This window comes from Neltuma alba, unplaced genomic scaffold (assembly GCF_004799145.2).
Source record: "Neltuma alba isolate B1F8T4 unplaced genomic scaffold, ASM479914v2 tig00005621_pilon, whole genome shotgun sequence".
Classification (NCBI taxonomy): Eukaryota; Viridiplantae; Streptophyta; class Magnoliopsida; order Fabales; family Fabaceae; genus Neltuma; species Neltuma alba.
In genome coordinates, this window is record NW_021634175.1 from 143,331 (window position 1) to 287,509 (window position 144,179).

The window sequence follows — 144,179 nt, forward strand, 5'->3', positions numbered from 1 at the left end:
TAGTTTTTGTACCTCCAAAATGATTTTTCTTTTTCCTTTAATATATCCAAGTGATTTTGAGAGTTGTGAAATTGTGATTATATTTGAATATTATTTATTAAAATTATTTATCCATGTATAATCATCAAAAAAGGGTGTGAATTAATAACATTGGTTACATTTCTGTAGTTTAATGTTGTCATCCTATCTTGGGTGACCTACAAGAAGAAAAATATAGGCAGATTTAACAGTGAAACGACCATGAGTAGATGCCTGCTAAAAATATCTATCCTCTCTCCTCTCTTTACTAGGTAGCTGTGCACTAATGATACGATTCACGACATGGTAGAAAAACTAATGACTGAGCTTCTGTATGTTTCACTCATCTTAGCGTGACATAGTCTACAACACGCTCATCCTTATCCACCCATTCTTCATAACCTGGAACCTACTCATTACAACTCAGAACTACCAAATTTTATATTCCTCTAGTCCTATTTATATGACAGAAAGATGAGACATTTTTTAGTTCTATTTATAAGGTATTAAGAGAAATTTTTTGTATGAGTATATAATTTTATCCTTTATTAATTATTGTACTGACTTTGTTTATATGATATATAATGTATATTAAATAGGGATAAAGTTAAAAAGTTGTTGAATTTTAAATGAGAGTTAATAAAGTTTAAAGTTTTTCTTAATCCATGCGAGATATGTTGGAAGTGACTTATAAATAAGACCAGAAGAATATATATAATAGATAGATAATGATATCTAAGAACATTCAAAATGACTTATTTGGGCTTTATTTAATTAAAATTAAGTCTAGCCCATTACAACTCAGAAGTACCAAATTTTATACTAGATAGATAGATTGATTTTTTTTGACGTTATATGGAAAAAAGAAATATAATTAATCAATTAAGTAATTATATCTAAGGGGATTGTTATTGGGTAGAGCGCGGATATTGAACCAAGGCTCAAGTTCCAAAATTTAAGACAAGATCGAAGAGATAAAATAAAACACAGTCAGTTTTCTATTTATAATATTCCAAAAATCGGTCTCTTCATTCCAAAAAAGCAAATATTAGGAAATTAATGGCCAGTCACATCCCGTGATTGCCAATCACACAGCCGTTAATTAAGTGCCCATTAATAATTTTACTAAATATAAGCCAAAAAAAGTCAAAGTATGTAATAAAATACTGGAAAACCCCATTCCTCTCATGCTTTCGCTCCAAGCCACAGAAATTAAACTCCAACAAAATTGGGCACAAAAGGACAAATTATAAGAGCTTCTCACGGGGTCTCACCATTTTGGTATCTCTCTTGCGTCTTCTTGGCCTTGGCAGAGGAGAAGGAGCAAGAGAGAGACTTAGTATCCTTTGTTTGTTCATTCTCCCAAATAAAAAGAAAAAGAAATCGACATGGGAAACTGTGCCAGCGAACCCAAAACCCTAGAGGGGTCACATCCTGATGAAAAACCAGAAATGTTGAAAAATGAGGAAGCCATCGTGGAGAAGAATGTTCAGGAGATCAATAACGGTGAGGCCGAGAAGGATGGTGAAGCCCCCAAGCCTGATAATGAGGATGACAAGTCTCTAGGCACCTTGCCTAGTGAGGTAAATTTATATTGATTTTGTTGGGGACTTTTGGCTCAATGACACTTATTACCATCTCTTATAAGTCTTTTTTAAGTATAAGGTTGCAAGTTTGACCATCTATAAATATGATGGAAGTATGAATTCTTTTCATTCGGTGAATGATGGTTGTGTGTGTTGACTTTGAATTCAGTCATGAAACTCATATCAATTAGGTCAGTTGATTATAATTGATGAGCCAGCTAATTGTGGCTCTTGGACCAATGCCAATTAATCTTGAACCAATGAGTGGGTTATGCCGGTTCAGGGTCTTTCCTTTTTTTTGTCTCTCCTCTGATGATATCCTTTTCGCATTGTCACCATTGGTTCAGATTTAATATTTTAAAAAGATTTTTGTTGAAATTTTGATCCAATGATAAGATGAGAAAAGAACAATAAGAGGAGGGAAAAGAAAAGGTTAAGCTTTTGTCTTGACTTAAGCCACAGATAAATATCATCGTGTTTGCAACCTAACCTCATATTGGGCATGGGATTGAGCCTACCAGGCTATCATACTGGTTGAACACCAATAAATACAATTGAATATTCAATGATTGGTTCAGTTTTGAAGATAATTTCAAGTCGTATATGCATGCATGATAAGTTGGTAATTGGAATTAGCATAGTGAAGTTTCCATAGTTACGTTGCTGCTTATTTTCTCCATAGCCAATAACTTTTTCTCTCATGAGACACTAAGAGGAAGGTATGTTGATATATACACTTCCCTATTCAAGAGAAAAAAAAGGTAAAAAAGCTAATGATAAAGCTATCATTGGATTCTTAAATCTCGGGAAAATACTTGAGAAGAATGTTTTACCCAAACGAAAATGTTTAAAATTACAGCTTATTTCCTCCTCCAGGTTAAAGACAATAATGATCGCCCTAATATATAATGCATTGTTAAAAAAATAAAGAACAATAGCTGACACAAAAATAGAATGCATGTGATGTGACCCTCCGGTATAACCCCACGCTCTTTGTTTTTTTCTTTTTGTTGGCCTTGTGATTCACATGCTTTTTTTTTTTTTTTTTGATATAAAAATTATTTTCTATCTCTTTTCAAACACATAAATATTGAACTTATAGCTAATTACTTTAAATGTAATAATGAAACCCAACTAATTATATATTGATACTTCAAAATTAATTTCAAAATAATTTATCCCAATATGAGATTCTCCTGGCAAACTTTGGTTAAAAGCATATATTTGATATGTTTATCAGTCAAAGGAACCTATTGCAACTCACTTTTAATTAGTGTAACTCTTTTTTCTTTTTTCTTTTTTAAGTTATATGCAACATATCTTCAACTATGTACAAAAGTCCTTAAAATGAAAGTCATTTGCATATAGCTAAATTATATTATACGTAATAAAAAAGAGTTATACCCATTCAAATTCATGTCTCCTTAGCCAATAAAATTTCCAGGCAAGATTTTTCCAAAAATTTGCCAATCTCATATTCATGTTTGGTCCACTCATACATTTACCATTTGCACATATCAATTTTGTCATTTGACATATTGATTTCCATCTACCACTAGAATTTTACATAGTAAGATAGTTAACAAAAAAGGACAATATCCATTTTCCCTTTTGATGATAACATATATGACATGAATACATTGACAGAATGTAGAAGCTAAGGAGGGAGAAAAGAAAGATGAGAAAGCAGAGGCAAAGGTTGAGACCAAAGCTGAAGCTGAGGTCGTCAAAGCTGAAACTAAGGAAGAACAAATGGTTGAAACTGAGATCGTCAAGACTGAAGCTAAGGAAGATCAAAAGGTCGAAGCTGAGGTCAAGGTTGAAGCTAAAGAGGAACAAAAGGTCGAAGCTGAGGTCAAAGATGAACCTAAAAAGGAAGAAAATAAGGCCGAAGCTGAGGTAAAAGTTGAAGTTGGCGTTAAGGTTGAAGCTAAAAAGGAAGAAAAGGCTGAGATGCATGAAGAATCATCAAAGAACTGATGACATTTTTCTTATACTTTCTTGACTATAAGGAGACTATTGTTTAAATTTCATGGATTCTCACTTCTTCAGAGGGTCCATGCTCAGGGTTGGTTGGTAATGAGGGTAAACTATAGAGGAAATTAAGCATTCCTTTTCTGTTGTTTGGGAGAATGATTTTTTTTTTTTTTACTTTAACAATTTTCAGTGATGAAAATTTTTACCCCAAATACTCGGAACATAATTGTAGTTTGCAAAATGGGCATGAACTACCCCAAATACTCTGACAAATGATGTGCAGTACATTGCACTATATTAGGTGACAAATGAATAGTTGCCGTGTTCATTGAACATAATTGCATAAAAAAGATGTAATTTTAGTTGGGTTAAGGCAATGAATTGTTTTATCAAGTCCATCTAGCACCCTACTTGAAGTATTTTTTTTCATATGCATCAAGTACCAGTATTTTGTGATATTTTCATCACTCTAAAATGTTTTTTTCATCTGTTTAGCTTCTAGTACTCTAAAGAATTTTATAATACATCAAGTACTCTGAAATATTTTTTTTAGGTGCATTCAGCACTCGAAAAAATACTTTATAGTATTTGATAGACATTCATTTAATAGTCATTTAATAGACTTTTTGAGGAGTTAAGGATGAAATTAAAAATGTCCGTGAAATAATACTTTAAAAACATGATTGCTTCTAAAAAATTTAATGCTTTAAGAACAAAAGTACACCACAAAATATTTTAAGATGATGAATGCACCTTACAAAAATATTCCAAGGTGCTAAGCATACCACAAAATAGTTTAAAATCTAAGCACATTTAACAAATTACTTTGAGATACTGAATGTATTTTGATCCATTTTACTTATATATACACATACGTGCGACGTGCTCTCTCTCACGGGTACATGAAAAAAGAATGTAAAAAATAGAGTCTAGCACATAGACAATGAAGACATAAAAAATAAAAGAGTTAAGGTGTAAATCTATCCATAAAGTATTTCGGCACAAGCATCTAACACCATAAACTTTTTTGAGTCTAAAAGCATACATGAATTTTTTAAAATAGTGCAAAAATACCATAGCCGTTAAGTCAACTAACATGAATATTTAGCAAATATATAGGTCAAGAAAATGGTACAAAAATACACATAAAATTTTTAAAATGGTGCAAAATGACATGGTCACTGGAAACATCATGTGTATTTTTGCAATTTTGAAAATTTTATGTATATTTTGCATAATCTTCTTAGTTCATATGTTTGTTAAACGGTTAATGTTAGTTGGTTTAACGGCCGTGATATTTTCACATTACTTTGAAAACTTTATGTGTACTTTTATGCCTAAAAAATATTTTCTGTGTTTGGTGCGCCTAACAAAATGCTTCATGAGTAGATCCGCACTTTGGCCCAAAATAAAATGTACGAAAGAAAAGTAAGGCATATGTATTAGTACCATAGGTCCTAATTATAAGACCTTAGAATTAGAATTAGGACTGGAAGTCGTATAAGTTTTCTCTTTTTAAATAACTAGTGACTCTGTAATTGCTTGTAAAGAAATTAAAATTTTTCTTCCAGTCTCAAAAAAAAAAAATTTCAGAAACAGCGGACAACGGCAAGTACATGGCGGGATTGGCTATAAACCCCCAAGCAGAAAAAAATTCAAAAGAAAGAAACAAAAGATCCGGCCATCTTAAAACCCAGTAATAACATTGTTAACGGGCCAAGCCCAAAACTTCCCGAAATCCTTTGTCTTTCACTAAAACCCCTTGGGTCCATTCCTATATCTATAAAAGAAACTAAAAAAACAGAAGAAATTAAAATTGATAGATAGATAGAGAAAAAGAAAAGAATGCTTGAAGGAATCCCTGACAGTCAAGGATTTAATTAAAAATAAAAAAATTTCTATTCAGTCCAGGAGTCTTTCAAAATTAATTTTAAAATATAATTAAAATTTTAATTAGTTATATTCTTATAAATAACATTTGAATTTATGTGAATCAGAGTTAAAGCTCATTGGCATCTAGACAACTCTTTATACCAAGACCAAGACAGTCATTTCTTGAACCATGCCACCGTCAGTTTTTTAATTTATATTTTAAGTAGGTAAAAACACTTAATAAAATGGCCCGGGCCATTAAGATGGATCCAAAGTCCAGCACTCTCAAAAAATTTTGATCATTAAATTCTATATGAAATAAATAACATCTTAACATCTTACGGATATGAAATGGTGCCTTTTCCAATCTTGTACAGTTTTATTAACGAAAAACGACACTCTAAAACTGTTCACTTTTGATTTATTTTCAACATTGTCGACTTATAAGGCAACATAGGAACATATGAATTGATCTTTAGCCTATTCTTATGGAACCTGGGACATGGGGTTCTGTTGTCTAACTGCACAGCCTAATTCAATGGTATCCCTACACTAAATTACTACTTCGAAGAATTTCCCCCCCTAAAATATAGGTATCTTTCTATTAGCACTACTACAGCGTAAGAAATAATTGACGCTAAATATTTGATAGTTATTACAACAAACCGTCAAATATAGTATATCAGGGAGAAAACTTGAGGGTTTTAATAAGAACCGTCAAGTTTCATGGAAAAATACTTGACAGTTGTTAAAAAACCATCAAATATTCTCAAACAATACTTGACGGTTATGTTATAACCATCAAGTATCTTTGAGGTAAACTTGACGTTTTTTCCATAAACCGCCAAGTTTTATAATACTTGACGGTTTTTGCCTAAAACCTTCAAATATTGTTGTAAGATACTTGACTGTTATTAATAGAAACCGTCAAGTATTGTGTTTTAAAACCCCCTTCGCTGTTCATTTCGCTCTACCCAGTTCAAAATTTCTAGCGCCCCCTTCTGCTTCGAACTCTCTAAGCCGCCATACCCACCTCATTTTCGGCCCTTCCCTTTTATTTTTATTGATCGTCCTCCATCGTCGTCCCTCTCTGTGTCCTCCTTCATCACTGCGGCGTCCTCTTGCATCGTTGTTGTCGCACATTGTTCTCCAGATTTGACAGCTTCAGGTTGGTCCTCCTTCATCACTCGCTCCCCTTATTTCCTTTAGTGCTTCCTTCGAAATGATTGTAGTTGAAAGAGGATGATAGGATGATGTTAGGTTCGTTCACAATGCGCACATGGAAAATGAGTTTTTCTGTTCGGCCGAATGGGTCTTTTGCATTTTGATCATTTTTTGGGTTTAGGGTATTTTCAATTTTTGTTTTCGCCATAAATTGTTTGGTAAATAATCAAAATTGCCAATGTTTCAATTTTTGTTTCTACAATTGAAATTGACTGACTGCTGTTTTTTGCTTAATTAATATTTCATTTGAAGTTAAATAGAAGGCATAAAGCCTGGGGAATGCTAAGTTATAAACCATTATGTTGCCAAATTTTTTTCAAATGGAATAGCACATCAGTAGTAGTAGAATATTTTTCAAATTGAAGTGAAAGTGAATTTTTGTTGAATTACTAGTTGCTAACTACTAGAATTACTAGTTGTTAGCAAGTAGAATTAAAGAGGGATAAATGTGATCAATAGTGCCTCATGTGTTGTTGTTCTGTTTTTGTTTAATTCTCACAATATCTTTGAGTCGCTGATCACATTTTCCTCTAAATGATTCATCTTAGTCGGGGACCATGGGCAAGGAATGGATGTTCGCCAATCGTCTATCAAAAGAATATTGGGATGGGGTAGAAGATTTTATTAAGTTTGCGATTGAGCACGCCGATGATCGCAACAGGATTATTTGCCCCTGTCTTAAGGATTATTTTTACAGGAATTAAGTACCCAAAATAAGGAAAGGATAAGGAAGAATGAATATCCCTACTGAAAGGGGCGCTTGGGTTATGCGGGCCTTGAGCAAGAGGTGACTCAGAAGGAGGATCATATGTCACTGTATCCTGTTAGATGCTGTGGGCATTGGCCAGGCAAAATAAAGATGGCCAAATCGATAATCCTCGTATTAAGGAGGTCGTGGACAGGATGGTGAGTATTATTCTAAATTAAATAATCCTCACGTTATTGTCAAATATCTTTAAGTATGAATAACTATGTCAATGTTTGTTACAGAAGAGAGTTTGTCCTAGGAAGTTTCACAGGGGGCATATTTTGCAAATGACCAGGATATATTAAGGAGGGCATTGGGGACTCCTGACCATCCTGGTCTTCTTAGGGGCGTCGGTTATGGAGTCACCAAGAGGGATTACTTCGGGTACCGACAAAAGCCCTCTTCATCGTGCACGCCTTCCTTTGTTGAGTTCATGGAGCTGAAGGAAGAAACACGCTGGTTAAAGGAGCAAGTTAAAGCACAAGCGCTCCTAATCGAGCAGTTGATCAAGAATCAAGCACCACAGCCGGCTTCGAATCTCAGCCCAAGTGGCAAAGACAGCTGCACATTCCCCTTACTACCTGAGGTATAATACTTGTGTTTATACAATTACATTTGATAATTTATATATCTAGCTAACTTATCTCTCATGTTAAATCAAGGTGAAGCGGATGTTCAGTGTATGGCGAATAGCCCTAAATATCACACTGTTGCAACGAGCCACATGTTCAATTTACCGGGGGAGAGTATGATTCATAATGTGCATCTCCCTGCTGATCATGTGAGGGTGTAGTTGAACACTACTATTGATGCGAATTATGCCCACTCGATGCCCACCCCAGATGCAGAGACAGTGGCTCAAGCAGTGGGTAGCTTTGTCGCTTGGTCTGGCCGTCTTCTTACATTAGGACATCCTTCAAAGGTATATATGTATAGGTCTACACATTCAGCTGATTTAAAATAAACTCTATTTTAATTACTAACAGTCTGTTTGTCAGTCGAAGGGGAAGAAGAGCCTATTGGGTGATCACTCATTATCATCGCCACAGAAGTAGCCCTCTGAGCTCGTTCAAGTGGTATCATCAAGATTTTGGATATGTCTTGAGGAATATGCAGTTGGGGCCAGATTAGAACATGGCGAGGATTTCATGATTCCCTTAGAGTTTGAGCCAGAGGTCTACGGTCGACCCTCATCAGAGTACGTCACGAATGAAGTATTGAAAGAAATTCTGATGCATGAATGGCCAGCACAAATGCCTGTAACTTTTATATCAGGTATTTGTTAAAACCTTAACTAAATACTTAAGTACTTGAGCATTTATCCTAGGGAAAATGACATTGAGGTCCCATGCAACACAAAATACTACAAAAAGGTCCCAAGAAATTTGGTAATGATTCTGAAGTCCCAAAGAGACTTGAGTGCAATTTGGTGAATTGTAAAAAGACGCCTCTGTCCCTGGTGAGATGCATCTAAACTAACTCAAAGCTGACCTATTTTTCAGTTTGAAAATCAACACTCTATACGCAGGAAGCAAGAGAGAAAAAACCCAAACTTCATTCTGCTTCTTCCCCACTCTCATCTGAAAATCTCATCCACTCTATTAATATCAATCATTGCCAAAAATCGCTTGTGTTTTTGGTTTGGTGTGTGTGTGGTCCTTCAAGTTGGGGTTTTATTATAGGTGGGTAGGGTGATTATGGGTGTTCTGTTTCTAGGTATATTGTGGGTGGATTGAAGGTAGGCTTGCTCTGTCTGGGCATTTAGGGGGAATTGATGAGAAAGATGAAGGTTGGTGTGATTAGAAACCCTTACTGCGAAATAGGAAAATATGTTGTCAATAGGGCCGCGACAGTTGTCAATACAGCTCCTTGACTTGTCAATAGTAACAGCATTGTACAGATTTACATTAATTGATTTTTTAAATTTTTTACACAAAGGCCATGACCTTCTGTACCCTTGACTCATTGGTAAAGGTCACAAAAAGAGGAAGAAGAGGCAACAAAGAAGGGTGAGTAGTTACATGAGACAAAAAAAAAAAAAAGCCACTTTGATCCTAAACAAATGATGGCAAAAGAATTTTTTCGTAAATAGAAGTGACATAAAATTTTTTTTGTAGATGTCACAACACACAAATAATTAGTTTAATACTGGATACATGCAACTATATGTTTTTTTAATGGGGTTATAAAATCAGTGTAATTACATGTATATGAAGTTGTAAATAAAAGTTAGTTGTGTATTACATTCTGATGCATAGTTAGTTGTCATTATATGCACCATTCATTGTCAATATATGCTTCGTCACTTGTCACTCACTGCACCATCAGTTGTCAATTAATGTGCTGATATAAATTTAAAAAAAATATGATTTTCATTGCATAATGTTATACAATGTCATATAATATCACTAATCCATTTTTTATAATATGATATAGAATAGTTATTAAAAGTCAATCATCACTGATATGAAGTCATAAAATCACTTGTCATGAACAACATATTCACTTGTTAATGGTTTCAGTGTAACTTGGCATGTTAGATTCTGCTGTCATTTTAGTTGTCATTATCCGCACCTTGCATTGTTATTAGACCTGTTATAACTTGTCAATGGAACATTGTGACTTGTCAATTAATTTGCTGATGTAAGTTGTCAACAATATGAATTCAAATTACATAACCTGTTTTAGTATCATATGATATTTTCAATTACTCTGTCATATTATATTTTGGTTATATTGTCATATATAATTATTATTAATGAAGTGTCAATGGTGGCACTATGACTTGTCAATATAACTTATTAATGGTGGCACTATGACTTATCAATGGTGGCACACTGACTTGTTAATGGTAGCGCTATGACTTGTTGTTCACCAAATAACTTCTTGAAAGGTTTGGGCACTGCGGCTGATATGACTAGACGCCGCAGTGCCTTACATAGAATGGCAACTCCTTGGGACAGATGGGGGTGCCGCGACAAATATAGTCAAACACCGCAACAGATTATCAGTTGTCAATGGTGGCACACTAACTTGTCAATGGTGGCACTGTGACTTGCCAATAGAGTACTGTGACTTGTTAATGAAGGCACTGTCTCTTATCAATTGAACATAAATTTGAGTAACACCTTCTTTTTAATAATTATATTTTAATGCAAATATCACTTAACATTATAAATAAATGACACCTTCAGTTGTAAAAATTTTGAATATTAATTATTAATATCCACACATTCATTTGTTATGAAATTGTTATATCACTTGTTATTAACTCTTGTTATATTACTTGTTATTTTGGATAACTCAGGTTGTTAATTTCTAAGCTGGATGCTGTTGAGCTATACACAACTGAGAATTTCAAAAGAAATGAGTTACCTTCTTTTCCAGCAATTGATGATATAATTTCCTTCAATTCTTCATAACTTGTACCCTCCTTTATATTGTTGTTCTTACACTACCTCCCACATATCTCATATCATCTTCTCTATCATTTATAAACTTTCTCCTTATGTGAATAAAGCAAAATAGATGCTTTCCAGATGTACTCGTCATCAGTAATTTAAACCTGCATCAAGAATCACGCAACTGTTATTGACAAGTTAAGAAGCTACGTTGACAACTGTTGTGGCACACATTGACAACTATCGCGTCCTGATTGACAACACAATATCCCATTTCATGCTAAGAGTTTCTACCCACACTAACCTTCATCTTTTTCTTCCTTTGCTAGTAAACTAACATCAGAACAGAGCAAAACCATTAACAAGTGAATATGTTGTTCATGACAAGTGATTTTATGACTTCACATCAGTGATGATTGACTTTTAATAACTATTCTATATCACATTATAAAAAATGGATTAGTTTTGAGGAATTAGTGATATTGTATGACGTTGTATATTATTATGTAATGAAAATCATATTTTTTTAAAATTTATATCAGCACATTAATTGACAACTAATGGTGTAGTGAGTGATAAGTGACGAAGCATATATTGACAATGAAAGGTGCGGATAATGACAACTAACTATGCATAGAATGTAATACACATCTAACTTTCATTTACAACTTCATATACAAGTAATTACACCGATTTTATAACCCATTAAAAAAAACATATAGTTGCATGTATATAGTATTAAACTAATTATTTATGTGTGTTGTGACATCTACAAAAAAAATTTATGTCACTTCTATTTACAAAAAAAATTCTTTTGCCATCATTTGTCTAGGATCAAAGTGGCTTTTTTTTTTTTTACCTCATGTAACTACTCACCCTTCTTTGTTGCCTCTTCTTCCTCTTTTTGTGACCTCTACCAATGAGTCAAGCGTACAGAAGGTCATGGCCTTTGTGTAAAAAATTTAAAAAATCAGTTAATGTAAATCTGTACAATGCTGTTACTATTGACAAGTCAAGGAACTATATTGACAACTGTCGCGGCCCTATTGACAACATATTTTCCTATTTCGCAGTAAGAGTTTCTAATCACACCAACCTTCATCTTTCTCATCAATTCCCCCTAAACCATGCCCAGACAAAGCAAGCCTACCTTCAATCCACCCACAATAGACCCAGAAATAGAACACCCATAATCACCCTCCCCACCTATAATAAAACCCCAACTTGAATGACCAAACACACACCAAACCAAAAAACACAAGCGATTTTTGCCAATGATTGACATTAATAGAGTGGATGAGATTTTCATATGGGAGTGGGGAAGAAGCAGAATGAAATTCGGGTTTTTTCTCCCTTGTTCCTGCGTATAGAGTGCTGATTTTCAAACTGAAAAACAGGGCAGCTTTGAGTTAGTTTAGATGCATCTCACCAGGGGCAGAGGCGTCTTTTTACAATTCACCAAATTGCACTCAAGTCACTTTGGGACTTCAGAATCGTTACTAAATTTTCTGGGACCTTTTTGTAGTATTTTGTGTTGTATGGGACCTTAGTGTCATTTTCCCTTTATCCTATTGATATCTTTGTTTGTTGATTTAGATATCTTTTCAAGAACTTTATAGCCCCTAGTGGCCTTGATGACAAGTTCAAAATCATCAGCCTCCACACTTTTACTGGCCACTAAAGTTAACTACCCTTAATTTGTCGCTTTGGGGTTACTCCAAAAATTAACCGAATTAATGCAATATAGTGCACAATCCGGGTCGTATTCACTTTGAGGAACCGAAAATGAAATTAAATCCTAGTAAATAAATGCAAGTAACCTAAAATATTAAAAAAGGATTTTTGATTTGATAATTGCTAAGTAAACACCTTGAATTAAATTGAAATTAAAATACTTTTTTTTGTTTTTATATAAAAATGATTAAAATGAATGAAGATTAAAGAAATGAAAATGAGACACATAAATAACACTGATAATAATCAATCCTCCAATTCAACAACGCAGGCAATCCTCACTCCAAAAGATACGGGAGTTAAAATAATGAATTTATAATTTATAAGCTTTTAGCTTTTAATTCAACAACCGAGTCACCTCGAATTGTCATAAAATATTTTCCTAAAATCCCAACGTACTAACTGCAACCAGAATAGTAAAATGGGATTAAGGATGCTAAAACCAATGCTTAATTAGAATTCTTAAATCCAAAACAACAGAATTAAAAAGCTATTTGATAATTGCTAAGTAAACACCTTGAATTAAATTGAAATTAAAATACTTTTTGTTTTTATATAAAAATGATTAAAATGAATGAAGATTAAAGAAATGAAAATGAGACACATAAATAACACTGATAATAATCAATCCTCCAATTCAACAACGCAGGCAATCCTCACTCCAAAAGATACGGGAGTTAAAATAATGAATTTAGAATTATAATTAAGCTTTTAATTCAACAACCGAGTCACCTCGAATTGCCATAAAATATTTTCCTAAAATCCCAACGTACTAACTGCAACCAGAATAGTAAAATGGGATTAAGGATGCTAAAAACCAATGCTTAATTAGAATTCTTAAATCCAAAACAACAGAATTAAAGCTAGCAGGAGACAATATGATCCAAGATTCCAAGCCACCTCAGAAAATCACAATATATTAACTCCAAAATCAATACAAATGTCATAACCACAACATTATAATTGAAATTAAAGCTATAAACAGTCCAATGTCAAATGCTAAATAATAATCCAGTCACAATAATCTCCAAATATAATCAGATTAAACAATAAAAATTTTCTAATAATCAGAATAACTATCCTAAAACCTAGGAATTGTTAAACAATTATTAGACAGGAAATTAAAGCAACTAAACTCCCCTTTGATGATCAAGCTCCTGCCATTGTTGTTGAATTAGAGAATTATAGCCCCTAGCCACGGATTGCCATCAAAAATGCCCCCTCCAGCAGTCTACCTGTCCAGCCATGAAGAATATTGAAGGAGGAGTGAAGAGAACTATCGAGCTTCTCTGTTCGCCCCTGCTCGTCTGCTTCACTGTTCGTGCCTCTATTCTGTTGACGCCGAGAAGGAGAGGAAGAAGATGATGGATGGAGCCGAAGGGAGGTTCAACCGAGAAGATGATGAATGGTCCTTCGTCTTGCGCTGTCGGCCCTCTGCTTCTCACGTCTTGCTCTCTGATTTCTCGCCGCCTCTAGCTCGTGGGTGTGTGTCCGCCTTTCGCTCCTCGGTGAAGAAGAAGATTGAATTATATTATATTAGGTTGGGGGGCAAAACGTTGTGTTTTGCTCCCCTTTTATTATTATTATTTTTTCTTTTTTCATTTTTTTTAAATCTTCCAAAAACCTGCAAACAAAATTCAAGAATAAGGTAGTATTAATTGTCCTAAAAAATCAATTAGTCACAATTAAACCAAAATATGACAATTTTACCCCTATAAAATAATAATTCAAAATAAAATATATTAAATCAATTAATCAATCAATTAAGGTCAAAAGGGACTAATTAAGTTGACAAAACCCATATAAAAGATATCAAAATACATAAAAATAATTGAGTTTGTCAGCCACGGACCTGATATGAAGAAAGACTTATCCAGAGACTTTTGGATATCTTCATTTCTAGGGCAGCACCGGGGCTCAGACTTTGTTTTTGGCGCCTTACTGTCAAGGGTGGATACGTAGTATACTGAACTTTCCTAAATTCTTTTATTTTCAAAATAATTTGTAATTGTTCTAATTGTCGTTCTTATACTTAGGGGACACTGGATGCTGATTGTGGTCAATCCCACAAAGCCAAGGATTTGGTATCTTGATTCTCTTCATGGGAATCCAACCAATCAACTATTTATGGTTTCATTGTTCAACAAGTAACATTTATATCTATTATTTAAATTTAATTTAATTTCTTGCTTCAATCTAATTTTTGACAATCATTAATATTCAATTTTATTGTCTTCTCAGGGCTTTGTGGCTATACCGCACAAATCAAGCCTTACCCTGCCCCCCGGTAAAAAAAACAACCAATTTGACGATACCTTCCCATGGAAGAAAGTGAAGATATTCATTACCATTATTTACTATTTTACTAAATATGGTTTATTTATATGATTTACTAATATTATTTCCTTTTCCATTCTTCACAGTGCCCACGTCAACCCAAAAAAAGCTCCCATTGTGGATATTGCGTGATGATGAAATTATGAAAGAGATAATTATGTACAATGCTGACACAATCCCTATGCAGATAATATGCATTTGTTAAAGTTCAATTTATATATTTAAGAATTGTACTTACTATAGCTTTACATTTATATCTAACTTATGTCATAATTTGTGGTTGCATACAATACTTTGCCAACACATATTGCATAGTGTATTCATCCGCTCAGATGGAAGAAATCGTTGAAGAGTTGGCGATGGCCTTATTCCGTCAGTGGGCACAAAATAGATAGGGAAGTATACATTAAGACATTGTATGTATAGCTTGGTTTCAATTTTGGTTTTGGTTCATTTTTGGCTATGTTTAGTTTTTGGCATTGCACAACTTCGGCAATTGGCTAATTTTGGAATTGGTTCACCTTTTTGTACTTGTCCAGAATTTTTATATTACTTGCCTTAAACACAAGTTTTTTAATATCACAGTTGGTTTTGGTTCATGTATATATAATAATATAAATTATTTGGTTCATTAAGATGTATATGGCTGAATTGGTTTGAATGCTGGCCTGCGTGGTTCTGTTGAATGAGCCTTTTTTCGGTTTCAAAATTGCAAGGGGGCTGCTGGCAAAGCAGAAGGCGTATAAAAAAAATTCCCATAATACTTGACAGTTATTACTTAAAACCGTCAAGTATTCATATAATACTTGACGGTTCCTTATGGAACCGTCAAGTATTAAAGTATACTTGACGGTTTTTCAGAAATAACCGTCAAGTATTTAGACACATAGTTTACGGTTTTTCTGAAAAACCATCAATTGTTTGAATAATAATTGACGGTTCTTCATTTAAAACCGTCAAATATTATTAAAATATTTGACGGTTAATAACGGTCAAATATCTGCGGTTGAAATATATGATGCCAGTATACTTGACGGTTTTCAACTGTCAAATATGACCCAAAATAACTGTCAAGTATTTGTCATTTTGTAGTAGTGTAGAGATAATCCTATCCAGAATATTGTCAGACACTAAATGTGAATACTTTTTCAGAAGAATTTGAACTTTAATTGGTTGCGTTGTGAGAGACTAGTTCTTTTTATTAGATCCAACCCATTAGTTATTTGGACGAATATTTTTCATAAGCATGTGAAGAAAAGGAATGATAGGATCCATGTCAATAATTGAAAGCCGCCCCAATTTGCTTTGCAGCTTTTTTTTTAATATTGAAAACGGCGATAAGAATAAGAATAATATTTTATAAAAATGAGAATGAATTTTAATTGAATTAAATATATCAGTGGAACAAATAAACATCATGATGCATCCCGAGTTCGAGTTTAATTGTTTTAGTGACAATAATATAGAAATTTATTATAGAAAGGTCGATGATCATAAATTTATAATAATACTACCTCCTGTTCTTAATATAAAATCTATATAACTAATTTACGAATATTAAAAAATTAGTTAAATTATTTATTTTTAATAAATGTGTGTTGGTTTTTCTAAACTACCTTCTTTGATCATGTATATTAAAATTACTCTTTAGTCAGAACCACCTTAACATGAAGAATCAATAAGGATGCTTTAAGAAAAATTTATAAATTTGAGAGACAAAATGATTTAGGACTTATATTTAAAATTAAATTAAATTCAACCCCTGTCTAGCTCTTATATTAAGAATAAGAATGAAAATTTTAATGAGTTCTTATAACATTATGAAAATAGGTATTCCATTGTAATTTTGTTCTTAAAAAATGAAAATAATGCAAGGATTAGAAAAGAAAATAAGAAAATTACCATAATGATGTTCCAATAAAAATAAACTAAATGAGAAAGTCATCACAAGCACGACACATTAACAATGAACAGGAAATCGCAATAGTATAATTAAGTAGTTAAAGAGGAATGACACATTACTCGTTTCATTCATATAATCACATTAGGCCTTCATTCCATTTGAATTAAAATAGCGCTCTCGGTTGGTAACATAAGTTTGGTTTAACCGTTTTATATAAACCAAAAGTATTAATTAGGGAGTGGTGATAACATTACACACACACACACACATGTAAAGAATTTATACAGCATTTCAAATATGACCTTGACAAAGGTTAATACTATACTAATTATAATGGGTTAATTAATTATAAAAAGTTAATTTTATAGAACGACAAAATAGAAAAATAAACATTGAATGTTCTGAACTTATATTTACCCAACTAAAATATATAAGATAATTTATAGGGAGAATTGAAAAAAAAAAACCTTTGAATTTTAAAATTCAAAATCAATCTTGTTTACTAAACTTTAATAATAATTGACAACATTTAAAAATTAAATAATAACACATTTTTGCAATCATTCCTAATTTAAAATTTTAAAATTTTAAAGGTATTTTTTTTTGAAATTTTTCCTAATTTATATTATACATCGGAGGAGTAAAACTGAATTTATTTTGAGGAATGGACATAATTGGTGCGTAGAATGGAATAAATTTTAATAATTGTCGAACTCAACTAAACATATGCCCTTTAGTGGATTCTTATTCTCATTCCATAAAAAAAACAATGAAGATGACCACAAATCAAACAAGGGAGAAGTTAAAAGAGGAAAAAAAGAGAGAGAAAGATAAGGAGTGTTTATTGACAAGCAAATTTCACTTCTTTAATTTGTTTTTGACCAAAAACACTTTGATTGAATACACTGACTTATTTTATTTTGATTATAGAGACTTTCCTTATGTTTTAAAAATTGCGTACCATACAATTTCTCTATTTTAAATTTTATTTTTGTCCAAAATAATATTTCAATACGCATATAAAAAGAACTTATGGTCATTAAATATGATGAGGAATCCATTGATCAATATAATTTATGTTTATTTTACTTTAATTTTGTTAATTTTAATATGATATTTTAGAAAATATTTTTTTCAAACATTATGGTATTTATTTATTTAAAATTGTTGCATAAAAAATAGTCCTTAGGAAAAATTAGAACAAAAGAATTTATTGTAGAGAATCATAAAAGTTAGAATGACCTATAACATCAAACATCAAAATATCAGAATATAAATTCAAAAACACTAAATTATTAATGATCTTGCATGTGCTTCTCCTTCATCTTCTCTTTTATTTCCTATGAAGGAAACATCTCACAGACTAAGATTTCCATTTGATTGTCATTTTCCTTCAGATATTGAATTAATTCAATAAGTTGAACCCACCAATGTGATCCAACTTTTAGAACGCATTCTTGATTGTTGATGGCACTAACTCAAAGTGGGAAGCCCTACCACAACCACCCAGAATAAATTCCTTTTAAACTTTCTTAAAATAGAAGCATCACAACCAATTGGGTTAGGTCTAGCAAAAAATATTAGTCTCTTACAATGTAATCTATCAATTTTTGAATTTCTGTTAGAAGAGGTATTCATATTTATGCCCGAGAGCATTTCAAACATAATTATATTGCCTCCATTATGAGAATTTTTGTGTGTAGCAAAGAAAGAAAAAAGAAGAAGAAGAAGCGTCCTTGTCCTTTGTATTTTTTTGGGTAGACCATTATTCCTTCTACTAATATTTTACGACAAAATAAAATAAGACTGACAAGAAGATAAATAATTTTGTGCATGAGAAATAGCACATATATTTTTAAATAAAATTATAAATAAAATAATGAGCCGTAGATATATGAAGAAGAATCAAATATTTCATCTTGTTTAATTTGTGTCTAGTAAAGAGCATCTTTGATGCCATTCGGACAATTAAACGAAAAGGTATTTCAATTTTTATTCTGGAAAGAGACACTTAATCTCATGTTGTAAGTTGTAATCTATTCTTCTAATTCTATTTATAAAGACTTCCAATATGTTTTACACACATCAAGAAAAATCTTAAATTGTGTTAACTCTCCATTAAAACATACAAACTCTCTAACTTTATCCCTATTTAATATATACATCTTTCAAAATAAATAAGTATATATAATGTAATAAATGGAGGACAAAATAGTACATGAATGCTAAAAATTTAATAAAGTGATTTATAAATAGGACCAATCTTCTCTCTTTATCTTATAAATAGCACCAAAGGAGTATTTAAAAATGAATTATAATTTATAAATATTGTAATTTATTGTAAGTTTATGTTTATATATTATTTTAATATTGATATCATATTTTAAGATTAAAGAAAAAAAAATTTCCTGCAATATTTTTTTTGGTGATAATTTTCCTGCAATATTAAATTATTAATGATACTCTATTCATTTTAAATTGTAGCTTAATTTTTCAGATCCTCACTTCTTAATAGAAGAATAAAACTATAAAAAAAAGTTGTGTTAATTCACGAACAATTTAACTCATTTCAAGATTCATAAAAATTCATAAGGCCACTCTAATCATAAATATTTTTTTAAATAAAAGTAATATTTTAAAAATTAAGACTTTAATATCTTTTAAAATGTAATTTTTTAATAGTGATATTCTTTTTCCCCACTATAAATTGCCCACTTCATGAATTGGCTCACCCAAACACAAAGACAACACATCCTCGGTGATCTAGTGCCTCGCCCTCCCTCCTCCCTCTGTCCTTCTCTCGCAGCCGTCTGAACAGCTGGTGGTGCTGCCACCGGCAGTGGCCGGCAAAGATAATGAAGAACATATGTGAGGCGGGGCGGGGATGGGTTGAACCAGCCATTTTTTTTTTTTTTGCCAACAACCAGCCATATTAATGGTGGTGGTTCAATTATTTTACGTTGTGGGTAACGCTCTTTACAAAGTTGTCTTTTGACGGCATGAACTTGCGAATTGCCATCGCTTATCGTTTGTTTTCTCCGCTGCTTTCATGGCTCCTCTTGCTTTATGACTTGGACTGTACTGTTTCAGGGGATTATATCTGGCTTATTTGGGTATTAAATTAATTAATTCATCACTGTAATTTTAGTTTAAATTTATATATATATATTGATTCCATAGCTTTTTTTCGATGCATATATATAGACGTCACCAGAATATAATGTATTTGGAATATTATATGCTTATACTGTTCAAGATGGAATGTCACTTACAATAATGGAACCAGTTTCGGTACTCATTATTTTGATGAGTACCATAAGCCCATGAGATTTGAACTATCTATATTTCATTTGGAGGTGCTAGATTAAAAATCTTTAATTATTTATTTTTGAATAGAACAAACTAATTTTTGAAAAAATGATAGTTAAGAGATTATCCCTATTTTAGATTCTATATATATTAAAATAATTATTTTGAATAATAAAAATAAAAAAAAAAAAATCAATTTTGGACCATCCGAATGAGATACAGATGGTCCAGATTTAATGAGCTTATGGTGCTTATTAAAGTAATCAGCACCAAACAGATTCTCAATAACGATGGATTACTTTTCGACTCTTTTCTCTGTACCATATGATGTCACTTGGAAAAAATGCATGCCCTATAGTTACCTCTGATATTTAATATAAACACTATTTAATTAATTTAAATAGATTAAAAAAAATTTATGTTAATTATTTATAATAAATATGAGTTGAATTTCTTAACTTATTTTTTGAATCATGTCTACTATTAGATGAACACCTCTTAATATGTATAGTCAATAGATATACTTTAGAAAATAAATTATAAATTCGGGAGACGGAATAAATAGTTGAAGTTTTATATTTATGACCAAATAAATCTAATTCTTAATTAGCTCTCTTATATCAAGACCATCTCTAAAGTATGTTTTCTTAGTCTTTTTTTTTTTCATTATTAGTCATCTAACAAGTCTGTTAGAGTATTAAATGGCTTTGATTGAGAGAATTTCTCAAACACATTTCCTCATCCAATGAACAGAAGTTTAAAAAGAAATTGAGACAGTTTATGATTTATGTAATTCAGAGGGACATTGGCACAAACATTGTTCTTGGACATGCTGGCCTTAACAACTGTAACGTTTGCATCAGCAATGGTCAACCCTTCCAGCTGCTACCTTTGTTATGGCCCTTTTGTTCGGGTAAATTATTAAACCTTCTTTACATTATTAATACTTTTTTTCTAACTAATTAACTGATTATAAGTATATGTAGGACTCAATAAAAGGAACATACAAAAACTTGATTAAAAAATAAGGTGAAACTTTACTGACAAGCCTTATTTTTCAAAAATAAATACCATCATTATTTTCTTTTAGTGTAAATTTTAATTTTTCTTTTTGATAACTGTTTTGTTTTCATCATCATTTCAATACACTTTTTTTTTTGGGTCAAACATTTCAATACACTTATGTAATTTGAGGCAGGTTTAATTATATAGATTTTGAAAATAAAAAAAATGTTTATAATATATGTAAAACAGAAGGGAAGTCAAAGTATTTGATTACGTTGTCGGTAGTTGCAGTTATGATGATAATCATCTAGAGATTTTTTACTTGGCTCCCACTAGTTTCACTTTCATTTGTTTGAAGACAAATAACAATTTGAATTCTAAAAATAAAAATTTAATTTCAATCACATAAAAAAAATCATTGTTCAATATTTCAAATTTAAACTTCTGGCCACCATACATAGAGCCGTGAAGGTACTTTTTCCTTCAACCTCCCAGGGGAGTTTGGTATGCTGAAAAATCATTTACAAAGAAAAGTTGTTTCAGGCAAGGTAATACAAAATTCCTCTTATATATTTATTTCGTATTTTATAAAATTATTTCTAAAAAATAATCCAAACAGCCCCTAACATCTCAATATGAATATTTTTCTCAAGCCTTAATATTTATAGCTATATATACTAGTGAGCTATATAATTTCACTGTACTTTGAATTTCTTCCAAATGATATAAAAGTTTAGAATCATATTATTAATGTTTTAATATGTTTTTATTTTCATTGTTACTACTATATTTTTATTAATATTTCATCATGTATATATGTCAGACGATTTTATTTCATTACCTGTACTTTATTATTATTATTTTGTCATAAGTCGGGTTCAAACCAACAATGGTTAAAAATAAAGTAAGATTATACTATATGATTGAAAAGAATATAAATTTAAAATATATTTTAAGCCATCTAAAAAAAATCTAAATAAATTAATTTTCAATAAACGAGATAAAAATTTAAATTATAAGATATTATAATATGATAAAAATCAACAAACTTTACAACATATACTAGAAAGTTTGAAAATATAAGCATTAGAATTCTGTATGGATTGTATAAAAATTATATTTTTTGATAAATATAAATGTTTTAATTACCACCATCATCTTTCAGTATTAGTTGAAACACTTCCAAAGAGTTAGTAGTAAATACTCCATTTTTAATGTATCTTGATCTACATTTATCTTTATATCCTTAGCCTGGAAAAATTGAATTGGAAGACGGCGGCCGGGAAAGCTAAGATCATCGGAACCCTTGCAGGAACAAGCGGGGCCATGATTCTAACGTTCTATAGAGGTGTACGAATACCCACACCCTCCTTCCACGTCACCTTTTTCCATCCCAACAAGAGCCACGTGGCATCGTCTCACTCTTCCTCCGTTGGCAACAACCTCCTAGGTGCACTCCGTGGCTTGGGTTTCATCTCGTGTTTCTCTTTGTGGCTCATCGTCCAGGTCCCTTTTTGTCCAGACGCTTGTCGTTTTGATGCTTGGTGTTGTCGTTTACTCAAAAGTTACCATTTTTTCTGTGCAGAGTAAGATGGGGGAGAGATATCCTTGTTATTACTCAAGCACAGCGTTGATGAGTTTTACAGCGTCAGTGTTTTCTATTGGTTTTGCCCTTTGCACTGAAAGGGATTGGAGTCAATGGAAACTGGGTTGGAACATAAGGCTTCTCACTGTGTCTTATGTGGTATGCGACTAAGTTACTTCTCTAATTATCAGGATTAACTTCTTAAAAAGTTGTAAGTTCAGTGAAATCAAGTGGAGAGCCCATACTCCTACATATAATAGCTAGTTGGGTATTTGTTTTAACTTTAAATATAATGTCCCAATCCACTTTTTATTTCAAATTTATAAAAAAAAATCAATATAAAATGGGATTTTCATCGATGGGATATTGATCAAAGAGATATTTTAGAAAAATAATGCAAGTTTATTATAGATGATTAATTCAGCCAATTTTTTAATATCTATAAATTAGTTATGTAATTTTTATATTCACTTATTTAGGACTGGAGGAAATACTTTATAAATTTTTTTAATTTTTTTCTCTACTTACTCCCAAACAAGAGATCTTGTCAATGAATGTTTAAGTTTAGTTTCTAGAAAACAAAAAAGGGGAAAAAACTGTTCTTGAGGTGTCTATAGTTTTTCTTTGAATTTTTAATTTGATACATATGTGTGTTTTTTTCTTATTAAATCCTTTAATTTTACTCTTTTAATACGGTTAATCTCCATAACTTTGCTCTATTAACATTATTAGACCACTTACAAAAACTAATTCTGCTAACAAAGCAAAATTAAATGATTTAATATAGAGAAAAAACTCAGGTATCAAATTAAAAAATTAAAAGAAATTATAAGTACCTCAAGAATGGTTTTCCCAAAACAAAAAATCTAATTAGGAAATTTGGGTATTGAAAATTTTATTGGTGAGGAAAATCCAAATCAAAGTACTGATAATCTTTGTGTACAAAATTTGAAGAATAACGCCGATACTTTTCTTTCTTTCCTGGGTATAAAAATTTATCAGATTCTTTTCACCAGCAAAATTTACAATAGGGGACTTTTCCCCAATTTTTTTCTATCTAATTTCCTCTTTGAAGTTTAATAGGCGCGTTAATTATTGGAGTGTAGGGGCTAGTGGCACAAGGGTTGAATGTGGTGATGATAGCATGGTGTTGTACGCAATGGAGGGCCTCTATTTGTATCTGTATTCAGTCCTCTCCAGCTTATTTTCTTGGCTTTTGTTGGATCTTTCTTTATGAACGAGATGCTTCATCTTGGAAGGTATATTTATAAATCTCTCCCCTTTCAATTCCTTTTCTTTAATTTTCTTTTTGGTTTTGTTGTAAATGAAAATTAAGACAAAATAAGAAGAATGTTGATATTTTGGCATTCAAAATTTAAATATCTAGCTATTAACAGCTTTAGTCCTTTATTGACATTTAAATAAAAATAATTGGCCAGAATGCCAATATTTACGTATAACTTGGAAATCCTGAAAAAACACTACGTAGAGCAGGCCAAAAAAAAAGAAAACTAAGTAGAAGTCCAGGAAGTATTCTGGCAAACAAAAAAAGGAGAAGAAAGAATCTAACAAGTTTAGTTGAAATTGATTTCAATAATACTTCCAAGAAGTTTAGTCTCTACTATTAAAATTTAAATATTAGTCAAATTAATTTTCACAAAAGTACAATGTTTTACTAAATTTATTCAACTCTATTAATGACTATTTCTTTTAATCCTTAATATAGTAACTATATAACTAATTTGTACAGATTAAAAAAAATTAACTAAGTTAGTTATTTATAAAAATATGTGTGGTGTTTTGTTAAAATATACTTTTTAGTAATTTGCATTGAAACTTGGTCCTTAATATATATATTTGATAGAAATGACATGGGAAAATTATTAATTTGGGATACAAAATGGACTTAAGTTTTGTATTTAGGATCAAAATAAATTTTCTAACTAGTTTCTATAGTTTATAGAGACTGTAACATTTCAAAAATAACAATGATAGCATTTGATATCTTTTTAATACAACTTTCTAAATCCATCAAACCAACCAAGATAGGAGAAAATAATTCAAGTTGTCATTGTCATATGCCAAATCATGTAACAACTCGTGTAGTTTTTGTGTATTGCCAAAAAAAAAAAAGAAATTAGTTGTTCAGGACATTTTAAATATTAAAACTGGTTAGAGCTTTTTATATCATATATAAATCTATGGACAGTGTAATAAAATGATTTGGCCTATAATATGTGTCTGTTCATTTGCAGTATAATCGGAGGAGTGCTCATAATAATTGGATTATACATGGTTTTATGGGGCAAAGGCAAAGAGATGAAGATGATGAATCTTTTAAATGTCCCATCACAGACCCTCCACGTGTCATCCCCTTCCGTTGAAATTATCGTCAAATCCTCCATTGATGACCGGAAAAGCAACAATATAATACTTCGAATAACGTTGTTGATGGGGATTGCACATAAATAAATTATCACACGATAAACTTATAGTAAATCATGTATTTACATGATTGTCAATTACTTTCCTCATTAAAAAAATTGATTTTCGGACAAATTACTTCCCTTTTGGGTGGTCAAAGGGGATACATTCATTGTTAGTGAGTCTGTTTGGCATTATCTTACATGCCCGCTAAGAAAGTTGAAGTAAGGTTCACTTTTCAGTTTTCAAAACGAATTAATATGTGTGCGTATTTCAGTTTAATAAATTTCTATAGATCAGTAAAATATATTGTGCTAATATTAGTTTTGAATTTGTAATTTGACACTTCAACCAATTAATTTTTTTAATGAAACATAAAACAAGTTTTTTTTTTTGAGAATTCGTCTTTTTATCTCGACAAATATCTTATGATGAAGTCAATAATGATGGCGGCTGAGTTAATGATAGAAAATTCTTTAGCAAACATTTTACTGATATGAATTAACAACAGAATTTTTTGTCACTAATTCCATCACAAAACTAGAATTAGGTATTCTTAGAGTTAGTCACAGAAACATTCAGTCACTAAAAATTTTGTGACAAAATTAATGATAAAAAAATTCCTTTGCTAGTCTTTTAGAAACGAATAAGCAATGGACGCTAAATTTTGTTGCTAATTTTAATGATAAAATTTGCAACAGATAGAATTCTGTCACTAATTCCATTAGCAATTAGTTTTATGAGGTTTGATTCCAAGCAAATAATAACACACACAAATATAAATTTGCGAATTGAGGAAATCCATCAGTTGTCTTGATCAAAAGTGTTAGTAGGGTTAGGTTAAGGACTAGGAAATGGAAGATATCAAAAAAGGGGACAAAAGGGACGTCGGTGCTTCTTCTGGGGCTTCTAATAAAAAAAGGGGACAAAGGGGAATTAATCATTTTTCAGCAAATCAAAAATCTCATCCAGTCGAAGATCCAAAGAAGCTCAAACATATGTTTGTTTACTTCGTAATATTGATTGTGGTTGAATTTTTTTTTTTCCCAAAAGAAGTTAATATGCCGTATCGAATTTATTATTTATGAATTTTGATACTTATTTATTTTCCCCCCTTGCTGTTATACGATGATAGATGACAGAGACCAATATACTGTTGAATTGGAAAAGCAGTCAAAAGATTCAGACGTAATTGTTTCTTAAGAATTCCCTCATATTTTGAGTAAGAAAATGATCAATATTTTGATTGATGGTTTTTTTTTTTTACCATTTATTAGATCTGGACGATCTCAATCTTTTGACAATATTTTTTCAATGAAAAATAAATAAACTCTTCATCAGATCAATCAAATGACAAGTATTATTTAATCTTAGTCTAAACATAACCGTGTGTTCTAATTGAATAATCATATTAAATGGATTATATATTTATATTTGCAAATGTTGAAGTTAATTTAATAATATAATTTATACAAAGTAAAGAAACAATTTAAATATTGTTTATACAAATTTGCAATTTAATTTAATAAAAAAATTGAAAATATTTTTTTTCAAAAAAGTCTAACCAACAATGTGAATTCGTTTTTAGATGGGCATTTCCTACCCGCCCTTCTTGACCCGTAGCCCATATTCCAAGCACTGGCGCATTGAAGAACACACCCTGTTAATCACTTTCACAAATGCTCTTTTGAATAGTTGTCCATTTTCTTGGGTTCAATTCATATTTAAAATTTTGTTAAGACATCTAAACATAGTCTTGCGATCGACTTCCTTTTGCAGGCTAAGCTTGGTCTTCTTCTTTTACGTATTGAAACGTGTGGGAATGAGAAGCTTTTACAGCGATATGCGCTTCAAGACCTCAAATTAAAGAACGACTTGATATTTTTCCAGCAATAGAAAGAATGGTAAGAGAATGTGTCAAAATGTGTCCATTTCTTCAATGAATATATATATATATATATATATATATATAATGGAGTATATTGATGTCCTATTTATCTTTACTTTCGTACGTATTTGGAAAACGTTTTTGCAATTGAAATTTGATAGGAAAAAATGAAACTTTATTGAAAGATTTAAAGGTTTTGATATATTTGGCTTTCCCATATAAAGTTAGTACGTTTTTTTTTTCCAATGAGATTTTTATTCTCACAAATTTTCTATGAACAAATAATTATCCATCAGAAAAATCCTCTTTTAATGTTTTCTATCTTTTCCTTAATGCCTTTTCTCTTTCTTTCCTTCTTTGTTGGGTTTTGACACAGATGTAAATGGTGGAGGAAAGATCAAGACTACTAATAGCCTGTTTGGTTCACTGAATGATAAGGAATGAGTGTAATGTAATGGATAGGAATGTAATGTAACGTAATGATGATTACAATAAGTTTGTTTGGTGCCATGTTAGGAACGGGGTAGCAAAATAATTTTTTCATATTTACTTAATTACAGATAAAATTAAAAGGACAAAAATATCCTTATCTATAAAAAAAAAAGAAACAAGAAAGCCTCCTCCTGTGTCCTGTACTCCTTCCTTGTCGCAATGGAAATCTGTCATCCCTGACCAGCGTCACTCACGAATCTTTTCGACCCCTTTTGGTTACTAGTTCAGATGATATTCGAAACCCACCTACCATATCCTCAAGGTATACTACTTTCGAGTTGCTTCGCTGGAGACTTTTGATTTGCAATAAAATCTCTTTTTCACTTCAAAAAAAGAAGGAAGGAAGGTAGGTGTGTTGGAGGTTGGGGCTGGATAAAAAAAGGCCATGAGTGGGAGAGAATGAGGTTGGGGATTGAGTTCGATGGCAGTAGTGCTCTAATTGTGTCTGACTTTTTTAAGGGTAATAATGTATTTTTCTCATCATGTAATCCTCATTCACAGGGTCTATCTATATAATCTGGATACAGGCTTTTAAAGGAATCAGGATAACAAGATGTAATTTTGTTTACGTTGTAAAGCCCAACTAAACAATTGAATCAGATTTTTACATTAAGATTACATGTAATCATCGTTCCTGTAATCCAACCAAACAGGCCATAAATGGGCAAAAGTAGAATCTGGGGGACTTGAAGTATGTGTTTAAGTCTCATAGGAGAATCCAAACCTATTTCTATTTTCAAAATAGTTAAATATTGATGAAATTCCTATATTAATTATCCGATGGCATTTAAAATAAAATATAATTGACCCCGTGATTTTTTTTTATGAAATGAAAAGGTTTTGGTAATTTTAATTAAGAATTATATGGGCTCCAAGCCCCCTCCTCCGCCCATTTAAAAACAAAAACTAATCCCGTCAGCCCAACACGTCTTTCAGTTCTTCTAAAAGCCATAAGCCCACAACTGGTGAACCAACAATCCGTTCAATATGTAATGTAGATGTATAGCCAAAAAGTTCCTTTTCTCTTTGGGTTTTTTCTTTTGGGATCAAGACCCAGCATGGCAAATTAATATTTAAATTTTTGTTAGCATATATACCTATATTTAGTGCTCGATAATGTCTGAAATAAGATTGTTTCTGATAAGAAGATATCTGCACCTATTGAGAAAAAAAAAACTCATATATTAGTGCCACCTTGTTTGCCTTTCCACCCCACCCATCCATGCTAACCCCAAAGTAGTCGGCATATTAGTTCTCTCTTAACAAATCAGCCACACATTAATATTGAGCTGACTCATGTTAGCTAGAACGGCCAACTTAGCAGTGAACCATTGTATAGAAGGGCAAAATAGGAAAATAAAGATTGAATACTCTAGATATTATCAAACTGAATATATGTGTTTTATCAAATCAAATTTGGGGGGGGGGGCTTATATTATAGAGCGGAGGAAAATAAATTTATCATGGGGAATGGATATACTTAATTAGAACGTGGAGTGGAATAAAATTTAATAGTAATTGTTTACTGCCGTTTAGTGGATTCTTATTCCCATCCCATAATAAACAATGAAGGAGATAACAAATCAAAGAAGGGAGAATAAGTAGATTAGGAAAGAAAGAGAAAGATGAGGATTGTTTATTGATAAATAAATAAATTTCACTTCCCTCTATTTGTTTTAAATTAATTACACTGACTTTTTTATTTTAGTTTAATTATATATATGAGTTTCTTTATATTTTCAAAACTTGTATAAATAATTTTTTTGAAATAAAAAGTTGAATAACATAGTATTCCACTATTTTCATAAAACTATTAATTGATTGTAAAATCACATATTTTGAACTAAAATATGCATAATTAATATAAATATGATTTGAAAATAATTTAAGTTTCTAAGAAAAGACTAACACATCGTTTTAAATTTCTTTATTTAATTTAATTTTTGTGCAATTTTTTAGTGATTTTTTAAAGTTTAGATACATGTGTTATCTAAATAATATTTCAAACGTGTACTTAATGAATTAAAAATTTACATAATGACCAATCTATTTTTCAAAATAATTTATGTTTATTTTATTTTAGGTTTTATTTATTTTAATATAATATTTTGAAATAATATTTATTCAAATATTGCCTTATTTGATTATTAAAAATTACATGCAGGGAAAAAAATCGGTACTAAAGAAGGATAAAATGAAATTTTTTTTTTGAAGTGTTAGCCAATTTTTAACTATCTATCTTGGGAGACGTGTGTGTAAGATAAAAATTCCTTGTAACTCAAACGGAGTATTGATATCAACTAGAGCATGTCCTATACATACACTTGTGTAAAAATAAAACTTGAAATAGTCATATTATTAATGCTTTAAGTTATATACTAATGTGTTGATTTTAGATGTGCGAAAATATGTATATTGACATTGATATGCACATAGTAATAGTTTATACTGGGTTGTTTGTACCAAATATCATATAATAATTTAATGTACCACAAGTACTAAAATTAATCTTAGGAAAACTAGACCGATCTTTGGATTGGTGGATGCACTAGTTTATGGTTTAGTGGTTGGTTTGGGGTTGAGTCATGATTAAATCGGTCAAGAATAAATTAATATATTAAAATTAAAAAAATCGTCCATAATAATAAAAAATATTATTTAAATCCAAAAAATATTTTAAAAAAGGAAATATTCATAAATGCTGTATTATTTTCAAGCAAAAAATATGTACTTATTTCATAATTTACAAATGCATACATTCATGATACATATTTCTTATGTATTTGTTAATTTTCTTCATTTTTATGCTTATTTGGTATAAATATGCATAAATTGAAGCATAGAAATATAGATTAAAATTTAAAAAACATAAAAATATGTGTGAATAGTTTATGGTTTACCTGATCTGACCACCGATTCGATGCACCTCTGATTTTATGTGATGTTCGGATTGAATATTAAACAAGTTTAATTTGTGGTTTAATAAATCGAATCAACCACCAACTAGTCTAATCTAATTTTTAGAACATTGTAGAATATTGAATTATTGATGTTAACTGTGTGTTGAACTTGAAGTGGGAGGCCCTACCACAGCCAACATGAATAAATTCTTTATAAACTTTTTTTTATATATATAATAGAAGAATCCCTGCCACTAGTATCTTTTTGTTCTCTTATTTCCATGTCTTCCAATAATATTTTGTAACATACTATTATTTCTAATTACAATTTTGAGGATCATTTAATGCACAAAATAAAATAAGATTGATGAGAAAATAAGTAATTTTTTACATGAGCAGTAGCACATATATTTTTAAATAAAACAATAAAGAAAATAATTAGCAGTAATAAATAAAAGCATCCTTTATATCAACTGATATGATATAATATCTCATGTCGTAAGGTACTACTATTTATAACTGAATTATACTTTATAAGTAAAATAGTTTGTTGTAAATTATATCTTTTACATATCGATATTATATTTTAATTAAGAACGATTTTTCCCCGTTATAAATAGCCCACTTCATACATCATTTCACCCCAAAACAAGCTCAAACACACCCTCAGTTCTTGACTTTAGTTTCCTCGCCCCTTTCCCCCTCTCTGTCCTTCTCTCACCGTCTCAAAAGCTAGCGGCCGCGGCGCCCTCGCTAGCGGCGGCAGCAAAGACGATGAAGAACTTATGTGAGGTTGTGGATGGGTTGAAACCAACCATACTAATGGTGGTGGTTCAACTATTTTATGTTGTGGTTAACATCCTTTACAAACTCGTCTTCTATAACGGCATGAGCTTGCGAATTGTCATGGTTTATCGTTTCGTTTTCGCCTCTGCTTTCTTGGCTCCTCTTGCTTTCTTTTTGGAAAGGTAAAACTTGCTTCATTTATTTTCGGAAAAATTAATCATTAATCATTTGGTTCTTGTAGTTTTCACTTGGATACAACTTGTTCTTCAGTGTAACTCAATTTTTACAGTCTTGACTCGATTAAAATCTGATCCACTTAAAATGTTATCCCCACCTTTTAGAAAATAAAATTATTAAGGACTAAAGTAAATTTTTTCTTAAAACTTAGGGCTAATGTTTTAAATGGCTAAACTATAAGTATTGAGTTACATTGAGTCAGGGACAAAGTTTCAATTGAGTCAGAACTATAGAGATTAAATTTCACCGAATTAAAACTTAGAGATTGAATTACAATTTAGGCAAAACAGTAGTGTTGAGTTGATAGATGCTTATTGCGAATTGTTTGCAGGAAGAAGAGGCCAAAGATGACTTGGACTATACTGTTTCAGGGGCTTATATGTGGCTTATTTGGGTATTAAATTTAATTAATTAATTCATCAGTATTGTTATTTTATTTTCAACTTATATATAAAGTTCTAAAAAAATGACACTATATATGATTTATGTATATTAGAGGAACATTGTCACAAATATTATACTTGGAGACGCTGGCCTTAACAACAGTAACTTTTGCTTCAGCGATGAACAATCTCGTTCCAACCGCCACCTTTATTATGGCCCTCTTCTTTGGGTAAACCTTCTTTGCGATACTTTTTTTTTCCCCATGTTTTCCTTTAATAAATACGATCACTATTATTTTTTTGCTTTTCTCTTTGATTTTTTTTGCCTCAATAGTCTTTATTAGTTACATTTAGTGTAAACTTTAAGTTTTCTTTTAGTTATTTGTTTGTCTTCATCACTTCAATACATTTATTTGATTTAAGAGATGTTTATGTAAATTTTAAAAATAGAAGAAAGGTCTCTATATTTCGTGTAAAATAGAATGAAAGTTAAAGTATTTTATTCTTATTAATTAAATTTAGTGTAACCTTTTTCATTTGTTTATTTATTTTTTTCTGTCGGCCAAAAAAATTATTTGTCATCAACATTTCACCAATACACTTGGGCTTAATTGCGTAGTTGGTAGTTGCCTTGTAGTGATCTTTATCCTTTGACCATTGTTAGAGACTTCCTACTTGGTTTCCACTACTTGCACTTTCATTTCTTGGAAGACAAATAGCAATTTTAAATTCTAAAAAGAAAAATTACATTTAAAGTATATATAAAAATCTCCGTGCAAGATTTCAAATTTAAACTATTCGCCATAGCAGTCATTGAGGGGTTTTTTTTTTTAATTAATCTTCTCATGTCTCCCTAATCCATATACTTCTCTGATCCATATTGCATGCTAGTTAAGGGATTGGTTTTAGTCAAAACAAAATATTTTGTAAAATAATAAGATTTCACACACGTGCATAAATTATGAAAATCAAATTAAAATTATATTGAATGAAATTATAAATATTTAAAAAATAAATATTAATATGTTACTTTAAGTTCTTTAAAAGAGATTAAAATTGACAATAAAATGTAGTTTTTTTTGGGGGAAAATTGCTGAAAAAACCAGAATTATGAAATTTATTGTCCCCAGGCACTTAGGGACTCAGGTTCTGGTGGGTATAAGTCATTCAACGAGTGCAATTCTTATTCAGTTATGTTTAACATATCTTCAATTATGTGCATAATGAAAGAAAAGTTGCATCTGATTCAAAATAAGTTATATTTGTGTTTTAAACGAACAAATTTCAGGTATCTTTGTACAATGAATTTTGTAGTGAGTGATTTTATTTTCTAAAATTTTTCTTAACTTTTTTAATGATAAAAACCACATATAAGACACATAAACATATACATACATATATATTTTCTGCATTTAACTTTTGTGGTTATTAGCTTAGAAAAATTGAATTGGAAAGCAGCAGCCGGGAAAGCCAAGATCATTGGAACCCTTGCGGGAACCAGTGGGGCCATGCTGCTAACATTCTGCAAAGGTGCACGAATACCCACACACTCCTTCCACGTCAGCCTTTTGCATCCCCACAGCAGCCACGTGGCATCTCCCCACTCTTCCTCCGGTGGTAATACGCTTTTAGGTGCACTCTGCGCCTTGGGTTACATCTCTTCTTATTCTTTGTGGCTCATCGTTCAGGTCCCTTTTTGCTCTGGCACCTGTCGCTTTGATCGTTGATATTGTCGTTTATTGAAAGTTAACACATTTTATGCTTGTGCAGAACAAGATGAGTGAGAGATATCCATGTCATTACTCGAGCACCACATTGATGAATTTAGCAGCGTCGGTGTTTTCTATTGGGTTTGCTCTTTGCACTGAAAGAGATTGGAATCAATGGAAATTGGGATGGAACATAAGGCTCTTAACTGTGGCTTATGCGGTATGTTATTTTATTTTAGGTTCCTTTGGTTCGATTTATTGAATTTCTCTAGAAATTCTAACAGGGCATCTTATATTGTGTATCATGCATGAATCTCCGATCATAATTATAAGACTTCATTTGTAATCTATAAACAAGATTTTATAATTAGGATGAAGTAGTATCATAATAAAAAAGGTAAAGAGACTCTTAATACTTCCAACTTCCCTGAGAGATTTTGGAGCATAATTAAAGGCGTATGTGATTTTGTATGTTCACACGCAGTTTGATCACAGAGAGGAGTCGGAGTTTTGGTTTTATAGCTGCACTGAGAGGAGAAGAAGAGTCTATAGTACAGAGCGGATGCTGACAGTTTTCGTTTTTCATGCAGACATTTAGTCTATGAAGAAACTGTTCCCACTAATAAAATGCGTATTATACAAATTTAAATAATTAACCACTCTAAGTCAGACTCCTAACCTTATGAGCTTGGGCCTAATCTACAAGGATATATCAGGCGTGCTTTAACATCCCCTTTCTACTTATCTAATTTCCTATTTTAAGTTCAATATGTATATATAGTTATGATCCATTAAAATATATATATATTTCCATGTTTAAAATCAAATACTTATGGAAATTTACTTGGTATTTTGAGTGTGTGTAGGGACTAGTGGCAGCAGGGTTGAGTGTGGTGATCATAGCATGGTGTGTACGCAAGGGAGGGCCTTTGTTCGTATCAATATTTAATCCTCTCCAGCTTTTGTTTTTGGCTTTTGTTGGATCTTTCTTTATGGAAGAAATGCTTTATCTCGGAAGGTATAGACATCTATCCATCTTTGCCCCTTCAATTTCTTTTCTTTTCTTTTTTTTGTTATTATTTTTGCAAGTGAAAATTTAAGACAAAATAAGAAGACATACTTATTTTGGGATTCAAAATATTAATGGGATTAATTTTTCATCAATGGAATATATTTGAATGCAAATAATTAAAAAGAAAAATTTATAAAAATCAACACACATTTTCTTTTTATAAATAACTAACTTAACGAAATTTCTTAATATCTACAAATTAATTATCTAGCTTTTACAATTGGGATTGGAAGGAGAATTTTTTTAATATATTCATTATTTTCTGATTTAAGCAACATAAAGTGAATGTGGACAATTCAAATTGTCGTTGTCATATGCTGAATTAAGTAATAAATACTAATATGAGTTTTGTGCATTAAATGAAATGTGAAAAATGAGTTGCTTATACGACTCATTAATAGTACAGCTAATTAGTTAGAGTTTTTATATCACAGATAAATCCTATAAACAATGTAATGAATTAAATGATTTGGATTATAATATATAAAATTGTGATCATTATTTGCAGTATAATTGGAGGAGTGTTGATAGTATGTGGATTATATATGGTTTTATGGGGCAAAGGCAAAGAGATGAAGATGAAGAATCTTTTAGGCGTATCTTCCATTGATGACGACGAGAAAGGCAACCACAACAATAATAATATTAATCCTTCACTCGCTGTTGATAGGGATCACCAAGATTCATCAGAAAATGGAAATCAAGCAATAAAAATAGCTAGATGGGAAAAAACATGCAACATCTAGAAATGTCTCGTACACTTAAAAAGATACCGTCTCCAGTCTTTAGTATAAAATCCAACTGATTAATTTGAGAAAATTAAAAAAATTAAAAAATTACTTAATTATAGCATATGTTACATAATTTTTTTTTTTAAAAAAAACTTATGTGTATCATTATATTATATATGGTTTATAAGTAGAGTAAATTAGTTTTTAAAAAAACCAATAAATATGATAATTTAAAATAATTTATTTAATTTTTATAATCTTTCCAAATTGATCAACTGAGTTTATATTAAAGACTAGAGGTAGTAATGGGCATTAATTTTCAGTGGTTTAGGAAAAACATTATTTCAGCATCTCATCGATGTACTTTTTGGAAATCCTGTAAAACTGTTTCTTTTTTAAGTTGTTCCATATTTTATTTTTGATAATAAGAAAGTTTTTGCTAAAAGTATATTAAAAAAGGATTATTTTAATTTCCCGCAAGAAATATTCATAGATTACATTTCTTCCGTCAAATCCCCATAAAAAAAACAAAAGTCCCCAGCAAATAATGGCATGTGTAAGAAGAACCAACAAACAAACAATAACGCCAAAAAAAAGGACAAAAAATTATGATGACTTGATTCAAAATTAATTGAAACTATAAGGATTGACAATTTTTTTTTAAATTCTAACAACCAGTGTAATATGTTGTGCCAATACTCCTCCGGTCCCTAATATAAGACCTATTTAACTAATTTGATTAGATTAAGTAAGTTAGGCAAGTTGTTTAATTATAAGAAACGTGACACATTTTTTTAAAACACCATAATTATCTTTCTTAATACCCCATCTCCCTCTTCTACTTAATTATGGTTGAGGGAGTATTCATAGAGGTAATTTAGAGAAAATTGATAAATATGAGAAATGGGTCTTATATTTAGGACCAAAACTAACTCAACAATTGGATTCTATATTAAGGACTAGATGAGTATTATTTCTGAACTTGCAGCTTGACTCCTCATCCGGTTAATTTTTTGTTTTTTTAGTGACAATTAACGAGCAAGGCACGAATGGCCTCCAAACAATTTTCTTAATGATTTTTGACAATTTGTTTTGATGAAATAACAAACTGATATTGCAGATTAAGAAAAATCAGCATACAGTTGCATATGAGACAATCCTCAAGCAAAGTAAAGGCTAGAAAAGGTGGGAGAGTGAAAGCACCCAGCCCACATGACTTTTTTTTTTGGCCGAAGACTTTTATTATTATTGGAAATCAATTTTTTCTCACAATTTTTTACTGGAAAATAAAATCACAATTTTTTTTTCATAATTTGATATTTTTAGGGGGGGGGCTCTCCGCAACGTAGCAGATGACGTGCAGTACATCGCACTGTGCTATGTATCAGATGAATAGTTATTCATGTGCATTGAACTGAATTGTAAATAATTAAAGGAGATTCCAATATCACTAATTGTTAATTAAAATGAATAGTTTTATGAGATTTTATGTAAATTCCAAGCAAATAACACACAAATATAAATTTGTGAATTGAGGAAATTCATCAGTTGTCTCAATCAAGAGTGCTAGCAGGGTTAGGTTAAAGACTGGGAAATGGAAGACATCAAAAGAGGAGACAAAAGGGATGTCGGTGCTTCTTCTGGGGCTTCTAATGAAACCTCAAAAATTGATTTTTCTGAAGCAAATCAATTTTCAGCAGATCAAAAATCTAATCCAAGCGAAGATCCAAACAAGCTCAAACAGTATGTTTGTTTACTTGTAATATTAGTTGTGGTTGAATTTCTGTATAAAGAAGGTTGATATGCCATATCGAATATATTATTAATGAATTTTGATGCTCATCCCCCCCCCCCAAAAAAAATCGCTGGTATAGGATGAGGGATGATGAAGACCAATATATTGTGGAACTGGAAAAGCAGGAAAAAGATTTAGAGGTAATTTTTTCTAAGAGTTCCCCTCAAATGACAAGTATTATTTAAAAAGAGTTAGTTTCTTGGCTTAAATAGAGTCTAGATTGCATAAGATGCAAACTTTCTGCAAATACATACCTCTGGATCTATAATGAACTCTTTAGATTTTTATTTTATCAAATATTGTTAATATATATATATAAATATATGAATTTCTAGATCACCGCAGAGGCGCAGCATATGTAAAAGTAAAGATGATAATTCGAGTTAACTAGGTTAGGTTTAGTGAAGTGAAGGGAGTTAATTCTTTATAATTTGGTGAATTAAGGTTCGACTTTTTACTGAAAGAGATACCTGCATTTAGTACTCGACAGTATTAAACAAAATTACATCCAATAAGAGGATACTTTGCCTTAAAAAAACAAAAAATTTGGAGTGGGCTGTGCGCCTCACCGATCAGTTTATCATAGGTTTGGAAAATAAAAGCCTATTTTGAGGCCGAATTTTTTTTTAGCTCACTCCACTTAATTTTAATTTTAATAAAAACGAAGTTATCTTTTTGCATTTAATTCAAACACATAGTCTTGTTTTACTTTAAGAATTTGATTCGACGTTTGACTTCTTTTTTCTATTATTTATCAGTTTAATATTGAAAGAATAAGTATGTAAAATAAATTTTATGTTTATATTAAAAAATTTTACAATAAATTTAATTATATAATCTTATGAAAATATAAAAATAATTTAAATATTTGAGCCAGGTCTTTCTAACAAACCTTGCTTAGCCCATCCATGACCCCCATTCCAAGTTAATACATTAGAATAGGGATGAAAACAGGTTAGGCTTGAGCATAAGCCTATATATAGGTTTTCTTTTAGGCTTAGACCTGAGTTTTCAAAAGGCCTGACAGGTTCAAAGCCTTTTTAAAAGCCTACTTGCAATATAAGCCTTTTAAAAAGACCTCATGTTTGAAGCTTGAAAGACCATAAATAGACTTTGATCCTGCTAAAGCTTACACAATTGTGAGTTTTTGGTATACTTAGAAGTCTACATATTTTAATATTTTAATATAGGAAAAACCATATCAGAGGTACCTATGTTTCTCTCAATTTTTAATTTGGTACCTTTGTGTTTTTTCCTCTTAATTAAATAATTTAATTTTAGTTTTTTTAAGTAATATTAGCTCTTGTAACTTTGCTCTATTAGCATTTTTAGTGTCGATGTAAGGATTAACGATATTAATAGAGCAAAATTAAAGATTTAATTAAGAGGGAAAAACATATAGATACCACATTGAAAATTAAAGATAACGTATAGGTATCTCCAATATGATTTTCCCTTTAATATATATATTAATAAAATAAATTTAAAAAATTAATTAAGCTAGGCTTTAAATTTAATTTATCTTAAAATGCTGCTAAATAGGCCTTCTGCCTGGCCTATTTGCTAAACAGCCTAGCCTATTTCCATCATTGAATTAGAAAACACGTAGTAAATTATTCACAAATGCTCTTTTGAATAGTTGTTCATTCTTTTGGATCATTTCATAAAGGGAGAATTACAATAGGTCTTAAGGAAGGAATTTAATTACTTTAAATTTTATTGACAATTGAATGGTAAGAGAATGTTGAATATTACTGTAAAAACTACCTATGTATACTCGTTGAAGATCACATTACTACAATGAAGACTTTTTACTTCTGTTTTGCATGATTTTTTACTTCTCTTTTGTGAGGAGCATGAAAAAAAAAGACATAAAAAGTATCCCTTTTTTTATTTTTGTTTTAAACAGAAGAGAATAATGGTATTATTTACTTCTGTTTTGAGCAGAAGTAAAAACCCACTTTTTTACTTCTGTTCCTCCATAAACAAACGTAAAGTTACCTCTGTTTTTCTTAAACTAGACATAAATTTATGTTTGTTTTTGGTAAAATAGATCTAAATTTACATCTACGTCTGTTTTAGTAAAACAGAGGTAAATTTACGTATGTTTTGGTATAAAACAGAGGTAAAAAAAATGATTTTTTACTTCTATTTTGAAAAACAGAAGTAAAAAGTTTTCCCATTTACTATTGTTTTCCTAATACAGACGTGAATGTGCTCTTTTTTTTTTAAAAAAAAATTCACTTTGTAAATACCACTTCCCCTAAAGCCACAATAGCCATAATAGTCACTTTCCAGCAAGTTGAAATAGTATGAACCAGTCAATATTTTCAGCCAAGACATATCAAGATCATAGCTTCATCAATATATTAACACATTAACTAACTAGTCAAAAAGAGGAACAAATTGCAAAAGTCAAAATTGATAACCTGTTATCTCTAAACATAAACTTGATCAATCCCTAGACCACCATTCTTGAAGCAGTTGCTATGCCAAAAGGCCTCAGATGAAATCAATATCATCAACAGTATATGAGTAGTCATTATCAAAAATCTGTAAATTGACAAATGAATAAATTTAAACATATGAAGAAAATAAAATAAGTAACAATTCAATTTAAAAATTCAACAACTATTACAAAACTAAAATTATATTTACTTACCTCATCAAATTTTACAGTACATCCACTCTCAATAATTTCAAACATATAACGAATAATGTAATATCCACATTCCGTTGACCCTTATTACTTAGCACACTGCAAATCACAAGGAAATGATAATCCAAATTCATATATAAAATAACTTCCATCAATGAAAGAACTTCAATTCAAAATATTCACGCTGGGATAGACCCAAGTTGTTGGGCCATTTTTGTCAGAATGCTTCCCACCGGTTATATGATAAGTCTTTAAAGCCCTATAAGCAAATGAAAGCACAAGTTAAATAATTTATAGTGAAAACAAAATTATTGATCTACATTAAGGTACTTACGTGTTAAAAATGCCCCTCATCTCAGTACTTGGACGATGACCCAAGGGATCAAACCAGTAGATAACATTGTTGATGGGACAAGAAACACACAAACTCCAATGATGACTACGTCATAGAGTAAGATTTATACATTATTAGATATCACAATAATTCTTAGCAATTTAAGTATGTATAAATAAATATAATTAAGCTACTTGCCCTTCAATAATTGGTGCCAAATAACAAGACAATTTAGTGTCTCCAATTCTATTGCCCACATATTTGATTCTCCTATCTAGTGGGTTGTACTTCTTCTGGACACTTGCAGGGCATAAATATCCATACAAATTTCTCTTCTTCATTGATGACATGCATTTGTTATGGAAGAAGCTGTCATTGAATTGAAATAAGGTAATTATTAGTATGTGCAAAGTAAGAAATTAGAAGTTTAAGTTAGAAATGAAAAAATAAACTTATATGATTGCTAATTGAACCCATACTATGTCCAACTCCGTCAGAGATAAGAACTCCCTGATATCTTTGTTGTCAAGTACAAAGAAATATGATTTTTCTTCACCCACAATCCCTATAGGCATCTTTATGTCGACCTTGTTAATTGTTTCATATTCCTCATATAATTGTGCCAAGCAGGGATATCTATTAACATCTTTCTGGTCCTAACGAAACATCAGATAAACATTAAAAGTATTATAAGTATTGTGTTAAAAAAAATCACACAATATAGCATGATATTTTATTACCATCACAAGTATTATCTCCTCATCAACAAGGTGTCTAGGCCAAAGAATGAAAGTTCCAATTGCCTGACCTAATTTCACAGCTTCAACAGTCAGGAATGGCACATCCGCACCTGTCTCTCCCTCTCGAACAGCCGTAACTATAACCCTCACTTGGTCCTCTTCAGTTTGTTGGTAATAGATGGTGCTCCCTTGATTGTAGAGGAGAGCGTCAACAATAACACTCATCCTTGGGACCTCTAAACAAAGAAAACAAGGTCCTGCATTAATTCCATTCAACACAATCCCAATAAACATAACCAAATTCAAAACTAATGATATCAATTGAATCCGATTCATTTCAATTACAACATAAAATATCTCATAATAACTATATCATCATGCCAATTTCTAAAATTTAAAAAGACATAAAAATTACTTTTACAAGTAGTGGAGATTTTACATATAACATAACAAAAATCCAAATATTATGAGAACAAAGCTTTCCATTGACAACTAATTAATGCATAACAATCTTTTTAATCTTCAAATCCATTATCCAATTAATAAACATCCAATTTTTAAAGCTTCCTCTTGAATGTAATCAACATTCTTATTCAATACATATAGAAAAATTCTCTTTTAGACATTTTGACAAACACTTTTTATGTATTAATTTTCAAACAAGTTAGTTAATAAGGATTTCAAACTTCAAATCCATTACCCAATCAATATAAACAAATTTGAACCTATCTAAATGCAATTTTTTCATCAATAATTTAATGTATACCCAATCCTTAATCTAAATTCAATACACATAGGAAACTATCTAAATGTAATCTCTCTTTGGCATTTTGACAAACACCTTCTATGCATCATTTTTCTAACAAGTATTAATGAGGCTTGAAATCTTTAAATTTTTTACCCAATCAATATATACAAATTTAAAACTATCTAAACACAATTCTTCAATAAAAATTTAAACAGCAACCTTAGAAACCAACTCAAAATTCCTCAAGTTACACAAACCCACGTATAACATATTAAACCCACAACGCAACCGTTGAATGAACTTACCTTCATTGCAGATTGAAACTATTCTGGCTTGCCTTCGAATCAAAGAGTATCACGGCCTAGAGAGAGGAGGAGGACGACAAGCTGCTGTGCGTGTGAACTTCACTGCTTCAGCCTTGTTAATCGATGGCGACGAGCTGCTGCAACACAGAAATGATAGTTGATGCAAAACAACAGCAATGGAGGGAGGGCTAGCTACAGAATAACGGCCTTGAGAGAGCTGAAATGAGAGGGAGAGTTTCAGAGTAGCTCACGGATGCTGCAAGTAGAAGATGAAAATGAGAGGGAGAGAGCGAAAAATCAGAGTTCTTGCGTGTGCTAGCTGCTGGCTAGTGACTAAATTAGCTTTGCAGTACTGATATGAAGCTAATGAGGGCAAATTTTTTTAAAAAATAAGCCACCTTCACGTCTGTTTCTTTAAAAACAGAGGTGAAGTAACGTCTGTTTATACCAAACGGATGTTAGTTCATGTCTGTTTAGGATAAACAGACGTGAAGTCATGTCTGTTTTTATTAAACAGATGTTCTTAATGTCTGTTTTGTGTAAATAGACATGAAGTAACGTCTATTTATATTAAACAGACGGGAACACTATATATTTCTCTTCTGTTTTTTAGAACAGACATAAATGAGGGAGGTAAATAACACATTTTGTTGTAGTGTCATCATAAAATGTGTACATGTCTTTAATGAAACTATACATACATGCCTTGATTTTCTTAGCAAAATCATGAGATTTTTATATAGGTTGGAGAGAAATAGACCAAGAGGTATGGATCTTTTATCACTAAGCCTCCTCCTATCTTCATATATCATTAAGCTTTTGAGTTGAACTATTTGCAGAACTTCATATATAACATGATATTATTCTTTATATATAACTCATTCCTCACTATTTGGAGATATATATATATATATATATATATTATGGCTTATTGATGTCCCATTCATCCTTACTTTTCGTATTTGGGAAACATTTTTGCATTTGAAATTTGAAAAAAACGATGAAACTTCATAGAAAGATTTAAAAAGTTTGATATATTTGGCTTTCCCATATAAAGTTAGTACGTTTTTTATGAGATTTTTGTTCCCATAAATCTTTGTATGAAGAAATAATTATTCTTCAGGAAAAAACCCTCTTTCAATATTGTTCTATCTTTTCCTTCTTAAATTAATGTTTCTTTTTTGTCTTTCTTTGGTGATGACGCAGATATAAGTGGGGGAGGAGAATTAAGAACACCAAATGGCCAAAAGCAGTATCTGGGGACTTAAAGTATACTCCTTCCATCCTTTATTATAAGATCTAATTTTTTGAATGAGTTTGTCCCTTTTTATAAGATCCTTTTTGAGTTTGCCTGAGCATTTAATGTACTATTACCTATTTTATCCCTAATTTATGCATTTAATACATTCTCTTTCTTCATTTATCTTACTATTAGTCTCTCACATCTACCCATTTATATAGGGTTATATTTGAAAAAAAATTGTATTTGCTACGTATTAATTACTTTTAACTGATTTTAACTGTTTTCTTAAACCGCGCAATTTAGTTAAAAGGATCTTATAATAAGGGACAGAGGGAGTATATGTCTAAGAATTGAATTTCTCAGAGATGCAGTCATCTTTTTTTATCAGATCTCATAGGACAATGCAAAACTATTTTAAAGTATAACAACTTTAAGTTATTTTGGTTGAAACTTATTAAAATGTACCTTATCAAGAGGGTGAAATTTCATCCTAAACTTGCATTAACAATAAACTTTTGTTGCAGGAACTTGCATTAACAATAAACTTTTGTTGCAGTTAATAGTATTTATAACCTGTTTCTTTAATTAAATAAATAGGAAAAGTTCTCATTCCCAATTAGTTAATATTAGGCCCGTTGACCTCTGAGAGGGTTATAAATTATACTGATCGGCCTTTACAATATAGATTTTTTTCGATAATATCTTTATAATATAGATTTGTGCGTAATTAATCTAATTTATGACTAATTACACACAATTATAAAAGAAAACAATGAATTAGTAGCAGAATTTTCCCTTTTTTAAATAAAAAAGACCATTACTAATTGACTGGCAATGAAATTTTGTAGCTAATTTGCTGTTTTTTAGTAATTCTATTTTCGAAAATAGTATAACTATTGATGAAATCCTTAAATTAATTATTTAATGGTATTTGAGAAAAAAATAGACACACCCAGTCAATCTGAATATGTTAGATTTATTGTATACATTTTTTTACAACTTTTCCTAAGATTTTTTTCTCATTTAACCCAAGATTAGTTATTTAGTTAGTTGTACTTCACTTGTAAAAATATATTACAATTAGCTAAATGTTGTCTACAAACTGTTCATGATTTTTTAATTTTATAATCAAGCACTTTAAAGATAACATAATTATTTTAAATAGCTTATGAAATTTTTTTAATTATTATATTGTTGCATAATTTCAAATTATTTGTTATTATAATAAAAGACATACACTTAGTCCAAATAAATTAAACTAAATAAACAAAGCCGCTTAAGAACCGAACGAAATTGATAGTAATTAATGTTCAAAATTATCCTATTTTAAACTTGGCACAAAATATCTAAGTTATAATGGAATATAAATTATCATCCTATACTGTTTATAATAACAATAACAATAACAACAACAACAATAATATAAATATTATGGTAGTTTCGTTATGCCACGTAATCCTCTCTGTCCCATATAGGAAACAAATGTTGAAAATAGCATTATTATGAGTGACAAATAGTAATTAATTAATGGGATGAGCATATATGAGAGAGACTCCACTAACGTTGGTGCCTTCTGTAATTTACATTTAATTTAATGTCGCTTGACAGGTGGGATTTCTTTTTGGGGGACATTTACCAAATTAAAGTGTATTGCCTTAAAATACTATCTCCGATTTTTAATATAAGAACTAATTAACTAATTTGAGTATATTAAGAAAGTTTGTTAAGTTAGTTATTTGTAATAAATATGTGCTCTCTTCCTTAAAATATCTTATTAATCATATGTATTAGTTAGAACTACCATTTAATGGAATATTTAACATGTGTAACTATTAAGATGACTATTTTAGAAAAAATAGATAAATATAAGAAACAAAATAGATTATAATTTTATATTTAGAATTAAATTAAAATTTAAACTAGTTTTTATATTAAAAACCGGGCGCACTATTTGCTTTTCTTATGGATAAAACTGTAGATATGTGGTTCGCTTTGCTGAAAACGACAATCTCAGACTATTGTCCTAAAATATATAGATTATAATAATCCTTCCCAAAGGATCACAGGACAAATATCAAATTTGGTTTTTCTTGTGCACAATCTTGCTTCTCGAACTGTTATACCATTATTGCTTTAACATGTTTTACTGAAATTAAAAAAAAACTTAAATTTTATCATCTCAATTTTAAAACTTAATAATTTTCTAACTTTGTCCTTGCAATAATAAATAAAAAGTAAAATAATACATTTGTATTAAAAAAAAATCATGAAACATGTTAAGACTGGAGGAGTATACAATAATAAATTAAGAGTAAAATAATATACTTATATTAAAAATTTAATGATATGAACCTTCTTTCTCAAGACTACTAGAAAAATAATTTTAAATTATAAGTGCATGAATATTATATAAATTATTTATGAATTAAAAATTATATAGACGGCCACGGCATTATAAACATTATCTTCGTGGTTATTTACCATCATCATCGTGCTATTCAATTAAAATAATCAAATTTATACGGATAGCGATAGCAAGTGAATCAAGCAAAATCTAATTAACCATTTTTAAATGAGGTAGTGGATTCAGGTGTTGTACATACGGAAACATCAACGAAACTTCTTCCATCATAATTGCTATCCAAATGAAAGTTCTAATAAAAGCTATCTTTTTATGTAAAGGCTAATGTTTATTAGATGGATTGAGACTTGAGGTTTCTTCAGGGTTAGAACCTCCAATATTGAATATAAAGAAAAAATAATTACCTCATCAAGATTAAGTAAATATGTCATTATTAGTATCTAACATCCAGATGTTCTCTTTTTATGCTTTCATCACCCTAATATTATTTATAGTGCATCAAGCATCTTAAATTATAAATAAATTTAGAGCATTGGATGTAACCGAAAAATGATATTAAGGAGTGTTGGATGCACCAAGAAAATAATATCAACATGTTGGATGTATCATAAATAAAATTAAGGTATTAAGTATACCTAGAAAATTACATCAGAATATTGGATGCTACTGTGCCCTATGTTATAAATTGAATTTTTTTCCATAAATGCCCTTAATTTAATGTTTAAACTTCTATACATTATATTTAATCATTTGCATGTGAACTATTTTTTTATGGAAACCTTCTTAATGTATAATCAACATGGATAGCTTGTTGAAAAGTTATAAATTTGGGAGATAATTAAAGTGGATTGAGGTCTTTATTTAAGATCAAAATAAACTCTCCACCTAGTTTTTATATTTAGAACTAAAAATAATAATATTTTAAGATATATTTATAAATTTCTCATAAACAAGATGCTTATATCAATAATAGAAATTGAATCCATTTTGTGGGGTATTAAACAAATACTTATTAAATAATAGACATTTTTAAATGTTGTATAGGCGTGCCTTCTTCATATTTAGTGTATGCAAAGTCAGAAACACGTGGACATATTGTTACACTGAGGCCTAGGGGATAAGGCAGCAAGTTGATCCTTTTGAAATAGTGTGTACAGGCTTGAATTTAGATATCCTGCACTTATACCAAATTTTACCCTTTGGGGGGGAAAAAACATCAGAGTATGCCTCATAATACATTACCAATATATTGTTTGGGTTAGGTTTAGGCAAAATGATTTTTTTAATAAAAAAGTTACTTTAAAATTCAAACAATTTTTTCTAATTTCTAATTTTGAATTTTATTTTTTTAAATTTTTTTGTTTGAAAAAAGTTTAGGTGAATTGAGTTTCGGGAACTCACCAAGATTAGGATATACCTTCAGACTCAAATAGCATGTATAAAGTTACTTACTGATCGCTTACTAATAAGGTTCTCACATCAGTAATGAGATTCGAACTCACAACTTTGTGGTTATGAACCAATTCTTATCAACTAAACTAACTCTTGTTGGCAACTTTTATTGGAATTTGAAACCTTCTAATACTAATGTGTGTGTGTCATTCAAGACAAGTTTATGCTAAACTAACTTTTTCTTATATGAGTCCACTCAAATATAATCATATTATATTAATTTGTCTTTTTCTAATTTTAATTTATAAAAATCATTTTTACAGATGTTAACAACAACATGCACGTAGAAGATAACACGGCAAGATGAAATTTGAAGAGAATATGTTACGAATCGATGTGCTCTTGACAAATTTTATACCCATATATTTGTTTGTGTATGTGTACCATTTATAAATCAAACCAATCATATCTATTAACTAGATTAAAGTTACCACATCATCTAAAAGAACCTATCTACAAATAAGTAAAAATAAAGATTAAAACATACATTAATTAATTTCTAAAATTCAAATTATATTTTGTAACATTTTTTGGGAAGAATACAAATTAACTTAACATCACAATCATAAAACTGAACTTCACAATTTCAGGGAAAATCTCAATATTAGAGATATAATTTTAAACATGATTGGCAAGACTACTAGCCTCATCAATTCTCAACGTCATATCAGTATCACTGTGTTCCGGTTGTGGGTACGTAATATATTATGAAATTGATGAAGAATATAACTATCCACAACTTCTCATAATTCTTGACAAAGTGTGGATGTGTGTGTGTAGTTTCGAGCTTCACTTTATACATTTAAAAAATTTAAATTAAATATCTTGATAATTTTAACAAATTAAATTAAATATCTTGATATTTTTGTGACCTTTTGCATACAATATTTAAGGACATATATTGCAAACGTTATTTATGATGATTAAATGGAATAAGTTACTTGAAAATTTGGCTATGTCTACCTGTTTTCCAACAGAGGATGGTACAAAATGAGTGAGTTATCTAACAATTGTAAATGGGCATTTAAATGGTATAGATTGTAGTCTTCTTTTTTTTTTTTACAATGTAGTCTTCATATTTTATAAGTATACTTGGCCAACATTTTTTTTTTTGGACTGAATACTTGGCCAACTTTGGTATTTGACTTGTATATTTTGGTCACCATATAGGTACTTGGATTGGATTTTGGATTTGGTTTAATATATGGATTTTGGAGGTAGTGTAATTATGTTTCTGGTTTTAATGTTTAAATGTTGTTAATGGTTAACTATAATGTGGAGGGCTCCTTAATTCAAAAGAAGCCCTCTAATACGTGATAGTTATTTGGTATAATTAATTGTTAAATATATAGGGTTTACCTAATAGTTGTGGTGAAAAATCACCAAAATGACCAAAACTAATAATTTATTATATTACTTAATGCTTTAACCTTATTTTAGGTTATTTTTGTGCAAAAGAAAATCTTATTTTGGGTTATCAATTGAAAGTATAAGGACCAGATTAATATAAATTAAAATATAAGGGCCAAATCACGGAAGTAAATGAAATTTTGAGAACCAATAATTTTGTTTCCTCTTTAAACTAATGATTATTCCCTACCTTTAACTTTTTAAGAATTGCCTTTTTCCTGCAAATATTTATAAATATATAGCCTACTTCATACTAACATTTCATCCCAGGCACAAGTAATAAAAACGCACCCTCACTTCTTGTGCCTCGCCTCCCTCTCTCTCTCGCTCGCCGTCTCAACTCTCAACAGCTGGTGGTGCCACCATTTCTAGTGGCGGCCAGTGGCAGAGACAGACGATGAGGGACGACAGATGTGAGGTGGTGGATAGGTTTAAACCAACCATACTAATGGTGGTAGTTCAGATATTATACGTTGGGATTAACATTCTTTACAAACTTGTCGTCTACGATGGCATGAACCTGCGAATTGTCATCGCCTATCGTTTCATTTTCGCCGCTGCTTTCATGGCTCCTCTTGCTTTCATCTTCGAAAGGTAATTATTTCCTCCTCATCATACTTATGCCTCAACAATGATGAACTCTTCTCGTTAAGCTTTATATATATATATATATATATATGTGTATATATGTTGAGATTGAAGTAGCTGGGTAGTTTCTTTTTCATCGAACTAGAGTATGGTTTCTGCATGCATTGTTATACAGAGATTGAAAAATAAGTTTATGATTCATATGACTAGTGCAGCTAGTGAGCGATTTATTTTGATAGATGCTTATTGCAAATTGTTTGCACCTTGCAGGAAGAAGAGGCCAAAGATGACGTGGACTATACTGTTTCAGGGACTTTTGTGTGGCTTATTTGGGTATTATTAGTCCGTCTATAAATATATATATATATATTGCCTTCATAACTTATTTGTGTATTATATTGTCATATAATTATGGCAATACAGTGATATAGACGTCACCAGAAAATGCATGAGGAATATTAATATGTGAGATCATGACTTAGGTCTGGATTGTTTAGCTATAAATCTTAGAGACTTTTTATAATTGAATTTCCCAAATTTAACTAAACTTTCAAAATTTACAAATGAACGTTTAAATTTTGTAATTAAATTCTTAATATTTATAAAATTTGTGCAATTTACAGCCTATTTAGCATTATTAATGTTCCATTATATATAAAACTGAACTTTTTATATTAAAAATAAAGCTTAGAGATTTTCAGCTGCTAAGTTATGTTGATAAACAATTAGGTTTAGGGTCATTTTTTTTCACTTTTTTTTTCTTGAAAGAAAATTGATGCTCCTGTGTTATTTTCACAAATTTATAGTTATCTTATATCATTCATTGTCATTTTTAGAAGGTTATCTTATATCTCATTTTCTCTTGTATATATAAGAATTGGAAAGTTATTTGCACAAAAAAAAAAGAGACTAATTATGATAAAGGAATTATTAGTGTGTTTTGTATAACAAAAAAGGAATTATCAGTGTGTGTGTGTATATAACAAAAAAATAGTTTTAATTGAGAGAATTAGGCATATTTCCTCATCCAATATATCGCTTTTTTTTTTTTTAAAAAAAATACTATTTATGAAAAAAATGAATTTCAGAGGAATATTGGCACAAACATTATATCTGGAGACGCTGGCTTTAACAACAATAACGTTTGCATGAGCAATGAACAATCTCGTTCCGGCCGCCACCTTTGTCATGGCCCTCTTCTTCCGGTAAACCTTCTCTGCTTTTTTTTGCCCTCTTTCTTTTTTCATTTTATTTGTTTTAAAATAAGCAGCACAATTAATATTTTCTTTTATTTTTTTAAAAAATTATTTAGGCAAATTAAGAGTATGTGCGCGTAGTATTTTGTTTATATGTTTGTTTTGTTTTCATCATCCTCCAATGCCCTTTAGCTTAATTGCGTAGTTGTTGCCATAAGCATCTTCCCTTGACTTTTGTTATAAATTTTCTAGTTGGCTTCCACTAGTTTCACTTGCTTTTCTTGGATAAAAATTTTAACATATATATAATTTTATAGTTTTTATAAGAAGTTATAGAAAGAAAACTTTCATTTAAATTAGATATAAAAAATATTTTTCAATACTGCAAATTTATACTTTTTGGTTTTTGCCATGGAGTCATTCAAAGTACCTTTAACACACATGCACTATCTCTCTGTAATTTTCTCGAATTCTCTCAACAGTCAATGTAAATACATTTACAAAAAAAAAATATTCTACTGCTCATATATTTCACTAAAATTTTAATTTCATCATTGCTATTGAAAAATTTATTAATGACAATAAAGTGAAAGATTTTTTTTTATATCAAAGACAATTTCATTGAAAACAAATAAAACTATTATAGCTTAAAAGGTTGGCCTACTTCCTTGATTTATTTCTGCTTTGTTCAAATTAACCTGTTGTAATAGGTCAGCCTTTTGCACGGTAAATGAAAGATTTTTTTTTAAATATTGAGTAGCATTCATATATAAATCATGAGAATAATTTTTTAAAATTATTAATATTGAAATACACACGCGTATGTGTATATATCGATATTCATATTTTAAATTTGAGGCATCATCAAACTATAATTTCTTATTCTTAGAAAACTCATTATTAATAATGTGTGATAAAAAAATTTAATTGTTTTCAATAATAAAATCAGCTTGGAAAAATTGAATAGGAGGACAGCGGCCGGAAAAGCCAAGATCATTGGAACTCTCACAGGAGTTAGTGGGGCCATGCTTCTAACATTCTTCAAAGGTGCACGCATACCCACCCCTCCTTACACGTCAACCTTCTGCACACCAACCACAGCCACGTGGCGTCTTCCCCCTCTTCCTCCGGTGGTAATACCCTCTTTGGTGCACTTTGCGCCCTGGGTGACACCTCTTCTTTTTCCCTATGGCTCATTGTTCAGGTCCCTTATTCCCCCGATGCTTGTAGTTTTGATTGCTGATGTTGTCGTTTACTTAGAATTAATCCTTTTTTTTTTTTTGGTAGAGCAAGATGAGTGAGAGATATCCATGTCATTACTCAAGCACCACATTGATGAGCTTGGCACCTTCGGTGTTTTCTATTGGCTTTGCTCTTTGTAATGAAAGGGATTGGAGCCAATGGAAATTGGGTTGGAACATAAGGCTCTTAACCGTGGCTTACGCGGTATGTTATTTTATTTTAATTTATGAAACCACGTATTATTGTGCTCATTTATCAAAATAGGAATAATAATCCGGCGGGTTGGAATGTTGGCTTGTCAATTTGCCTCTTTCTATTTTAATATTTTTAATATTTTACTTTTAAAATTGAAATTTTGTATAGATTAAAGTCAACTGTTTTTTTTTTTAATATTTTCATAAAGTTATATGGTTAAATTGACCCGCAAAACTCTCAAATCTAAATAGGAATAATTGAAACACAAAACACTGATAGTAGAAAAGGATGTCAAAATCTCTTTTAACTTGATAGTGAGCAAAATAATGACGACTGGGAAAACCATTACTAGTCCAAAAAACTTCAAGAAGAGTGGCTTTGGTGTTCGTATATTGCTCACTTAATCTACCGTCAAAATCTTAAACTCGGATCAAGATTATAGGCAGAGAGGGTGATCCTCAGAGACAAATTAGTCAAATTTCCACGAGAGCGAAAGAGCTAGAGAGAGACTAACCGAACACTGCATAGGTTATTAAAAGCTGATACACACCCACACACAAGCTTACTTCATAGGTTAAAACCTAGTTACCATGCAAATTAGTCAAAACCTGCTTGTTTTGTTCTAGGCTTGAGCTGGCCCAATTTTAACCGAGTATGGGTAGGTACGCTGGATTCATGGGCGGCTTGGCTTGCTTAACCCTACTTTAATCTATTCAACTAAAGTTTAACTTCTCAAGAAGTAATTCTAAGAGAATAAACATTTTGAGAAGCTTATAAATGGTTGTTTGCTTTATTTTTTAAGCTCGAAGGTATTGTAATTATTTTTTAAATAAATGTATATTACTTTTTAAATACGAAATACAAAAGTATTCTTTTAAATCAATTTTATTTTACAATTTTAAGGATAAGTTTGTGAATAACCAATAAATAATAGGGAAATGGAATTTATCTAGATTTTTTCGGTTCCCAATCGTCTACTTATGTCCAACCAAACATAACCCCTAATTTAATTTCTTGTAAAAAGGAAGCATCTAATTTCCTATTTTAAGTTATATATATAATTACTATCCATTAACATATTTTAATATTAAAAATCCAATACTAATGAAAATTTTGGTACATTTGATGTGAATGTAGGGACCAGTGCCAGCAGGGTTGAATGTGGTAATCATAGCATGGTGTGTACGCAAGGGAGGGCCTTTGCTCGTATCAATATTCAATCCTCTCCAGCTTTTGTTTTTGGCTTTTGTTGGATCTTTCTTTATGGATGAGACGCTTCATCTTGGAAGGTATTCTGCCCCTTCAATTTCCTTTTTTTTTTTTTTAATTTTTAGGTAAATGGCATTTTCAGACAAAATAAGAAGGATATTTATAATTTGGGATTTAAAGTTTTAAAATGTCAACTAAGGACTTTAGTTCTTTATTGACATTTTTGGAAAAAGTGTGGTTTAATGTATCTTTTTAGTTTTTAATTCTAACATTGTTAATTTGAAACAATAATTTATTCGTGTTGATCATTGTCATTTCAATTAAAAAAAATTAAAATAAAACTTCATATAAAATTAAAAGATTAAAAATTGGGAAAATGATAGGAAAAGAAATTGAAATTTGGGAATTGTCAAAAAGGAAAGCTAATATTTCGTAATATCTATTGAGTATGACTATTGAATCACAATGTTTGGTTATCAAAATAATGCATAATACACACACATATTAACTACTAAGCTTTAACTGCAACTCATTCACAACTTTTGCAATGTAGATTGACTGTATTTCATTAGTTATTAACATACAATTTGGATAAATGAAATGTTCATGTCAATTTTGTTATGTAAATTTCTATTTCGAATTTGGTAAACTGAAATGGAAATTTGGTAATAACATCTCAACTTTAGGAATTAGGCATGTGCAAAAAACATAGCTCGTTCACATTTTTCCAAATGTTTAAATTAAAATCGCGCCCTTTTAATTTCTATTCAGAAATTGGTAGAATTTGTTGAAAATTTGTTATATACATCTAGAGTTTAAGAAAATGAGAAAAGTCATGTCTTGAGGAAATACTCAATTCCTAAACTAAGAATGAAGAGAATTCGAGTTGTGATTGTATGTCATATGCAAAATTAATTAATCAATAATTAATATTGGTTCTGTGCATTAGAAGAAATGTGAAAAATAGATTGTTTATGACTCGTGACGATTAGAGTTTTATATTATGTATAAATACTATGGAAAATGTAACACTGTAATAAAAATGATTTGGCTTATAATATAGAATAATTGTGACTGTATGATATGCAGTATAATTGGATGAGTGCTGATAGTAATTGGATTATATATGGTTTTATGGGGCAAAGGCAAAGAGATGAAGTTGATGAATCTTTTAGATGTTCCATCACAGACCCTCCAAGTGTCATCCCCTTTAGTTGAAATAATCGTCAAATCCTCCATTGACGACCAGAAAAGCAACAATACTAGTACTTCAAACGTTGTTGGATCCACAAGATTCATCGGAAAATGAAAATCAAGCAATATGAGATGATGGGAAGAATCAAGTAACATCAATAAATGTCTCAGACACTTAAAAATAGTCCCAAATTTTGGCATAGTGGGCATTAATTTTTAATATGGTTTAGCAAAGTGGCATTCCAGCAGTGCGATTGATGTGTGTGTGTGTGTGTGTGTTGTGGAGCACAATTGATTTCTCCTTCAAAGTGATTACATAAATATTTATAAGATTATCCATGAATAAAATTTTCAATTTGCTGAATTGTAACTTACAGTAAATCATATATTGCATTATTGTGAGTTTGTAACTTCCTCCTTTTTGAGTGAGTAAAGGAGTTCTATTAATTGTTAAGGCTGCGAGAGTTTTCCTTCGGTTCTAAATATAGAAATTAATTGAGAGATTTACTTGGGTCTAAATGTAACTTCAATTCACTTTATGCCTTTCAAACTATCCTTATTAATTGGATATATAAATAGGATTTCATCTATGATGTATTAAATGGGATATTTTAGGAAATATAGGTCAAGTTCTTTGTACCCATTATATCAAGTTCTACGATCATACATGTTCATTTTTTTTTTGTTCATATGAATTTATGATTAAATGTTAATATTTTAAAAATAGGCCATATGGTCATGTGTGATTGGAAATAAACTTGACATAATGGATAAAGAAATTGATGTAAGTATTGTCTTTTAGGAAAACTAACATACACTTATTACAAATATTTGAACTAATTTTTTTGTAAATATTTGTTCTCTTTCCAAGACAGAACAAAAAGAAAAACGATATATATCCTTTTAATGTAAGTTTCTAACAATCTGTAAAATGTATTGTGCCGATATTATTGCTGAATTTGGGATTTGACTCTTCATGCATTATTCTTTCAGTCATAAATATAAAAGTTAATTATAGGGAGCAAGTTTTAGTCCTAAGTGTAAAATCTTAATCAATTTTGTCTTTCATATTTATCATTTTTTTAGACTAGTTTATTTAATTTATAAACTAACATATATAATCAATGTTTTAAGGAGATCATGTAAGGTTTATTAGAATTAAATTATTTATTTATTTTTCTTAATTTTTTATATTAATTAAGTAACCCTTACATTGAGAACCGAAAGATGAATTTATCTTTTTAGTGACGCAATCGGTGAGCAAGGGAATGTCAAAGTCGGAAGATTGACAAAAACTGGAAGATCAACATTGGTTTGGATGATTTTGCATGATCCTAATTGGCTTTGGGCGAAAAAAACCCTAAAAGAATTACGTGTTTTCCAAAGTTAGAATTTTTTGAAGCTAAGATGGGTAGCAGAGTATAATGGATATGTAATAGCATTTTGGCAAGCTAAAATAATTATATCTAGTATGTCAAGGAAAAAAATAAATATTTATAATAGATTTTAGATAGTTTCTGACATTAGTGGAGGATAGATATTATATTCCTCATCACATCACTAGAAAAATATCAATGAGATTTGGAATAAATTTGAGCGAGTTTTAATAAGATTGGGAGGAAAAAATTCCATTGTGATCTTGTTCTTATTTGGATGAAAATAAAGCAAGATAAGGGGAAAAAATAAAAATGACATTTATGTCCCAAAAATTTAATACAATAACATCTAGGTCTTAAATTTTTTATTAAAAATGAATTACAAATCAATTCATCTATTTGTAAATAAAAGATTTTTGAATACAAATTATGTACTTAAATATCATGGGATAATCCTAGCTAATAATTTGTAACTGAGATTCTCATATTTGCAATTGTTTGAATTGATATTTATGAATCATTTTTTCAGTAAAAAATGTTGGAGACTTTACTTGTAATTAAAGTAAACTTTGGGGATGTCAATGTCATTCTATCAAAAGAAAAATAAGAAATTTACCATAATAATATTAGAGTGTATATATATAGATTGAATAGTTCTCATAAACACGATATTTGACAAAAGAAATTATGAACATAATACATGAATGGTGAATATATAAGGAAAGTACTTGTATAATTAACTAACTAATTCCATTCATACTTTATTACTCTCTCATCCCATTTAAATTGAAATGGACTTGAATTTATTGTGAAGAAGGGACTTGATGATTTAATGATTGTCAACAAAAACATGAACTTTATAGTTAGTGTGGATTCTTATTCTCATTCCATAATACACAGTGAACATCACCAATAAGGAGAGAAAGAGAAATTAAAGATAATTACGAAACAAAACGATGATATTTTTTAAGTGAAAAATGAATCCATTCCTCAAAAGTATATCTGTACAAAATACCCAACACGTTATGGGAATTACTAAATGAGAAGAAAGTGACAAAAGATTACATCAAAAGGAATTAGAATGTGATGATATAATGGTTAGTATCCCCTATATATACATAGCTCTAATAGATGATGTGTTGTGCTATTGCTAAAATCTTTGTCACAAGTCCATGTCCTCTGAAAAAGCCAAAAGCATTAGCAAACAACCTCATCTTCCTATCTTTTAAAAGTTTGCCAAACAAAAAAGGAAAAAATAGCCAACCAAAAGTAACTCTCCAAAGTTGACTTTTGTAGTGAAAACTTTAATTTGTGATCATCCTATATTCACATACTAATATTTTTGCTTTTGATATGAATTCAAGTAAAAGTCTATTTCTGGTGTTTTAGCTTTATATAAGGTTTTAATTTATTTTCTTGATTTTATAAAGTACATTTTCATCTTTTTAATCCTAATACAATATATATAAGCCTTGAATAGTAATTTTGTGTCAATGATTTATTATTGTTATTAAAAATTAAGCTTAATATGTTATTATTTTAGAATATTTGTCAACACTTAAAATTTTAATATCAATATTTTTATTAATGGCATTACGATTAAAATGCTGAAAAAGATTTTATAAAATTATCATATCAAAATCAAACCTCGTGTAATTTTAGTAAAATTAGAGATACAGTTCTGCCTGTAAATTCATTTACATTGACATTGCCTCACACAAATTAATTATAAGACTCTAACTTTCTTTTTATAAGAGATCGTTAGAAGTTGTCTCATATTTTATTAATTGATTTTTTATTTTATCCCTATTTAATTATTTATATGACTCATATCAATGTATTTAATTTTCACACATTTCTCTCAATCACATATTTTCTCTCTTCTACATAAATGATGATTTTTGGGCAAAATGTTATATTTTTTGCATATTTATTATCTCCACTTAATTTCAACTAATATATTGAACAACATAGTTTGCTTAATTGTGTTTTTATTAAAAACCGAGGATAACGTATTCGGCCGCATGTACGGAACATCCGAGAATGCGACGTCTCGCCATATATTGGTGGGTAAGTGGTAGTGCTTGCAATCGCAAAAGCTTTAATTTACACATTATATGTGTGTGTATGTGCGTGTGTGTGTACTTATATATATATATATATATATATATAACTATACGTTGAACCTGAAGTGTGAAGCACTACCACAGAGGATGACAATAATTTTTTATTAATTTTTTTACAATGGAAAAATCCCTACCACTAGTATTTAATATTTTAAGAAAAAATAAATAATAAGTTCAATACTCTTAAAAAATTATGTTTTTCTATAAATAGCTCATTTCATACACAACATTTCGTCCCGGACACACAAGCACAAAGCACTTCTTCTTCATCCCTAGCTCGCGGCCTCCTCTCTCTGTTCTTTTCTCACCGTCTCAGCAGCTGGTGGCGCCGCCGGTTCTTGCCGTGGCGGAAGAGACGATGAGGGACATATGTGAGGTGATGGATGAGTTAAAACCAGCCATCCTAATGGTTTTGGTTCAGATGCTTTATGTTGGGATTAACATTCTTTACAAACTTGTCGTCGTAGATGGCATGAACTTGCGAATTGTAATTGCATATCGTTTTGTTTTTGCCACTGCCTTTATGGCTCCTCTTGCTTTCATCTTTGAAAGGTACTTAATTTCCTTTTTAATTATTCATTTTCCTCTCAGTATTCTGCGTACTGTGAATTAAGTATATTATGAACTCTCATTAAGCTTAATATGTTGAGATTGAGGTAAGTAATTAAGCTACCCTGCTACCACAGTCAAGAGAGAAAGCTAGGTAGAGACAAGCCTAGGTTTTAACTATAGAAGGACTGATATTGAGAAGTACAAATAAAATACTTTGTTCACTTCCTAATATATAAGCTACTTTAGAGGTTAGATTTTGGTCCTAAATATGACATATCAATTCTTTTTTCTCTCCTATATTTATTATTTTTTAAAATTAATTTATCTAACTTATATAAACTAATACATCATCTAATATTATACAGAAATATTTTAGAAAGATTATGTTATATTTGTTATAATTAATTAATTTATTTAAATTTTTTAATTTGTCTAAGTTAGCTAAATAGATTTTATATTAAGGATGGGAGAGAGAGTATAAAGCTTGTTTAAATTAATGGATGAGAGAAATATATAATACTTAAATTATGTTAGGAAAAAAAGAAAAAAAATGGTAGGACATGATCCCCCGGTTCTCTCTCTCCCCACTGAACTCATAGTTATGTATTCTTAAAGTGTGTTTTGTATAACATACAAATTATTAGTGTGAAATTAAAAGGCATTGGTGAATTGTTTGCAGGAAGAAGAGGCCAAAGATGACTTGGACTATACTGTTTCAGGGACTTATATCTGGCTTATTTGGGTATTAATTCATTAATATTATTTTAGCTTTCTATATATATATATATATATACACACACACCCCCTCCGGTCCTAAATACAAGACCCGATTTGTAGTGTAAACATAAGACCTATTTTATAGTGTAATTTACACTACAAAATGGGTCTTATATTTAGGATCGAAGAAGTATATTACTTCAATTGCTTATTTGAGTGTATAATCTAATTCTACTCATGTAGTAATATAATACTCCTCTGGTTCTAAATATAAAACTTACTTTGTAATGTAATTTATACTACAAAGTGGATCTTATATTTAAGACCGGAAGAGTATAAACACAAGATTACGTGTATTGCTCTCTTAAATGGAATATCGAATAAAATAACAACAATGACTTAGGTTTGTGTCGTTGTCATCATATCACTTACTTGAACTACCTTTGTGAGGTAAGATATATTAATAATATCTTCCTCATTGTTTTTTTATTTATTATTAATAGATTAAATTTTACATAGTTTTCCTATAAAATTCAAGTCATATATAAATAATCACTTTGATTACTTTCAAAGCATAACAATAAATTTCCATAAACTTCCAAGCTTTGTAAAGATTAAGGAGTTATGTGTAAAGGGATGTTCACATAAATAACAGATTAATTATGATTAACACTTTGTAAAAATTTTTAAAAAATTGAGGGACCAAGAAAAATTATCAGAAATGTATAACATAAAATTTTTTCACAGAATTTTAGTTTTAATTAAGAGAATTAGACACATTATTTCATCATATTTATGAATAAATTAAATGTACAGAGGAACATTGGCACAAACATTATATTTGGAGACATTGGCCTTAACAACGGCAACGTTTGCATCGGCAATGAACAATCTCATTCCAGCCATCACCTTTGTCATGGCCCTCTTCTTCGGGTAATTGCTTCTTTTGCAATCATGTACAATTACTATTTTGTCCCCCACAAAGAACTTTAGATGTATATTTGTTGTGAATTATTCAGCTCAAAAAAAAATATTTGTTGTGAATTTTTTCCTTTTTGTTTATTATTGTTTGATTTTTATATCTTCTTTGGGCACATACATATTTTATTTTAATTTGTTTAATTGTGTTGGTTGGGCATTTGCAATGATATAATCTTCTTTTGACTTTGTTAACGATTTCCTACTTGGCTTCCACTAGTTTCACTTAATTTCATTATGGGTAGACAAATAACAATTTTACATTCTAAAGTAAATAATTAGGTTTATAACATTGTATTAATTATTAAAATTTAACCCAATTAACTATTCTCACCAATAAATTAATGAACTAGTTCTTTGACCGATCTGGTTAGAAGTTTTAGATGAGTTGACCGAGTTGAATTTTATATATATATATATATATATTTCTCTGTATTGATCTCTTTTTAAGGTTATTTAGGAATATTTTTATATATTTTAATTAGATCATATTACTTCAATTATGATTGTGTTTATCCTAATTTTCCTATAGTTAGACCGCTGATTTTTGAACAACTGCCTCTACTATTTTGATGACTGGTTGGGTTTTCGATACAATAATTTATAATAAAAGGAAAAGTAATTTTTAACATTGTTTAAAAAATTCTAGAAAGAATAATTTAATTTAAATGTTATAAAACATTTGTCGTCCAAGACTTCAAATTTAAAATTCTGGCGATAGAGTCTTTGAAATTACTTTTAATTTTATTCTCTATTATTATGTCAAGTCTCAATTTAGAGAAAGGGAAAATTATTAATAAATCTTTCAGTTTGATTCAAACTGTAATTTATTATTTTAAGAAAATTAATTAAAAATTTGCAATTAATAAATTATGATCAGGTTGGAGAAATTGAATTGGAAAGCAGCAGCCGGGAAAGCTAAGATAATTGGAACCTTAATAGGAATTAGTGGAGCCATGCTTCTCACCCTCTACAAGGGTGCACGAATCCCCACTCCCTCCTTCCACGTCACTGTTTTACGCCCTCTAACCAGCCACGTGGCATCTTCCCACTCTTCCTCCGGTGGTAACACCCTCTTGGGTGCCCTCGCTGCTGTGGGCGGCATCACGTCTCTATCTCTGTGGCTCATCGTCCAGGTCCCTTATCATTTTGACCCGCTTGTCGTTTTGATCCTTGATGCCGTCGTTTACTCAAAATTTCCTTTTTAATTGTGCAGAGTAAGATGAGCAAGAGATATCCATGTCATTATTCAAGCACCACATTGATGAGTTTTGCAGCTTCGGTGTTTTCTATTGGCTTTGCTCTTTGCAGTGAAAGGGATTGGAATCAATGGAAATTGGGTTGGAACATAAGGCTCTTAACTGTGGCTTATGCAGTATGTGATTTTATTTTAATTTATTAATTAATTATACTCCCTCGGATCTTAAATATAAGTTTTATTTTATAGAGCAATTTACAATATAAAATGAGTTTTATATTTAGAACATGAGCAGTACCATATCAATTTATGACTAAAAAGTATTTAGCTCAACTTTGTATATGTGTGTGTATATATGGTGAATTCTCTTATATTTGTATATTAATATATATATGTTATTTTATATAAAGCGTCATGTAAATTATGTATTGTATGTGTAGGGATTGGTGCCAGCAGGGGTGAATGTGGTGATGATAGCATGGTGTGTGCACAAAAGAGGACCTCTATTTGTATCAGTGTTTAATCCTCTCTTGCTTTTGTTCTTGGCTTTTATTGGGTCTTTCTTTATGGATGAGATGCTTCACCTTGGAAGGTACGTACACATATCTAATCTTTGCCTCTCAAATTTACTTTTTCCCTTAATAAATGACAATTTGAAATCAAATGAGAAGGATGTATACTATTATTTTAGAATGATGGATATATTTGTGAAACATTACATCAGCTATAAGAAACTTTGTCTCACTAAGTTGGTTACATAGGTCATATGAACATTATATTATTGGGCATAACAACAACTAATTCTTTTGAGAATAATGACGAAATGTATTTGATAGTCCCTTGAGTCTTAATTGCACGACTTAGTAGAATGATTTGCTTTGGTCCTAAATATAAAATTTTAATTTATTTTACCTTTCAAATTTATAATTTTTTTTTAAACTCCCTCTATTGATTGTATATATCGATGGAGTTTTCTATTAAGAAAATATTTTTTAATACAAATAATTGAATAAAATATTTTAGGAAAATCAACACAATTAACTAACTTAACTAATTTCTTTAAATCTCTATCAATTAATTGTCTAGTTTCTATATGTAGGATGAGAGGTTTTTTTTTTTTGGTATCGTTTTAATATAACACATTGTGATCATATGCTATGTAGTCATAATATGAGTTTTGATCACATTGATAAATGAGTGCTTAGTCATCAATAGTACGGTTATTAGAGTGCTAGTGTAATGATTTGGTATAATATATGGCATATGCATATCATGGAGAGTGCTGATAGTGTGCGGATTATATATGGTTTTATGGGGCAAAGGCAAAGAGATGAAGATGATGAATCTTTTGGATGTCCCATCACGGACGCTCGACGTGTCATCCCCTTCAGTTGAGATCATCGTCAAATCCTCCATTGATGACCAGAGAAGCAACAATATTAGTGCTTCAAACGTTGTTAACAGCGGGGATCACCAAGATTCATCAGAAAATGGAAATAAAGCAAAACGAGATGATAATGGGAAGAATCAAGTAACATCATATCAGGAAACTAATTAGTATGAGACACTTTGAAGTAGACCAATTAATTTTGATATTTTGAGCATTGGTTTTTAATGTTTTGGGAATGATCACATATTCCAGCATTGTAATGGATGGATACGCTTGTTGTGGAAAATTTTTAAAATTAATTTCTCTCTTCAAATTGTTGGGTTTTTTTTGTCGTTTTATAATGAAAAAGTTGATCGGGTGAAAACAAGTCTTATGATTTAAGGAGTGGGGCACATAAATATTTATTAGTAATTGCATAAAAATGGAGATTTAAAATATTTGAAGTTACTCAGATGAGAAATGTCTGCCATTTTTTGGAATTTGAACCCCATGTTAAATTTTATTATTAATTGTTCCATAAAAAATTATTATTATTATTATTTTAATTTGTAGTGGAATGTGATTAGAAAATCATTTGCATAAGATTGTGCATTTAATCATGATTTCTAGCAGCGGGGAGCGATATCGTTTAGCTATAGCTGAGTCATTATATTTTTTCGATTGGAATACAGCGCAACAAAGCAATTAAACACCTATATCATTACGTAGAACAGCCTCCAAGAACCTGGTGCAGAGCTGAAGCAAGTAAGACCAGAAGTTACCTTCAGAGCTTCCTTCGCTAACGAATCCGCAGCTTCGTTAAATTCTCTACTACACCATTCCACACTTACAACCCAATCTCTATGCAACCAGTTGCTGATCTCAGTAAGAATCCAATATTCCAAGTGCTCCTCGTTCCATCTTTCTATAAGCAACTGAACAAGCTCCAAACAATCCGTCTCAACTACGACCTTCCTCCAGTGCATGTCCCACGCCCTTCTCAAACCCCATAAGACAGCCCAAGCTTCCGCAAGAAAACTGTTTCCATGGCCAATGTTAAACAGAAATCCACTCAAGAACTCCCCATTATGGTCTCTCGCAAGTCCACCACATGCCGCCAAACCTCTATCTCCCACACAAGCTCCATCAACATTAAACCTTGATACAACCAACATAAGGCGGGATCCATCTGAGATTGTTTGGAACTGAATACTCCATGCCATTAGCAGAAGCGGACCACATGACCACCGCTCTAGCTTGTGCAATAACCTGTCTCAGGCCAACTGCTCTCCATTTAAAAACCCCAGCATTACGGTTTAACCAAACTTGCCTACAGACAACAGCGAACCAGACGTTCCACTTGAAACCCGAGACCACACAGCGTTGCTTAACATTCCACATAATCCAGCTCTGCACATCCCGAATGGAGAAAAAAGCTTCACTGATCAGTTCAGGTACCACATCTAACCAGCAAGCCCGAGCAACATGACAGTCACGAACAGTATTTAAAACATCTTCATTCACTTCATGACACATGTCGCACGAATTAAAGCGTGCCCATGTTGGTCTCTATCTATTCTCATTGTGTTAGTAAATAATCTCTGCCTCATGCAAAGCCATAAGAACAATCTACAACATTCAGGTACCTGTATCTTCCATAGAGCTCGCCAAGTACCATGAAAACGCGGCCCCGTGTCCCTCCCTAACATAGAATAAGCCGACCACACAGAAAAATCCCCATTATTATTATTAAACCACGTCGGCATATCTTCTCTAGAAATCTGTAAAGCTGGATAACTTCTATTGATAGCACTCAGAACTGAAACGGGAAGGAACTCTAGCATCTTATTCCACTCCCAATTACCAGAGGTAGAAATATACTGTGCCACATTTTCTTCACGCATAAGTGGAGAAATCTCGCATAAAGCATAATGGCGCACGGGTTCTAGATTAAGACATAGTTGAGTCATTATATTTTAAGACGGACTCAATAAAATTTAAGGTTTTTAATAGTTTCAATAAAATATAGTTTCTCTGGTTTATTATACTCCTCCGGTCCTTAATATTGGACATAGTTAATTAATTTGAGTAAATTAAATATGTTAGTTAAATTAGTTAATATGATATGTCTTTTCTAAAACACTCTGATCATCTCTCTTAATTTCCTCATTCTTCTATTTGATTATTATTGAGGGGATATTAATAAAGTTAATTTGAAAAAAAATTGATAAACATATAAAATATGTCTTGTATATAGAACTAACATCAACTTTCAAATTATATCTTATATTAAGGATCGGATAAGTATAAGTCAATTTAATTAGTTCATCATTATTAAAACAATGGTATTTAACTCATTAAATCTGTTTCAAATTTAAATGTATTTTTTAATTTTATCCATATTAAATGAGGTTGTGAGGGAGAGAGAAAAACACAATAAGCTACATTTAAACATTGACAAATAAGTACTACTCCATCCCTTATTATAAGATCTTTTTAACTAAATTACGCGGTTTAAGAAAATAGTTAAAATTAGTTAAAAACAATTAATATGTAGCAAATATAATTTTTTTCCAAATATACCCCTATATAAATGGTTAGAGGTGAGAAAGTGTTAGTAAAATAAATGAAGAAAGAGAATATATTAAATGTCTTAAATTAGAAGTAAAATAGGTAATAATACATTAAATGTTCAGACAAACTTAAAAGAAATCTTATAAAAAGAAATAAACCTATTCAAAAAATTGGATATTATAATAAGAAATGGAGGGAGTACCAATTACTTTTCAAATAACTTATATTATTTTTTTAAAAAGTCACTTATATTATGAATCAAGAAATAATAAAAAAAACACTGTATAAATAGTGAAATACTTTTGGTAGGATCATTACCATTATTATTGTTGTTACTGATGTTTCAACTTTCGAGAAGATTCTTTGAGGTTGTCATCATTTTCAGCAAACTCACCCGTTAATTAAATGGCATTAAAAAGCCACCAACGTTAGTGGGGTCTCTCTCATCCATCATTATATTCCATCGCTTCACTCACGTCCAGAAATTGGCAGAGTTATGGGCTCACTATTGAAATTAATAATAATATCTCCACTTTCTTTTCCATACCAAGCTAGCAACTTTTTTAATAAACAGAATATTAAGTTATAATTTATTTTCCATTTCTAAACTTATCTTAGGGTCTGTTTGAATTGGCGATAAAAAAAATTTTATTTTTAATCTGACTTTTAAAAAAATGAGATTAGATAAAAGGTATATTAGGTAATATAGTTTATGTTTGGATTCACTTTTATAAAAGTTAGTTTATAAAGTAGAAAAGTTATTTGAATTATGATTGGATAAGTAAGTTTAGTTTATAGAATGACCAAAATGGATATGACCTTTATTAAATGATAAAAAATGATCAAAAATATGAATTTACAAAATATAATAATTTTAAATTATCATAATAGGAGGAAGTTCTATATAATGAATTAAATATTTTTACATTAATGTGAAAATTTTTTAACCAAATAATATTACATAATTAATTGGATGATCTACTCTACACAGTTTATGTATATATAAAATGAAAAATAATATCAAAATATTATAAAAATTTTGTTCAACAAATATTTTTAATTTAAAAGAGGATTAAAAATAAATAGGTAAAAATTGATTGGAAGCATAAGAAATATGTAGAAAGAAGTATAGGACAACATAAATATAGGGGTAAAAATATATTTTGATTTTGAGAAGTTACTTTTGGATCAGCAAGATGAGCCATAAAAATTAACTTATGACTTAAGTGGCTTTTTGAGGTAAAATGACTTCTAGCCAAAAGTGATAAACATGATAATATAACTCAATCTGACCTTTGACTTCTAAAAGCTACTTTTATCCTCCAATCGCTCAAGCAAACAGGCCCTTAAAATGCTTCTTTTGAGTACTTGTACTAAGCAAGGCTAGGTTGATGACTATGAGCTTTTCTGTAGCTTGTGAAATTGGCAGTTCGTGAGCTTCTTTCGTCTTATGAATTCCCAGTAATGATGTTCCCTCAGCCCTCTTTCTTTTGCCATTTTGGTCATTCTCATTCTTTCCTTGTCATGCTAGTGAGTGCTTAGTCGGATCACCGCATCACTCTCAGTCAACTCAAACTAACGATGCATGTATGTTTCAGTGACAGAAGGATTGGCACATATAACGGAACAAATAAATAAAGATGAAATAAAAAAAAAAAAAACATAAGGACCTATTTCAAAACCCCTTAAAACTATAGGGACTCTTGTATTAGTTTTCTCAAAACAAAATAAAACTCTCATCATATACTTATTTCATATTCCTTAACTTATGATTACAAAGTTGCTTTCCAGGCTCCTATCTTGATTTCAAACAAGTTCTCCATTCTTTTTTACTAAGGGATTCCTTCAAACATTTTCTATTTTTTGAGTTTCTAGCAAGCACTACAAAGTTTTCTGGGCTTTAGTGAAATTTTTTTCCCAGCTATATTATCTTGAATTATATATTCATTTATGGGGTTGTGGCCAGCCTACTTGTGGGCTTAAGGCTTTGACAAGGACTGGGAGAAGTTTTGGGCTTGGGCCTTTGCAAAGTTATTATTGTGTTTTAATATGGGCCGATTCTTTTCTCTTGGTTTTTTTTTTTAATCTTAGGGGTTTATAACCCATCCCACCATATACCTGCCTCTATTTCAGAAGTGTCAGGATGCATATCATAATTCTTAATTAAAATTGTGCACTGGACTTCACTGAAATCTTTTGATTTCATAAAAACAATTACAAATACAATAGTTATTTAAATTTCATTTCATTACCCATTGAATAATTAATTTAGGAATTTCATTAATAGAGATTCCTTATCTTTTGCACATTTTATTATTCATGTTCCCATAGTGCATGTGGCCGGCCGTACTTTTTACATTTTTTCCTCGCCAACAAACAATAACATATTAGATGATTCGTCTTGGCTTTGGAATGGACTTTGTGATTGAAATTTACCTTTTACTACCTCCGATCCTAATTATAAGACTGATTATGTATCACCACTGATAAACACCGAAATAAGCGATATCCACTAGACCAACAGCACCCCTCAAGTAAAAGCTTCCATTGCCGGTTGACCAAAATGAGGATCCCAAATTGCATGAACAATAGGTCTTATATGTAAAGGATCCTATACCCATGCCTTAAAATTTCCTTGCCAAGCTACATAAAAGAGATTCTTAGAAGTCCACAAAAAAGTTATTGCTAATTATCCGAAATGAGAAGCAGAAATGAATGGATTAGATACCCAAGTAGTCCTAGCTGTAAATGATGGATACTAGGCACTGTGCATATCGACCTATGCAGTATTATAGCTAATGCGTTTAGTATCTTGCCTGGGGAGTACATTCACAAGAATGAAACTCATAGGAATTGACAGGGATTCACACAAGCAATGGAGCATGTGGTTTAATTCAATACAAAGTAAAGAACCTTTCTAGGGCTTGACATGCTGTGGATCCTCTTCAAAGAGAGGGATGCCTCTGGGAACACGGACATAGGTGGTGTATGGCTGTCGTCAGCTCATGCTGTAAGGTGTTAAGTTAAGTCCCGCAAATACGGCTCCTTGAAGGCCATAAATAAATCTAAGGGACCGGGCCAGTTATTTATCTTGATATATCCCTCGGATAGATAGGATTCAAATCCATTGGATGGTCTTGAATTAGACCAATTGAATTTGTTGTTATAATAATAAATACAAAAAGGTAGTTCTGAATAACTAAAAAATAGATAGACCTTTCTTTCTCTTTGTCTTAGGCCAATGGATCTTCTCAATTGAAAGATCCCCTATATGGATAATACACACTCTAGTTGATCGAGCCTAATTCTAATTGTTTTATTTTGAAACACAGATATCCACGAGGAGGTTTATCCTATTCCGATATTCACGGGGCATATGAAGATCCTTTCGCCATTTGAGGCATTAATTTACCTATTATAGACTATAAACAAGGTCTTATAACTACGATCGAGGTAGTATTTATGCACATATATATTTATTTAGGACTTTTTTAATCATTTTTGAGGTAAGACTTTTTTTAATCATTATAAAAATGCTTTTTTGTTAATCATTGCAAATATTATTATTTTTGGACAAAATATTATAATTTTACTTAGAAATGCATAAAAAATGAAATGTTAAAATCTGATCTAAACAGTTTACAATTGCACATTATTATTATCATAAAGTAGATTTTTCGCTATTAACTATTCAGATCATATTTTAGCAATTCAGATTTATTTATATGCTTTTTAAGTAAAATATAATTTTTTGTCCAATAAAATAAGGTTTTAAAAGGTATTAAATTTGGACCATTGAGATTTCATGCAACGGCAATGAAAGGAGGTACAGGAGGTGTAGAGGAAGGAATGATAGTGGAGTGAAGCTGGGCGCAAATTTCTTTTACGAGCGCACTCAAATTTTTGAGTTCAAATTGTCAGGTTCTTGACTGCGGTAATAACCACTGCCCCACGCATGTCTGCGGCAAAAGGAACCAAGGCATTCAATAATTATCACGGTAGCTAATAAATGTTGGACTAGTTCATATGGAGTTGGTTCGTAATCGTAAGATCACAAGTTCAAATCTTATTGACAATATAAAAATCTTATTAGTTGATGGTCTGTAAATATCTTTATAATATTCTTTGAATAACCAAATTGTCAGAAGACATGCTTAACCCAATACAAATAACCAAATTGGGATTTTGAAAAAACCCTCACTAACAAAACACTCCTAGTTAAACCTTCATCAACCTCCACTTATTGGCAGCCAATAGTTTAGCATGTGATAGTTTAATGCATGTCTTTGAGTTCGTCGGTAATATGATTAATGGAATGAAACGAGACCCCACTAATGAACCTTCTAGCAGTCTTTAATATTATTGGTGATTTTATTTTATTCTGTTTTGAGACGTGGGTAGTTTTAGCCTTCGACATTAACCTAATTAAAAATTAAAATACTCCTCTATAGAGACACACACACCAACATGCAAAACGGAATTTGGTTTACCTTCTTAAAACAATTTCTGACAATCACAGCCTCAAACTCAAAACAACTGTCGTAGAATCCACCGATTATGAGTTTACTTTATTCATGCGGTACTCTAGTACGCCCGCACCTATACATATTAAGATTGGAAGGATTTATATATATATATATATATATATATCAAAGTAATCAAATAATTCATTTACCTAAATATAGTCAAAACATTGTTTAATACAATAACTACTCATCTTTAATATTTTCCTATGTTATTAACAATATTTACTAAATGTGAAATGACCAATATGCCCTAGTGTCTTCTTGGGGAAAATGACTAGATTTGATATGACAATAACAAGATTGCAACATAAATTAATAAGTTTGTAATACAGAATAAAAAATAATACTATCATTTTCTAAGCGTCACACACAAGGGCATATTGGTCATTTCATTCCATTTTCATAATTCCATTTCAAATTTTCCTTTGTTGCCCGTCATTACCCTTTTTGAAATTTTCTATTTTTAAGGTTCTTTTTTAGTAATTTTCCAATGGTTGTGAAATATTCCCACTAATGAAAGCCATGATGTGAAGCCAATAAGCTTGAGGTTTCATCTACGGCTGCTGGCGGTGGCGCGGTGGCAAAGGACGTGCATGGCCACGAGGAAGAGAACCTGTTTTTTTTTGTTCGCTCACAGTATTGGGGAACATTGGGCTGATTTCATTGGGCTTTTTGTAAAAAGACATATAAGTGGGTTCTTTTGCATATTGATATAAAATTAGATTTTTTTTATTAACGAAAGTTAAAGTCTAGCAAAAGCGATAATCCCTCATAACATGATGATTTAATATTTAAATTCTTATAGAGAGATTTGTTCACATTTAGTACTTAATAGTATCTTAAAAATCATTGTTTGCAATAGAAAGATATTTGTACTTAAAAAAATTATTTCATTTGGGAGCCATCTTTTCTTTTGTTTTTTTAATAAAGCGGGGTGCGGGACAGAGAGAGGAGAGGGAGAGAGTTAAATTAAATGGCTGAAGAGCTCATATTTGGGAGACACTTTGAACCATCAATGTATTGTCCCACCTACATCCTAACTTCAATTTTGGAGAATTGCAACGAAGTTTTAAATGAGAAATATAACTACTAAAAAGTTCCTGTGGTAACAGAGCTGCCTATAATTATAAGTTCAACAATAGTAAATGTCAACTGCTCACTTGTCATTGAGGTTTATGGTAATTATTTTCTTTTTTTAGGGCTTTATTATAATTCATCCTTCAATTTTTTGTCACTTTTGAATTGAGTGGTCAATAATTTTATAAAAATTTCCACTCAAACCATTTTGAGACATGTCCATATTTTTCGTATTGCCATGTTAAATGTCTCAATGTTGTATAATGAAGACTTATATCACAAAAAACAGTTATAATAAATTCCACTGCGTCCATTTATTTTAACTGCCAAACAATGATGTAAAATTTTTCTCTCCATGAAACTCCAAAACAGATGTAACTGTTATATTCCATTCATTCTATTTTATCCTAATAAACTACTATACAAACATATAATGTGCATAGGTCTTTTTAACTTACAGAGTATATACATATTTTGGGTTTTATCTAGTGTGTAATATCTTCCCATTCTTTAACTCATGCTCAATAATCAGTAGAAAAATAATACTTCTTTTGATATAAATATAAGACCTAGATAACTAATTAATAAATATTAAAAAAATTAGTTAAACTAGATATGTACAAAAAATGTGTGGTAGTTTTCTTAAAATAACTCTTCAACCATTGGAAATCAGATGGTTTGAGAAAAATTTATAAATTTTAGAGACAAAAAGAATTGAGCTCTCACATCTAAATTGAGTAATGTTTTATCCATTTTTTTTTTGGTTTTTAATGTTTTTGAATTTTGTGTCTCATAATGACTTCTTTTTTTGGCCTCATTTAATGTTAAAAAAAAAAAAACCCCGCACCATATAGCTGCAATGAGCCCCATGATTGCAAAGAATCAGCTTCATTCCTTTGTTAGTTTCAAAAGAACTTTAACTAAAAAAAGATGACATGGCAGGCACCAAGGCCACAGAAGCACCATGGCCACATGCCCACATTTTGAACTCTCAATTTGTTCTTCTCTCAATTTTTAATGTTTTGAATTTTGCTTCTCTATAAATTCCCCCTCTTCTCCTTCAACCATTGTCAAAGTCACATATATACGTACATTATTTCTCAGAGCAGCGGTTGGTGACGGCGGAGGATGGCGGTGGCAACTACTACATGGAGTGACATAATGAAGGTGGCAGAAGGCGTGAAGCCGGCGGCATTAATGGTGACGATGCAGCTAACATTTGCGGTGGTGAACGTACTGTACAAGCTCTCTGTGTATGACGGCATGAACGTGAGAGTGCTTATAGCTTATCGTTTCATTTTCGCCACTGCTTTCATGGCTCCTCTTGCTTTCCTCTTTGACAGGTCCTCCTTCTATCGCTCTCTGTGTCCATCATAATTAACACAAGATTCATTTTAAATATTGATCATATATAATACTCCTTTCGATCATATTAAGAGCTAGTTGAGAGATTATATTTGGTTTTAAATATAAGTCTTATTGTTTCTCATATGTATCATTTTTCTCCAAATTGATTTATATAATTTATTAAATGATGTACAATCTAATATTACAGATAATTATCAATACATAATACTCTCTCTAGTCCTTAGTACTAAATAATTAATTTGCAAGTTACCAAAAAAAATTTAATTTACAAAGATTAATGAAATTAGTGAAATTAGTTATTTGTGAAAAAAAGTGTTCTGGTTTTTTTATTTTTAAAATATCTTTTTTAGTCATTCGTATTGAAACAACCTTTAATGTATATTCACTTCATATGTACAATCAATAAGGATAAGGATAGTTTGAGAAAATTATAAATTTAGAAGATAAAGTGAATTAAGATTTTTCATTTATAACCAAGGTAAACCCCCTAATTGCTAATCCAATAAAAATATTTATTGTGACTATTATGCAATAAAAAAATTATTCAAAGTCATGAATTGTATTTTATTCCTAATCATTAATTGGGTGAAGTTAATTATGTAAATTGTTCTGAACTTATGGGGCCAATTACTAGAATTTTACCAAAAAACATACAAATCTATTGGATGATGGGATAATAAAATGGAGTAATAAAACCCTCTACTTCTGAAATAGCTTTTAATTCCTTTTTTTTCCCTAATTATTTGCAGGAAAAAGAAATCAAAGATGACTTGGACAGTACTGTTTCAAGCAGCCCTCTGTGGCTTATTTGGGTATGTGAAAATAAAAAAATTTATTTATCATGAAGAAGAATTAAAACTATCGGTGACTGCTAAAACGATTTATTAGGAATTAATTAATTAATTGCAGGGGAACGTTGCAACAAACATTATATTTGGAGACACTGGCATTAACATCAGTAACCTTTTCTTCTGCAATGTCAAATCTTAATACGGTCATGACCTTCCTCTTGGCCCTTTGCTTCAGGTATAAATTTTATCATTTTTATTTTTATTAATAAAATTATATTTTTGGTTCTCTACCTTTATACAAAATTTCAGGTCACTTAATTTTATAAAACATCTTTTAAGTTTTCATATGTTAACGTATTAAGTTTAATTTTTGAAAATAACAATGATTAGTAAAAAAAAATCATCGTTTGATATAAATGGTATTAAGATTAAAACACTGGAAAGATATTTTATAAAATTTTAAAAAATTAGAATACAAAAATCTTTTTTTTTTTTTCCTTTCTCGCTTCCTATATATTTGAACCTTCTTGTTGAAACATTAACATTACTATCAGATTCGAAAGATTAAATGTGAAAGCAGCAGCAGGCAGGCAAAGATCCTTGGAACTGTTATTGGAATAGGTGGGGCCATGCTGCTAACATTCTTCAAAGGTGCACAAATACACACAACCTCCTTCCACGTCAGCATCTTGCATCATCATGATGGCCACGTGGCACCATCCAATTCTTCCACCGGCGGCACCATCTTGGGGGCCATTTGTGCCTTAGGCAGCAGCATCTCTTTTGCCCTGTGGCTCATAGTTCAGCTTTGTCATTTTTGCACAAATTAGAAGATACTCCTCCTATGCTTAATGTAGTATTTGAATTGATTTTGATCCTAAATATAAAACATTTTATATATTTATTAATTTTTTTAAAATTATTTTTAGTGATATTTTCTTAACAATAATCAGCAGGAGAGAGATAAAAGATATTAAGGAAGATGATTAAGGCGTTTTATTAAAAAAGAAACATATTCATTATAATTAACTAACTTTATTAATCTAATCAAATTAGTTAATTATGTTTTGCATTAAGAATCATAATCATAATATTCAAAAGAGTAACATGATTTTTAATTAATTTACATTTTATATATACACATACACACTAATCATTGAAACTTGTGCAAGTGAAAAGGGATTGAAGTTGAGTGGTATTATTATTCTCAATTTATAAATAATGCAACTTTTTATCGTTCAAATTCATTATTTTTGTTGTCCCCCTAATGATCATGACCATGTCATTTAGTGGCTTTTTTTTTTTTTAGGTGCAACTTACTGCTAATTTTACATTAAACAAGACTAGGTTGTGGACAAAACTTGAAATAAGTCACATTATTCATGTTTTATAAATTGGGCAAATTTTTATTGATTTTTCATTAAATAGATATAAAATTGTAATAATTATATTGATAATTAATTGATTGCGAGTAAATTAATTTGTGGCAGAGCAAGATGAGTGAGAAGTACAAAAGCCACCGCACAAGCACTTTCTTAATGTCTTTGATGTCTCCAGTGATATCTATTGCCTTTGCTCTTTGCTTTGAGAGAGATTGGAACCAATGGAAGTTAGGTTGGAATATCAGGCTTCTCACTGTGGCATATGCGGTATATCTCTCATTTAATTAATTTATCATAATTTTTTTTTTGTAAAATCTTATAAATTTATTCTTTTTTACTTTTGAAAGTGCAAATCTTGATCGTTGATTGCTTAATGTGTATTTATTTAGGGGATGGTGCCATCAGGATTGACGGTGGTGATGATTGCTTGGTGTGTACACAAAAGAGGGCCACTTTTTGTGTCAATATTCAGCCCTCTTTTGCTTGTGATATTGGCCTTTGTTGGATCTTTCTTGTTAGATGAAATGCTGCATCTTGGAAGGTGCGTGTGTGTATTTTAAAATTGAAGGTTAAATTACATAAAAATTCACTAAACTTGGAATTATGTACAAATAACTCCATTAAACCCTTTTAACTTAATAATAAATCCCACTAAATTTTCAAGTCTAAACAGATAATCCCAAACTCTCAGTTTTACATCTTCTTAAACTTCATTTTTGGGAGCATAAATCTCCTCAAACTTCAAGTTATATGAAGACAAACCTCTTAAATTTTAAGGCATTTGCAGATAAGTAACAAACAAAATTATGTGTTATCTGCATAAATGTAATAGTTCAGAGGTTCATTAAGGTTTGTATAATTTAGCCAAAATTCAGCAATAAAGATGCGTTGTTTTTTCATGACTTATAGTTGAAATAGGGAAACTTATGATTGTTGTATAAATGCAGTATAATTGGAGGGGTGTTAATAGTGGTTGGATTATACGTGGCTCTATGGGGCAAGATGGACCCAATGCATGGTAGGAAAAGTACACAGCAACTCTCTTGGCAGAGGCACAAGTTCAGGATGTAAAGGAAGAGGATTATGCACTTCATCTTCTAGCCTGGAAGTTATAGAAAGACCATCAAATTTCTTTGGCAATAGTGCAATGCAATCAGTAAATGTTAACATATGCTACCCGAAAAATATAACTGATTGTGACTGTAGAAACTAAGGTCAGTGCACCTTAGATATATTATTGATCTCACATAAAGAGTACAAAGAGTCTGAATATATAGAGAAGAAAGGTACGTATTAACTAAAAATTAAATCTAAACCTAATATCTAAATCTATCTTATCATATCTAATCTAGTATCTTAGATATATAAGATATTACAAAGTAGGGTTTTTACTGATTGCTAATAGGCCTAATTTGGGCCAGAGCCCATAGCCTAACAGTGATATTTCATCCGCCCGGTTATAAATCACTACAAGCATAAGATCAATTCCAGGAACTACAGCATCCCAGATTACACCCCCAGTCTGTGTACATACAAATGTTTGTTAAGACTCATTCATCTGTGCAAAGATAGAGTTGAATGCGATCAAAACCAAGTTGGCAGCTCACAAACTACACCAAGTGGGGATCGAGCATCAGCCATTTAAATTATATGTAGGTTTTTCTATAATTATCCGAGCTACTGTTTGCTGATCTTCTATTTTGTGCAGCCAATATATTTTTAATTTGCATTGTGCGGTGTCAGTTTCCTATTTTGTAATGTGAAGAATTAGTTTCCTATTTGATAGTAGGAAACACTGGTTTCCTATTTTGTGACGGGTAGTTTATTTCCTAATATATGCAGTGACTTTTAGAGTTTTCTAGCCATAAGGTTTTATTCTATTGCTTATAAATACCGTGGGTTGTGTAGGGCATTGCTAGTTTGATCAATAATAATTCTGTTTGGAACTTCTTCTCTTAAATAAGTTCTTTTGAGAGCTTGGATTCTCTTCGAGAATATTATTCTTGCAGAATACTTTCATCGCATCCCACCATTGTGACTTGCTGGCATGTAGCTAATATCTCCTTACAATCTTCCGTTCACATTATTTTAGTGTCAAAGAAATTAGAGGAGAAATCGCTGTGCTTGGCTGAAAATGATAATTGTATACTGGGTTTAATATACTTGTAGTTACGGAATACAAATTCTAATAGCAATAGACTTCCATATAATTTATCCAAAATGTAGAGCTAAATTTAAATGAACTCACTTTGCCGTTATACTGTTTGGTCGCAAATCTGTACCATCCCAAACAAAGATCATCATCTGTTCTTGATTTGCAGTCTTACAGCAATGAAGTACCTTAATATGGCCAAAAAAAAAAGAGGCAAAGGTAAAACTAATCAGAGAGTTCCTATAGTTTCGCCCAATTATTAATCAGGTCCCTGTAGTTTTTTCTTTTTATTAGACATAGTTTCAAGTAATTTTAATTAGGTCGCTATAGTTTGTTTTATCAAATCCTTATAGTTTCACCTAATTTTTAATCGGGTTTATGTAGTTTGAAGTCACTGGTAAAAAGAGAAAAACTTCAAGGACATGATTAAAAGTCAGGTGAAACTATAAGAACCTAATCAAAAGAAAAAGCTTCAAGGACCTCATTAAAATCAAATAATATTACAAAGACCTGGGGGGCTACAAGAACCTAATTAAAAATCAGTTAAAACTATAGAAACTTATAGATTAATCCCACCCCCCAAAAAAAAAAAGAAAAAAAAAGATTACGATATCAGAACTATATAATGGTAATAATGAAAATGGTGCTCTTCTTGTTTAGCCACCACGCAGAGGGGCAAGGGTTGTACAAGAGCATAGATGTGTTTCATAATCAGATACAAATCACAAGAAGAAAAATACCTTGCATACCAAATTGCAGTGATGTCCTCCGTTGATATCTCTTAACATTGCATAGGAATCTGCACAGCATATGCAAACCTTAAATATCCACACACATGAACTTATCACCAAAATAGCAAGCAACGTGATGAAATTATCAGAAAACCAAAAGCTATAGATTCCATGAAAGCATGACTTGTCACACAAGTATTGCTTTCAGCAGCAAGTGATTCCTGATTGAGCTAAAGTTAAACAAATTTATAAATACATCTGAAGAATTAATTCATAGTCAATTGTTTCTGAAAACCAAATTTAAACGGTTTGCAGTTATATTAGATAATAAAATTTTTATTATTTTCCCTGCAGTACCGCACCAAATTGTTGAATGTTTAATGCAGCATGCTATGCACATTGAAGAATACGTTCATGCACATTATGCGTAGTTTGGATTAAACCAGTTATAATGAAACAGCTGCTCTCAAAGCATATTAAATGCTACAATCTTAGAACTTGAATGAGTTAAGAATTCAGCAGCCATTTTCTTAGCTCGGCCAAGAGCCTTTTGTCCACATCTCTAGGGTAATATTTTGCAGAAACTTGGCAAGGGGCAAAATCAACGTTGTCTTTCCCATTATATAATGCAAAAGATGAAAACTTTTTATTGAAAACACCATTTACTTCATCACCATGCCTTTTTACCTACAAAATTAGAAAACATATATTAAAAGATAAAGAGCCTTAAGTTCATCACAAGATTGACAGATTTATATATAATGCAACACTCAATCAAAATTAGAATTCATGTTCAGCGAATTTTCCTTCTATAAACTAAATTGGTGCACTATGAGAAATCAAACCTAATAATATTAAAGGCTCGTTGTTACAAAGATTGACTGAACATTTTTAAAGCATCTTTATTATAGGGTAAATGTAAAATGTTTAACAACAAAGATCCACATTTGTGTTTATAATATTCAAAGAAACTTCATCATTCATTCAACAATATTATAAGAATATTACGTTACCTTCTTATCTATTAAGCCAACTAACCAAGCAGTCATGGGTACAGACATTCTCATCCTAGCCTTAGAAATTAAAGTAACTGCAGATGGCCTCCATAGTTGCTTTCTTTCTTTTATTTCGACTATCGTTTGCCCAGTTTTGTTTCCTTTCAGGTGAACTGAAGCACTCCTCAACTACACTAAAAACCTTCCCACCACAAGGGAAAAGAAAGGTACCTCAGTTATATCATAGAAATTGCAAATCCAAAGGCATAGCCTTGGGTTAAAAAAAATCCCAACTTTCCTTCATACAATATCATGAAAGCTTTTGCTTCATATCACTGACACTTCTCACCACAAAGTCAAACTACCTACTTCATACAAATATCATGAGTGTACCAATTGCACTAAGGTATGATACTTCTGGACCAAGTAGTTCTTCATCATTTTCCCGAGGCCTAAAAGAATCTTCATCTTTCTCGAAAGATCTTATGACCATCGGAGTACATAATGGATGTGATTTATCCATATAAAAATGCTTTAAGACCTTTTTTGTATAGGTTTCTTGATACAAAAACATCCCATTTCTTGAATATTCAATTTGCAATCCCAGATAAAATTTTGTTCTTCCTAAGTCCTTCATTTCAAATTCTTTCTTTGAGCAATCCATAGCTTTTGTAAGTTCTTCAGGAGTTCTAATGATATTTATGTCATCAACATAAACAGCAATTGGATCATTCTTGTATTCCTCATCCAACAGATATTTGCTTAAACAGTTATACCACATACGCCCTGATTGCTTCAATACATACAGAAATTTATTTAACTTAATTGAGTATTGCTCTCGAGAACTTGAATTGAATCCTTTAGGGAGTTTCATATAAATATTATTGTCAAGTGAGCCGTACAAATAGGTTGTAAAAACATCTATTAGACGCAAATCGAGTCCTTCTTTTACTACCAGACTAATTAAATATCGAAAAGTAGTTGCATCCACTACTGGTGAGTATGTTTCTTCAAAATCAATACCAAGTCGTTGCGTAAATCCTTGGGCAACAAGTCGTGCCTTATGTCTTATAATTTCACCATTTTCATTTCGTTTTTGCATAAAAACCCATTTGTATTTGACTGGTTTTACATCTTCAAGTGTATGTACTACAGGTCCGAATACTTTTCGCTTTACTAGTGAATTCAATTCAGCCTCAATTGCGTCTTTCCATTTTGGCCAATCTTTTCTTTGTTTACATTCACTAATAGACTTTGGTTCATGATCCTCATCATCATTCATCACATCAAGCGCTATATTATATGCAAAAATATCATCAACGTTGACTTCATTTCGATCCCATCGTATTCCGTTCATAACATAATTTATTGAGATCTCACCATTTTCGCACATTTCAAGTACCTAAGTTTCTTTTGGAATTGAGACATTAGCATTATCTAATGACTCCTTTTGAATTACTATTTTTTCTTCATTATCCTTAACTTGGCCATCTACATTTTTAGCTCCTTTTCTCTTTTGAGGATTTTTATCTTTGGAACCAATGGGCCTGCCACGCTTCATGCATGCTTTAGCTTCATTTACAATAGTAGGTTTTCCAACAAAGACATCAATTTTGATAGAAGCATTAGCAGTTGGAACATGTGATTTGGTCACTTTCTTTGGGTCAGTAAATGCATTTGGCAATTAATTAGCTAACCTTTGTAAATGAAGTATCTTTTGAACTTCTAGTTCACATTGTTTTGTATGAGGATGAAGTTGAGATAATGAAAGTTCCTTCCAACTAATCTCTTTTTCCAATTACTTCTTTTCTCCCCCTAATGTTGGAAATTTTGTTTCATCAAAATGACAATCAGCAAATCGAGCCGTAAATAAATCTCTTGTTGATGGTTCTAGATATTTTATTATAGAAGGAGATTTATATCTAACATATACTCCCATCCTTCTTTGGGGACCCATCTTAGTACATTGTGGTGGAGCAATAGGAACATATACTGCACTTCCAAAAATTCTTAAATGGAAAATATTCGGTTCCTGACCAAAAACCAATTCTAAAGGGGAGGACTTGAGATAATTTGTTGGCCTGATGATACGAATTAATGTTACTGCATGCAAAATTGCATGTCCCAAAGCAGAATTTGGGAGATTTGATCTCATTAGTAATGGCCTTGTAATTAATTATAGTTGTTTAATTAATGATTTTGCAAGTCCATTTTACATATGAATATGTGCTATAAGATATTCAACATCAATCCCAAGAGACATACAATACTCATTGAAAGCTTGCGAAGTAAATTCACCAGTATTATCCAACATATTTTCTTGATTGGATAGTCAGGAAAATGTGCTCTTAATCTAATTAGTTGAGCAAGCAACCTTGCAAATGCTAGGTTACGAGAGGATAATAAGTAAACATGCGACCATCTTGTTGATGCATCAATTAAAACCATAAAATATCTAAACGTTCCACATGGTGGGTGTATTAGCCCACAAATATCCCCTTGTATACACTAGAAATGTGAGAGACTCACTTTCTATTTTTGCTGGTGATGGTCAAGTGATTAACTTTCCTTTAGAACATGCAACACATGAGAAAACATGTGATTATGGAATCTGTTAACTTTTCAGTGAATGTCCACAAATTATTTTTCACATCATAATAGTGCCGAGATGGCCTAACTAGTCACGCCAAACGTTAAATTTATTTTCACTTGTAAAATTCTGGTTTACAATAGCATGTGTTTCAATTGTACTAATATGTATGTAGTATAAGCCTGAAGAAAAGGCATGTAAATTTTCTAAAATGCATTTCTTACCAAAAATTAAATTTGTGATAACCAAGTATTCTTGATTTCCTTCATTTATTGTTTCAATATGATATCCATTTATACAGATATCCTTGAAGCTCAATAAATTTCTATTAGACTTGGTAGAGTAAAATGCATTATCAATATATAATTTTGTTCCTTCAGGTAGCAATACATCGACTCTTCTAGAGCATTCAATGAGGTTTATACTTCCAGATATAGTCTGAACATTGGCTTCTTGCATTACTAGAGAAGAGAAATATTTTTCATTTTTGAGTATTATGTGAGTTGTTGCACTATCAATGAGATACAAATCTTCATTATTGATGTCAATAATGGTCATTCTTCATTAAAAAAACATAGGAAAAAGATTAAAAAGAAAACATGATTAATAAAAGAAAACATAATTTTATCATGAATAAAACTCATAATTATATTTATTTTGGGGGTAATAACCTTACAAGTACAGAATTTATTGTGGTAGATAAAAGAGCATACTTATAAGCAAAACATGAAAATATACTTAATTATAAAAACTCAATTACATCAAGATGACTCATTTTTTTACACTTCCATCACCAATTAAGTGATCAATTCTTCCATTAGGATCAGTAAAAAAATTAGCAACATCCACATGAGTAACATTCATGGTGTCATAATCAGAATTGCCTTTCTTCTCTAACAAAATTTGTTTCCATCTTTGGCTCTTTGCCTTTATTTTTATTTTTATTCATATTTTTCAGCAATTCTTGGTAGAAGTCAACCAAATGTTTTGGCGTACGACAGGTACGAGACCAATGACCCTTGCCACCAGAACAATAACAAAGATTTTCAACATGATTATTATTTCTACTAGATTCTTTTTGGTGATGCTCATCATTTTTTGCCCACTTCTGGTGGGAACGACCACCTCCACGTCCACAGCCACGCACATAGCCACGACCATGGCCCCGTCCACGTTCACGACCATGGCCATGGGTTGATTCACTTGCTACTACATTCACTTCTGGGAATGGAGTGGAGCCAGTAGGACGGGATTCATGACTTCTCATTAAAAGTTCATTATTTTGCTAAGCCACAAGCAAGCAAGAAATTAATTTAGAATATTTTTGAAACCTTTCTCATGGTATTGCTGTTGCAGAAGCACATTGGATGCATGAAATGTGGAGAATGTTTTTTTCTAACATATCTTCATCAATAATCTTTTCTCTACATAATTTCAGTTGAGAACTGATTCTAAACATTGCAAAATTATATTCGATCGCATATTTAAAGTCTCGTACATGTAAACGCATCTAGTAATAATGAGCTTTAGAAAGGATTACAGTTTTCTAGTGGTCATACCTCTCCTTTAAATTGTTCCAAAGAACAAGTGGATCTTTTATGATCAAATATTCAATCTTGAGCCCCTCATGCAAATAGTGACGTAAAAAGATTATGGCTCTAGCTTTATCTTGGTTGGATGCTTGGTTGCCTTCCTTGATTGTGTCTCCTAGATCATTGGCATTGAGATGGATTTCCACATCTAATATCCATGATAAGTAATTATTTCCAGTAATGTCAAGAGCCACAAACTCAAGTTTCATGAGATTTGACATGATGATACTATCATATAAAAATTAAATGAAAATTAATATTAAGAGAATGGAATAGTTATGAAACAAATCAATATGAATAAGAGAATGGAAATATGGAATAGTTATGAAACAAATCAATACGGAAGTAATATAGAAATTTACCTTGCAGTTGATTAGCCTTACTACAACACCTTTTGATTATAAGAGTGCTCCGTGTTGATAACGTCTTGTGAAATGGAACCAAAATGAAACCACAAAAGTAGAAAGATGAAGACAAGAGAATGAGAGAACTTTCTATATTTCTTCACTTGCACTACAACACAAATAACATGCCCTATTTATAGGCATAGTCTTATACATAGGTTATAATTGTCCTTAATGACAAATAGTGGATAATCAATCGTATTATGAATGTGAAGGGAGGTGAGTTACAATAGTGAATGGATAGTGGAGAAGTAATGGATGGTGGAGGTAGTGGAAGTTACTTGGAGAAGATGAAGAGGAAGGGGTAAATAGACATTCACATAATATTCATAACACATCCTATACTGTTTATAATAACAATAACAATAACAATAACAATAACAATAACAATAACAATAATAATAATAATAATAATAATAATAATAATAATAATAATAATAATAATTATGATAGCTTTGTTATGCCACGTAATCCTCTCTGTCCCATATAGGAAACAAATGTTGAAAATGACATTATCATGAGTGACAAATAGTAATTAATTAATGGGATGATGTATATATGAGAGAGACTCCACTAACGTTGGTGCCTTCTGTAATTTACATTTAATTTAATGTCCCTTGGCAGGTGGGATTTCTTTTTGGGGGACATTTGCCAAATTAAAGTGTATTGCCTTAAGATACTACCTCCGATTCTTAATATAAGAACTAGTTAACTAATTTGGGTATATAAATAAAGTTTGTTAAGTTAGTTATTTGTAATAAATAGATATTGTCTTCCTTAAAATATCTTATTAATCATATGTATTAGATAAAACTACCATTTAATAGAAATTTAATATGTGTAACTATTACGATGACTATTTTAGAAAAATAGATAAATATAAAAGAAAAAGTAGATTAGAGTTTTATATTTAGGATTAAATTAAAATTTAAACTAGTTTTTATATTAAGAACTGGACAAAGTATTTGCTTTTCTTATAGATAAAACTGTAGATATGAGGTTCGTTTTGCTGAAAACGACAATCTCAGACTATTGTCCTAAAATATATTGATTATAATAATCCTTCCCAAAGGATCACAGGACAAATATCAAATTTGGTTTTTGTCGTGCACAATCTCGCTTCTCGAACTGTTATACTATTTTTACTTTAACATGTTTTACTGAAATAAAAAAAAAACTTAAATTTTATCATCTCAATTTTAAAACTTAATAATTTTCTAACTTTGCCCTTACAACAATAAATGAAAAGTAAAATAATGCATTTGTATTAAAAATATCATGAAACATGTTAAGACTGGAGGAGTATAGAATAATAAATTAAGAGTAAAATGATATACTTATATTAAAAAATGGATGTGAAGCTTCTTTCTCAGGACTACTAGAAAAATAATTTTAAATTATAAGTGCATCAATATTATGTAAATTATTTATGAATTAAAAATTATATAGACTGTCACGGCATTATAAACATTATCGTCGTGGTTAGTTATCATCATCGTTGCTATTCAATTAAAATAATCAAATTTATACGGATAGCGATAGCAAGTGAATCAAGCAAAATCTAATTAACCATTTTTAAATGAGATAGTCGATTCAGGTGTTGTACGTATGGAAAGATCAAGTAAACTTCTTCCATCATAATTGCTATCCGAATGAAAGTTCCAAAAAAGCTATCTTTTTATGTAAAGGCTAATGTTTATTAGATGGATTGAGAGTTGAGGTTTCTTCAGGGTTAGAGGCTCCACTTTTGAATATAAAGAAAAAATAATACCTCATCAAGATTAAGTAAATATGTCATTGTTAGTATCTAACATCCAGATGTTATCTTTTTATGCTTTGATCACCCTAATATTATTTATAGTGCATCAAGTATCTTGAATCATAAATAAGTTTAGAGCATTGGATGTAACCAAAAATAATATTAGGGAGTGTTAGATATGCCAAGAAAATAATATCAGCACGTTGGATGCATCATAAATAAAATTACGATGTTGGATATACCTAGAAAATCATATTAGAATATTGGATACTATTGTGTCCTATGTTATAAATTGAATTTTTCTTTCACAAATGCCCTTAATTTAATGTTTGAACTTCTATACATTATATTTAATCATTTGCATTAGGACTCTTTTTTTTATGGAAACCTTCTTATATATATAATCAACATGGATGGCTTGACGAAAAGTTATAAATTTAGGAGATAATTAAAGTGGATTGATGTATTTATTTAAGATCAAAATAAATTCTCCAACTAGCTTTTATATTTAGAATTAAAAAAAAATTTTAAGAGGTATTTATAAATGTCTCATAAATAAGATACTTATATCAATAATAGAAATTGAATCCATGTTGTGGGGTATTAAACAAATACTTATTAAATAATAGACGTTTTTAAATGCTGTATAGGCGTGCCTTCATCATATTTAGTGTGTGCGAAGTCAGAAACACGTGGACATATTGTTGCGCTAGGGCAGCAAGTTGATCCTTTTGAAATAGCGTGTGTGGGCTTGAACTTAGCTATGGAATTTAGATATCCTGCACTTATACCAAATTTTACCCTTTGAAAAGAAAAACAAAACATCAGAGTATGCCTCGTAATACATTACCAATATATTGTTGGGATTAGGTTTAGGCAAACAATTTTTTTTCTAATTTCTGATTTTTGAATTTCAACTTTTACTGGAATTTTTTTGTTTGGAAAAGTCTAGATGAGTTGGGTCTGAGAGGCTCACCAAGACTAGAAAATACCTCAAGACTCATAGCACTTTCAAAGTTACTCACTAACTGCCTACCAAGAAAACTTCTCACATCGGCAATGAAATTCGAATTTATAACTTTGTGAGATTGAAGTCGATTTCTTATCAACTAAACTAACTTTTATTGGTAACTCTTATTAGAATTTGAAACCTTCTAATACTGAGTTTTTAATATGCGTGTGTGTCATTCAAGACAAGTTTATGCTAAACTAACTTTTTCTTATATGAGTCTACTCAAATATAATCATATTATATTAATTGGTCTTTTTCTAATTTTAATTTATAAAAATCATTTTTACAGATGTTAGTAAGAACGTGCACGTAGAAGATAACACGGCAAGATGAAAATTTGAAGAGAATATGTTACGAATCGATGTGCTTTTGACAAATTTTGTACCCATATATTTGTGTGTGTGTGTGCGCGCGCCATTTTGTACCCATATCTATTAACTAGATTAAAGTTACCACGTCATTTAAAAGAACCTATCTACAAATAAGTAAAAATAAAGATTAAAACCATACATTAATTAATTTCTAAAATTCAAATTATATTTTGTAACATTTTTTGGAAAAATACAAATTAACTTAACATCAAAATCATAAAACTTAAACTTCACAATTTCAGAGAAAATCTCAATATTAGAGATATAATTTTAAATATGACTGGCAAGACTACTAGCCTCATCAGTTCTCAAGATCATATGAGTATCACTGTGTTTCGGATTGTGGGTAATATATTATGAAATTGATGAAGAATATAACTATCTACAACTTCTCATAATTCTTGACAAAGTGTGTATATGTGTCTATATATAGTTCCGAGCTTCACTTTATACATTTTAAAAAATTAAATTAAATATCTTGATTTTTTTGGGTGACATTTTGCGTACAATATTTTAAAGACATATATTGCAAACCTTATTTATGATGATTAAATGGAATAAGTTACTTGAAAAATTGGCTGTCTGTTTTCCAACAGAGGATGATACAAAATGAGTGGGTTATCTAACAACTGTAAATGGGCATTGAAATGGTATAGGATTGCAGTTTTCATATTTCACAAGTACACTTGGCCAACTTTGGCATTTGACTTATATATTTTGGTCACTATATAGGCACTTGGATTGGATTATGGATTTGGTTCAATATATAGATTTTGGAGGTATTGTAATTATGTTTCTGGTTTTGATGTTTAAATGTTGTTAACGGTTAACTATAATGTGGAGGGCTCCTTAATTCAAAAGCCCTCCAATACGTGATGGTTATGTGGTATAATTACTTGTTAAATATATAGGATTTGCCTAATAGGTGTGGTGAAAAATCATCAAGCAAGTTCAAGAACCAAAATGACCAAAACTACTACTTTATTATATTACTTAATGCTTTAACCTTATTTTAGGCTATTTTGTGCAAAAGAAATCTTATTCGGGTTATGAATTGAAAGTATAAGTACCAGATTAATATAAATTAAAATATAAGGGCCAAATTGCAAAAGTAAATGAAATTTTGAGAACCAATAATTTTGTTTCCCCTTTAAACTAATGATTATTCCCTACCTTCAACTTTTTAAGAATTGCTTTTTTCTTACAAATATATGTAAATATATAGCCCACTTCATACTGACTTTCATCCCAACACAATTAATAAAAACTGACCCTCACTTCTTGTGCCTGGCCTCCTCTCTCTCTCCCCCTCTCTCACTCGCCGTCTCAACTCTCAACCGCTGGTGGTGCTGCCATTTCTAGTGGCGGCCGGTGGCAGAGACAGACGATGAGGGACGACATATGTGAGGTGGTGGATAGGTTTAAACCAACCATACTAATGGTGGTAGTTCAGATATTATACGTTGGGATTAACATTCTTTACAAACTTGTCGTCTACGATGGCATGAACCTGCGAATTGTCATCGCTTATCATTTTATTTTCGCCACTGCTTTCATGGCTCCTCTTGCTTTCATTTTCGAAAGGCAATTACTTATTCTCATCTTTTTCTTTCTCATCCTTATGCCTCAAGAATGATGAACTCTCGTTAAGCTTAATGTATGTTGAGATCGAAGTAGCTGGATAGTTTCTTTTTCGTCGAACTAGAGTATAGTTTGTGCATTACTATACAGAGATTGAAAAATAAGTTTATGATTCATATGACAAGTAAGCATTACTATACAGAGATCGAAGTAAGCAATTTACGTTGGTTTTAAATATAAGATTTCGGTCAATTGTGTATAGTGAATTTATAATTTAGATCATCGTTGTTGATTGCATATATTATGAGATAATTTTGATGAAAATGACTAGCTAGCTAGACTACTTTAACATGCAATTTTTATAAATAACTAAATTAACAAATTTTTTAGTATTTGCAAATTAGTAGTTATCAATTATTGCATCTGAAATGGAAGAAACATTAAAGTTTCTGCATCTTGTATAAACTAACATTGAGTTGATTATCAACCCATGAGTTAGTGAGTTAGCCTACAACAAGCCATGCTGGCAACCGTGGGGGTGTTCACGGGACAGGATACGACCGGTACAGGCTCATCCCGATCCCGTCCCAATAAACAGGGACGGGACAAGGCTTTAGTCCTATGTCCTGTCCTATCCCGTATCTGTCCTAGTCCTGTCAGGAACGGGACGGGATGGGAAGTCCCGTTCCCCCCCCTTTTTTATTAAAAAAAATATTATAATTTTTCATATCAATTTTTTTATGTTATAATGCTTATTTTTCATTGGGCTTCTAAAGATAAAAATATTAAAAAAAAATATTATGTAGAAAGCTCAATTATATAGTATAAAAAAAGTGTAAAAACAATATTGTAAAAAAAAATCCAGTAAAAGAAACACTATGTAATGCCTTTATGAATTATTTTATTAAGGAAGGAGATTTTGTTGAGATAATACTATAACTGAAGAGCTAAAAATCACTATAAAAATAATTATTATTAATAAGTAAATTAAATAATCTAATAATAAATAATTTTTTTAAAAAAATACCCTGGTTTCTCATCTTGAAATTTTTTGTTGTCCCATCTCGTCCTGTCCCGAACTCACTGTGACCGGGACTAGATGATCGGAACAGGATAAATTGAACACCTTTATTAGCAGGTGCAAGTTAAAACAACATGCAATTTTGCAGGTTGGCAAAACCCGTCATGACTCACAGGTTGACGGGTTAAACCCGGGCTCAACCCATGTTATCAAGTTTAAGTTGATAGAGGCTTATTGCAAATTGTTTGCACTTTCATTTGCAGGAAGAAGAGGCCGAAGATGACGTGGACTATACTGTTTCAGGGACTTTTGTGCGGTTTATTTGGGTATTAGTTCATCTGTGTGTGTGTGTGTGTGTTTGTGTGTGCGTATTGTCATATAATTTTGGTCATTCAGTGATATAGACGTCACCAGAAAATGTATTAGGAATATTAACATGTGAGATCATGACATATATATTGATTAAAATAGAAGATCACACAAAATAGAATTGACTTAGGTTTGGATTATTTACATCATATTCTCTCATATAGAGAATATATATGTGAATATGTCCTTATGTGGACGATAACATTATTTACTCATAAATCTCCAAAATTCAATTATAAATTTTGGAAATTTTTATAATTGAATTTCCATAATTTAACTAAACTTTCAGAATTTATAAATGAACGTTTTGTAATTGAATTCTTAATATTTATAAAATTTCTACAAGTTAAAAGCTATCTAGCATTATTAGCGTTCCATTATATATATAACAGAAATTTTGACAGCTTATAAGCTTTTAGATTTTCGACTAAGTTATGTTGATAAACAATTAGGGGCATTTTTGTTCACTTTTTTTTTTTTTTGGAAAAAAATGATGCTTCCATGTTACTATTTCACAAATTTATAATCATTTCATGAAGGTTACTTATATCCCATTTTCTCTTTTATTATCTGGACACAACATGAAGACTAATGAGTTATGTACGTATATATAAAAAAATTGAAAGTTATTTGCACAAAATAAAAGAGGCTAATTATGATAAAGAAATTATTAGCATATAAATTTTAAAAATATTTTAATTGAGAGAATTAAGCATATTTCCTCATCCAATATATTAAAAATAATACTGCTTTGGTCCTTAATATAGGACCCAATTGTTGAGTTGGTTTTGGTCATAAATATAAGACCCATTTATCATATTTATCAATTTTCTCTAAATTATCCTTATGGATACTCCTTCAACCATAATTAAGTAAAAAAGGAAGATGGGATATTAAGAAAGATGATTATGGTATTTTAAGAAAAACGTGTCACATTTCTTATAATTAACTAACTTACCTAACTTTTTTAATCTAATCAAATTAATTAAATGGATCTTATATTAAGGATCAGAAGAATGCTATTTAAGAATAATGAATTTCAGAGGAATATTGGCACAAACATTGTATCTGGAGATGCTGGCTTTGACAACAATAACATTTGCATCGGCAATGAACAATCTCGTTCCAGCCACCACCTTTGTCATGTCCCCCTTCTTCCGGTAAACCTTTTTTTTTCCTTTTTATTTTTTTTTAAAATAAGCAGTATGATTACTATTTTCTTTTATTTTTTTCAACATTATTTAGGTAAATTAAGAGTATGTGTGCGTACTATTTTGTTTATATGTTTGTTTTGTTTTCATCATCCCTCCAATGCCCTTTAGCTTAATTGCGTAGTTGTTGCCATGATCATCTTTCCTTGACTTTTGTTATAAATTTCCTACTTGGCTTCCACTAGTTTCACTCTCTTTTCTTGGATAAAAATTTTAATATATATTTAAAGTTGTTATAAGAAGTTTATAGAAAGAAAACTTTAATTTAAATTCTATATGGAAAATGTTGTTCAGGACTTCAAATTTATACTTTTGGGTTTTTGCCTTGGGGTCATTCAAAGTACTTTTAACACACATACACTATCTCTCGGTAATTTTCTCAAATTCTCTCAACAGTCAATGTAAATACATTTCCAAAAAAAAAAATTCTACTGACTCATATATTTCACTAAAAATTTTAATTTCATCATTGCTATTAAAAATTTATTAATGACAATAAAATGAAACATTTTCTTATGTCAAAGACAACTTCATTAAAAATGAGTAAAACGATTACAACTTAAAAGGTTGGCCTGCTTCTTTGGTTCATTTTCGCTTTGCTTGGGTTAGCCTTTTGCACTGTCAATGAAAGATTTTTCCACTACTGAGTAGCATTCATGTATAAATTATGAAAATAATTTTTTGAATTTATTAATATTGAAATACACACACGTGTAGATATAGGTATTCATATTTTTAATTTGACTCATTACACTATAATTTCTTATTCTTAGAAAACTCATTATTAATAATGTGTGATAATTTTGTTAATTATTTTAAATAATAAAAACTGTGTGTTTATATTCAGCTTGGAAAATTGAATTGGAGGACATCGGCCGGAAAAGCCAAGATCATTGGAACTCTCACAGGAGTTAGTGGGGCCATGCATCTAACATTCTTCAAAGGTGCACCAATACCCACTCCCTCCTTCCACGTCACCCTTCTGCACCCCCACAACAGCCACGTGGCGTCTGCCCACTCCTCCTCTGGTGGGAATACCCTCTTAGGTGCACTTTGCGCCCTGGGTGACATGTCTTCTTTTTCTCTATGGCTCATCGTTCAGGTGCCTTATTCCTCTGATGCTTGTCGTTTTGATCGTTGATGTTGTCGTTTACTTAGAATTAATCCTTTTTTTTTTTTTTAGGTAGAGCAAGATGAGTGAGAGATATCCATGTCATTACTCAAGCACCACATTGATGAGCTTGGCAGCTTCGGTGTTTTCTATTGGCTTTGCTCTTTGTAATGAAAGGGATTGGAGCCAATGGAAGCTGGGTTGGAACATAAGGCTCTTAACCGTGGCTTATGTTAGAAACAATCTCACCCAAGAGGGGGGTGAATTGGGTGAGTTACAAAAATTTTAAATCAAATCCGTGACAGTATTGAATAAAACAGAGAGTCAGAGTAAGGAGAAATTTAACCGCAGAGAGAAGACACGAGATTTATACTGGTTCGGTCTAAACCACGTGACCTACTTCCAGTCCCCAGAACACTTCTGAGTATTTCACTATCTTCCAAGATCGACAGGGCTCTTGGTGCCTCGGTACAGTAATTGAATCGCTCAATCACTCCCCCTTACTCCCGTAAGGATACAAGCCCTCTCAAGAGTCCACACTCTTGAGTATCACTCAAGTTTTTAATAAGAGTAGTAATTGACTCTCTTACAGAGTGAATTTAATGATAAACACTGATGCTCGGTAGTAACGTGAAAAACAGAGTATTGAATGCTCGACTAGATAATCGCAGGTGGTAGTTCCGGTATTCAATGCTTTTCATTAATGCTTCTTCGCGCCTTTTATAGTTGATATCGTTAAGTAGCCGTTAGACGGAAGAGCTTCTAGCCGTTGTGACTCCGTTTGCGTGTTTTGCTGGTTTCAACGGCTCCGCCATTAATGCGTCTGAGCTTCTGACACTGTAGGTTGCAGTCTACGTAATCCCGTTGAAGAGCCGTTGCACTCGTTTTCATTAATCTGCATATTTTAAGCTTTAAGCAAATAAGAGTCTTGCGGTGAATACTTTAATCATGAACAGAGAAGAAAAACAAATTTATCATTCAAGGATTTGTGACGAAATGATTTATCTGTAAGAAGAGCAGAAAGACATTCTGGTTTAGTTTGATCGAAGAGTTGATCGATTACTTGATGATAGATCAGGTTATCGATAAACAGAATGAAGACTTTTCGAATTAGTTCACCAATATTATCGATCAAGTGTTGGATCATTGACTCTAAGAATTATCATAGCAAGAGGAAATCGTTTCATGATCGAACAAGTGATCGAACACTTGTTTGATCGAACAGATTATCGATAATTCAAATGTTATTGAAATGAAACTTTAGTCATTGATGATCGAACAACTTATCGATAAATGTATGATGGATAACTTTATCGATAAACCATGGGTATGAATATATTCAATGAAAGACACAGACTATCTGAAGTGATCGAACAGTTGATCGATCAATGAATATTCGAACAATTGATCGAATAAAGTGAGAAGAGAAATTTAATCCTGTAAGGAAAAGAAACTGATTATCGATCACGTTTTGTGAAAACATGAGTTTCAGGGAATTGAATGATCGATCATATTATCGAAAATCCAATGATCGATTAGGTGATCGAAAATATAGCAATCTTTAGACTATTTATCGATCATGTTATGTGAAAAGATATTTATGCAAACAAGTTAAATTATCGATAATGTTATCGATAATTTGGTTGCAGGAAAACTAAATAAGAGTAGATAAAGACATTGATTATCGATCATGTGATCGATAATTTTATGATCAATAAGGTTATCGATCCATCAGTAAAGATGATTACCTGCATTCAGAGAGTTAGAGCATAATGTTCGAACATGTAATCGATAAACAAATGATCGAGAATATGATCGATAAATTGATAACAGAATTAATGTGTAGAACAAGTAGATTGAGTTACCTTTTATCGAAGTCGTTATTGATAACTGATTTATCGATCACGTGATCGATAAATACACTTCAGATTTGGTTCTCTTATCAGTAACTCGATTGTTTATCTGATATTATCGATCAGTTGATCGATAATTAACCATACTCTTGTGTGATTTCCACGTTAGCGATAATCGATCACTTTATCGATTAATTACTGATCGAATAGTTCTTCGATCCAAATACTTACTATAAACCTGATTTACATTTGAACAATTATCTGAAACCTTTGCGATAAACGATTGATCGATCAGTTGATCGATCAAAATACTTAACCCAAATTATCTGACTTTGTTATCATCAAAACTATAATCCTAACATTCTCCCCCTTTTTGATGATGACAAAACATAAGTTATAAATCAACTATCAAAGAGAATATCAACCAGTGTCATAACCTCATAATACGTGAAAAAGCAAATAAATATCAAGAACATATTATCGATAAAAACACTATCCAGATACACAAAAGTAGATAACATAAAGTCATGACATAGAACCATAAAGCAACTCATAAAACCATAAACAAACTACGGAACATCATCAGTTTTCTTCTCCCCCTTTTTGTCAGCATCAGAAGGGGTATGAACCGAAGGAATGGTCAGGGGAATAGGGAGAGGAGGAAGGGGAAAAAGTGGAGAAATAGATGGAAAATGAAAGGAGTGAACAGGTTGGGGTACAGTGATAAGAGCAAGAGTAGTAGGGACTGGAATAGAAGTAGATGGAACAGAAGGAGAAGTGGTGGAAATAGGAGAAGTGGGTAAGGGAGAGGAAGGAGGTGCAGACTCAGGGTGAGGGGCAGGCTCAGGGTGAGGGGCAGGCTCAGGGTGAGGTGGAGAGGTAGGATGAAAGAGGAGATCCTCATAGCTGAAGCTTGTGCTAGGTGTAGTGAAATGCTGGCAGAGAGAGGTAACTAAGCCTTTAAGCTCTTGAAGTTCCTTGTCCACTGAATTAAACCTCTCGGTAACTTCTCTTTCCAAAACCACCATAGCTTGTTGGTGAAGATCCAGAATCTTAGAAATGCCATCAAACTTCCGATCAGAAACTTCCCCATAGTCTCTGGCAGTGGAGTAGACTCTGGTCTCAAATGCGCGAAGCTCAGCCTGAAACATTTCCCTGAGGGATCTCTCCATAAAAGATGGACCAGGGGTATGAGATGGAGCAGCAGTGGATTCAGCTTCATCTTGGGTCCGAGATGTACTAGCAGCAGGTTGCTTTCCCTTATCCTTCTGAGATACTTTCTGTGATGGTGTAAAGGGAACAGAGATCCTCATTTTGTGGAGCTGAGTGAGGCCAAAACCAGGAACCTTGGTCTTGAGTTCCCCAGGCTCAAATGGAGCAATGTTATGTGCCTGAAGGAAATAGGTGGCCAGCTGAGGATAGGGAATTGGGGTTGATCTGGACTTATTAAGAACAAAGTCCTTCATCTCAGAGTAAATAAGATCCCCAATATTAATCTTTTCCCCACTAATAATACGGGCTAGAAGAAGATAATCATCCTGAGTGAGATGTGAGAAACTACCGGATTTGTTTACCATGCACCTAGAATAGATGTAATGGATGATCCTGTAGAAATCACACATCTGCTTAGGGGGAAAATTCAGCTCATCGGGGTAATCACTATTCTGCATTAAAATTCTGTAAGCCTTTACTTCATTCATGTCACCACCTCGCACAAAATCTTGAGTCCCTAGCAACTCATTTATTTTGGCACTTGTGAGTTTAAAAGCTCTGCCTCTCAGTGTAACTTTCAGACAATTTTCTATAAGATTGTCTTTATCATCATATTTTTCTACTGATTCCATATTACAGTAGAATCTTTTAACCACTTCGGGGCAGTATTCACCACCAATGATTAACCAATTTGAATAGTGCTGCAGTGGGTCACTTAAATCAAGATCAATTTGTTTGTTTTTCCTCAGACCCTCTAAGTCCACAGATACCACAGGACAAAATTTTCTATTGGCAAAATCGGCTTTATACTTTGCTACATTAACTTCATTATTGAGATTGCCAGATAATAACTCAGAAAATTCAGTGGGTATACCTTCAGGAGGAATTTCCCGAGCGACTCCTTCACTTGCCCTCTGTTTCTTCTTTCTTGGTTGCTTGGGGATTGATATGTTCAAAGCGGATTCCACGGCTTTCTGAACTGAGATACCATCATCCGACTCGGTCTCCGATTCTTCAGTCACTATCGGTAATTTGGATTTAGACCGGGGAGATTTTTTGAGAGAGGTCGGTTGCTCTTCTGCCTGACTCTCACGAATTTTCAGAGTAGCCTTTTTCTTTGTTGATTCCTCCCTAACCTTCGGTCTATAGTGTTTTCGAGTACCCGAAGCAGTGGTGTTCGAAATTATCGATAAAGTTATCGATCAACACTTGATCGATCACGTGTTCGATAATTATGAAGAACACACTTGAACACAGAGCATATTTATCGATTACGTTATCGATCATGCATTTATCGGACATATTATCGATAAAGTCAGTAAAAAGAAATGCGTACCTAATCTAGTTTATCGATCATCTGTTCGATAATTAAGCTTATCGGTCAGCTTATCGATCAATGCTTACCAATTTTGAAGGATGGGTCTTGAATCCTTGAGGCTCTTGATCGATGTTCTGATCGATAGGGAGTTTATCGATCACATTATCAATAATTGTTGTGTTGGAGCGCTTGCCTTTCTTTACAAACTGAATTTATCGATCATCTGATCGATAAATTATCTTCCTCTTGCCTTCAGGATTATCGATCAACTGATCGATAATCTTATACTCTGTTTACCTCTGTTTTTCTTCATCGAAACAGAGCTTCCTGCAAAACAAATTTCTACATGCTCCGATGCTTAAGTTAGTTATTTTATCATCAAAACAATAAATTTAAACAATTAATCTTGAGAGATAGCATGAGATTTCTTACAGTTCATTGGGATTTACCATTCCCAATTCTCTTCTGAAGAAGTTGAACTTCTGTTGATCTAGTGGTTTTGTGAAGATATCGGCTATCTGATATTCAGTGGGGATGAATTCAACCTTTACATCTTTCTTTTGAACATGGTCCCGAATGAAGTGATGTCGGACATCGATGTGTTTGGTTCGAGCATGATGGACTGGATTCTTGGACAGACTTATCGTGCTCGTATTATCGCATAAGATTGGAATTTCGCGTAAGTTGATTCCTAAATCTTGTATTTGTTGTTTTAGCCATAGGATCTGAGCACAACAGCAGGCAGTGGCTACATATTCTGATTCTGTTGAGGAGATTGCCACAGTGTTTTGCTTTTTACTTGACCATGAGAGAAGACATCCTCCAAAGAATTGACATTGTCCACTGGTGCTTTTTCTGTCTGTTTTATATCCACCGTGATCTGCGTCTGAGTATCCCATTAGATATTCGGTTCCTCTTTTTGGATACCAGATTCCTAAATTTTGAGTTCCTACAAGATATCTGAGTATCCTCTTGACGGCTTCTTCATGTGACTCTTTTGGAGCTGACTGATATCTTGCACACATTCCCACACTGAACTGAATATCTGGTCTACTTGCAGTGAGGTATAGTAAAGAACCGATCATCCCTCTATATCTTGTTAGATTTATGTCTTTCTCGTCTTCGTCTACATCAAGCGAACAGGTTGAGCTCATAGGAGTCTTTACACTTTTGGCATTCTCCATTCTGAATTTCTTCAGCAACTCCTTTACATATTTCGTCTGGGATATAAATATATCGTTTTTCTTTTGTTTGATTTGTAATCCTAGAAAGAAGTTTAGTTCTCCCATCATGGACATCTCGAATTCTCCCTGCATAAGCTTAGCAAATTCTTGACAGAGATCTTCGTTAGTAGCACCGAAAATAATATCATCTACATATATTTGAACAATCAGAAGATCTTTCTTACTTCTTTTAATGAAAAGTGTGGCATCCACTTTACCTCTTTCAAAACCTTTTTCTATCAGGAAGTTGCTAAGTCGTTCATACCAGGCTCTAGGAGCTTGTTTCAAACCGTACAAAGCCTTTTTAAGTTTGTAAACATGATTAGGAAAATTTGAATTTTCAAAACCGGGAGGTTGTTCGATAAACACCTCTTCTGATATGTAACCGTTCAGAAATGCACTTTTAACATCCATTTGAAATAGTTTGAAATCTTTGATGCAAGCAAATGCCAAAAGAACTCGTATGGCTTCTAATCTAGCTACAGGAGCATATGTTTCCTCATAATCGATTCCCTCTTCTTGATTATAGCCTTTTGCTACCAATCTGGCTTTGTTCCTGACGATCTGTGCCGATTCATCGAGTTTGTTTTTGAATACCCATTTGGTGCCAATGACCGGATGATCTTCTGGTCTGGGTACCAATTCCCAAACTTGATTTCTCTCAAATTGATTAAGCTCTTCCTACATTGCAACTATCCAGAATTCATCTGATAGTGCTTCGTCAATACTAGAGGGTTCAATGTGAGATATGAATGCAGAGAAAAGAACTTCATTGATTATTTATCTCCGGGTTTTGACCCCTTCATTGACTTTACCAATGACTTGTTCCAGAGGATGATCTCGGTTATGTCTCCATGCCTTTGGCTGCTCTAGATTTTCTTGTAAAGAAGAATCGTTTAAATCATCCCTGTTTTCAGAAACGGTTTCTGAAGACATTTTGTTCGAATTTTTGTTCAAATCCAATTTTTGAAAATTTTGAACGACTTCAGCATCATCATCTATAGATTTTGAAATTGCTTCAGTTTCAGCAAACACTACATGAATTGATTCTTCTATTGTAAAAGTTCGTTTATTGAAAATTCTGTATGCTTTACTATGATTAGAGTAGCCAAGAAACAAACCCTCATCAACTTTAGGATCGAATTTACCCAAGTTTTCTTTGTTGTTGTTGTGGATATAGCATCTACTCCCAAAGATCCTTAGATGTGTCAGATTGGGTTTTCTCCCCTTGTACAATTCATATGGCGTCTTTCCGAGCAGTGTTCTGATGTAGGCTCTATTAGATATATAGCAAGCTGTGCTCATTGCTTCTGCCCAGAATACTTGTGAGACCCCTTTCTCATTTAGCATTGCTCTAGCCATCTCCGTGAGTACTCTATTCTTTCGTTCAACTACTCCGTTTTGTTGAGGAGTCCTTGGTGCAGAAAAGTTGTGGTCAATTCCATGTTCCTCACAATAGTCTGCAAATTCGTTGTTTTCAAATTCTCCTCCGTGATCTGACCTGATTGACACAATAGATATACCTTTCTCATTTTGAACCTTTTTGGCAAAAACAATGAAAGCATTAAAAGTTTCATCTTTAGAGGAAAGAAACAAAGTCCAGGTAAACCTCGAATAGTCATCAACTATTACAAGGGTATAAAGGTTTCCTCCAAAGCTTTTTACTCTTGATGGACTGACCAAGTCCATGTGAATCATTTGGAGTGGTCTTTCAGTTGAAACTGTCTTCTTTGATTTAAACGAAGACTTTGTTTGTTTTCCTTTTTGACATGCATCACATATATCATTACGTTCATACTGGATTTTTGGTAAACCAACAACTAGATCCCTTTTTATTAATTTTGAAAGTTGATTCATGTTGACATGTGCAAGTCGTTTGTGCCAAATCCAACTTTCCTCCTTTTTACTAATAAAACAGTTTTCAGAAGTTTTAGAATCAATTTGAAGTGTATAACAGTTACCGTCCCTCGGAGCTCTCAGCTTCGTATTCAATTCTTCTTTCTTCAAAGGTAGGTCATCTTTGCTTATGATTAAGCATTCTTCAGAATCAAAGATCACCCAGTTGTTTTTGTCCGCACTCTGACTGACGCTGAGGAGATTATGACATAGACCTTCCACGTAGTACACGTCTTCGACCTTCATGCCTATGCTACTTCTGATCTCTCCAATTCCAGCAATTTTTCCCGATTGGTTTCCTCCGAAGCTTACTTTTCCTCCGTCTTTTGGTTTGAGTGATGTAAACTTCTCAGTGTCACCCGTCATGTGTCTGAAGCATCCGCTGTCTATATACCATTTATTTGTTCTGGATGCCTTGAGACATACCTGCAAAATTACAATCATGTTTTAGGTACCCATACCTTCTTGGGTCCTTTCTGGTTAGTATGAGTTATTTTTGGTACATAAGTACCTTTGGGCACCCATTTTAATGTTCCGTAATCTCCTTTCTTTCTTCTTTTCTTTGTCCTTCGTTCTGGAGAGTTGGGGACATTCCGCCTTGATATGTCCTGGCTTCTTACATTCGAAGCAAATGATTGGATCCTTTAGTTCGTTCGGATATGAGGAAATTCTGCGTTTCGGCTGAAACTTCTTTCCGGTTCTGTTTTTGTAGAATTTCTTGAACCTCCTGACTATAAAGCCCATTTCATCATCATCAAGATCATCTTCATTATCATCTTCGCTCTCTTGAGTTTTAAGAGCGATGCTTTTTCGGTTCTTCTCATTCATCTCCTTTTTGTATTTTTGCTTGCTCTCATATTCAGCGAGGCTCCCGAACAGTACTGCGACAAAACCAATGGATTCTCCGTTGGTTTCTTCAATAGCTGTTACTTTCGGTTCCCATTCTTTGGTGAGACCGCTCAGTATTTTTCTCACTTGATCTTCTTGACTATATTTCTTCCCAAGTGCAGTGAGGTGGTTTATGAGATGTGAGAATCTGACTTCCATATCTCGGATACTCTCTCCTTCCTTCATTCTGAATAATTCGAATTCGGTGGTGAGAGTGTTGATTCGACTCTGTTTTACACCGGTGGTTCCTTCATGAGCTATCTCCAGAGCCTCCCACATTTCCTTCGCGGTTTCCAGACTTGAGACTCTGAAGTATTCCCTCTGACTAAGCGCACACGTGAGTATGTTGATAGCTTTGTCATTTAGAGTCACCAGCTTCTTATCTTCCTCATCGAACTCCCTGGGACTCTTGCGTACTTGCTGGCCATCTATCGTGTTCATCGGGACATAGTTGCCGTGTTCTATTACGTCCCACAAACCATACTCTGTGGCCTTGATGAAGATTTTCATCCTCATTTTCCAGAAGGTATAATTTTCTCCACTGAAGCTTGGCAGTTTAGATGTTGAGCATCCTTCGGGTAGCACGCTATCTCCAAATCCTGCCATTTGATCTCTCTTCGGACTGTTAATTCCTTAGTGAAGAGACCTGCTCTGATACCAAATGTTAGAAACAATCTCACCCAAGAGGGGGGGTGAATTGGGTGAGTTACAAAAATTTTAAATCAAATCCGTGACAGTATTGAATAAAACAGAGAGTCAGAGTAAGGAGAAATTTAACCGCAAAGAGAAGACACGAGATTTATACTGGTTCGGTCTAAACCACGTGACCTACTTCCAGTCCCCAGAACACTTCTGAGTATTTCAATATCTTCCAAGATCGACAGGGCTCTTGGTGTCTCGGTACAGTAATTGAATCGCTCAATCACTCCCCCTTACTCCCGTAAGGATACAAGCCCTCTCAAGAGTCCACACTCTTGAGTATCACTCAAGTTTTTAATAAGAGTAGTAATTGACTCTCTTACAGAGTGAATTTAATGATAAACACTGATGCTCGGTAGTAACGTGAAAAACAGAGTATTGAATGCTCGACTAGATAATCGCAGGTGGTAGTTCCGGTATTCAATGCTTTTCATTAATGCTTCTTCGCGCCTTTTATAGTTGATATCGTTAAGTAGCCGTTAGACGGAAGAGCTTCTAGCCGTTGTGACTCCGTTTGCGTGTTTTGCTGGTTTCAACGGCTCCGCCATTAATGCGTCTGAGCTTCTGACACTGTAGGTTGCAGTCTACGTAATCCCGTTGAAGAGCCGTTGCACTCGTTTTCATTAATCTGCATATTTTAAGCTTTAAGCAAATAAGAGTCTTGCGGTGAATACTTTAATCATGAACAGAGAAGAAAAACAAATTTATCATTCAAGGATTTGTGACGAAATGATTTATCTGTAAGAAGAGCAGAAAGACATTCTGGTTTAGTTTGATCGAAGAGTTGATCGATTACTTGATGATAGATCAGGTTATCGATAAACAGAATGAAGACTTTTCAAATTAGTTCACCAATATTATCGATCAAGTGTTGGATCATTGACTCTAAGAATTATCATAGCAAGAGGAAATCGTTTCATGATCGAACAAGTGATCGAACACTTGTTTTGATCGAACAGATTATCGATAATTCAAATGTTATTGAAATGAAACTTTAGTCATTGATGATCGAACAACTTATCGATAAATGTATGATGGATAACTTTATCGATAAACCATGGGTATGAATATATTCAATGAAAGACACAGACTATCTGAAGTGATCGAACAGTTGATTGATCAATGAATATTCGAACAATTGATCGAATAAAGTGAGAAGAGAAATTTAATCCTGTAAGGCAAAGAAACTGATTATCGATCACGTTTTGTAAAAACATGAGTTTCAGGGAATTGAATGATCGATCATATTATCGAAAATCCAATGATCGATTAGGTGATCGAAAATATAGCAATCTTTAGACTATTTATCGATCATGTTATGTGAAAAGATATTTATGCAAACAAGTTAAATTATAATGTTATCGATAATTTGGTTGCAGGAAAACTAAATAAGAGTAGATAAAGACATTGATTATCGATCATGTGATCGATAATTTTATGATCAATAAGGTTATCGATCCATCAGTAACGATGATTACCTGCATTCAGAGAGTTAGAGCATAATGTTCGAACATGTAATCGATAAACAAATGATCGAGAATATGATCGATAAATTGATAACAGAATTAATGTGTAGAACAAGTAGATTGAGTTACCTTTTATCGAAGTCGTTATTGATAACTGATTTATCGATCACGTGATCGATAAATACACTTCAGATTTGGTTCTCTTATCAGTAACTCGATTGTTTATCTGATATTATCGATCAGTTGATCGATAATTAACCATACTCTTGTGTGATTTCCACGTTAGCGATAATCGATCACTTTATCGATTAATTACTGATCGAATAGTTTTTCGATCCAAATACTTACTATAAACCTGATTTACATTTGAACAATTATCTGAAACCTTTGCGATAAACGATTGATCGATCAGTTGATCGATCAAAATACTTAACCCAAATTATCTGACTTTGTTATCATCAAAACTATAATCCTAACAGCTTATGCGGTATGTTATTTTATTTTAATTTATGAAACCACGTATTATTGTGCTCATTTATGAAAATAGGAATAATAATCCGGTGGGTTGGTATGTTGGCTTGCCAATTTGCCTCTTTCTATTTTAATATTTTTAATATTTTACTTTTAAAATTTAAATTTTTTATAGATTAAAGTCAACTGTTTTTTTGTAAATATTTTCATGAGTTATATGGTAAAATTAACCCGCAAAGCTCTTGAATCTAAATAGGAATAATTGAAACACAACACCGTTAATACAAAGGATGTCAAGAGCTCTTCTGACTGGGTATTGAGCATAGTGATAACGAGTAGGAAAAACCATTACCAATCCAAAGAACTTCGAGAACAGTGAATTTGGCATTCTCATATTGCTCACTCAATCTGTTAGCAAAGTCAAAATTATAAACTCCGGTCAAGACTATAGATAGAGGGGTGATCCTCATAGACAAATTAGTCAAATGTCCACGAGAGCTAAAGAGCTAGAGATAGACTAATCGAACTTCATAGGTTAAAAGCTGATACACACCCACACACAAGCTTACTCCAGAGGTTAAAAGCTAGTTGTCACACACAAGCGCATGTGGTGGGCACAAGGTCGTTTAATTAGGAGGTATTTAGGTAACCAAAAGTGCTTTTTAAAAGCATTTTTTTTATAAATCAAGGAAAACTCTTTTACATATTTATTTCGCATACTATAAAAATATTTTTAAAACCATGATTTTGTTTCTACTCAAACACTTTTTAAACTTGTTTGTTTTGTTCTAGGCTTGAGCTAGCCCAATTTTAATCGACCATGAGGTGGCTTAGCTTGCTCAACCCTAGTGCAATCTATTCAGCTTTTGAAAAAGTTTAACTTCTCAAGAAGTAATTATAAGAGAATAAACATTTTGAGAAGCTTGTAAACGGTTGTTTGCTTTTTAAGCTCGTAATTATTTTTTAAATAAATGTATATTCCTTTTTAAATACGGTATACAAAAGTATTCTTTTAAATAAATTTTATTTTATAATTTTAAGGATAAGTTTGTGAATAACCAATAAATACTAGGGAAAGAGAATTTTTCTAGATTTTTTGGGTTCCCTATCGTCTACTTATGTCCAACCAAACATAACCCCTAATTTCTTGTAAAAAGGAAACATCTAATTTCATATTTTAAGTTATATATATAATTATGATCCATTTACATATTTTAATGTTAAAAATCCAGCACTAATGAAAATTTGGTCCATTTGAATAACTGCGAATGTAGGGACTAATGCCAGCAGGGTTGAATGTGGTAATCATAGCATGGTGTGTACGCAAGGGAGGGCCTTTGTTCGTATCAATATTCAATCCTCTCCAGCTTTTGTTGGATCTTTCTTTATGGATGAGATGGTTCATCTTGGAAGGTATACCTCTCTGCCCCTTCAGTTTCCTTTTGTTTTTTTTTTTTGTGCCAATTTTTCAGGTGAATGGCATTTTCAGACAAAATAAGAAGGATATTTATAATTTGTGATTTAAAGTTTTAAAATGTCAACTAAGGACTTTTTTGGCAAAAGTGTACTTCTAACTTTATACAAAATTTTAATTTAATTCTTTAATTAATTTATAATGTATCCTTTTAGTTTTTAATTCTAACATCGTTAATTTCAAACAACAATTTATTTTTGTCAATCATCGTCATTTCAGTAAATTAAAAAAGATTAAACTCAATGTATCAACATTTGAAAATATGCTGTTAATATTTGAAATCATACTTTATAAAATTAAGGTACTAAAATTAAACTTCACATAAAATTAAAGCATTAAAAATAGCAAAAGTGATGAGAAAAAGTTTGAAAATTGGGAAATACCAAAAAAGAAAGCTAATATTTCGTAATATCTATTAAGGATAACTATTTGACAACAAGTGTTGGGTTATCAAAATAATGCATAAGATATATATTAACTACTAAGCTTTAACTGCAACTCATTCACAATTCTTGCATGTATATTGACTACATTTCATTAGTTATTAACATACAACTTCGATAAATGAAATGTTCATGTCAATTTGTTATGTAAATTTCTAACTGGAATTTGGTAAAATGAAATGAAAATTTGGTAATAACATCTCAACTTTAGGAAGTAGGAATGTGCGAAAAAACATAGCTCATTCTCATTTTTCCAAGTATTTAAATTAAAATCGCGCCCTTTTATTTTCTATTCAGAAATTGGTAAAATTGATTGAAAATTTGTTATAAACATCTAGAGTTTAAGAAAATGAGGAAAGTCATATCTTGGGAAATACTCAATTCTAAGCTAAGAATGGAGAGAATTCGAGTTGTGATTGTATGTCATATGCAAAATTAATTAATTAATAATTAATATTGGTTCTGTGCATTAGAAGAAATATTGAAAATAGATTGTTTATGACTCGTGAAGGTTAGATTTTTATATTATCCATAAATACTATAGAAAGTGCAGCTCTGTAATAAAAATGATTAGGCTTATAATATAGAATAATTGTGACTGTATGATATATGCAGTATAATTGGAGGAGTGCTGATAGTAATTGGATTATATATGGTTTTGTGGGGCAAAGGCGAAGAGATGAAGAAGATGATGAATCTTTTGGACGTACCATCACAGACCCTCCAAGTGTCATCCCCTTCAGTTGAAATCATCGTCAAATCCTCCATTGACGACCAGAAAAGCAACAATAATAGTACTTCAAATGTTGCTGGATCCACAAGATTCGTCGGAAATTGAAAATCAAGCAATACGAGATGATGCGAAGAATCAAGTAACATCAAGAAATGTCTGACACTTAAAAAAAAATCATTAATTTTGGCATAGTGGGCATTAACTTTTAATATGGTTTAGCAAAGTGGCATTCCAGCAGTGCGATTGATATATATATATATATATATATATATATTTATATTGTGGAGCATAATTAATTTCTCCTTCAAAGTGATTACATAAATATTTATAAAATTATCCATGAATAAAATTTTCAATTTGCTGAATTATAACTTTCAGTAAATCATATATTACATTATTTTGAGTTTGTAACTTCCTCCTTTTTGAGCGGGGAAAGGAGTTCTATTAATTGTTAAAGCTGCAAGAATTTTCCTTCGGTTCTAAACATAGAAATTAGCTGAGAGGTTTACTTGGGTCTAAATGTAACTTCAATTCACTTTATGCCTTTCAAACTATCCTTATTAATTGGATATATAAATAGGATTTTCATCTATGAAAATAATGCATTAAATGGGATATTTTAGGAAATATAGGTCAAGTTCTTTGTACCCACTACATCAAGTTCTCCAATCACACATGTTTATGTGTTTTTGTTTTTTTGTTCATATGAATTTATAATTAAATGCTAATATTTTAAAAATAGGACATAAGGGCATGTGTGATTGAAGAAATTGACATAATAGATAAGGAAATTGATGTAAGTATTTTCTTTTAGGAAAACTAGCTTACACTGTTACAAATAATTGAACTAATTTTTTTTTTAAAAATATTTGTTCTCTTTCCAAGACAGAACAAAAAGAAAAACGATATATATCCTTTTAATGTAAGTTTCTGACAATCTGTAAAATGTGTTGTGCCCATATTATTGTTGAATTTCGGATTTGACTCTTCATCCATCATTATTCCAGTCCTAAATATAAAAATCAATTATAGGGAGTGAGTTGTAGTTCTAAGAGTAAAATCTTAATCAATTTCATCTCTCATGTTTACTATTTTTTTCAAACTAATTTATTTAGCTTATAAACTAATATATATAATTGGTATTTTAAAGAGATCGTGTTAGGTTTATTAGAATTAAATAATTTATTTAGTTTTCTTAATTTTTTCATATTAGGTAAGTAACTCTTACATTGAGAATTGAAAGATGAGTTTATCTTTTTAGTGACGCCATCGGTGAGAAAGGGAATGTCACAGCCCGAAGAATGACAAAAACTGGAAGATCAACATTGGGTTGGAGGATTTTAAATGATCCTAATTAGCTTTGGGTTAAAAAAAAAACCCTAAAAGAATTACGTTTTCCGAAGTTAGAATTTTTCGAAGCTAAGATGGGTAGCCGAGAATGATGGATATGGAGTAGCACTTTGGCAAGCTAAAATAATTATATCTAGTATCTCAACGAAAGAAATAAATATTTGTAATGGATTTTAAATAGTTTCTGCCATTAGCGGAGGATATTATATTCCTCATCACACCAATACAAAAATGTCAATGAGATTTGGAATAGATTTGAGTGAGTTTTGATAGGATTGGGAGGAAAAAATTCCATTGTGATTTTGTTCTTATTTGGATGAAAATAAAGCAAGATGAGGGGAAAAAAATAAAATTGACATTTAGGTCCCAAAAATTTAATACGATAACATCTAAGTCTTAAAATTTTTTATTAAAATTAAAATGAATTACAAATCAATTCATCTATTTGTAAATAGGATATTTTGAAATACAAATTATGTACTTAAATATCATGGGATCGTCCTAGCTAATAATTTGAAACTGAGATGCTCATATTTGCAGTTGTTTGAATTGATATTTATGAATCATTTTTTCAGTAAAAATTGTGTAGACTTTACTTGTAATTAAAGTAAACTTTGCGGATGTCGATGCCATTCTATCAAAAGAAAAATACGAAATTTACCATAATAATATTAGAGTGTATATATATATTGAATAGTTATTATAAACACGATATTTGGCAAAAAAAAAATTATGAACATGATACATGAATGGTGAATATATAAGAAAATTAATTGTATAATTAACTAACTAATTCCATTCATAATTCACTAGTCTCTCATCCCATTTAAATGGAAATGGACTTGAATTTATTGTGAAGAAAAGGACTTAATGATTTAATGATTGTCAACAAAAACATGAACTTCATAATTAGTGTGGATTCTTATTCTCATTCCATAGTACACAGTAAGGATCACCAATAAGGAGTGAAAGAGAAATTAAAGATAACTGTGAATCAAAATGATGATATTTTTTGAGTGAAAAATGAATCCATTCCTCGAAAGTATATATCTACAGAATACCCAATAAATTATAGGAATGACTAAATGAAAAGAAAGTGACAAAAGATTACGTGAAAAGGATTTAGAATGTGATGATATAATGGTTAGTATCCTCTCTATAAATACATAGGTCTGATAGATGATCTGTTGTGTTATTGCTAACATCTTTATTCACAAGTCCCTGTCCTCTGAAAATGCCAAAAGCATTAGCAGACAACTTCATCTTCCTATATTTTCAAAGTTTGCCAAACAAAAAAAGAAAAAAGAGCCAACTAAAGGTAACTCTCAAAATTTGACTTTTGTGGTGAAAACTTTAATTTGTGATCATCCTATATTCACACACTAAATTTTTTGTTTTTGATATGAATTCAAGTAAAAGTCTATTTCTGGTGTTTTAACTGTATAAAAGATTTTAATTTATTTTCTTAATTTTAGAAAGTATATTGTCAGCTTTTTAATCCTAATCCAATATATTAGCCTTAAATAGTAATTTTTTGTCAATGATTATATTATATTGATTAAAAATTAAGCTTAATATGTTATTATTTGAGAATATTTGTCAACACTTAAAATTTTAATATCAATTTTTTTATTAATGGCATTAGGATTAAAAAGATGAAAAAATATTTTATAAAATTATCATATCAAAATCAAACCTCGTGTAATTTTAATAAAATTAGAGATACAGTTCTGCCTGTAAATTCATTTACATTGACATTGACACACGCAGAGTATAGAAGTTGTCTCATATTTTATTAATTTATTTTGCTATTTTATCCCTATTTAATTATTTATATGACTCATATCATTGTATTTAATTTTCACACATTTCTCTCAATCACATATTTTCTCTCTTCTACATAAATGATGATTTTTGGGCAAAATGTTATATTTTTTGCGTATTTATTATCTCCACTTAATTTCAACTAATATTTTGAACAACATAGTTTGCTTAGTTGTGTTTTATTAAAAGCCGAGGATAACGCATTGGGTTGTATGTACGGAAAATCGGAGAATGCGACGTCTCGCCGTATATTGGTGGGCAAGTGGTAGTGCTTGCAATCGTAAGAGCTTTAATTTATACATTATATATATATATATATATATATTTATATAACTATACGTTAAACCTGAAGTGTGAAGCACTACCATAGAGGGTGACAATAATTTTTTATTAATTTTTTTACCATCGAAAAATCCCTACCAATAGTATTTAATATTTTAAGAAAAAATAAATAATAAATTCAGTACTCTTAAAAAATTATGTTTTTCTATAAATAGCTCATTTCACATACAACATTTCGTCCCAGATACACAAGCACAAAGCACTTCTTCTTCGTCCCTAGCTCGCGGCCTCCTCTCTCTGTTCTTCTCTCACCGTCTCAGCATCTGGTGGTGCCGCCGTTTCTTGCCGCGGCAGAAGAGACGATGAGGGACATATGTGAGCTGATAGATGAGTTAAAACCAGCCATCCTAATGGTTTTGGTTCAGATGCTTTATCTTGGGATTAACATTCTTTACAAACTTGTCGTTGTAGACGGCATGAACTTGCGAATTGTAATTGCATATCGTTTTGTTTTTGCCACTGCCTTTATGGCTCCTCTTGCTTTCATCTTTGAAAGGTACTTAATTTCCTTTCAGTATTCTGCTTACTGTGAAGTAAGTATATGATGAACTGTCATTAAGCTTAATGTGTGGAGATCGAGGTAAGTAATTAAGCTACCCTACTACCACAGTCAAGAGAGAAAGCTAGGTAGAGACAAAGGTAGGTTTTAACTATAGAAGGACTGATATTGAGAAGCGTAAATAAAATACTTTGTTTGCTTCCTAATATATAAGCTAGTTTAGAGGCCAGATTTTGGTGCTAAATATGGCATATCAATTCATTTTTTCCCTATATTTATTATTTTTTAAAATTAATTTATCTAACTTATATAAACTAATATATCATCTAATATTATACAGAAGTATTTTCGAAAGATTACGTTATATTTGTTATAATTAACTAATTTATTTAAATTTTTTAAACTTGTCTAAGTTAGTTAAATAGATTTTATGTTAAGGATGGGAGAGAGTATAAAGCTTGTTTAAATTAATGGATGAGAGAAATATATAATACTTATATTATATTAGAAAAAAATGAAAAAAATGGTAGGATATGGCCCCTCCCCCCAGTTCCTCTCTCCCCACTGAGCTCATAGTTATGTATTCTTAAAGTGTGTTTTGTATAACATACAAATTATTAGTGTGAAATTGAAAGGTATTGGTGAATTATTTGCAGGAAAAAGAGGCCAAAGATGACTTGGACTATACTGTTTCTGGGACTTATATCTGGCTTATTTGGGTATTAATTTATTAATATTATTTTACCTTTTTATATATATATATATATATAATATTACTATCTCCAATCTTTAATATAAGAGCTTATTTGACTTTTATTTTGGTTTTAAATATAAGACCCCAATTCATTTTGTTTCTCATATTTATCTATTTTTTCAAGGTAATCTTTATAGTAATGATAGTTTTAGCCAATATGTTTGATTAGCAAAGATATTTTAGAAAAGACAACACCTATTTATTACAAATAACTAACTTAATTAGTTTTCTTAATCTATTCAAATTAGTCAACTAGCTCTTATATTAAGGATCGGAGATAGTACTTCAATTGCTTATTTAATTTTACTGTATAATCTAATTCTGGTCATGTAGTAATGTAATATTCCTCCTGTTCTAAATATAAAACTTACTTTGCAATGTCATTTACATTACAAAATGAGTCGCATATTTAGGATCAGACAAGTACAAACGCGACTAGAATATAGTTGGGATATTACTATACAAGATTACGTGTGTTGCTCTCTTAAATGGAATGTCGAATAAAATAACAACAATGACTTAGGTTTGTCTTGTTGTCATCATATCACTTACTTGAACTACCTTTGTGAGGTAAGATATATTAATAATGTCTTCCTCATTGTTTTTTATTTATTGTTAATAGATTAAATTTTACATGTCTTTCGTATAAAATTCAAGTCATATATAAATAATCTCTTTGATGACCTTCAAAGCATAACAATAAATTTCCATAAACTTCCAAGCTTTGTAAAGATTAAGGAGTTATGTGTAAAGAGATGTTCACATAAAGAACAGATTAATTATGATTAACAATTTGTAAAAAAAAATTTTAAAAAAAATTGGGGAATCAAGAAAAATTATCAGAAATGTATAACAAAATTTTTTTTTTATAGAATTTTAGTTTTAATTAAGAGAATTGGACATATGATTTCATCATCTTATTTATAGTTTACGAATAAATTAAATGTACAGAGGAACATTGTCACAAACATTATATTTGGAGACGTTGGCCTTAACAACAGCAACGTTCGCATCGGCAATGAACAATCTCCTTCCAGCCATGACCTTTGTCATGGCCCTGTTCTTCGGGTAATAGCTTCTTTGGCAATCATGCACAATTACCATTTTGTCCTTTACAAAGCAGTTTAGATTTATATTTATTGTGAATCTTTTTCCCTTTTATTTATTATTGTTTGATTTTATATCATATTTGGGCACATACATATTTTATTTTAATTTGCTTAATTGTGTTGGTTGGTATTTGCAATGATATAATCTTCTTTTGACTTTGTTAAGGATCTCCTACTTGGCTTCCACTAGTTTCACTTAATTTCATTATGGGTAGACAAATAACAATTTTACATTCTAAAGTAAATAATTAGGTTCATAACATTGTATTAATTATTAAATTTAACCCAGTTAACTATTTTTACCAATAAATTGATGAACTAGTTCTTTGACAGATTTGGTCAAAAGTTATTGAAAAATTATTCAGTTTGACTCAAACTGTAATTTATTCTTTTAATAAAATTAATTAAAAATTTGCAATTAATAAATTATGATCAGGTTGGAGAAATTGAATTGGAAAGCAGCAGCCGGGAAAGCTAAGATCATCGGGACCTTAATAGGAATTAGTGGGGCCATGCTTCTCACCCTCTACAAGGGTGCACGGATCCCCACTCCTTCCTTCCACGTCACCGTTTTACGCCCTCTAACCAGCCACGTGGCATCTTCCCACTCTTCCTCCGGTGGGAACACGCTCTTGGGTGCACTCGCTGCCGTGGGCGGCATCTCCTCGTTCTCTATGTGGCTCATCGTCCAGGTCCCTTATCATTTTGACCCGCTTGTCGTTTTGATCCTTGATGTTGTCGTTTACTCTAAGTTTCCATTTTTATTGTGCAGAGTAAGATGAGCAAGAGATATCCATGTCATTACTCAAGCACCGCATTGATGAGTTTTGCAGCTTCGGTGTTTTCTGTTGGGTTTGCTCTTTGCAGTGAAAGGGATTGGAATCAATGGAAATTGGGTTGGAACATAAGGCTCTTAACTGTGGCTTATGCAGTATGTGATTTTATTTTAATTTATTAATCAATTATACCCCTTCCAATCTTAAATATAAGACTCACTTTGTAGTGTAATTTACACTACAAAATATGTTTTATATTTAAGACAAAAAGAGCACCATATCGATTGACGACTAAAAAGTATTTAGCACAAATTTATATATATGGTGAATTATCTTATATTTGTATATTAATATATATATGTTATTATATATAAAGTGTCATGTAAATTATGTATTGTGTGTGTAGGGATTGGTGCCAGCAGGGGTGAATGTGGTGATGATAGCATGGTGTGTGCACAAAAGAGGACCTCTATTTGTATCAGTGTTTAATCCTCTCTTGCTTTTGTTCTTGGCTTTTGTTGGATCTTTCTTTATGGATGAGATGCTTCACCTCGGAAGGTACGTACACATATCTAATCTTTGCCTCTCAAATTTACTTTTTCCCTTAATAAATGACAATTTGAAATCAAATGAGAAGGATGTATACTGTTATTTTAGAATTATGGATATAATTATGAAATTATTACATCACCTATAAGAAACTTTGTCTCACTAAGTTGGTTACATAGGTCATATGAATATTATATTATTGGGCATAACAACAACTAATTCTTTTGAGAATAATGATTAAATGTATTTGATAGTCCCTTGAGTCTTAAATGTAAGACCTGGTAGAATGATTTGCTTTGATCTTAAATATAAAACTTTAATTTACTTTACCTTTTAAATTTATAATTTTTTCTTAAACTCTCTCGATTGATTGTATATATCCATGGAGTTTTCTAGTAAGAAAATAATTTTTAATACAAATAATTGAATGAAATACATTAGGAAAATCAATACAAGTAACTAACTTAACTAATTTTTTTAAATCTCTATCAATCACTTGTCCTGTTTCTAAATGTAGGATGAGAGGATTTTTTTTGTTTTTGTTTTTGGTATCGTTTTGTTTCTAAAAATACTCACATGAATGTAGAGTTCATATGCTAAACGTAAGTAACAACTAATACGAGTTTTGTTACATCACATAAAATACGATAAATGAGTTGCTTGTGACTCATCAATAGTACAGTTAATTAGAGTTTTTATATTACATATAAAATCTATAGACAGTGTAATAAAATAATTTGGCTTATAGTATAAAATTGTGATCATATGCAGTATAATTGGAGGAGTGCTGATAGTGTGTGGATTATATATGGTTTTATGGGGCAAAGCCAAAGAGATGAAGATGATGAATCTTTTGGATGTCCCATCACAGACCCTCCACGTGTCATCCCCTTCAGTTGAGATCATCGTCAAATCCTCCATTGGTGACCAGAAAGGCAACAATCTTAGTGCTTCAAACGTTGTTAACGGGGATCACCAAGATTCATCAGAAAATGGAAATAAAGTAATACGAGATGATGATGGGAAGAATCAAGAGTAACATCATATCAAGAAACTAATTAGTCTGAGACGCTTTGAAATAGATCGATTAAGTCTGATATTTTGGGCGTTGGTTTTTAATGTTTTGGGAATGATCACATATTCCAGCATTGTAATGGATGGATACGCTTGTTGTGGAAAAATTTTAAAATTAATTTCTCTCTTCAAATTGTTGGTTTTTTTTTTCTTTTTATAATGAAAAAGTTGATCGGGTGAAAACAAGTCTTATGATTTAATACAACCAATAAGGCAGGATCAATCTGAGATTGTTTGGAACTGAATACTCCATGCCATTAGCAGAAGCGGACCACATGACCACCGCTCTAGCTTGTGCAGTAACCTGTCTCGGTCCAACTGCTCTCCGGTTAAAAACCCCATTACGGTTTAACCAAACTTGCCTACAGACGACAGCGAACCAGACGTTCCACTTGAAACCCGAGACCACACAGCGTTGCTTAACATTCCACATAATCCAACTCTGCACATCCCGAATGGAGAAAAAAGCTTCACTGATCAGTTCAGGTACCACATCTAACCAGCAAGCCCGAGCAACATGACAGTCACGAACAGTATTTAAAACATCTTCATTCGCTTCATGACACATGTCGCACAAAGCGTACCCATGTAGCCCTCTATCTATTCTCATTGTGTTAGTAAATAATCTCTGCCTCACTCAAAGCCATAAGAACAATCTACAACGTTCGGGTACCTGTATTTTCCATAGAGCTCGCCAAGTACCATGAAAACGCGGCCCCGTGTCCCTCCCTAACATCGAATAAGCCGACCGCACAGAAAATCCCCATTATTATTATTATTAAACCACGTCGGATCGGAATATATTCTCTAGAAATCTGTAAAGGTGGATAATTTCTATTAATAGCACTCAGAACTGAAACAGGAAGGAACTCTTGCATCTTATTCCAATACGGTGCCACATTAATTTTCTTCACGCATAAGTGGAGAAATCTCGCATAAAGCATAATTGCGCAAGGGTTCTAGATTAGGACATAGTTGGGTCGTTATATTTTAAGACGGACTCTATAAATTTAAGGTTTTTAATAGTTTCAATAAAATATACTTTCTCTGGTTTATTATATTCCTCTGATCCTTAATATAGGATATAGTTAACTAATTTGAGTTTATTAAATATGTTAGTTAAATTAATTAATATGATATGTTTTTTCTAAAACACTCTGATCATCTTTCTTCATTCCCTCCCTCTCCTATTTGATTATTATTGGGGGATATTAATAAGGTTAATTTGAAAAAAATTGATAAACATATAAAATATGTCTTGTATATAGAACTAACATCAACTTTTAAATTATATCCTACATTAAGGATCGGATAATTATAAGTCAATTTAATTAGTTCATCATTATTAAAACAATGGTATTTAACTCATTAAATCTGTTTCAAATTTAAATATATTTTTTAATTTTATCCATATTAAATGAGGTTGTGAGGGAGAGAGAAAAACACAATAAGCTACATTTAAACATTGACAGATATGTATTACTCTGTCTCTTATTATAAGATCATTTTAACTAAATTATGCGGTTTAATTAAGAAAACAGTTAAAATTAGTTAAAAACAATTAATATGTAGTAAATATAATTTTTTTCCGAATATACCCCTATATATAAATGGGTAGATGTGAGAGAGTATTAGTAAAATAAATAAAGAAAGAGAATCTATTAAATGTATTAAATTAGAGATAAAATAGGTAATAATACATTAAATGTTCAGGCAAACTTAAAAGAGATCTTATAAAAAGAAACAATCCTATTCAAAAAATTGGATCTTATAATAAGGGATGGAGAGATCACCAATTACTTTTCAAATAACTTATATGATTTTTTTAAAAGTGACTTATATTATGAATCAAGAAATAATTAGAAAAACACTTTATAAATAGTGAAATACTTTTGGTAGAATCATTACTATTATTATTGTTGTTACTGATGTTTCAACTTTCGAGAAAATTCTGAGGTTGTCATCATTCTCAGCAAACTCACCCGTTAATTAAATGGCATTGAAAAGCCACCAACGTTAGTGGAGTCTCTCTCATCCATCATTATATTCCATCACTTCACTCACGTCCACAAATTGACAGAGTTATGGGCTCACTGTTGAAATTAATAATAATATCTCCACTTTCTTTTTCATACCAAGCTAGCAACTTTTTTAATAAACAGAATATTAAGTTATAATTTATTTTCCATTTCTAGACTTATCTTAAGATCTGTTTGAATTGGCGGTTAAAAAAAATTATTTTTAATCTGAATTTTAAAAAAATGATATTAGGTCAAAGGTATATTGGGTAACATAGTTTATGTTTGGATTCACTTTTATAAAAGTTAGTTTATAAAGTAGAAAAGTTATTTGGATTATGATTAGATAAGTAAGTTTAGTTTATAGAATGACCAAAATAGGTATGACCTTTATTAAATAATAAAAAATAATTAAAAATATGAATTTACAAAATATAATAATCTTAAATTGTTATAATAGGAAGAAGTTCTATATAATGAATAAAATATATTTACATTAATGTGGAAATTTTTTAACCAAATAATATTACATAATTAATTTGATGATATACTCTATACAATTTATGTATATATAAAATGAAAAATAATATCAAAATATTGTAAAACTTTTGTTAAAACATATTTTTAATTTAAAAGACGATTAAAAATAAATAGGTAAAAATTAGTTGGAAGCATAAGAAATATGCAAAGAGAAGTATAGGACAACATAAATATAGGGGTAAAAATATATTTTGATTTTGAAAAGTTACTTTTGGATAAGCAAGACAAGCCATAAAAATTAACTTATGACTTAAGTGGCTTTTTGAGGTAAAATGACTTCTAGTCAAAAGTGATGCCAAACATGATAATATAACTCAATTTGACCTTGGACCTCTAAAAGCTACTTTTATCCTCCAATCGCTCAAGCAAACAGGCTTTTAAAATGCTTCTTTTAAGTACTTGTACTAAGCAAGGCTAGGTTGATGACTAGGAGCTTTTGTGCAGCTTGTGAAATTGGCAGTTCGTGAGCTTCTTTCATTTTATGAATTCCCGGTAATGATGTTCCCTCAGCCCTCTTTCTTCTGCCATTTTGGTCATTCTCATTCTTTCCTTGTCATGCTATCGAGTGCTTGGTCGGATCACCACATCACTCTCGGTCAACTCAAACTAACGGCGCATGTATGTTTCAGTGACAGAAGGATTGGCACATATAACAGAACAAAGATGGAATAAAAAGGAAAAAAAACATAAGGACTTGTTTCAAAACCCCTTAAAACTATAGGGACTCCTGTATTAGTTTTATCAATACAAAACAAAACTCTTATCATATACTTATTTCATATTCCGTAACTTATGATTACAAAGTTGCTCTCCAGGCTCCTATCTTGATTTCAAACAAGTTCTCCATTCTTTTTTACTAAGGGATTCCTTCAAACATTTTCTATTTTTTGAGTTTCTAGCAAGCACTACAAAGTTTTCTGGGCTTTAGTGAAATTTTTTTCCTAGCTATATTATCTTAAATTATATATTCATTTATGGGGATGTGGCTAGCCTACTTGTGGGCTTAAGGCTTTGACAAGGACTGTGAGAAGTTTTGGGGTTGGGCCTTTGCAAAGTTGTTATTGGGTTTTAAGATGGGCCGATTCTTTTCTCTTGTTTTTTTTTTAATCTTAGGGGTTTATAACCTATCCCACCATATACCTCCCTCTGTTTTTAGAAGAAGTGTTAGGATGCATATCATAATTCTTAATTAAAATTGTGCACTGGACTTCACTGAAATCTTTTGATTTCATAAAAACAATTACAAACTCAATAGTTATTTAAATTTTATTTCATTACCCATTGAATAATTAATTTAGGAATTTCATTAATAGAGATTCCTTATCTTTTGCACATTTTATTATTCATGTTCCCATAGTGCATGTGGCCGGCTGTACTTTTTACATTTTTTCCTCGCCAACAAACAATAACATATTAGATTATTCGTCTTGGCTTTGGAATGGACGTTGTGATTGAAATTTACCTTTTACTACCTCCGATCCTAATTATAAGACTAATTATGTACCACCATTGATAAACACTGAAATAAGCAATATCCACTGGGCCAAGAGCACCCCTCAAGTAAAAGCTTCCATTGCCGGTTGACCAAAATGAGGATCCCAAATTGCATGAGCAATAGGTCTTATATGTAAAGGATCCTATACCCATGCCTTAAAATTTCCTTGCCAAGCTACATAAAAGAGATTCTTAGAAGGCCACAAACAAATTATTGCTAATTGTCTGAAATGAGAAGCAGAAATGGATGGGATTAGATACCCAAGTCGTCCTAGCTGTAAATGATGGATACTAGGCACTGTACATATCGACTTATGCAATATTATAGCTAATGCGTTAAGTATCCTGCCTGTGGAGTACATTTGCAAGAATGAAACTCAAAGGAATTGACGGGGATCCGCATAAGCGATAGAGCATGTGGTTTAATTCAATACAAAGTAAAGAACCTTACTAGGGCTTGGCATGCCGTGGATCCTCTTCAAAGAGAGGGATGCCTCTAGGATCACGGGCACAGGTGATGTATGGCTGTCGTCAGCTCGTGCTGTAAGGTGTTAGGTTAAGTCCCACAAATACAGCTCCTTGAAGGCCATAAATAAATCTAAGGGACCGGGCCAGTTATTTATCTTGATATATCCCTCGATAGATAGGATTAAAATCCATTGGATAGTCTTGAATTACACCAATTGAATTCTATCTGTTATAATAATAAATACAAAAAGGAAGTTCTGAATAACTAAATAAAATAGATAGACCTTTCTTTCTCTTCATCTTAGGCCAATGGATCTTCTCAATTGAAAGATCCCCTATATGGATAATACACACTCCAGTTGACCGAGCTTAATTCTAATTGTTTTGTTCCGAAACACAGATATCTACGAGACAGTTTATCCTATTTTGATATTCATGGGGCATATGAAGATCCTTTCGCCATTTGAGGCATTAATTTACCCATTATAGACTATAAATAAGGTCTTATAATTAGGATTGGAGGTAGTATCTACACATATATATTTATTTAGGACCTTTTTAATCATTATTTGAGGTGAGACTTTTTTAATCATTATGAAAATGCTTTTTTGTTAATCATTCCAAAATATTATTATTTTTGGAAAAAATATTATAATTTTACTTAAAAATGCATTTAAAAAAATGAAATGTTGAAATCTGATCTAAACAGTTTACAACTACACATTATTATTATCATAAAGTAGATTGTTTGCTATTAACTATTCAGATCATATTTTAGCAATTCAGATTTATTTATATGTTTTTTAAGTAAAATATGATTTTTTTGTCCAATAATAATAGTGTTTTTAAAAGTATTAAATTTGGACCATTGAGATTTCATCCAACGGCAATGAAAGGAGGTACAGGAGGTGTAGAGGAAGGGAATGATGGTGGAGTGAAGCTGGGCGCAAATTTCTTTTACTTGCTCATTCAAATTTTTGAGTTCAAATTGTCAGGTTCTTGACTGCGGTAATATTTAATAACCACTGCCCCACGCATGCCTGTGGCAAAAGGAACCAACGCATTCAATAATTATCACCGTAGCCAATAAATGTTGGACTATGTCATATGGAGTTGGTTCATAATCATAAAATCACAAGTTCAAATCTCATTGACAATATAAAAATCTTATTAGTTGATGGTCTCTAAATATCTTTATAATCATTCTTTGAGTTAGAAGACATGCTTAACCCAATACAAATAACTAAATTGGGTATTTTAAAAAAAACCAACCCATAACTTTTGCAAATAACTAATTTTGGATCTCTACAAACTAATCATCCATTCCCCATATTTATAATCGAAGGGAGACTATAAACTAGCCAATAAAAGTGAGGAACCCTCACCAGCAAAATATTCGTAGCTTCCTTCAACAACCTCCACTTATTGGCAGCCAATAGTTTAGCATGTCATGGTTTAATGCATGTCTTTGAGTTCGTCGATAATATGATTAATGGAATGAAACGAGACTCCACTAATGAACCTTCAAGCAGTCTTTAATATTATTCGTGATTTTATTTTATTCTGGTTCGAGATGTGAGTAGTTTTAGCCTTCGACATTAACCTAATTAAAAATTAAAATACTCCTCTATCGAGACACACACACCAACATGCAAAATGGAATTTGGTTTACCTTCTTAAAACAATTCTACTGTGACATGAAATTTCTGACAATCACAGCCTCAAACTCAAAACAACTGTCCTAGAATCCACCGATTATGAGTTTACTTTATTCATGCGCTGCTCTAGTGCGCTCACCTATACATATTAAGATTGGAAGGATTTATACAGATACATATATATATATATATATCTATATCAAAGTAATCAAATAATTAATTTACCAAAATATATTCAAAACATTGTTTAATACAATAACTACTTATCTTTAATATTTTCCTATGTTATTAACAATATTTACTAAATGTGAAATGACCAATATGCCTTAGTGTCTTCTTGGGAAAAATGACTAGATTTGATATGACAATAACAAGATTGCAACATAAATTAATAAGTTTGTAATACAGAATAAAAAATAATACTATCATTTTCTAAGCGTCACACACAAGGGCCTATTGGTCATTTCTGTCCATTTTCATAATTCCAATTCAAATTTTCCTTTGTTGCCCGTCATTACCCTTTTGAAATTTTCTATTTTTAAGGTTCTTTTTTAGTAATTTTCCAATGGTTGTGAAATATTCCCACTAATGAAAGCTATGATATGAAGCCAATAAGCTTGAGGTTTCATCTACGGCTGCTGGCGGTGCCGCGGTGGTAAAGGACGTGCATGGCTATGAGGAAGAGAACTTGTCTTTTTGTGTTCGCTCACAGTATTGGGGAACATTGGGCTGAATTCATTGGGCGTTTTTTAAAAAGACATATAAGGGGGTTGTTTTGCATATTGATATAAAATTAGATTTTTTTTATTAACAAAAGTGAAGTCTAGCAAAAAAAAAAAAATTCCCTCACAACATAATGGTTTAATATTTAAATTCTTATAGAGAGATTTCTTCATATTTAGTACTTAATAGTATCTCAAAAATCATTGTTTGTAATAGAAAGATATTTGTACTTAGAAAAATTATTGCATTTGGGAGCCTTCTTTTCTTTTGTTTTTTTTTTAAAAAAGGGGGTGTGGGAGAGAGAGAGGAGAGGGGAGAGAGTTAAATTAAATGGCTGAAGAGCTCATATTTGGGAGACACTTTGAACCATCAATGTATTGTCCCGCCTACATCCTAACTTCAATTTTGGAGAATTGCAACGAAGTTTTAAGTAAGAAATATAACTACTAAAAAGTTCCCGTAGCAACAGAGCAACCTATAACTGTAAGTTCAACAATAGTAAATGTTAGCTGCTCACTTGTCATTAAGGTTTATGGTAATTATTTTCTTTTTTAGGACTTTATTATAATTCATCCTTCAATTTTTTGTAACCTTTGAATTGAGTGGTCAATAATTTTATAAAAATTTCCACTCCAACCATTTTGAGACATGTCCATATTTTTCGTATTGCCATGTTAAATGTCTCATTGTTGTATAATGAAGACTAATATCGCGAAAAACAGTTATAATAGATTCCACTGCGTCCATTTATTTTAACTCCCAAACAATGATGTAAATTTTCTCTCCATGAAACTCCAAAACAGATGTAATTGTTCTATTCCATTTATTCTATTTTATCCTAATAAACTACTATACAAATATATAATGTGCATAGGTCTTTTTAACTTATAGATTATATACATATTTTGGGTTTTCTCTAATGTGTAACATCTTCCCATTCTTTAACTCATGCTTAATGATCAGTAGAAAAATAATACTTCTTTTGATATAAATATAAGACCTAGATAACTAATTAATAAATATTAAAAAAATTAGTTAAACTAGATATGTATAAAAAATGTGTGTTAGTTTTCTTAAAATAACTATTTAACCATTGGAAACTAGCCCATTGATGAAATTCTTTCACATGTTCAATCAGATGGTTTGAGAAAAATTTATAAATTTTAGAGACAAAAAGAATTGAGATCTTACATCTAGATTAAGTAATGTTTTATCCAAAAAAAAATTTTGGTTTTTAATTTTTTGAATTTTGTGTCTCATAAAGACTTCTTTTTTTGGCCTCATTTAAAGTTAAAAAAAAAAAAAACCGCACCGTATAGCTGCAATGAGCCCCATGATTGCAAACAATCAGCTTCATTCCTTTGTTAGTTTCAAAAGAACTTTAACTAAAAAAAGATGACATGGCAGGCACCAAAGCCACAGAAGCACCGTGGCCACATGCCCGCATTTTAAGCTCTCAATTTGTTCTTCTCTCAATTTTTAATGTTTTGAATTTTGCGTCTCTATAAATTCCCCCTCTTCTCCTTCAACCATTGTCAGAGTCACATATATACGTACATTATTTCTCAGAGCAGCGGTTGGTGACGGCGGAGGATGGTGGTGGCAACTACTACATGGAGTGACATAATGAACGTGGCGGAAGGAGTGAAGCCGGCGGCGTTAATGGTGACGGTGCAGCTAACATTTGCGGTGGTGAACGTACTGTACAAGCTCTCTGTGTATGACGGCATGAACGTGAGAGTGCTTATAGCTTATCGTTTCATTTTCGCCACTGCTTTCATGGCTCCTCTTGCTTTCCTCTTTGACAGGTCCTCTTTCTATCACTCTCTGTGTCCATCATAATTAACACAAGATTCATTTTAAATATTGATCATATATAATACTCCTTTCGATCATATTGAGAGCTAGTTGAGAGATTATATTTGGTTTTAAATATAAGTCTTATTGTTTCTCATACGTATCATTTTTCTGCAAATTGATTTATGTAATTTATTAAATGATGTACAATCTAATATTACAGATAATTATCAATACATAATACTCTCTCTAGTCCTTAGCACTAAATAATTAATTTACAAGTTCCCAGAAAAAAATTAATTTACAAAGATTAATGAAATTAGTGAGATTAGTTATTTGTGAAAAAAAGTGTGCTGGTTTTTTTATTTTTAAAATATCTTTTTTAGTCATTCGTATTCATATTGAAACAACCCTTTAATGTATATTCACTTCCTATGTACAATCAATAAGGATAAGGATAGTTTGAGAAAATTATAAATTTAGAAGATAAAGTGAATTAAGATTATTCATTTATAACCAAAGTAAACCCCCTAATTGCTAATCCAATAAAAATATTTATTGTGACTATTATGCAATAAAAAAATTATTCAAAGTCATGAATTGTATTTTATTCCTAATTATTAATTGGGTGAAGTTAATTATGTAAATTGTTCTGAACTTATGGGGCCAATGACTAGAATTTTACCAAAAAACATATAAATCTATTAGATGATGAGATAATAAAATGGAGTAATAAAACCTTCTACTTCTGAAATAGCTTTTAATTCTTATTTTTTTCCTAATTATTTGCAGGAAAAAGAAATCAAAGATGACTTGGACAGTACTGTTTCAGGCAGCCCTCTGTGGCTTATTTGGGTATGTGAAAATAAAAAAATTATTTATCATGAAAAAGAATTAAAACTATCGGTGACTGCTAAAACGATTTATTAGTAACTAATTAATTAATTGCAGGGGAACGTTGCAACAAACATTATATTTGGAGACACTGGCATTAACATCAGTAACCTTTTCTTCTGCAATGTCAAATCTTAATACGGTCATGACCTTCCTCTTGGCCCTTTGCTTCAGGTATAAATTTTATCATTTTTATTTTTATTAATAAAATTATATTTTTAGTTCTCTACCTTTATACAAAATTTCAGGTCACTTAATTTTATAAAACATCTCTTAAGTTTTCATATGTTAGCGTATTAAGTTTAATTTTTGAAAATATCAATGATTAGTAAAAAAAAAAAAATCATCGTTTGATATAAATGGTATTAAGATTAAAAAACTGAAAAGACATTTCATAAAATTTTTAAAAAATACAATACAAAAATATTTTTTAAATTTTTTGCTTCCTACATATTTGAACCTTCTTGTTGAAACATTAACATTACTATCAGATTGGAAAGATTAAATGTGAAAGCAGCAGCAGGGCAGGCAAAGATCCTTGGAACTGTTATTGGAATAGGTGGGGCCATGCTGCTAACATTCTTCAAAGGTGCACAAATACACACAACCTCCTTCCACGTCAGCCTCTTGCATCATCATGATGGCTACGTGGCACCATCCAATTCTTCCACCGGCGGCACCATCTTGGGGGCCATTTGTGCCTTAGGCAGCAGCATCTCTTTTGCCCTATGGCTCATAGTTCAGGTTTGTCATTTTTGCACAAATTATAAGATACTCCTCCTATGCTTAATCTAGTACTTGAATTGATTTTAATTCTAGATATAAAACATTTTGTATATTTATCAATTTTTTAAAATTATTTTTGGTGATATTTTCCCAACAATAATCAAACAGGAGAGAGATAAAAGATATTAAGGAAGATGACTGAGGCGTTTTATTAAAAAAAACACATTTATTACAATTAACTAACTTTCTTAATCTAATGATCATGACCATATCATTTAGTGGCTTTTTTTTTTAAAGTGCAACTTACCGCTAATTTTACATTAAACAAGACTAGGTTGTGGACAAAACTTGAAATAAGTCACATTATTCATGTTTTATAAATTGGGAAAATTTTTATTGATTTTTCATTAAATAGATATAAAATTGTAATAATTATATTGATAATTAATTGATTGCGAGTAAATTAATTTGTGGCAGAGCAAGATGAGTGAGAAGTACAAAAGCCACTACACAACCACTTTCTTAATGTCTTTGATGTCTTCAGTGATATCTGTTGCCTTTGCTCTTTGCTTTGAGAGAGATTGGAACCAATGGACGTTAGGTTGGAATATCAGGCTTCTCACTGTGGCATATGCGGTATATATCTCATTTAATTAATTTATCATTTTTTTTTTGTAAAATCTTATAAATTTATTCTTTTTTACTTTTGAAAGTGCAAATCTTGATCGTTGATTGCTTAATGTGTATTTATTTAGGGGATGGTGCCATCAGGATTAACGGTGGTGATGATTGCTTGGTGTGTACACAAAAGAGGGCCTCTTTTTGTGTCAATATTCAGCCCCCTTTTGCTTGTGATACTGGCCTTTGTTGGATCTTTCTTGTTAGATGAAACGCTGCATCTTGGAAGGTATGTGTGTATATTTTAAAATTTAAGGTTAAATTACATAAAAATTCACTAAATTTAAGGTATGTGTATATATAAAAATAACTCCATTAAACCCTTTTTAACTTAATAAATGCCACTAAATTTTCAAGTCTAAACAGATAATCCCAAACTCTCAGTTTTATATCTTCTTAAACTTTATTTTTGTGAGCATAAATCTCCTCAAACTTCAAGTTATATGAAGACAAACCTCTTAAATTTTAAGGCATTTGCAGATAAGTAACAAACAAAATTATGAGTTATCTACATAAATGTAATAGTTTAGAGGTTCATTAAGGTTTGTATAATTTACCCAAAATTCAGTAATAAAGATACATTGTTTTTTCATGACTATAGTTGAAATAGGGAAACTTATGATTGTTGTATAAATGCAGTATAATTGGTGGGGTGTTAATAGTGGTTGGATTATACGTGGTTCTATGGGGCAAAAGCAAAGAGATGAAGATGAAGAATCTTTTGGTGCCACCACAGATCGAAATCATTGTAGAATCTTCTCTTGATGATGAAAAAAGCAACCATGAAAACAGTATCAATCCTTCACATGAAGTCAGGGACGATGAAGATACACAAAATGCAAGAGTTACAGGGCAAGATAGTACACAAAAAGGAGCCCAACAATAAAAGCAGAGAAATGTCTCTTTATATAAACAAATAAGAAGACATTATTTCCCACTTATCAACGGAAAAAAAAAAAAGAAAGACAAAATATAGAATTAGTTAGTACCGTTAGTGTAATATAGAAAGTTTAAACACTATTCACAAGCTGTTAGCATTATCATTAGCATCAGCACGCGTGTTGATTTACATAAATATGACATCAGAGTACTCATCATGACACACATAGGCATCTATATACTTTCCGCACAAATTCTCTCATACCACACATTCTTTGCTTGTCAAAAATAAAAGTTGTGTCATGATAAGTCTGAAACCCTATTTACCTAGATTTTGTCATTTAAAAACAGAAAAAGACATGCAATCTAAATGCACATCAGCATATTTACAATCTAGTGAAACCAAAAGGCATCTTTAACATAGTATCAATCTCTTACCACTATTTTGGTGCCAAATATTCGATACCGTCTACTGCCCCAGATATCATCTTTAGAAGTGTAGTAAGACTTGAGGCATACCTGAACCCATGGGGGGTTTCTTGAAGCACACTTTGGTACTGTACTATCATCACAAGGCTTCACTCCAAGTAATGAGTTCATCTTCTGTGTCAAGATGCTAGTGCTAGGATAACCATCAAATAGGGTTTCCTACATAAATTATAATACATTTAAGATATGATCAAACACAGAATATGAATGATAAAGTAAACGATGAGATTTTCTCTTTGGGAAAATTTAAAATTATCAGGCAAGGATTAAGTCTTCTCTCCAGTGCGCGGTCAAAATCCAACAAACATCACCTCTTTAAAAGTAAAGAAGTCTGATTATTTGAATACAAGCAAGACTTCTTTAAATTAAAGTGATTGGAGTGAGTTGCCAATAATCTACAGTGTTACGGTCAAAAATATTTTTTACCCCATCCTCAGCATACACAAACGCATGGATCCTGGCTGTTGGATCCTCTACGGTCAACCGCATCCTATAAATCCCACGTTGAGAGCAAAAATCTTTAGCTGACTGTGGCATAGCTGCTGCTATTCGAACAATACACTTGTATTTTGCTGTCACCTATAATTCTTCAAGTCAATATAAATATATATATATATATATATAGAGAGAGAGAGAGAGAGAGGTATGTAACATCAAGAAAAGCAAATGTCTAATATTAAAGAGTACGTTGAGAATTAAGAGCATTGGTAGGTAGTATAATAGATGCTTTTATCAATAAAAAAGGGAAGAACATTAAAAAGAATAACGAAGCATTTTAAATTGTATGATAACATTAATCAGGATGGAGTAAGCTATGCACTCAAAGCTCCACAAGTGTAGGGCCAAATAAAATGCAATGAAGTACCTCTGAATGGGTGAGGACATCCATTAAGGTACAAAGTGGGGCAGCATCATGATCAATCACTGTCAGGGAAGCAAATTCATAATCTTGCAAGAAAATATATAATGTCTGATAAACATAAAATTGAGACCAATAAAAAACAATGCTGAAATGCACATATGAAACCTGTAACATAGGAAGGCCAAGGAAAGCTCCAAAAAGGCATTCTTCTCAGATTCCAGGACATTCGCTCTTCATACAATCTACTCAAATGAATACAATAGACAACAAATCAAAACATCAGTTGACTGATCCAGTATATCCAATCATCTAGAGTCAACAGAGTAGACCACCACCTTTGGCGCTGTTGTATAAGATCATCATCGTTCCGTATGTATCTAAGCTTTGTAGATGGAGACAACACACCATGCCATAGTCCAGCATGCACTTCAAGATGCATATTGACAATTTTGACCCACTTATCATTTTCTAAAAGTTTTAGATGCTTGCTCTCAATTCTTTTGTCATATGATATTCTCAAGATGGACCCAATGGTAGGAAAAGTACACAGCAACTCTCTTGGCAGAGGCACAAGTTCAGGATGTAAAGGAAGAGGATTATGCACTTCATCTTCTAGCCTGCAAGTTATAGAAAGACCATCAAATTTCTTTGGCAATAGTGCAATGCCATCAGTAACTGTCAACATCTACTACATGAAAAATATAACTGATTGTGATATTTCATCTGCCCAGTTATAAATCACTACAAGCATAAGATCAACTCCAGGATCAACTCCAGGACCTACAGCATCCCCGATTACACCCCCAGTCTGTGTACATACAAATGTTTGTTAAGACTCATTGATCTGTGCAAAGATAGAGAGTTGAATGCGATCAAAATCTAGTTGGCAGCTCACAAACTACAGCAACTTGGGCTTGAGCATCAGCCATTTAAATCATATTTAGGTGTTTCTATTAAGTGTCCAAGTTACTATTTGCTTATCTTCTACTTCGTGCAGCCAATATATATTTAATTTGTATTGTGAGGTGTCAGTTTCCTATTTTATAGTAGGAAACACTGGTTTCCTATTTTGTGACGGTTAGTTTATTTCCTAACACATGCAGTGACGTTTAGAGTTTTCTAGCCATAAGGTTTTCTTCTATTGCTTATAAATACCATGGGTTGTGTAAGGCATTGCCAGTTTCATCAATAATAATTTTGTGTTTGGAACTTGTTCTCTTAAATAAGTTCTTTTGAGAACTTGGATTCTGTTCAAGAATATTATTCTTGCAGAATTCTTTCATCGTATCCCACCATTTTGACTTGCTGGTACGTAGCTAATATCTCCTTACAATCTTTGGTTCACATTATTTTAGTGTTAAAGAAATTAGAGGAGAAATCGCTGTGCTTGGCTGAAAGTGGTAATCGTATACTGGGTTATATAGTTGTGGTTAGAGAAGAAAAATTCTAATAGCAACAGAATTCCATATAATTTATCCAAAAAGTAGAACTAAATTTAAACGAACTCACTTCGCAATTATACTGTTTGGTCGCAAATCGGTACCATCCCAAACGAAGATCATCATCCGTTCTTGATTTGCAGTCTTACAGCAATGAAGTACCTTAATATGGCCAAAAGAAAGGACAAACGTAAAATTAATCAAAAAGTTCCTATAGTTTCACTCGATTATTATTCAGGTCCCTGTAGTTTTTTCTTTTTATTAGATATAGTTTCACCTAATTTTAATTAGATTGCTATAGTTTGTTCTATCAAATCCTTATAGTTTCACCTGATTTTCAATCGGGCCTATGTAGTTTGAAGTTGCTGATAAAAAGGAAAAAACTTCAGCGACATGATTAAAAGTCAGGTGAAACTATAGGCACCTGATCAAAAGAAAAAAGAAAAAGCTTCAAGGACCTGATTAAAATCAAATGAAATTACAAAGACCAGACAAAAAAGGGGGGGCTACAAGAACCTAATTAAAAATCAGGTAAAACTATAGAAACTTATGGATTAATTTTCCCAAAAACCCAAGGAAGACAAAAAAAGAAGATTAGATTACCGGAACTATATAATGGTAATAATGAAAATGTCGTTCTTCTCGTTTAGCCACCACGTAGAGAGGCAAGGGATGTACAAGAACATAGATGTGTTTCATAATTAGAACAAGAAAAATACCTTGCATATCAAATTGCAGTGAAGTCCTTCGTTGATATCTCTTAACATTGCATAGGAATCTGCACAGCATATGCAAACCTTAAATATCCACACACATGAACTTATCACCAAAATAGCAAGCAGGGTGATGAAATTATCAGAAAACCAAAAGCTATAGATTCCATGAAACCATGGCTTGTCACACAAGTATTGCTTTCAGCGGCAAGTGATTCCTGATTGAGCTAAAGTTAAACAAATTTATAAATACATCTGAAGAATTAATTCATAGTCAATTGTTTCTGAAAACCAAATTTAAACGATTAGTAGTCATATTAGATAATAAAATTTTTATTATTTTCACTGCAGTACTGCACCAAATTGTTGAATGTAATGCAGCATGCTATGCACATTGAAGAATACGTTCATGCACATTATGCGTAGTTTGGATTAAACCAGTTATAATGAAACAGCTGCTCCCAAAGCATATTAAATGCTACAATCTTAGACCTTGAATGAGTTGAGAATTCAGCAGCCATTTTCTTAGCTCAGCCAAGAGCCTTTTGTCCACATCTCTAGGGTGATATTTTGCGGAAACTTGGTAAGGGGCAAAATCAATGTTGTCTTTGCCATTATATAACGCAAAAGATGAAAACTTTTTATTGAAAACAGCATTTACTTCATCACCATGCCTTTTTACCTACAAAATCAGAAAACATATATTAAAAGATAAAGAGCCCTAAGTTCATCACAAGATTGACAGATTTATATATAATGCAGCAGTCAATCAAAATTAGAATTAATCTTCAGCGTATTTTCCTTCTATAAACTAAATTGGTGCACTGAGAGAAATCAAACCAAATAATATTAAAGGCTTGTTGTTATAAAGATTGACTGAACATTTTTAAAGCATCTTTATGACTTTATGTATAGGGTAAAATGTAAAATGTTTAAAAAACAAAGACGCATATTTGTGTTTATAATATTCAAAGAAACTTAATCATTCATTCAACAATATTATAAGAATATTACGTTACCTTCGTATCTATTAAGCCAACTAATCAAGCAGTCATGAGTACTGACATTCTCATCCTACCCTTTGAAAGTAACTGTAGATGGCTTCCATAGTTGCTTTCTTTCTTTTACTTCTACTATTGTTTGCCCCATTTTTGTTTCCTTTCAGATGAACTGAAGCACTCCTCAACTACACTAAAACCCTTCCCACCACGAGGGAAAAGTACCCCAGTTATATCATAGAAATTGCAAATAAAAAATCCCAAATTTCCTTCATATCACTTACACTGTTCACCACAAAGTCAAACTAACTACTCGAAGTCTCATGCTGTCATTATCAAACTGCATATTCCTTTCAAATCTTCATGCATTCAAAAGATGAACATCATTATGAGCAAACAGATGAGATGGCAAAAGTTAGCAAAAATTCAATATTTCAAGACCTTGAAGGCAGAGTGAGGACTACAGAGAAAACCAGTCTGCTACTGAGTTTAGGACACATTAACAAATATTATTGACAGAATCAACACATAAAAATATCCAATAGCCAACAGTAATACAGGAAAAGCAAAGCAAACGTGTTCTAGAGAATCTACCATCAAATTAAGGACTTGGACGACCATTACCATCACATTACAAAGCTGAACTATGTCTCCTCTTTCTACAACATCAGGAAGCTGTTTCGAGCTTTCAGCAAAAAAGTTAACGCACATCCCAGGTGTCTGATATGATTGATCAATTATTTTCAAGGTACAATAGTAATCTGCAGAAATCATTCAAGTAAGCCAATAAGCAAGAGCGGAAAGCATTTCATGCTAATAACTAAGAAAGACACACTACCTCTAATCCTTAATATAAGAGCCAGTTGGAGATTCAATTTGGTTTTAAATATAAGACCCCAATCTACTTTGTCTCTAATATTTATCCATTTTGCCGCCAAGTGATTGCACATGTTAAAGAGGTTTCATGAAAGGGTATTTCAATATACATAACTAATAGGGATATTTCGAGGAAGACAACATCTATTTATTACAAATAACTAACGTAACTAATATACTTAATATTCGCAAATTAGTTATTTAGCTCTTACATTAAGGATTAGAGGTAGTATTAATTTTATTCCTCAAGTAAAAACAAAACCAAAACCTAGTCTTTTTAAGGTAAGCATTCAATAAAAGAAAGACGGCCATAGAGACACAAGCTCAGAAAAGCACAAATATGTAAGCAGAATGTAAAGAAAAAAAGTTCAACACAATGAGTCTCATAGAAACTTGAAACAACTAAGTTTAGCAAGTACAGCCATGTTGAATTTTACCCTACTAAAATAGAAGCCCTTTTAGCACACAAATGCATCAACCAAAATGTAATCATGAAACTGGCTCAGAACATATACCTTAACAAAAATATTCGTCAACCTACTACCAGTAAACTAAATGGCAGCTGTAAGTCCGGCCTTGATTCTTCATTGCCAGTCAAAGTTCAAACCAACCAAACTCCACTCTCCCACTACTTTGTGAAGTCCAACATGAGTTTTCTTGAAGAAAAGGTGAAATTTGAATAATTCTTGATCCATTAGGAATCCAAAATCATGAAATTAGGTAATAAAAGCATGAACAAAAATTGAGCCTTTTCAAGGTGATGACCATAACAACGCAAGCTCAGATAAGCATAAACAGTATGAAAAGGAACACAGTGCAGCATGATGAGCTTCCTACAAACCTAAAACAACCAAGTTTAACAACAGTTCAATAAAACTGAACTTTACCCCGCCAAAGCAGAATACTTTTAGCACGTATTGGCAGGACATAATCATGAAACTGGCTCAGGCATTACACCTTAACAAAAAGAAATCATCAATCTACTACCAATAAACTAAAATGGCAGCCGTAAGTCCGGCCTTTGATTCATCATTGCCAGTCCAAATGAAAACCAAACAAACTTCACTCTCCAAATACTTTGTAAATTTCAACCACATGAATTTTTAAAAATGTGATATTTAAATAATCCTTGCTTCCTTACGAATCCAAAATCATAACACCAAAACAGTGCACAGAAGCACTAATATGTAAACAGTACGAAAAGGAATACAGTGCAGCTTAATGAGTCTCCCTGGAAACCTTAAAGAACAAAGTCTAATGACAACTTAGCCATGTTGAGCTTTAACCCCACTAAAGTAGAAGACTTTAATTACATATTGGCATCAGCCTAGAACATAATCATGAAACTGGCTTAGAACATACACCTTAAACCCCCCGGGTAACAAATCATCAATCTACTACTAGTTAACTAAATGGCAGCCACTGGTCCAGCCTTTAATTCATCATTGCCAGTCAAAATCTATTCAACCAACCTCCATTCTCAAAATACACCGTAAATTACAAGAAGAATTTTGAAAAATGTGAAATTTGAATACTCCTCACACCATTGGGGATTCAAAATCGTAACATCAAATGCAAAGTTTAAGCAGCAAGATCCATCGAACAGAAAATTTACCCGTGCCCCTACTTTGCTTTGGCAAGCCAAACTCAACTATAATGCCCGTTATGTTCACTTTTTGATTGATACACTTCATGGCATCTTGTATGGAAAGAAACTTGTAGTGATCGGCAGTTTCCATTTCTCTCTGTAACTTTCTGAGCTCTCACCTCTGCCCAGCTGCTGAGAAAAGCAGCCCCTGCACCTCAGTAAATAATAGAATAAATATGTAAGTTACCCCCAAGAAAAAAATGGAAATGCTCTCACCACTTGCGGCCCCGTCTCTCTTTCGCTGCTCCCACGACAATGGGATCGATGGACGACGGAGTTACTGACTACCCAGAGAAATAAGGCGAGAGCGGCGGCGCCAGTGGTGGCCTTGCACGATTAGATGTGATCGCAGGGGGATAGCAACGGCGACAACAGTGGTGGCAACGGGCGAGACTCTGGCCTCCCCACTCCCCTCAGTAGAACGCAGCCCGGCAGACGGGTTTCGGGCCTTGAAAATGGAAAAAAATCGAACCGGACAAAATTTTTAGGGTTAATATAATTTTAATGGTTAAGTTTGGATTTATTTTTATTTTAAAAACTCAAATTTCAATAATCTAAATTTTTATTAAATTATAGAAATTAATAATTTTTTTGGGTGAAAAATAGGACAAAATGCCCAAACTCAACTATTATTTATGTCAACTGACTCAAGCATTCAAAGCCTATTACGTCTTTATACAGAAACATCTATAAACCCTCAGTTGGATCGTACAAAAGCTGTAGGCCAAGAACTTGATATAAGCTCCGGTTAGGATAGGAACCAATGTTTTAAATTAAAAAAAAAATTTGAGAAATCAAAACACATGATTTAAAACTTAAAGGATCAAAATTAAAATAAAGGCAGACTTAAAAAACTGAAAATTGTATTAACCCTGAAGTTTTAAGTAATATATTTTTAAATTTTATTTATGACATTAGAAATAATATTTTATAAAGTATTATTTTGAAAAATTGAAATTATGAAGTGACTTTAAATAATTTTTTATTATTGATAAAAATCTTATCATAGATTTTTGAAACAACTTTAAATTTGTTTAGTACTGTTCTTTGAATTCTAAACTAAATGTAGGAGTTGATCAAAGAGCTGTTGAGAATTTTTCTTTGTCATAAACATGGTATTAAAAACTGGACCGGATCGGAAACCAACAAACCAGCCAGGAAACCGATCTAGTTGAGCCTATAAACCGGGGTCACTTTGACCTGGTGTGACCCAATAATGACCCGAGTAACCCGCCCAGTTTGGTGAGTTAGCCCAATCCCCTTTTTTTAAAAAAATATATTTTAATGATTTTTTTTTTAAAATTATTGATAACTAGGACTTAGTGATTGAATAATTATAGGAAGAAATACTTTGTTATCATATATCTATTTTGATATTTTGTGGGGATGAATATTTAGTGATTTTAATAGCATGATATTATCAGAAATTGTAAAGATGTGATTATTTTACTAGTGATTCAAAATATTAAATTGATATCTAGTTCTTAGTGAAAATTTAAATTATTTTTTACTTTTTTATTTCTCACATGTTTGACTCTGATTTGACCTATTGACTTTTAACCCATTGTCTTGACCGATTCAATTACCGGTTTGGTTTTCAATATCTTAGTTATAAATGCCAAACCTTAATATAGTGTAACTTTTCCTTGTATGTGTGGGATACGGTCCAGCGTGCCCAATAATAGGCTTTATTGATTTCTTTGATTCCTTTATAATTTCTTTTTGGGCTCTAAGCGTCTGCATTCTTCAATTACCAAAAAAAAGTATCATTACATGAACATAAATGGACCCTATTTTCCGCAGCCTTGCTAATATGATTTCCATCTAACACTAATTAATTTGCTATCAAACCGACCCCGAGCTTGCCAAATGAAGAAATGTTGTGAGCATTATGCCTATTATGGAGAAAATTAATTAGCCTAATTAACTCCTGTGCATTCTTCTTTATTATATTGCATCACGTCATTATAAATATAAGAGCTAATTGATTAATTTAAGTAGATTAAAGAAATTAGTTAAGTTAGTTATTTTTAATAAATAGATGTTGTCTTCCCTAAAATACTGGTACTAATCTTATGTATTAGCTATAACTATCATTTGATAGAATCTTTAACATGTACAACTACTAAGGATTACTTTAAAAAAATAGATATATATAAGAAACAAAATATATTGGGGTTTTATATTTAAAATCAAATTAAATGTCAAACTAACCATTATATTAAGAACTGGAGAAAGTATATACACTTCCGTAAATTTGTTTTTATATGAATGAGTTCCCAGAAAATAAGTTTTTCTATCCAAACATCAATTTAGTGAATGTTAATTTGCCAAAAAGACTTTTGGGGTACCAATAGCGGTATCCAAACACGCCCTTAATCTCTGGAAGTGAAAAAAAAAAGGCAAAAAATGTAACTTTAACATTAATACCTTTAATTTTATTGACAAAAAATGTCAATATTAAAATTTTAAATATTGACAAATCATTCATAAATACTAAAAATGCTTATATATTTTGACAATCTTTTTCTCTCAAATGGAAGTCATACATTCAAATTGGTGACATAAGATTCAGTCCAAACAAAAATTGGTGATATAAGATTAATTTTTTCTTTCGTTGCCGATTTCGCCACAAATATATCAAAAACTTGTCATTGAGCTGCATGGAAGATTGAGATTGAGTCGGTTTTTTTTTTTTTTTTGCATACGACATTTGGAACATACAATTAATACAACTTCTTATATTGATATGCTAATTAATTGATTTTGATTAAATTTTGTGGCTAAGGAAGATGATTAAGTACAAAAACAATTTTGATGGGTTTAATTTTAAAAAATTGGAGAAATATTTTAGTTTTATGTATACATGTTGGATTCTCATGCATGCTCACGAGGATTGATGACCTTAAAACAAATTTCTTTCAAAAGCACATACTTCCAACAGAATTCGCGTACAAACGCACCTGAAAAATGGTCATCATGAAGATTTGCATATACTTGCAAGGAAAAAACCCACCTTTTAAGGAATTTAAGTTGCTATGTATGCATGTTTTTGGCGAACCCTTAACTTGTGCCCACAAGCAAAGGTGGAGGGGGCCAACCGGTTCAACAGCAAGAGAATTTCAAGAGTTTTTTTCCCCCCCCCTTCCCTCGTTAGGCACAGATATTTTCCTATTTGAGGCAATTCTGTTTGAGAGATTGTCAAGTATTAAATGTGAACATCTTTCTCAGTAAAAATTCGAATTTTGATTTATCATGTTGTGAGTGACTACCTCTTTTTGTTAAACTGAATCCCATTAATAAAGATTTTCAAGAGTTAATTTCTAAGATATGAGTAAAATTAGGGAGAATACTTGATTCAAAAGATTAATTTTACGATAGCTAGATCTTAGTTATGAAGCACAGGAAGTGATTGATTTACAAATGACATGCCTATATTTGTAGCTATCTGCAATTGCTACACATTTTCCAGCTGCCAAATTTGTTCAGACCAAGCTATCACTCCCTATCTGGTTCTAAATGTAAATCCTATATAATTAATTTGTAACAATTTTTAAAAAGTTATTGTTAAAGAAAGTGTGTTGATCGGTTTTCCTAAACTACTGCGATCAATTATTTGTATTGAAAATTACCCCATAGAAATTGTTCTTTAATATGTGGCTATGTGCAATATAATCAATCAATAGAAATAATTTTTTTAACAAAATAAAAATTTATAAGGTATAATTAATTAAGATATTACATTTAGGATTAAAGTAAATCCTTCAATTAGTCTATATACCGAAAAGAATAAATCTTTCAACTAATTTCAACTAACTTCTATATAGGACCAAATGGAGTATTAAATTAATCTTTTGAGACCTCATTAACGGACGTCTAAATACATTAACTTCATTAGGATGTAATGTAATACTCAAAAAATTATTTTGAGATTAGCTCAATTTCTTTATTGACGGATAAACGGGCTTCAAAATCCCATTATTATACAATAAAAAGAAGTAATAATTAAGAAAATTAGGAGAAGATGAAAAGGTGTGTGCGTTACATTAATAAATACACAAAGAGAACGTGTAATGCAAAAGCAGGCTGTTGGGAAACAACACCCTTTAACAAACAGTGAGATCTTGCTCATTTCCTCCATAAATACCCTCTTCATCACATCTTTCTCCCAAGCTCATCTAAAACACTTACATACTCTCATATATTCCAATTCCTTCTCTCTCACTATCTTATTCTAAACCCTATACTGATTCCTCCAGCAGCCGGTGGCGCCACCGCAGGTGGCGGTGGTCTTGATGATGACAGATGTATGGAATGTGGTGGACGGGTTGAAGCCGGCGATGTTAATGGCAGTGGCGCAGATAGCAGGTACCGGCCTCAATGTGCTGTACAAGCTCGTCGCGGATGACGGCATGAACTTGAGAGTGGTTGTTGCCTACCGTTATATCTTTGGCAGTATTTTCATTGCTCCCGTTGCCCTCATTGCGGAGAGGTTAATTATTTCTTATATTATTATCAGATAATCCTTTTTAACTGTGTATTTTATGTTATATATTTTCCAAATGTGTTTATGCTAGAGTTTAATCCCTCTTGAATTTCTTGTGCTGCTTAATTATCTTTTCCTTATGTGAAACATGTATACAACCACTAGTGCAGAAGGACTTTTTATGTTGATTAGAGGAATTATCAGTTATCACGTTGGGTTGTGAACATGTGTAGTTGTTTGTTTCTAAATTTATGTCGGACTTTCTTTTGACCAAAAAAAAATTTATGTCGGACTTTCTACGTTGATTGGTGAATAATAGCATAGTAAAACTTACATTATTCAGTTACTTAGTATAAAAGCTAGATAACTAATTTAAAAATATTAAAAAAATTAGTTATTTGTCACAAATATAGTTTGGTCTACGTAAACCAATCTCTTCAATCATGCGCATTGGAGGAATAAAATTATCTCTTAGTGGAAACTCCTTATAATCAATAGGGATCTTTTAGGAAAGATGAGAAACAAAATAATAGATTGAGGTTTTATATTTAAAATTAAATTTAATTCCTGGCTAGTTCTTATATGAAAGACTAAATCTAGTATATTGATTTGTGATTAAAACTACCTCTGGTCCTAAATATAATATCTAATTTGTAGTGGTATTCATACTACAAATTATATTTTATATTTAGGATAAAGTGTACTAGTATATTAGAAGGAAAAATCCCATATAAATATTATTTGAATTCTAAAATTTCAAATTAGTCATTTTAATTTCAGAAAGGACAAATAAGTCTACATGTACTAATTTGGAATTTGCAAAATTTGGCAATTTACCTACATGCCATTTTTGTCAAAATTAGAGACAGTTTCTCTCTCTCTTTAGGTCCTCTTCTCTCTCCCTCATGTTGTTCCCAGTGTCCTTCTCTTCAAAAATAATTACACACCCTCTCCTTACTTCCAAATCGTTCCTCTCCGAACGTCCAACCCTGGTTCACCATTGTTTGCACTTCCTATTTTGATTACCTCCATGTTCCTTATGTTACCATTCCTCAATTATACAACGGGCTATTTCTCTATTCTTCTAGCTTCTTCATGCTACTCGAAGAACATGTGTCTGTACCTTGGGCTTCCTTATTCCTCATTTGAATATATGTAACATAGTTGCTATCACAAGGTTGCTAATTTTTGGTAAATACTATCACTTTATTGGTCAAATCTATTACGAATGTAATAAATCATGAAAGTTATTGTTAGCATGTTTATTATAACATACTTCAGGTGTACTGGTCTATTATCTACTAATTTCTCAAAACATTTACCCTATTGTTTAATTCCTCCAAGAGGTTATAGTTAGTGAAAATTGACAAAGTCAATAATATGAAAATGGTCAAATGCATTTTTCAGGTTGTCAATTACATTATATGTCTAGTCAATTTATTTAACTAAATCCCCCCAAATTGCACAAGGTATGGAAATGACTAATAATATGTTGCAAAACATGTTAAAGAAATAGTTGAATTCATTTATCAAGTTGTTAATCACGTTGCCTATTTAGTAAAGTTGATTCGAAATGGCTAATAATATGTTGCAAAAACGTGTTATGTTTAGTAAAATTGTTTGGAATAGCTAATAACTTGTTATAAAATATGTTATGGAAATGGTCTTATTTCATTTCGTAAGTTGTCAGTTACGTTATATATTTAGTAACTTTGTTCAACTAAATTACCCTAAGTTTTACTAAGTTTGTTAATGGCTAATAATAGGTTACAAAATGTATTATGAAAATGCTCAAATTCAATTTGAAAGTTGTTAATCACTTTACAAATATCATCAAAGGCTTGCCTGATTATAATAATACCTAAAAGCAAAACTTTTTTATGCTTTTCGTCTCTTGGTGGCATTTTAGTCTTTCCACTAAACTTTGCAAATCCCAAATTCATACCTCATGCCTATTTGGTCTTTTTACTTATTTGCATGACTTATTTGTCTTTTTAAATTTCAATAGATATTTTAGATCATTTTCCCATATTAGAATGTTAGTTATTTGTTCTAAATTTATGTCGGATTTATATGTTGATTTGTCAGTAATAATACATTAGAGTTTGGTCGTTGGTTCTAAATTTTATGTTGGTAAAACAATCGTTGTGTTTTTTTTTTTAATAATCACAAACACTTTTTTTTAATCCGCTAATCAAATTTCACCACATAATTTTAGAATTCAAAGGATAGTTTTTAATAATCTTATTTTTTTAGTTATTGAACCCTTTTATTTTACCAAGTCCAATGTTACTTAAATTACACTACAAAAAAACATCAATAAACAATCTTAATAAATAAGGGCACAGAGGGAGTAATAAACAATCTTCTTTCTTCCTGTAGACATGCTGCTATATGTTGTACTTCCTCTGGTCCTATATATAAGCTTCATTTTTGAGCTGGTTTGAGCATTTATTATTATTATTTTCTATTTTACTTTTAGTTGATTGTATTTAGTACTCTCTCACACATTAATATTATCCCCATATATTCTCTTTCATCATTTTTTTATTTATTGCCTCTCATTTACTCTCTTAATAAATAAGGGCAAATTTGGAGAAAAAATTCATTTCTGACCTATTTATTTTTTTAACTAATTTTAACTGTTAGTTTGTTAAACGTAATTCAGTTATTTGAAGTTTATACATGAAACCAGAGAGAGTATATTATATTCTGTGCTTGAGCCTTGCTGCTGCTGCAACAACAACAATAATAATAAAAGGACTTGGACCACACTCTTTCAGGAAGAAAAAATTTAAAAGAGAGAAAAGAAAATGTCCTCGTACGTTCTGATCTAAGATGCATATGAAAATAAGAAATTAATTAGGAAGCTTTTTTGTTTTAATTAAATGACTAATTAATGGTAAATTGTTAATTATTTGCAGGAACAAAAGACCAAAGATGACTTGGACTATACTCTTTCAGGCATTTCTAAGCGGGTTATTTGGGTATGTATCAAATTAGGAGGAACTATATATCGTCACCAAAATTAAATGCTTTTTATAATTAACGATTTCTCTTTAAATAATAAGTTGAGAAATATTTTAATTAAAAATATTGTAATTATATATAATAATATATAATTATGATCGACTAGATATTACTATTTATGAGAAATAAATGGCATATAAATTACTGATATTATGTTAATTATTATGTAGAGGATTAATGTCACAGAACTTATACTTGGAAGCATTGGCTTTAACTTCTACAACATTTGTTTCTGCGATGGCCAATCTGAGTCCGGCCGTCACCTTTCTCTTGGCCGTCTGCTTCCGGTAAGTTTCTTTGCAATTATAATAATTTTGTTTCTACTTTTACTGTCGTTTTTTTCCTTCTCTTGTTTCTTATAGTTATTTCTTCTTTTTTTTTTTGGTCTTTTTCCACTCACAAATTTATTGTGCTAAGGTTCTTCAATGACGGTTTATCTTGTAACTTGGAACACATTTCTAATTTCGCCTCCACAAAAATTCCTTTTAGTTTTATGGGCCCTTTATTCAACACCCTTTTTCCTTCTAGAAGCAATCTTATACACGAATAAAAATGATTTGAAAATAGCTTAGTAGTTTATTAAAAAAAAATGAATGTATTTTAATATACTTTAATATTTTTAATTGATGTGATTTTATATATTTGAATTGTATAGTTTAAATGTGTAGTTTCTATTTATTTTTATAGTTATTTTTAACATTTTTGTATTTTGTTAGTGTATATTTTTTCAATTTTCTGTACAAACTTTGTTTTTTGTTAATGTATATTATCTGTACTTTCTATTCCACTAACTAAGACAAAAATATTGAAATCTCTAAAAAAAATTCAGAAAGTTTAGGTAAAATTACACATGTGCCTAACAAAAAAAATTATATTTTTATGTATTTGTTTTTATTTCTATTTTAAAATAAATTTTGAAATTTAAAATTATTTTATTTTCTATCTCACCTCAGTTAACGTATAAAATACTGAAATATTCAAAAAAAAAAAGACATCTAAATCAGAATTAAATATGAAAAAAAAAGTGGACAGTTTATGAAGCAAATCGTCCCTTTTTAATTGATGTGTTTAAAATTTGTGCACAGTTTGGAAAAGCTAAATTTAAGAACCACAGCAGGAAAAGCCAAGATCATTGGAACAATAATAGGAATAAGTGGAGCTATGATAATAACAATCTTCAAAGGCTCAGAAATAGACACAGGCTCCTTTCACATAACTCTCTTGCATCACCATAGTGGACACGTGGCATCACCCCATTACTCTTCCTCTGGTGGTAACACCCTCTTGGGTTCTCTCTGTGCTTTGGGAAGCTGCCTTGCAAATGCCTTCTGGCTCATCGTTCAGGTCTTTCATTGATAATATTAATTTGATAGTATTTTTCAAATCTACCCATTAAAGTTTTTTCTTTCCTCTCCGTCTACGAATCATTCTTACATTTGCCTCATCTTTCTCTTTTTCTTATGAGAATTAAATAAGGATAAAATTATATAAAGATTATTATATACACTACAAGTAATTTATATTTAGAACAAAAAAGTTCTCCTACAGGTGAATTATACTAAGAATAAAAGTGGTATTATATTAATAAGTTATTACCAATTTATTTTTGTTTATTACAAATTTAACGTTAATTTGATTATCATGACACCTACAGACTATGATAAGTAAAAGTTACCCATGTCATTACTCAAGCACAGCTCTCATGAGTTTGATGGGATCACTCCTTTCCACTGCTTTTGCTGTTTGTCTTGAGAGGGATTGGACTCAATGGCAGTTAGGTTGGAATGTTAGGCTTCTCACAGCGGCTTATTCAGTAAGTTATTTCTTCATACCCTGAATGTACAAATTCAATAACTAATTTATGAAGATTAATTAAATTAGTTGTTTGTAAAAAGATGTATTTTGGCTTTCATAAAATACCTGTTTAATCATTTTTATTGAGAATTACTCATTAGTCGATAGAATAATTTTGGAGGAAATTGTAAATTTGAAAGACAAAATAGATTGATATCTTATATATCTATGAGCAAAACAACTCTTTAATGAGCTCCTATATTTAGAACAAGAGAGAGTATTGATTATTTCAATTGTGAGATTCGTGGTGTATCATGTGAAGTTTGATGAATGAAACACATTGTGTATGTAACTAGTGCAAAATGTGGTTTTCTATTGAATATATAGTTCATAATGATATTTTTGCCAACACATTTCATATTAACATAATGAGAATTATATTGTTTGGTAATCTAATTTTCATTGACTAAATTAATTGTAGGGAATAGTGATTTCTGGAGCAATGGTGGTGGTGACGGCTTGGTGTGTGCATATGAGAGGCCCCCTTTATGTCTCTGCTTTCAACCCCCTCTTGCTTGTGTTTGTGGCTTTTGCTGGCTCTTTCATGTTAAACGAGAAGTTACACCTTGGAAGGTAAGTATATGCATGTGTGTTTAATTTATTTTTCATTTTAAAACCCTGTGTTTGTATGTTTGTGTAATTTGCTCTTGATGTGCATAAAATTAGTTATTTATTGTAAAATATAGTTCTCCTGTCTCTTATTATAAAATCCAAATAATCAATTGTGTGGTTTAAAAAAACTGTTAAAATTAGTTAAAAGTAATAAATATATAAGAAATATTTTTTTAAAAAAATATGCCTTTATTTAGAAGCTGGTAAATGAGAGAGAGAGAGAGAGTAGTAATGAGAAAAATAATGAAAGAGCACATATGTAAAAAATTAATTAGGAGTAAAATTCCTAATGATGCATAGAAAACTACGAAGTGAATCTTATAAAAAGGAAATAGAGGGATTCAAAAATTTGGATCTTATGAAAAAAGGATGGAGGGAGCATTAAAATTATCCTCAATAAAAATAGTTAATTAGAAAAATTTGTTTAGTTAGTTAGAAAATTTTATAGTTTGTTAGGAATACTACATGAAAAAAAAAGTTATTGCGTCATATTGATAGACTCATTGGAAATGTGCTTATAACAAGAACGGGAGGGAGGGAGAACTCTATAACTGAGTTATATATTTGACTGACTCTGTTTTTTTTTTTTTTTTTTGAGTTTGCAGTATAATAGGAGGGGTGTTGATAGTGTGTGGGTTGTATTTGGTTTTGTGGGGAAAAGACAAAGAGATGAAGAAGATGAATCAACTTGTTCCTTCACAGAGCCTTCATGAAATCACAGTGAGATCTTCTGAAGAATATAAAATCAGTCCCTATATTGTTAATCCTCAAGTTGAAGATTTCAAGCATCATGATCATCCAACAGAAAAGGATATAGTGAAGTATGCAAATGTCCAAAATAAAAGGTGATAGCCATATATAAACAGGAAGAAGAACCAATATCAAGTAGTAAACCTAAAAGATTTATATGTGGTTCCAGATATGTATTAATGTGCTTAAAACAAAAAAGAGAATAGACATGGATTAATTGATGAGGGTGACAAAGTAGGTGGCAAGGGGAGGAGAACCATATGCTTTTCTTTTCTAACCCCCAATTTTTTTAAAAATCAAACAGTGAGTTGAATTGGAGGTCAAATTTTTTTACCATGGAAGATGATTGATTGATAACTCAAAAAAAAAATTATATATTTAAAATTAAGTTATTAATTAAATGCAGAAAGATTAAGGATTGAGTTTCATATTAAATTATTTCCATTTGAGCTGGACATTATTGGAAGCCCATTTGAATATTTCCGCAGAACCCATGGAAGAGTACGTCACGAGGGAAAAAGAATTCTATAGGGGCTTAATAATATAATGGTTGAATGAAAATAAAGTCAAATTTTTTTTAAAAAATGACAAAAAAATATTTTTGAATTTCAAAAAGATAAATAAATTATGTTGATTGTTTTTGTAATGATTTTGACAAGTTAAAATCTGTCAAAATCACTTATTTATTATTTTGAAATTCAATAGGCCTAATTTCATTTTACTCAACGGCAAAACACAATAAATATACAAATAAATGCAAAACATAAATCACCTTATCATAATATATTTTCTAAGAAAAATAAACTTACCTTTGAAAATAATATGAAGTTCTCCACAACACTAATCTATTCTATATCTACTTATCTGAAGATAAATCCAAATCCATATCTGAAATCGAAGCAACACTTTAGTAAAATTGGTTAAATACATATGGACATTACAGTGAAAAAGAAAAAGCAAGTTCCTTTTGACACAAGAAATTCCCCCAAGATTAGTCATGCCAATGGACATCATAAATATATTGGAGAAGTGGCAAATTAAACAAACAATAAAACACATTATTAAAAGCACCACCCACAATAGATATCAATTGCATGACAAGTTTCAGTATAAAAAATAACGATAAATATCTATCGTAGTGTTCACTTGTTATTAAGATTTTTTTAGTGATTATATTCTTTCTTTGAATTCTCATTAGCGATCTCCCACATCTTTTATATATATATATATATATATATATATATTATCGAAAGCCAAATTAGCTATATCTATAGTTGACCTATGTATACACAGTCAAGGTGCACAAATTTTAAAGTAATTCAGGGGTAAAGAAATGTTCAGATATCAGATAAAGTCAAATCAGCTATATCTACATAAGTGGTCGTTTGTTTGTAATTGCCACATGCATATCTTTTTAAACTCTTTATTTTTCTATTGCGTTCCCTTCCGGTGGTTTAAGAGAATTGTGGTAAAGAATCTTGGGACCTATAAACATTCTAAATTGAGGTGTATTCGCCTCTGGCATCTAGGAGCAAGGAGAGCAAATCTTTTGAAGTTGAGATCCATGAATTTTTATGAAGTTTTTTTAAAAAAAATATTTTAACCATTTTATAATTTTTTATAAAATATAAATATTCTCTATTCCTTAAAAAAAGGGCAAACTTCAAG

The 144,179-nt window shown here is 31.3% G+C and overlaps 6 protein-coding genes, 3 non-coding genes and 4 pseudogenes across 12 annotated transcripts; 9 read left to right on the forward strand and 4 right to left on the reverse strand.

Annotated features, from left to right (window-relative positions):
- Positions 1–19,866: 19,866 nt before the first annotated feature.
- Positions 19,867–25,171, forward strand: LOC114748138 (WAT1-related protein At1g68170-like; annotated as a pseudogene).
- A 5,903-nt stretch (positions 25,172–31,074) lies between these two features.
- LOC114748136 (WAT1-related protein At1g25270-like) lies at positions 31,075–35,439 on the forward strand. Its single transcript, XM_028936492.1, has 7 exons — positions 31,075–31,371; positions 31,758–31,820; positions 31,923–32,039; positions 33,242–33,497; positions 33,580–33,738; positions 34,385–34,536; positions 35,099–35,439. The coding sequence occupies exons 1-7, from the start codon at positions 31,178–31,180 to the stop codon at positions 35,334–35,336; spliced, it is 1,179 nt and encodes a 392-aa protein (XP_028792325.1). The 5' UTR covers positions 31,075–31,177; the 3' UTR covers positions 35,337–35,439.
- Positions 35,440–48,766: 13,327 nt separating this feature from the next.
- LOC114748139 (WAT1-related protein At1g68170-like) lies at positions 48,767–54,108 on the forward strand (annotated as a pseudogene).
- Positions 54,109–57,795: 3,687 nt separating this feature from the next.
- On the forward strand, positions 57,796–62,498 carry LOC114748140 (WAT1-related protein At1g68170-like). Its single transcript, XM_028936493.1, has 7 exons — positions 57,796–58,047; positions 58,727–58,789; positions 59,581–59,697; positions 60,623–60,878; positions 60,959–61,117; positions 61,381–61,532; positions 62,219–62,498. The coding sequence occupies exons 1-7, from the start codon at positions 57,854–57,856 to the stop codon at positions 62,496–62,498; spliced, it is 1,221 nt and encodes a 406-aa protein (XP_028792326.1). The 5' UTR covers positions 57,796–57,853.
- Positions 62,499–71,575: 9,077 nt separating this feature from the next.
- Positions 71,576–75,129, forward strand: LOC114748137 (WAT1-related protein At1g68170-like; annotated as a pseudogene).
- An 11,891-nt stretch (positions 75,130–87,020) lies between these two features.
- On the forward strand, positions 87,021–104,707 carry LOC114748141 (WAT1-related protein At1g68170-like; annotated as a pseudogene).
- Positions 104,708–108,420: 3,713 nt separating this feature from the next.
- LOC114748142 (WAT1-related protein At1g25270-like) lies at positions 108,421–112,844 on the forward strand. The gene is made up of 7 exons (XM_028936495.1): positions 108,421–108,614; positions 109,274–109,336; positions 110,323–110,439; positions 110,917–111,172; positions 111,253–111,411; positions 111,663–111,814; positions 112,577–112,844. The coding sequence occupies exons 1-7, from the start codon at positions 108,421–108,423 to the stop codon at positions 112,842–112,844; spliced, it is 1,209 nt and encodes a 402-aa protein (XP_028792328.1).
- An 8,522-nt stretch (positions 112,845–121,366) lies between these two features.
- On the forward strand, positions 121,367–124,782 carry LOC114748135 (WAT1-related protein At1g68170-like). Its single transcript, XM_028936490.1, has 7 exons — positions 121,367–121,588; positions 122,370–122,432; positions 122,529–122,645; positions 122,963–123,215; positions 123,675–123,833; positions 123,953–124,104; positions 124,515–124,782. The coding sequence occupies exons 1-7, from the start codon at positions 121,374–121,376 to the stop codon at positions 124,759–124,761; spliced, it is 1,206 nt and encodes a 401-aa protein (XP_028792323.1). The 5' UTR covers positions 121,367–121,373; the 3' UTR covers positions 124,762–124,782.
- On the reverse strand, positions 124,759–132,190 carry LOC114748133 (protection of telomeres protein 1a). Of its 4 annotated transcripts, none has more exons than XM_028936487.1 (11): positions 131,996–132,190; positions 131,747–131,911; positions 129,880–130,016; positions 128,750–128,939; positions 128,264–128,322; positions 127,615–127,706; positions 126,441–126,722; positions 126,271–126,347; positions 126,109–126,191; positions 125,670–125,822; positions 124,759–125,402 (listed from the first exon to the last, which is right to left on the reverse strand). In XM_028936487.1, exons 2-11 carry the CDS (start codon positions 131,868–131,870, stop codon positions 125,181–125,183), a joined length of 1,419 nt encoding a protein of 472 aa, XP_028792320.1. In that variant the 5' UTR covers positions 131,871–131,911; positions 131,996–132,190; the 3' UTR covers positions 124,759–125,180. The 4 variants fall into 4 exon arrangements, with proteins under 4 accessions (XP_028792320.1, XP_028792319.1, XP_028792322.1 ...); XM_028936486.1 differs by having other exon boundaries at positions 131,747–131,927; XM_028936489.1 differs by lacking the exon at positions 131,996–132,190 and adding an exon at positions 130,647–130,787 and having other exon boundaries at positions 124,880–125,402; positions 131,747–131,826.
- LOC114748151 (small nucleolar RNA snoR113) lies at positions 130,629–130,724 on the reverse strand. The gene has a single exon (XR_003740437.1). It is a non-coding gene; the product is annotated as a small nucleolar RNA snoR113 (small nucleolar RNA).
- Positions 131,071–131,169, reverse strand: LOC114748150 (small nucleolar RNA snoR113). The gene has a single exon (XR_003740436.1). It is a non-coding gene; the product is annotated as a small nucleolar RNA snoR113 (small nucleolar RNA).
- Positions 131,478–131,582, reverse strand: LOC114748152 (small nucleolar RNA snoR113). Its single transcript, XR_003740438.1, has one exon. It is a non-coding gene; the product is annotated as a small nucleolar RNA snoR113 (small nucleolar RNA).
- Positions 132,191–136,074: 3,884 nt separating the features above from the next.
- Positions 136,075–142,610, forward strand: LOC114748143 (WAT1-related protein At1g25270-like). Its single transcript, XM_028936496.1, has 7 exons — positions 136,075–136,271; positions 139,190–139,252; positions 139,466–139,582; positions 140,381–140,639; positions 140,950–141,108; positions 141,571–141,722; positions 142,367–142,610. Exons 1-7 carry the CDS (start codon positions 136,075–136,077, stop codon positions 142,608–142,610), a joined length of 1,191 nt encoding a protein of 396 aa, XP_028792329.1.
- Positions 142,611–144,179: the final 1,569 nt, after the last annotated feature.

What these genes read in the sequence shown, in the direction of transcription:
- LOC114748143 (XM_028936496.1), top strand. Translation starts at nt 136,075, where the DNA reads ATGATGACAGATGTATGGAATGTGGTGGACGGGTTGAAGCCGGCGATG. An exon ending in TTCTCACAGCGGCTTATTCA is followed by an intron (nt 141,109 to 141,570) that starts GTAAGTTATTTC and finishes AATTAATTGTAG; the next exon opens with GGAATAGTGATTTCTGGAGC. An exon ending in GAGAAGTTACACCTTGGAAG is followed by an intron (nt 141,723 to 142,366) that starts GTAAGTATATGC and finishes TTGAGTTTGCAG; the next exon opens with TATAATAGGAGGGGTGTTGA.
- LOC114748140 (XM_028936493.1), top strand. Translation starts at nt 57,854, where the DNA reads ATGAGGGACATATGTGAGGTGATGGATGAGTTAAAACCAGCCATCCTA. An exon ending in CTCTGTGGCTCATCGTCCAG is followed by an intron (nt 60,879 to 60,958) that starts GTCCCTTATCAT and finishes TTAATTGTGCAG; the next exon opens with AGTAAGATGAGCAAGAGATA. An exon ending in TCTTAACTGTGGCTTATGCA is followed by an intron (nt 61,118 to 61,380) that starts GTATGTGATTTT and finishes TTGTATGTGTAG; the next exon opens with GGATTGGTGCCAGCAGGGGT.
- LOC114748135 (XM_028936490.1), top strand. Translation starts at nt 121,374, where the DNA reads ATGGTGGTGGCAACTACTACATGGAGTGACATAATGAACGTGGCGGAA. An exon ending in CTCTTGGCCCTTTGCTTCAG is followed by an intron (nt 122,646 to 122,962) that starts GTATAAATTTTA and finishes CATTACTATCAG; the next exon opens with ATTGGAAAGATTAAATGTGA. An exon ending in TTCTCACTGTGGCATATGCG is followed by an intron (nt 123,834 to 123,952) that starts GTATATATCTCA and finishes GTATTTATTTAG; the next exon opens with GGGATGGTGCCATCAGGATT.
- LOC114748136 (XM_028936492.1), top strand. Translation starts at nt 31,178, where the DNA reads ATGAAGAACTTATGTGAGGTTGTGGATGGGTTGAAACCAACCATACTA. An exon ending in ATTATGGCCCTCTTCTTTGG is followed by an intron (nt 32,040 to 33,241) that starts GTAAACCTTCTT and finishes TGTGGTTATTAG; the next exon opens with CTTAGAAAAATTGAATTGGA. An exon ending in GAAATGCTTTATCTCGGAAG is followed by an intron (nt 34,537 to 35,098) that starts GTATAGACATCT and finishes CATTATTTGCAG; the next exon opens with TATAATTGGAGGAGTGTTGA.
- LOC114748133 (XM_028936487.1), bottom strand. Translation starts at nt 131,870, where the DNA reads ATGGAAACTGCCGATCACTACAAGTTTCTTTCCATACAAGATGCCATG. An exon ending in AAAGCAAAGTAGGGGCACGG is followed by an intron (nt 130,017 to 131,746) that starts GTAAATTTTCTG and finishes TGATTTCTGCAG; the next exon opens with ATTACTATTGTACCTTGAAA. An exon ending in CCAAACAGTATAATTGCGAA is followed by an intron (nt 126,723 to 127,614) that starts GTGAGTTCGTTT and finishes TATAACTTGCAG; the next exon opens with GCTAGAAGATGAAGTGCATA.
- LOC114748142 (XM_028936495.1), top strand. Translation starts at nt 108,421, where the DNA reads ATGAGGGACATATGTGAGCTGATAGATGAGTTAAAACCAGCCATCCTA. An exon ending in CTTATATCTGGCTTATTTGG is followed by an intron (nt 109,337 to 110,322) that starts GTATTAATTTAT and finishes TTAAATGTACAG; the next exon opens with AGGAACATTGTCACAAACAT. An exon ending in GAGATGCTTCACCTCGGAAG is followed by an intron (nt 111,815 to 112,576) that starts GTACGTACACAT and finishes GATCATATGCAG; the next exon opens with TATAATTGGAGGAGTGCTGA.